This window comes from Rhineura floridana, chromosome 11 (assembly GCF_030035675.1).
Source record: "Rhineura floridana isolate rRhiFlo1 chromosome 11, rRhiFlo1.hap2, whole genome shotgun sequence".
Taxonomy (NCBI): domain Eukaryota; kingdom Metazoa; phylum Chordata; class Lepidosauria; order Squamata; family Rhineuridae; genus Rhineura; species Rhineura floridana.
In genome coordinates, this window is record NC_084490.1 from 47,258,090 (window position 1) to 47,402,268 (window position 144,179).

The window sequence follows — 144,179 nt, forward strand, 5'->3', positions numbered from 1 at the left end:
ACGCCGCTCTCTATCCTCTGTCCAAGGAAGCAAGAGGCATCATTAGACTTCAAGGGCACATTCCTGCTAGGCACAAAACACTCAAGCAGGGTGTCAGGCAAGGCCAGGGTGTGTGTGGCTGGGAAGGGGGTGTAGCCTGGGGAGAGTCCAGAGGGCCAGACTGAGAAGCAGGGAGGGCTGCATTCAGGCCCTGGGCCTGAGGTTGGCCACCCCTGCCTTAGGGCAAGGATCTGTCTTTGTCCTTCTTGTGTTACTCTGCAAAGTGTCACAGAAGGTGCTGGGAGACTAACAACCATATAAAGCGCTTCTCCCTTTAGAGAGCTCACGGTGGGATGAAGAGCTATGAATATCTCTGATCCTCTCCGAGAGAAGGCAGAATGCCGCCCCAGCCCCAGATGGTGTCTCAGGTTGCTCTGCATGGCGCAAGTGTTTGTGAGAGGCCCAATTTCTCTCTCCTTAATGCAGTAAGCAGATGGACACGGGGTGGGGGTGGGGAAGAGATCAGAAACTGGCTCAATCTCGTCCCAGAAGGAGATGCACACCCCATACACTTCCTCACCATCAGGCACGGCTGAAGGGCCGGATCCAGACCTCCTCAGGAAGCTTGTACTGGAAGAATAACTTTTCCTGCCTTTGAAATCCAAACAGGTGTTTTGGCTTGGACTGGGTGACGGGGAGGTGGGGGGGAAGGAAAAACAAAATAGAACTAGAGCTGAAAGTCAGGAAGGAATGGCTCCCATAAAGCAGGCTGCAAGGCTGCCCAGAGACACCAGCATCAGCCAGGCAGGGCTTCATCGAGGGCAAGGCTCACCAGGGGCTCGTTTCTCAGTTGTGTCAGTGCTGCTGTGTTTGGCTCTGGCATATGCGATTGTCAGAAAAAAAGCTTCTAAACATGTGCAGAGTGCCTTTTCTTTGCTATTGAACAAAAACACAAGATAGAACAGGGAACCTGCCTTCAACCCGTCTAGCTCTACAGGGGAAGAGCCGTAGCTCAATGGAAGAGCACCTGCTGGACACGCAGAAAATCCCCGGTTCAATCCCTGGTATCTCCAGGTACAGCTGGGGATGCCCCCTGCCTGAAACCCTGGAGAGCCACTGCCAGTCAAAGCAGACAATACTGAGCTAGATGAACCACAGGTCTGACTTGGTGTAAGGCAGCTCCCTGTGTCTACACTGACTGGCAGAGTTTTAGGCAAGGGACATTCCCAGCCCTACCTGGAGATGCCAGAGGTTGGACCAGGGACCTTCTGCAGGCAAAGGGGATGATGCTCCACCACTGAGCTACAGCCCTTCCCCAACAATCAGCCTTCCCACTCGATATCTGGATTAGGACAAAGCAGGCCTTTTCCATGGCAACTGACTTACCACAGCCAGCATATGCAAAGCAGCAAACAACTGCCTCTGAGCATGTACAAACTGCATTTAAGTCACTGTTGGGTAACACATGCAAGGCCAGCCCCTTTACACCGTTAACGACCTTGAGCATGATAACTGTTAAGGTGGAATATAAAGCTAATAAGAGAATTTATAAAAGCTAATAATATTTTCTTTAACGCCTTTTGGGTGTGTGAATCGCTTCGCTGTAACAGCATTATCTTCGTAATAATGGGAAAAACATGGCTTCTGATGAGAAGGGAAGGACCCTCAGGGTGGTTTGAGATCTAGCACCTCTCAGGGTTGCATTTGGACTGTCTGTTCCTTGTGCAACCTGCTACTGATCCTTACGTGAAATGGTGGTACAGTCTGCCCTGTATCTACCAACCCTTTCCCTCCAGAATTTCACTTCCAGGCCTTCTTGTGAAAAAGCTTATTGTCTTCTTCTCTTTGCTTCTTCCCCTCCTGTTCTCTCTCTCTCTCTCTCTCTCTCACACACACACACACACACACACACACAGAGAGAGAGAGAGAGAGAGAGAGAGAGAGATGAATGTTGACTGCAAGGGCACTTCCAGACTGTCGCCATTGTGGGGTGGGATTCAGTCACACGCAAGCAAACTCAGGTTACACAATTAAAGTTTATTAGTGCTCCCTCTTTGTAATTAAAGAAAGTTATGGGGAAATGCACAGAAATTGTGGGACAACGCTTGCGTGACACAGTGTCATCTAACCTCCCAGCAAAACAAATCAGAATGAAGGTTCAGTTAGTTTTAGACCTGGGCGACCAGGTTTCAGATCCCCACTCAGCCATGAAGCACACTGGGTGACCTTGGGCCAGTCACTGTCTCTCAGCCTAGCTGGCCTCTCAGGGTTGTTGGAAGGATAAAATGGGGAGGGGAGAACCATGTACGCCACCTTGAGCTCCTTGGAGGAAAGGAGGGGAAAGAGAAATGCAATAAATAAACAAACAGCCGTTGTCTAACCTCCCCAAAAACTTTGTACAAGCAAATCAAGATGAATGTTCGGTCCTCAGGTTGTCTTGCAGCAACCTAAGCTCCTCCAAGCAGGGACTTGCCCAGTTTTTGAAATTGTAAGAACCTACTGCGAAAGAAAGAACTTCTTCATCACATCACATACATTAAGAAATGGGATTCCCTGCTACAAGGTACAGCAACAGCCACTGGCATTAAAGTTCTACAAAATAAAGAAATAAATAGATTATGAAGGATTGATTGATCAAAGGTTGTCACCTATGACAGCTTCATGGCATCTTCACGTTCAAAGGCTGCATATCAATTGCTGGGGATATAGGTGGAGAGGGAGGTAGTCGCCTTTGCCTTCATGCCTTCCTTTTGGGCTCCACAGAGGCACCTAGCTGCCAACTGATAGAAACACCATTCTGGACTAGATGGATTCTAGCAGTGATCTAGCCAAGGACTTCTCAGGTCAGGGTGGGGAACTTGCAGTCCAGGGACATCTGAAGGACCACAACTCCCATCAGCCATTGTGGCTGGGGCTGATAGGAGTTGGGAGTCCAACAGCGTCTGGGGAGGGGTACAGCTTCCTCACCCCTGTCTTATGTAAGTGCCTTGTACACTAGATGGCAATACTTGATTTACTAACATTCTACTTCCTAGCTATTCTCCCACTTCACTGCTGCCTCCCCCTGCAATTGCTAGAACTGTTCTTTTATTTATGCCATTATCCCCAAGTGCCCATTCACCATAAATACTTTGGGTCAGTTTCTGCTCTGTTATCTGCAGCAGAAAGCTAAATGTCTGATCCTGTCACAAGGTGCCCTCTCCCTTTGTTCTAGGCATGCTGCATCTAATTCACTGGAGAGAGGATATAATTGCAGAAACATGAAAATAAAAATTTGAAAACCATGCCTGTAATTCTGGAACGGGGATGCATGTGTGAATGGAGAATGGATGCACGGTCAGAGGTGGCCATCATTTGCTAGCAGAAAACATGCTCTGCATGCTGAAGCATGCAGCCTTCCCAGTTAAAAAGGATGTCAGGAACCCAGAGCCAGCCCTACTGTTAGGCAAACTGAAGCAACTGCCTCAGGCGAGAGATGCCAGGGGGTGGGCTCTCCTCAGCCTCATAGCTGCTCCCACTGTATGTCAGACAGTGCTGTCTGTGACACATGGCCTGTCCTGACCCCCCTAAACTAGCCTGCTGCCTCAGGTACAGCAAAGGATATCATCCTCTGGTAAGCACTGAAGTAAGATTCAGCTGCCAGCCTGGTTGACTTCTGTACATGGTGCCATCTTGTCTTTCATCTCAAGCACCAAAATGGCTTGGATCAGCCCACAAGCAGCGTTCTTGGGGAAGGTCTCCTCTCTGCCTGAGGCATTGGGGATGATGCTGGGACTGCATGGACCAAGGGCCCATCTCAGTCTACAGCAACCTTTCTCCAACCTCATGCCCTCCAGATATTGTCACTGCTGGACTCCAGCTCCCATCATCCCTGACCATTGGCCATGCTGGCTGGATCTGATGGGGAGTTGGAGTCCAACAACAACAACAACTGGAGGGCACCAAGTTGGGAAGGTCAGTCTAAGGCAGCTTTGTATGTCCATACTTGTACCATGAGAGCAAGACCAAATGAACAGCAACAAAGACTATGACACAAAATGAATTATGATTCTGAATAAAGCTTTTAAAGCTCCACAGCAGCATTCCCCCCAGCTGCTCTGGTGGATCCAGTTGCCTAACTGGGCAGGCTCCTTCCCCCTCCCCAAAATGAGAAGCCCTCTGACACCAGAATATACTTTGGTTTTCTTGGTCAATTAACATCCCACAATTAAAACTATAAGTCCTGCCAAGCCTTAATCTCAAAAGTCCCAATGAGCTGATTTGCTATCAGAGCGGAATTAATCTGCTGACAAGAATTTGGGGAGGGGGGGAGGACACATTTGCACCTTCCCTGCTAAAGCTTATCCCCATCTGCACTCCTCCTCTGGGATAGAGACCTAGGGGAGGAAATGGGGTATCTAAGACCCAAGCATAATCAATAAATAGCTGAGCGACAGATGGGCAGGGAATTGCATCTTAGCAGCAGGATCAGACAGGTGGAAAGCAAAAAAGGGATTGCAGCACCATATCAGACACCACCTCTTCCCTGCATCCCGTTACAGCCTCTCAGATTTGCTGGGAAAGCTTCTCCCCATTAGGAGAATGTATCCCATGCCAAAGGTTCATCTGAAAATTGACTGAAGGCCCAGTTGGAAAGTGCAGTTGCATTCTTGTTTAATGCCCCAAATACTTTTTCAGGCCCCTGTGAATCTCTGAAGTGCAACCTCTGTCCATTCTAGCTTTCCAACCTAGTGTCTCCCACATGTTTTGGACTACAGTTCTCCTAAGCCCAGGGTTTTGGACTACAGCTCCCATTGGCCCCAGCCAGCACAATTGTACTGGTGCGGCTGATGGGACCCGTGGTCCAAAATATTTGGAGGGCATAAGTTGCGGAAAGCCCCCCCCCCTTCCAGAGAGCTGCATCCTTTGGCAGCAGCTACATGGTCTCTGTTTCTCCTGCAACAGATGCAGGTGGGGGATCTATGCACAAGGGCTTCTTCAGCTGTCACCTACAGGCAGATATAACATGCGACAGTCAGTCAGTGCAGTGACGACAATGAAAATGAAGCATTTTTAATTTTTTGGGCCATTTGTTAAAATGCTTTTTAATTAGTTTCATCCATGCATCACACCTGAATGACAGAAGCATACAGACAGGTGTTCTCAGGGACTTCCTGTAAATGTACTCTTCCCCTTGAGTATCTGACAAAAATGTCTTTTGTGTGCCTTTCAAAAGTGTCTGAAACCTTGTTCTGAAGACCTTTTGGTTTCCATGCTCTACTGTAACTTAACATGCATCTTAAACCTAAGCCTAAGCACATACTTCCTTCTGGTTTACTCCTGCCTCCCTTCTTTCCCCTTCCCGTATCAAATTTTATAATGTAAGCTCCTTGGGGCAGGGATCTGTTCTCTTGAAGACTGCAAAAATACAGGATGAAACCTGGAGATCAGAGTTCAAAGCTCAGCTCAGTCCTAATCTTGTTGGGTGACACTGGGGACGTTGTTGTTTTTCACCCTCGGTTTTCCCATCTGCAAAATGTAAAGACGAAGAGCTCAACGAAAAGCTCAAAGGTAGACGTTTGTGTGTATGTGTGTTATCATTGCAGCACACTTGCTTTGTGTTTCACCATAACACGGATCATATAGGTCAAACTGGGAGGGGCCCAGTAAGTGGGTGATCCTGATTATCTTTTCACCCCTTCCAAATTTATTTATCAAATTTATACCAAGCCCTTTCTCTAAAGAGCTCAGGCAAAATACTACGGGGATTATCCCAATTCATAATCACAACAATCCTGTTAAAGTAGGTTAGGGGATGTGGTAGGGACTACCTCAAGGGCACCAGTGGTTTGCATCCCCAAACAGGGATTTGATCTCCCTGGTCTAGCCATTACACCATACCAGGTTTCATTCTGGGTTCCATGAACAGGGTTTTCAGCTCCCAAGGCAACAGGCACTTCTCTGCATACCTTGCCAGATCTCCTGATGGCCCCCAGTGCCCTGCCCATATGCACTTGCAAAAACAAAGCATCCCCCCACCGTCATGTGGGCACATCCCAGGCAATGCATACAACCTCCATCCACATATTTAGAAAGGCTACTGGGGAATCAGTAAACCTCTCCTGGGCTCCATTTAGCCTTTTGAAAACACACCACAGAATGAAAGACAAGCTAATTCCTTCTTCTCCAAGGTGCACAAGAAAGGCATAGCAAGCAGGGGGGCGGGAGGGTTGGAATGCAGCCCACACACCCTGTATTAATAGCACAGGAGCAATCAGTGCTTAAAATAGGCTGCAAGGAGCAAGGAGGCGGGTCTCAGATGACAGCAACCTATTCTGAAGATGAGCAACCATGACGCAACAACAATTAAAAGACTGCTTTTAGAAACACATACACACACACCTACCAAGGGCACCTCCATCAGAACTCCCAGTAAATGCCCACACAGAGGTTAATTGTTCTATAGGTGGGGGCTAGGGGATGCTCTTGGGCAGATAAAAGGGGGAGGCCAATAATCTCAAGGTGAGACACCTGGAAAGATGCCTCACCTCAAGGGCCCAGCACATGGTTTTCACTACAATTCACCTTCTACCATTGCCCTGCAGAAGAATGTCTGGTGAAAAGGATTTAGGGAGGGATCTACAGCTCAGTGGCAGAGCACAAGCTTTGCATGCAGAAGGTCCCACGTTCAACCCCCAGCATCTCCAGTGGAAAGGAGCAGGGAACAGGTGGCAAGTACAATTCTCTGCCGATGCCCTGGATGCCAAACAAGAGCAGACGATACTGGAACCGATGGAGAAATGGCCTGTCCTGCTACAAGGTCAATTCTGATATTCGTATCACAGGCTGGGGACGATGCTCTGCCCATGCTCCAAAGAGCAAGTCAGGGTAAGCTGCAGATCAAGAATGGCCAGCTGCAAAAGAAGGCTGCCCCCCTACACCTTTAATAGTCAAAATGCTCCACCAGCTGAAATTTCCTATTCTACACAACCACTAAAGGTGCAGGAGCCCTTGCCTTTTTTGTTTTATTTTAATGTCTGACCAGATCCAAAGCAGATCCAAAACCCAAACTCCATCCAGGTTCAGCAGAGTTTGGACTGTCCATGCTTTAAATTTCATTTTGAAATAGTATTTTGCGTGAAAAACACAACATCTGTGGAGCATTACAGCTCATGGCTTGCATGTGTGAAATCTTACGAGCTCTGCAGTTAAAAGGATCCCAGGAAGCAGGCTTGGGAAAGACCTCTGCTCAAGACCTTGGAAAGCTACTACCAGTCAGAGTACACAGCAGCTTGTAGAATGGTCTGATGGTATGACTCAGTATAAAGCTGATTTATGTGGTTACAATCAAATCTTGTCAATACATCTTTAGGTGCTAAGTACTAGGGTGGCCAGAGGCTAAAGAGGAACTGGGCTCCTGCACCTTTAACAGTTGGGTAGCCAAAGAAATTTCAGCCAATGTAGCTTGTATTTCCCTCTGCTACACATCTATTAATGGAATAGGAGCATTGTCCTTATGATGCATTTGGACACCCTAGTATGTCATTAACATCCAGTTCAATACTTTGAATATCTTTTTTATCTTCATGCCACAAAGACTCAAATACATAATTTTAAAAATATATGCCAATTAAGAGTATAAATATTTGTTCTCTCCCCTCTGCCCGCAAAAAAGTCTGAATTAATAAAGTTTGCTTGAGAACATTCCCACCCTCCCACCACTTTTATTTCAGCTTTAGAACTAGGCTAAATGAACCAGCTATCTGACTCAGCAGAATACAGATGTCTATATCCTTATTAGACTTGTACACACTGATAACATCTTACTGTTGAGCATTTAATATACAGACCTTATGGATACCCTTTCATATGCATGCACATTACCAAAGAGAGATGTGGCCCATTCCCAAATCCCATTTTCAGAGGCAAACCACAGTCCTGGAACATGTGGAAGAATAACGTGTGAGTCCTGCAACAAAATGTTGCAGTGTGGAATGCTCCTACCCAGCCAGCCAATCATGCCTTTTTCCAAGGCACCCCATTCCATATCTGCACCCTCTTTTGGTTTTCTGGTTCCCCCTCCCCTAACAGTCAGACAATATTCCCAGCTACTAAGACATTTTGGGGTCTCCTCCACACTTTTTTCCCCCTTAAAGAGTTTTTTTGTACTTCTGCAAACCTTGTGCTTCCCCCAAGGCTGCTGATACCTTCCTATTGTACATGAGTTTGGGTTACATGAGGAATGGCATCCCAGTGTAATATGGAGTGCTTTTGCCCCATCCTAGGATGAGAGGCGTTAGGTCTCAAGAATGCCTGAAGATCACACCTACTGACTTGAAAGCTCTCACCCTAACCACAGATCTATGTAGACTGGCTGATTATAGCTATATTGTGCTGAGAGAAATGCCTTCTCAGGGCCAGCATCAGCACCTGGCTTCCTTGGGCAGCTGCCAGGGTCTAGAGTCAGGGTAGGGCCCACCAGTGACAACTGCCTTGGGTCCCCCCCTTTTAAAAAAGAAAAAGAAAATCCAACCGAGCACTCCAAGCAGTGCTGAGTCTGAGTGGCTGCATCAAGATGCCATTTAAATTACCCACAATGCCCAGGGGGACATTGAGGGAAATTAAAATGATGACCACACCCAATTGCTCGGAGTGCTTCCACTGCCACTGCCAGATGAGCTCACCAGGATTCACTGATGGACAGGGTTGACCAGCCCACCCACCAGGGGGCATTCAAACTTGAAATGGGCTCCCTCCACATGCTCAGAGACAACTAACTTCAGGGATGGACAATCTTTTTGCCCCAGAGAGCCACGTGCAGTGGTGGGTGGGTAATCGAATGCCACAAGCTATTGGGCATTGCTGGAGCCGGCAGTGGGCATGGCCAGCCAATCTGTCTCTGTGTCTCTCTCTCTGTTTGAAAGGCTGGGGGAACCGTACACGTTAGGGCCACAGCTCAGTGGTAGAGCACCTGCCTTGCATGGAGAAGGTCCCAGGTTCAGTCCCCAGCATCTCCAGGTGGGGTTAAGAGGGCCTCCTGCCTGAAACCCTGGAGAATTGCTGCCAGTCAATGCAGACCATGCAGAGCTGGCTGGACCAATGGTTTGATTCAGTATATGGCAGCTTCCTATTTCCTATGTGCTTGGAAGAAAGGGATGTGGTGGATGCCCTCCTTGGGCACCTTCCTCCCCAACACAATTGTGCTTTGCAATCAGCAATAGGGGAGAGAGAATTTGGGGGGGGGCTTGGTCCATGTGTGGTCCATAGGCTTGCTTAAGAGCTGGGGCCTGGCTTTGTAAGCACTGGCTAAAGAGCTAAATACAGGAATATAAGAAGTGTTCCTGCTGGTTCAGGCCAAGGGGGTCCATCTAGTCCAGCATCCTGTACTCCCTGGGGTCAATTAGATGCCTCAGGGAAACCCAAAAGCCAGGACCTGAGCACAACAGCACTCGCCTCACCTGTGATTCCCAGCACCTGGTATTCAGAGGCTTGCTGACTCTGATAGTGCAGGTAGAATGTAGCCACTGTAGCTAGTAACTCAAATTAAACCAGCACAAATCAAGATGTCATGGAGTGGCAAAACTGACTATAAAATACAACAAGGCATCTGTGTTCCTCCCACTTTTCACAGGCTGTGCCAGCAGGCAACCTCACCTTCCCTATCTCCAAAGAAGGTGCCACTTCCAGGGGAGCCAAAGCACTTTCGCCATTACAAGCCAGCCGCTGCCCAGGAAGGTCATGTCACAGCCAAACAACTGACCACGTGAATCTGCTTTCTTGGCTCCATCAGGCCAAGGGATGGCCTTGGCCGTGTAGATTCTAGTAAACAAGACATAAATAACCCAAGGGAACCCAAGAACCCCCTCACAGCAGGCAATGGAGTGGGGAGATGACAACAACATCCTTCAAGGATACACGCACTAAGAAGCTGTTGGCTTTTTCCCTCCCTCCCACTGGCATGAAGCTTGGCTCATTTGCAGGAGTGATCCACAGATATCTGCTGAGTGTGCACATTTCTGCAGTGCAGCTGCTCTCACCTCGTGGGACGGGGCCACAGCTCAGTTTACTCCCGGGCACCTTCAATTAAAAGATCTCAGGCTGGAAAATATCTTTGCTGGAAGGGGGGCAGGGAATGAAAGAGCCGCTGCCTGTCACTGTAGATAACACTGGGCTTATTGGACCAGCGGGAGCGTCGTTTGCATGCATATGTTTACAGGCCAACACGAGAGAGCGATCTGGCTGGGCTGGATTTGCAGCAGAAGGCTGGACTTGGTGACTGATTTTTTTTTAACTACCTAGGCACAGAAAATGTCAGAGACACTCTCCTGGGATTATTGCATGAACTCTGCATCAGAACTGGGACAGGTTGGCACTGCAGCAGGGAAGGCTCTGCCAAGAACGACTAGAAGGACTCCCCCCCCCTTTGCTACCTGCAAGTGGAAACTCAGCCAGGTTCCCCACACGCATTAAGAAAGAAGGATTGCCATCTACATGTAGGAATGGATGCTCCACCAATAGAACTTATCATCTCCGCTTAACCTTCAATGCAGTGCTTGTCACAGTGGAGTTAATTATTGTTTTCAGCTGTCAGTCATCCTGTGCCTGTCCATATGTTTGGCAAGGATCTGTTTCATGGAGTTTGCAAAAATGCAAAAGCTGTACATGCAGTCCCTACCATTCAGGGAACTGCAAAGCTCAAAGGAAGCCGTGGGCACATGGCAAGGGCCACATGTACAAGCCTCCACATGGAAGAGACAAGTTCATACTACTGACACCTATATGTGACTCCTGTCATGACCAAAGCCATCGATGACTGTGGTAGAGCTGCCAACATCTGAACTAAGACCCAGTGGGCAGTAATCCAGGCTTGTAAATAAGATCACAAAGGTCACTAGCCTGCAAATTTATTTTGCTAACCTTTGTTTCAATGCTGGCTGCAGAGGAGGAAAGCCCCCTCTTCCATGGACAGCATGGAAATATTGCCTAGAGAGAGAGAGAAATGACTTCTACCAAGCAGGATGGCAGAGGAGGGACAGTACACTCCATCATTCCTGCACCAGTCTGCTGCATTTCTGTGCTGGTCTCAGAGGACAAGATGCTCCTTTCTCTGTGGGTAGCATAGAAGCCAAGTGGGCTGGCGGAGGAGAGGTGGAGCAATCCTTCCCTCCTCTACCAGCGTGCTCACTCACTTGCAAGGAATTCCTGGTGATCTATAGCTGCCTTCCCAAACCTGATGCCCTCCAGATGTTTTGAAGTATAAATGCCACCAGATGTAGCCAGTACTGGGGCTGATGGGAATTGTAGTCCTAATAATCTGGAGGACACCAGACTAGGGAATGCTGGTTTGCAGCTACAGGGCAAGTTGTTAAACACAAGGCTGCAGTAATGAAGTGATGCACATGCATGTGTGAACCAGGCCGAAATTGTGAGAAATATACCATTTGTACCACTTTTTGGCCTCATTCATCCATGTATATTTTATGGCTGCAACATCAAAGAGATATGCAAACAGACCCCTGCCAATATGAATGCTGCAGCCACAACAATGCATATCGCTTCAAACGCAAAGCTTTTCAGGGGAACCACGGCACAGCTACCCCTAGTCATTAGTGCATCACAGTGCACAGAAAAATCAAACAATATCCATGCACATGTGAACTAGACTTTTAAACTGGAAGCATAATACAGCAGGACAGTGTGGCCCAATTAGCACAAAACACTATCCCAGAGGTTCGCAAATCTGGTCCATGGGCCACCAGTGGTCCATGAGCTTCATTCAGGTGGCCCACAGCAAGTCCGCATTAAATATTAATACTGATTTTAAATTGCATTTTATTGCTTCTTTTATTTCTTATATTGTATTTTATTGTACTACAATTTGAATTCTATGGAATGCATAAAAGAACCATGTTACAATTGCTACAGCAGGCAGAAAAATCATTAAGCATTTTGCCAAGACCCTCAGCAATTTTCAAGTGGTCTATGGGGAAACAAAGTTCGGGAAAAGCTGCACTATGCCAAACCATGGTTTAGCATGAATGAGCAAATGTGTGGGGTTCGTTGCGACCAATGTGCTCTTCCCCCAGTGCTGCTGCTGTTGTGCTAAGACATCTAGGGCTAAGAGATCATTTGGCTTCGTGTTACATCTGAACTTGGGCTTGTGGTTTGTCTTCTCTTGACAAACCACAAGTGGTAAACCAAAAACAGACCTTGCCTACAGCTCATGATTTTGCGGGAGCAAGACAAAGCACGAGCTTGGTTTTGGACATAATGCTAAGTCAAACCATGGCTTAGCCTCAGGTAGTGTGGCAACAGCAGCAGCAGCTGCTATCTTTGCTCTGGGAACCTGCATGTTTGTTCATTTGCACTAAGCCTTGGTTTGGCTTAATGCTGCAGGCAGCCTGGGTCTGTGCGAGTATGCCCCTTCTGAAAAAAGCAAAAGGAGATTGCATGTTGGGAATGGGAACACTGTTTTAAGTTGTTGGTAAAAGGGCTCAAATGTGCCCTTGGAGGGAGGAATTGACAAAACATAGCAACTCCAACTTCAGGGAACAAAGAGTGAATTTACAAAGGTGTCAGGTGGTTTGAACGAGTAGTTAGGATTATTTCCAGAGGAGGATGGCTAACTCTGGGCCCCAGAATATGTTTCAATGTCACACATTCCAGTCTTGGAAATATATACCTATGATGAAGACCAGAACACCTCTGGGCCCATGCTGAGAACCTTTCTTTGTTGCCAGTGAAGAACCCCAATAACCCAAGCAGGAACCCAAGCTTTAGAAAAGGAAGCAAGTTGGAAGAGTGAGGGGTATTGAAGATGGGGGGATTGCTCCTGGAGGGGGCTAGTGGAAGGAAAAACAGATGGGTTTGGGCTCTCTCCTGGAACCCTAGGTTAGATTTAGAAGGTCAGATGAGGACAGAAATGGTGGCACGCAGGGGGGAGAGGAAAGGGAGGAACAGCTGCTATGGGGCTTGATAAGGATGGCCTTACAGAGGGGAAGCTGGGAAATCCCTGCGGGGATTTCAAATTAAAAGGGTGGGGGGAAATCACACACACGTGCCAAAGGAATCGGGGGGGAGGGGCAGGAGGATTCACGCGGAGGCTGGCTTGAAAGGTCCGTGGGCTGGGGGGAGAGACAAGAGGTCGGGACCCACCTTCATGATGCCGGTGGCGGGGGCGGTCCTCACCAGGCCGGGGGGGTCCCTCTCGGCCGAGTTGTCGCGGCTGCTGCAAGCGGAGCCGCCGGAACCGGAGCGCAGCGGACTACGGTCGCCAGGGGTTTCTGTAGCGGCGGCGGCAGCTGCAGTTTCTTCTTTCTGCGGGGTGCGGGGGGCCCCGGGCCGGGACGAGCCCGAGAGGAGGACACCGGGGGCTCCGTCCGCCATCCCCCCCTGGGGCTCCCAGCAGTCGCACCGGCCCGGCCCAGAGGAGGTTTTCAGCGCCTGCCCCAGCGGCACTTCCCCGCTGTTTGCGCCCCTTGGCACCGTGCGCTCCTGACCCGGCTTTGCAATGCCTGGCTTTGCTTTGCCGGGGAAAGAAGGAGGGACACAACGAGCGATCGAGTAGACGCCGCCGCCGGGGGTGGAGGGATGGTGGGACGGCCGGGGCGGGGCTAGGCAGGGTACAGCCCCCCCCCCAGCCCCTACTCCTACCCCAAACCGCTTCGCGGCCCCAGTAGGTAGAGAGCCGCGTAACCGCACGCAACGGCTACGCTTCCTCTCCTTCGCCAGTTTGTCCTTCCACTTAGGTCCTTCTTTTGGGCCAGGGCTCAGCTCCAGAACCGCTTCTCGTGGCGATGCCGGCGCCAGAATTAAAGAAGAGAATGCCGCTGCGCGTATTGCACTCGAGAGGGCCTGGCGCTCACCACGGAAGGCTTGTTCACACGTCCGCTCGCTTTATCACTTGTGTGGAATGCAGAGTCAAACCATAATTCGTGGCAAGGGGCATACACTCAAATACAACGCTTTCTCAGTCCACACACCCAACAACCCGCCTTCAATTATAATGTGCCATGCCAGGATGTCATCAAGGCAGGACTTTGGGACAGAAATTCAGGGCCCCACACAGCAGAATGAGCGGGAGGGCAAGGCTAGCTTGCCGCATTTTGAAGTAAGCCAGTAAGTAAGATTCCCTCCCTCCCATTACATCCTGATGCTGCATACGCACATATAAAGCACATGGCTTCCCCTATCAACCTAGCCATCACCCACCCTCCCCAATATCTTTTGAGTCTATTACAGGCCTTGGGGGAGGGACTCTAGCTCAGTGGTAGAGCATATGCTTTGCATGCAGAAGGTCACAGGGTCATTCCCTTGGTTCATGTATGAAATCTTGGAGAGCCACTGCCAGTCAATGCAGACAATATTTAGCTAGATGGACCAATGGTCTGATTCCACAAAGGCACTTCCTGTGTTCCTATGTCTTCCTGGTCAGAGGACTACAGTAATATCTCAGTTAACAAATCCTCCAGGAAAGCAGCTCCTTTTAACAAAGTCTTTTGAGGGGGAGGGCATGCGGGGGTGCACACTCTGAGATACAGTAGTCAGAATGTGGCCCTAAACTACTGGATTGTGGCTGCTGCAGGCAGCTCTCTCACACGCAGCTGGAATGGTGCTCCTTGCCAGGTGGTGCAGGCGCCTCTACAGTAAACAGCACTGTGGGCACCCTGGAAGCATTGTTTACTGCAGACATGTCTGCTTGAGTGTAGGGGAGGATGGCAGAAAGAGAGAGAGAGAACAAGCACAGGGTGATGGTGGTGGCTGCTCCTTGCCTGCCTGCTTGAGTGTACAGGGACAACTGTGCTCAGAGCTTTAGATTGCTATAGCAAGATGATAGATGGTAAAAGAAAAAAGGCAAGGCAGGCATCCCTGGATGCATTTTGGAAGAAGCCTTCAAGTGGTCTGTATGCAAGGCTTACCTGACCTAGTTTCATTTCAGACATACGTATTGTTAGTTTTGAACAGCGGCATCACTAGCGGGAGTGCGGGGAGGTGCGGACCTCCAGTGCTCGCCCTCCCAAGGGCATGGACGAGGTGGCTGGGCTTGCGCGCATGTGCACGTGCACACTCGAGGCCAGCCACCCCATCCATGCCCCTGGGAGGGTGCGTGCCGGAGGGGCACCCAGCCGGAGAAGGCCTGGGAACGCCGGCGCACCTCCCTCACCCCGCTGACGCTGCTCCTGCGCTCACCTGCCCGCCCGCCCCCGATGAGTTGGAGCTGCCTTGCTGGGCAATGGCGCGGGGCAGGGTGGCTCTGGGTGTCACCCCCCTCATGGTGACACCCGGGTGCGGGCCGCACCCTCTGCACCCCGGTAGTGACGCCCCTGGTTTTGAATAAAAAGTTTACTGAAATATGTTGAACTGCTCTTCTTTTTTGTAGTGAAGGAACCTATCCCTATTATTTCCATGTTACTCCTACCCTTGGTACCAAAGCTTCTGTTAAATAAGTAATGCCAGGAACACACGTACTTCGTTAACTGAGGCATTACTGTATTCCCAAGAAGACTTTGAGACCCAGCATCTGCTTCTATATACTATACAGCTATCCCACCTTTCCTTAGAGGAGCTCAGGGCAGTGTGCCTGGTTTCCCCCTCTCTATATTATACTCACCACAGCCCTGAGGTAGATTAGGCTGAGGGCCAAACTAGATATGTGGGAAATCTGTGATCAGGATCTAGTGCGCTACGTTTTACATTTTTACAGTGCAGTGAGTTGTGAATCAGACTGGGACTGTGGCAGTGGGGAACAGGTTTCTTTTTTAACTTGTCCCTTTCATGGCATTACCTCTACCCCCATAGAGGCAAAAAGGCATTTATTTGGGGGAGGAGTAAACTGAGAAGATGACACGGGGAGGATTAAAATATTCCTTTAGGATCATCAATGGAGGCCCTTCTGCGCTATACATTTAAAGCAGTATTATATCACTTTGCACAGTCATGGCTTCCCCCGAAGAATCCTGGGAACTGTAGTTTGTTAAAAGGGACCCGAGAGTTTGGAGACTGCTATTCCCCCCACAGAGCTACAATTCCCAGAGTTCCCTGGGAAGAGGAATGGATTGTTAAACCACTCTGAGAATTATAGCTCTGTGAGGGGAACCAGGGTCTCCTAACAACTCTCGGCACCCTTAAACTACAGTTCCCAAGATTCTTTGGAGGAAACCATGACTGTATAAAGTGGTATAATATTGCTTTAAATGTATATTGCAGATGGGGCCTCAATCTTGCCTGGAGGGTGCTAACAAGGGAGAGTGCCTCTTCAGTGGTGGCCCCCTGGTTGTGGAATGCTCTCTCGAGAAAAGCTTACCAGGCTACATTACTGTCTTTTCAGTGTCAGGCTGAGAATTTTCCATTCTTCCACACCTTTTTAATATACTCATTGTTTTATCATAGCTGGGCTGTTTTTAGTAAATTGAATGTGGTTACTATTAGATTTTATTCTCTGTGCTGCTTATAGATTATATGGTATTTTATTTATTTATTTAGTATTTAAATTTTCTGTATGTTGCCCAGAGTACTGTGTTATCAGGTAGTGCATACACATAATCATATATAAATTAAAGAACTGAAAACCCTCCCCACACCCATGCTGCCATCCTGATCCAATTTATGCTCCCCACCCACAACTGCTATTATTTATTCATTCATTCAGAACATGGAAGATCCTACTTTCATGGATCACCCACCATGTCTTGTCTGCTCCTGAGACCCACCAACCCAAGATCACTAACTGAAAATCGTTTGGACTCAAAAGCCTGCTTGGAATTTACACCCTCTGACCTTGAAGCTGAGCTCCCTCACAAGACCAGCTCAAGACTGGAGAAAGCCCTGGGCAAAATATCCTCTTTTTTGAAAGGGAGGTAATCCTGTGTTGATGGGCAGCAGCAACAATGCTCCAAGCAGCACCAGGCAAATGGGCCTATCCTTCATTTTAATTTTTCACAATGCATCCAATCTAAGATTGCTTTGGGAAATTTAAATGGCCGCTAGACCCAGCTGCCCATTGCTGCTTGCAGTGCCAGGCCAGAATAGATGTTTTAAGGAAGTCCCAGGCCAGGCCTCAGAAGAAGAGCCCTGCAGGATTAGGCCAAAGGTCCGTCTAGTCCAGCATCCTATTCTCACAATGGCCAACCAGATGTCTCTGCGAAGCCCACAAGTAGGACCGCATTCTGCCCAGCTGTGATTCCTAGCAACTGGTATCCAGAGGCAGATTGCCTTCAACAGTGGAGACAGAACATTGGCATCATGGCTAATAGCCACTGACGCTCTCTAGTCCTAGACATGCGGGGGGGGGGGGGAGAACAGGGATAATAGTTGTGGGAAGTCATACTACAGAAGCTTGGAGACATTATCTACTTTGTATGGGGCCAGTGCTCATTCAAAGTAAGATTCTGGGCTGATCTCTGAGGAACCCCAATCATACTAAGCAATGATACCATCAGGGCAGGACTTTGGGACATATGTCAAGAGCCCCACCCAGCAGAATGAACAGGAGGGTCCCCAAATTTGCTTGCCACATTTTGAAGCAAGTGTAGTAATACACATCAGAATCTTAAGAGCCCATCCCCCCCCGTGAGACTTTTGGTAACTCCAGACTCAGAGGCTTAACTGCATCACTGAAACTAAGCTTTACTCTTGATTCTCTCTTACCCTATTATACCAACACTTCTTTGTTTCCATCCCATCTCCAATCCACCCATCTGGTCAAGCCCAAAAAATAATTTTGTGTGACTTGAAAGCTTGCTCTCAGGATTTTATGCACTTGTTGATTCTGAAAGACTATTGTGTTTTTTATAAACCACAAACTCTTTTTAAATAACTATCCCAAAGTGATAAATCACTATTCACCAGGACAAACTTGCAAATAAATCTAGTTACTAGCCCACAAAATGTTAAATGTTTGTAACCTGAGTAGCCATTTGTGATACATCAGTGGCCTAAAAGAAAAAAAAAACCCAACAAACTATTTTGCAATGTGCAAAAACACCTCAGATTGCTCACCTGGAAAAGATTCTTACTCACCATAGGTAATAAGGCTGCCCACTGTAGCAGAGACTACAGAAAAAGCTAGTGTAGGATAATAGAATGTTTGAATGAAACTGGGGAGACCTCAGTTCAGATGCCTGCCCATCTGTGAAGCTTCCTTGAAGAAGTCACTTTTTCTCAGCCTAAGCTACCTTACAGGATTGTTGTGAGGATAAATTAATTCTTTGGATGAAAGGTGGGATACTAAATAAATCCAACAGGTGAGTGGCTGTTTATTTTATCATTTATTTATTTAATTAATTTGTATCCCGCCCTTCCTCCCAGCAGGAGCTCAGGGCGGCAAACAAGGCTCTAAAAACACTTTAAAACATCATAAAAACAAATCTTAAAATACATTATGACAAAACAGCGTTAAAAACATTTCAAAAACTTTTTTAAAAGGTTAAAAACATTATTAAAAACATATTAAGCAAATCTGACACAGAGACAGACTGGGATAGCTCTCAGCTTAAAAGGCTTGTTGAAAAAGAAAAGTCTTCAAAAGGCGCTGAAAAGATAGCAGAGATGGTCCCTGCCTAATATTCAAAGGGAGGGAGTTCCACAGGGTAGGTGCTGCCACAGTATAAGGTCTGTTTCATATATTGTACAGAACGAACCTCCTGATAAGATGGTGTCTGCAGGAGGCCCTCACCTGCAGAGCGCAGTGATTGACTAGGTATGTAAGGGATAAGACGGTCTTTCAGGTAACCTGGTCCTGAGCTGTATAGGGCTTTGTACACCAAAACTAGAACTTTGAACTTGGCCCGGTAGCAAATGGGCTGTTTACAAGCTTGGAGGTCAGAGCACATGGCAGAGACAACTACACCATGAACCAACTCAAAGTAGCCACTTTGGACAAGAAATTCCAGAACCGGTATCATGTTGTTGCTTTCAGTTACATCAAAATGATGTAAGCATCATTAAAAATTAGTCCAGAACAAGCGGATATTGTTTTGCTGCAAAGATGCTGGAGGTCAGCACTGATTCCTAGATTGGATGCAGGAAGCTGCTGTGATCCTCCTGCAATAAATACTTAATCTTGAATAGTAATCCAGAATGCTCCAGTTGTCTTCCAGAGGAGCTGATTCCAAGCAATTTGGGACAGGAAAAAATGTCTGCTGCAACTGCCACTCCCATCCTCTCTGCATCTGGTCTAAAAGGGCTGCCATTTTCAAATCTCCATTGATCACTCAGAGAGCTAGAGAGGTGTTAATGAGATCCTGGAGCTTGAGCACTCTGTAATTGGCAGCACAGCTTTGCAAGGCCCCAGCTAGCCAGACCAGTACTTGTGGAAAATGCTGGCCTTAATAGTGGGGTAGCAATTAGAGTGGAGCTGAAGGACACCCCCCCCCAAATCTGCCCCTGCTGAGCACCAGCTGCTGCTATCAAAGCAGGAAGGCCAGCATACACTTGCATGTCCATGCAGAAAAAGCAGAGGATGAGATTACATTGTTGGTGTAGAATGGGGTATTGGGGGGGATTACCATGCATTTTCCATATTGTTTGCTGCTCCCTATTCCCTGAGCAGTGGGAAGTGATGTTGGTATGTAAATTAATGTAACGTGATTATGATAATGACGATGGTTGTTGTGGTGGTGAAGTTCCTAGTAGTCTTTTCAAGAAAAGTTTCCTTGGCAGGAAGACTTTTGTCTTCCTACAGGCTTATGCAATACAACATTAGTGTTATTTATGATGATGATGGTTAAATTAATAGTTGCCTGTACAGGATAAGTTTCCTTATGCAATACAATAACATTATTATCATCATTATCAATAACAACAGCAGTAAATTATCATTATAATGTTGATAATTTCATGGTAGCTTTTCCAAGTTTCCTTATGTAATCAATGGCGATCACTCGTGGCCGAGTAAGATTGTCTTCCAAGATAAGGTCTTTAACAGTGGGTCTGTAAGTGACTGTGGAGGCCAATTCTGGATCCACACAGCCTCCCACAGTGAGGACATAGGTGTCTAGATGGAAGATGGTCGCGATGAGGATTTGTTTGACGTGCCTTCCACTTAGCTCATTTGTCCCTTTCGCCCTGTACTCGTGCTTCTTCAAAGTCCATAGCACCTTTGATAATAGCCAACCTCCTTTTGGGACGTTTATGGGCTAAGACTTCCCAGTTCTCGATGTTCATGTTACATTTTTTTAGATTCGCTTTAAGAACATCTTTAAACCTCTTTTGCTGTCCATCGATGTTCCATTTTCCATCCTTAAGTTGGGAGTAAAGTAGCTGCTTTGGAAGACAGTGATTAGGTATTTGAACAACATGGCCGGTCCAGCGAAGTTGATGTTGAAGGATCATTGTTTCAACACTGGTAGTCTTTGTTTCTTCCAAAACGCTAACATTAGTCCGTCTGTCTTCCCAAGTAATTTGCAGAATTTTCTGGAGGCGGCATTAGTGGATTCTTTCAAGAAGTTGGGAGTGGCGTTTATAAATGGTCCATGTTTCACAGGCATACAGTAAGGTCAGTAGTACAATGGCTTTGTAAATAAGCATTTTGGTCTCCCTGCGAACATCCCGATCCTCAAACACTACGCTTCATTCGGGAGAATGCGGCACTCGCAGAGCTCAGACGATGTTGAATTTCAGCATCGATGTCAGCTTTTACAGAGAGATGGCTGCCAAGATAGGGGAAGTGATCAACGTTCTCCAATGTCACACCATTAAGCTGGATCTATGGTGCTACAGAGGGACTAGTTCGCACCTGTTGATGAAGCACTTTTGTTTTTTTAATATTAAGTGAGAGCACAAGCTTTCCATATGCTTCTGTGAAGACATTTAGGATAGTTTGAAGAACTTTCTCTGAATGTGCAGAGACTACATTATCATCGGCATATTGAAGTTCTACGACAGAGGTTGACATTACCTTACTTTTTGCTTTCAGCCTACTGAGATTAAAAAGCTTTCCACCTGTTCGATATATGATTTCCACACCAGTAGGAAGTTTCCCCTTAATAAGGTGTAGAATCATAGCAATGAAGATAGTGAATAAGGTAGGAGCAATGACGCATCCCTGTTTTATGCCTGATCCGACTCTGAATGGATCACTCTGAAAGCCATTGTTGTCCATAATTGTTGCTGTCATGTTGTCATGAAGGAGTCGCAAAATATTTACAAATGTATCAGGGCATCCAGTTTTCAGAAGGATGGTCCAGAGAGCGGTTCAATTCACAGTGTCAAAGGCCTTAGTCATATCAATAAACACCATATATAAAAGTCGATTCTGCTCCCGGCACTTTTCTTGAAGCTGTTGTGCAGTGAAGATCATGTCCACTGTCCTCCTGGAAGGGCGGAAACCATTTTGGGATTCAGGGAGGATGTCTTCTGAGATAGGTAGGAGGCGATTTGCGAGGATCCTTGCAAGGATTTTACCTGTGGTACTAAGAAGAGAGATACCTCGATAGTTCCCTCAATCTGTTCTATCACCCTTCTTTAAAAGGGTGATAATTATGGCATCCCTAAAGTCTTCCGGGATCTCCTCCCTCATCCAGATTTTTTCGATGAGTTTATGAAGTTGTTGTGTAAGTTCAGGCCCACCTTCTTTAAAGACTTCAGCAGGAAGACCATCAGGGCCACTAGCTTTGTTGTTCTTCATTTGATTGATGGGTTTACTGACTTCATCCAAATTAGGGGATACTGCAAGCTCGTCTCTAGTTTGTTGTTGTGGAATTTGCAAGAAGACCTCATCAGCCATGATAGAATTACAGTTGAGGAGGTTGTGGTAATGCTGTTTCCAGTGCAGTGCAATAGACTCTTTACCCTAAGAAGTTTGCTACCATCCATTGAACGTAAGGGATTTGTACCGTAATTTGTTGGTCTGTAGATGGCCTTTGTGGCATTAAAAAAGCCCCGTGCATCGTGAGCATCTGCAAAGTGATGGATTTCTTGAGCATCATTACAACATCATTAACACTACTACTAATTACTATAAATAATAATAATAATTTACCATTATGATAATTTGAAGTTCGTGGTAGCCTTTAAGATATGTTTCCTTATGCAATACAATAGCATAATTGTAAATAATAATTATTATGACAATTATTTATGATGATGACAGTGACTGTGAAGTTCATGGTAGCGTTTGCAAGATAATTTTGCTTTGCAGGAAGGCTTTTGCATAGTGGTAGCTGGTGCCCATCAAGACTGGTGGGGCAGAAGGCAGGGAGCCCAAACAGGAGGTGAAGCCAATGAGAAGGCAGAGCCAAATAATTCTAGTTTTGTCCCCTCCCTCCTCCCTGCTGAGTTCTGCATGGGGCAACACTGAGACTAAGGAAAAGGAAGCTGACAGGCAGAGACACCCCCCTGGATTGGCTTTAAGTAGAAAGGCAGGCAAGTGGGGGCTGGCTTAGAATAGACTGAAGTTGGTGGGGCAGTGCCCCAATTGCCCTAATGGACTAACCTCCACTGCTTTTGTAATAATTTGGTTATTCACAGGCCGACAACCTTGAGCAGGCATTGCAGGAGTACAAACACAGGCAGACATTACAAGTTGCCCTGGGTTTCTTCAGGAGGAAAGGTGGGATATAAATTCAATTATGATGATGATTGATAATAATAATAATAGTCTTAAAGTCACATCAGTTCAGCAGGAGCCACATCCTCCAACTGTTGTCCTTTAGCTCTCCTTGCACACTCACTACTAGGCAAAAACACAAAACTGGTTTTTGATTTGTCATCCTTCCATCCTCTAGGTGAGGGGAACTCAAGCAACATTTCAATGCAGCTTTGGTCAAAAGGACATCCTAATTGCCCACAAAATGCCCATTGTTCTCCATCAATGGCGGGGATACATCAGGGCTATAGCAAAAACAATTTTTTGCTTTGCATAACAGCACAGCAGTATTTATTCACTCCATTCTTTTTAAAAATGTCATTGAATCGATGCATCCTGCATTAGGCTCCACTGGCAACAAGATGGTTCTAGATAATGGTACATTTTGTACAGAACCTAGCACACTAGAGATATGAAATAAATAGTAACAGATGGAGAGTGATTAATTTCTGAAGAAAGGTGCTGGAAGGCCTAGGGAAAGTGGCTAGAGGAGCCCTCTTCCAATTCTGCTTTAATCTACTGGTGACATCGGGACAGGACTTGGGGCCAGATGTCCAGAGCCCACTTCAGCAGAGGAGGGCCTGCAAATGCAGCAGGGCTGGCTTAACACATTTTGAAGTAAGTGAAGGAATACACCTTGTCATCTAAAGGGGGAGGGGCGTAAGACCATTTGATGTATTTATTGTTTTGACTGATATCCTGCCCTTCCTCCCAGTTGGAGCCCAGGGCGGCAAACAGAAGCACTAAAAACACTGTGTGTGTGTGTGTGTGTGTGATGTGCCTTCAGGTCACTTGCAACTTATGGCAACTCTATGAATCAGTGACCTCCAATAGCATCTGTTGTAGACCACCCTGTTCAGATCTTGTAAGTTCAGATCTGTGGCTTCCCATATGGAGTCAATCCATCTCTTGTTTGGTCTTCCTCTTTTTCTTTCCCTTCTGTTTTCCCCAGCGTTATTGACTTTTCTAGTGAATCATGTCTTCTCATTATGTGTCCAAAGTATAACTTTCATCATTTTAGCTTCTAGTAATAGTTCTGGCTTAATTTCTTCTAACACCCATTTCTCTTTTTCATGGTCCAGGGTATCCGCAAAACTCTCCTCCAATACCACATTTCAAATTATTTTTCTCTTATCCACTTTTTTCACTGTCCAACTTTCATATCCATACACAGAGACTGGGAATACCATAAACTGAATGATCCTGACTTTGGTGTTCAGTGACACATCTTTGCTTTTGAGGATTTTTTCTAGTTCTCTCACAGCTGCCCTTCCCAGACCTAGCATTCTTCTGATTTGTTGACTATTGTCCCCATTTGGGTTAATGACTGCGCCAAGGTATTGATAATCCTTGACAAGTTCAATGTCCTCATTATCAACTTTGAAATTACATAAATCTTCTGTTGTCATTACTTTAGTCTTCTTGATGTTCAGCTGTAGTCCTGCTTTTGTGCTTTCCTCTAACTTTCATCAGCATTCGTTTCAGATCATTACTGGTTTCTGCTAGTAGTATGGTATCATCTGCATATCTTAAATTACTGATATTTCTCCCTCCAGTTTTCATACCTCCTTCATCTTGGTCCAATCCCACTTTCTGTATGATATGTTCTGCATATAGATTTGAGGAAGACTTGTTTATAAGGTTTTATTTTGAAATGAGCTTACAGGAAGCATCAGAATGGCATGGGGGGTATTTTCAATTTAACATTGCGGAATGTGAAAAATCCACGCTGGCTATAGTATACAGCCACTCTCGTGGCTGTATAATATCCAAAAGGGCTCAGGATTTTTTCTCTTTAGACTTTGAACTCTAAATTCTTTCTGTTTTGTTTATTGCCATGAAAATTTACAGGGTTGTTAAGGAAGCGTTTCTCAATTCAGAACTATAATTTTTGTAAGGTTTTGTTTTCAAATGGGTTTATGGGAAGCATCAGAATGGGAAGGGGGGTATTTTCAATGTAACATTGCGGAATGTGAAAAATCCATGCTGGCTATAGTATACAGCCACTCTTGTGGCTGTATAATTAAATAACTAACCATTTGCCACCCTTTCATGACATCCAAAACCAGCTGCCTGAGGCGGCTGCCTCTCTACCCAAAGGGCTGGCAAGCCAAGTTATTTTGGCACCTGAGGTGGAAAACCAAATGACATTTGCTCTGCCATTGGTTAATATGGAGCAGACCAAACTGGTGCCCAACAGATGTTTTGGATGACAGCTCCCATTAGCCCCAGCCAACATGGAGTTGCCGTCCAAAACATCTGGAGGGCACCATCCTGGTATAGGCTGGAGTAGGTAATGGGTTTGGGAGGCCTGTGGAAGATAGCCAGATTTGATCCATTGGCATAATCCACCAGCAAGTTCTGAGGAAGGCCATCCCTAAGTGGCGAGAGTAACAGGGAATAAACTGTTGTGTATATGTGTATTTAGTGGATTTTCTTCCGTGGGTCACATCTGTTTGTCTCCTATGCAGCTGCCCAGGGCCAGCACCAGGCATGACTGGGCTCTTGGGCACCAGCTTGCCCAGGGCCTGCGGCGCTGTAACCCAACCCCCCCATAAACGTGGTGTGGGGCTAATAAGCCCTCCCACGTGTCCCACCTATCTCTCTTGTTCCTGTAAATGACATGTGCATTGTGTGCACATGCCTACCATCAACCAAGCTGGCGGGGGGGCATCAGCCCCTTAGGGAAGCTCCCGCTGCCATCTTGGTTGATAGCAAGCATGCTCGTACAGCGTGCATATCATTCATAGGGACAGGAGAGGTAGGTGGGGTGTACGTGTGGGCATATTGAAGCCTGCACTGACTGTATTGGGAGGTGTGCCTAGGAGCTTCCTCTCTGGGATCTGCAGTAGGGTTAAGAGACGATGCTGCTTTGGATCACGGAATGGGAGCATTACCCTCCCACCCTAAGGAGGGAACTCTCTGGGCCACAGAGGCCCTCAACTAGGGCCCAACTTGGCCATCCCCTGGAGCCGTCCCTGCAGCTGCCCTTAATATCACTCTAAACTCATCTCCTATGGCAGCCACCTCAGTTTGTTTCATGGCAGGGAGGCCTTTGGCCTCTGCCACTAGACTACTGTTCACTTACAGGCAAAAAACCTTCTGGTTTAAGAATGTACTTATAGCCAAAAGATATTGTATTTATTTATTTCGGTCATAGACCAGCAGAAAAAGATATGTATGTATGTATTATTTTTGTATATTTTCATTAAGTTTTTAAATTGTGAAAAAATAGAATAAGCCATAATTCATGGTTACAAAAAGAACAATTTCACCATAGAATTACAGAAAGCGATATAGTTCATACCCCCAACAGTTACTAGGAATAATTTCAGAAAATAGCCAAGCCAGAGCCCTGTGTGTGTTTGTGGGGGACGGTATCTCTCTCTATTGCTATTGATAAAACATACCATTGGGAACCAAACTGTGTAGAATGTATCATGTTGTGCTCTACCAAGGACAACCCTGTGATTATAGGTTAAATGCTCTGCAAGAGCAATGTCCCACACTCTAGCCCACCATACTTCTTTAGTGGGGCCTGCCACAGCTTTCCAGCATTTAGTAACTTCCATCCACGCAGCCACCAGGAGCAGTAAAGTCAGTTCCCTGTGGTGGTGCACCTGGTTTGTATCACTTATCATCAACAAAAGAGCCAAGACAGGAAACGGCTATAGGTGTTGGAATGTAATATCTGAAACCAAGCCAAACACCCAGCTCCAGAAATCAGGACCTTGGGACAATCCCACCATATATGGATGAGGGTACCCCTATTCCCACAATCACACCAGCAGTGTGGCAAAGTAGTCTCGAGGATTCTGGACAAACGGACTGAGGACCAAGGCCAATGCAAGAGCACTTTCAGTAATGCTTTCTGTATCTTAGCAGAGATCAATCTCAGAGGGGGTCGTGCCCAAATTTTATTCCAGCCCTCTTCATCTAGTGTAACTCCTAGGGCCTCTTCCCAAACCATCCTTAAGCCTTCACTTCCTCCCACAGACTCATTCATTAATAACTAATATAATGAGGATGAAACCCCTTTCATTTGCATATTTTTCTGAGCACACAAGTACTCAACGGTGGGCAGAGAGCGTGAGAGTCTACCTCCTCTATGAAGCTGCTGTGTTAACGCCTAAACCCGCAGCCTTTGAAACCAAGAGTAAACTCTTTAATCCAATATAGTCCTCTAACCTTCCAACCATGAAACTGGACGATCTTGTCTGGTTGAAAGAAGGCGTCATGCTCCAGGAAAGGGATAAGGAGGGATTTCCCTGGACTGAAACATGCCGCCATCTTTTCCAAACTATCATGAATGGGCATGAATGTGGCGCATTGGAACCCAAGCTGTATTATCTGATCTCCTAATGAGCAAAGCAAGTTGTTTTCACTGAAATGCATCGTAATGCCCTTTTAAATCAGAGGCCCCCAGACCGCCCCTTCCCCTAGGTCTGTAAAGAGTTGATATACCTACTCTGCTCCGTTTGCCCCCACCAATAAATCTATTAAGACCTTGCTATTTTAAAAACCAGCGATCTGGGATAACAATGGGGGTAGTTTGAAACAAGTACAGGAATTTGGGAAGGTTGGTCATTTTTACAGCTGCTAAGATTTCTCCAGCCTAGCAGCTCCCTCCAAATTGAAATGTAAAGATGTCCAAACTTTCTCTTCTACAACTTGCCCGCATCCGTGGTAAATACAACTCCTAGATAACGAAACCCCCCATAACAAAGTGTGAAGCCTTGCGACTTAAGAATGTGCCTGTGGCCAACAGATATTTCTATCAAACTTTAAAAAGCAGGGAAATTAGGCAGCTATAGTGAATGCACCAGGGGAGCAGGAGACCTGACCTCCTGTCAACATTGTACTGCCCTGCAAATTTGTAAAAATGCAAGCACAATTTGGGTTGGTCTTTCACAGTCTAATCCACTTCCTGTGTAGCTTGGAAGAATTTGGTAACATGTGCCTCTGAGCATATGGTGAGTAGTGGCAACACCTGCAATCACCCCAAATAACAGAAACAAGACATGTGCTATGCTGATCTTGTTTTAGCAAGGAGGAAGCAACAATATTAAGACAGCTGATATAGTTCAGACAGTCACTTTAAATATGTTTGATTTACTTTGCAATTTTAGTGAAGTTTCCTATAGTAAATGATTTTATTTTACTTCTGTTTCTGTGAATATGTGAAGTACAGCAACACTCTGCATAACTTACACTAAAAATCTCCAAAAACAATTGTGGAATAATGGCACTGACTATTCTGCAGAATAGTCTCCAGTGGACATCAGGAGTGTCTCAGTCTGCACAAGATAAAATAGTGGGAGGTGAAATATATTCTAGGTGTGCTCTATGTTTTTAATTGACAGTGCCCACCTTGCCTTAAGTGAAGTGATTTAAACATAGCAGCCTGAAAACATGCATCTTGGGCAGGCCAAGTTTGTTTTTTCCAACAGCTAGAGTCATTCCTGAAGGAGCAACATATTGTAATCAGTCTGATTTTACATCAAACTGCAGTTTCAGATTCAATTGTTAATGCACCCAAAACAGGAATAGAACATAAGCTTCAATTTGAAACACAAAAGGCTGTCTTCACCATCATATGACATTGACCAATGAAAAGGCTTTGAAATTAATAAAAATAAATTTGACACAGGTATCCAGGATGAATAATGAGAGAAATAATATTTTCTAGATTAGATTCTCTGTAGAAACAATAGTAACACAGGAATGAAGCAAAGTAAGAACACCAACAAACATACAATAATGTAATTCTCCCCTGGTACATTCACTATAGCTGCCCAATTTCCCTGCTTTTAAAAATTTGATAGAAATATCTGTGGGCTATAGGTACGTTCTTAAACCGCAAGGCTTTTTGCCTGTTAGTGAATTAGTATTATATTTTGAATGCGAGGGAAGCCGTTTGTGGGGTTTTCTGCCTCAAGTGCCAAAAGAATTTGTCTGTCCTTGAGCACTATGCACTGTATTTTGATTGTGTTTTTCATTTGTAATAGTTTGTTATTGTTTGATACTGTGTTTTTTTTAACGGCTTTATTTGTTTTGTGAGCTGCCCAAAAAACTTATGCAATGGGATAGCTATTTAAATTCAGTTAACAGATAGACAGAGGATTCTGCAGAAGGGGCATCTGCTGGTCTGCCTCAGGCAGAAAAATGTCTCAGGCCAGCCTGGAAAAGGATGTGAGCACAGAACCCCTGTCCCTTGAGGTTATGTTAAGCAAAAACGCAAATCCTAAAAGATCTTTTGTCTCCCCACCCCGCCATTTTCTAACCTTGTAGAAGAACTCAAATATTTTGCTCCCTTGGAATATTTTCGCTGGTATCGCTCAAGTTGCCCTAGGTCAGGGGTGGGCAGTCAATAGGAATCATCTAAACCAGGATTTCTCAAGCTTCTGAGTTCATTGACCCCTTGATGAGGTTATAAAGTTGTCATCGACCCAAGCCCAAATGTTTAGGAATGTAAATTTAATAAAGTCAAGAAATGGTTGAGGGAGAGTTGGCTGCTCCTTCCGTTTTTAAAACAGGCTTTTAAAAATGGTGTGAGAACTCCTTAAAATGGCTGCGTTTTGGAGCTGCAAGGAGAAGTCCTAAAGAAGTGCATGTGTGTGTGGTGGTACGGAAGTGCCACTCTGAAGCCTTTTTTCAAATTACTTGAAGTTTTCCCAAAGGCAGTTTGCTTTTATATATTGGGGGGAGGGAAAGAGGGGTGGTCAAATTATTATTTTGACAATGTAAAAAAAAATGTTTAAAAAGTGAAACTCTGTACCTATATACTTTTTTTTAGCAATAAAGCAGAATACTGTTGAATTATGGAATCATCTTATGAAATACAGAGGTTCCCATTGGCAAGGGAGGCACATTCTGTACAAGCTTTTACTTCTGAGGCTCATTGTTCCTAATTAAATTTTTCACCCTATACTCCATAAACTTCTTTTCCACCCTTAGGTCCTTTTCAACCACATTTTGACCACTAGCTCTTTATTGACCCCTGCAGAGTCCCACCAGCCCCAGGGGGTCAATTCCAAACCCTGATCTATACTGACAGATCTCTGGCTGATTTACAGTAGATTAGCAAGTGTTTATTGACACATACTTCAACATTGGCAACAACAAAAAGTGACTCCTCCACTTCCAAATATGTGTGTGTAAGAGAGAGAGAGAGAGAGAGAGAGAGAGAGAGAAGACTGTGAGCTCATTTCAGAACTGGCCCTACTGTTAGACAGAGTGAGGCAACTGCCTCTGGCAGCCGATGCTGAGGGGTGGGAGAACCAGGGGTGTCACTACCAGGGTGCAGAGAGTGCAGACCGCACCCGGGTGACACCCTGAGGGGGGTGACACCCAGAGCTGCCCCGCCCTGTGCTGTTGCCCAGCAAAGGAGCCGAGAAGCGCTCCGGGTCGGCACAGCCAACTCTTCCTCGGAGGCGGGCAAGACAGAAAGCAGGCACCCGCTTGCTGGCGGTGAAGCCGGGACAGGCCTTCCACCGCCAGCCTGGAGTGTGTGTGCGCATGCACGTGCACGCCGGAGGTCCGCACCCCCCCACACTCCCGCTAGTGACGCTACTGGGGAGAACGGCAGTGAGATCTTGGAAGACAGAGCTGTGTGCCACACAGCCTGCTTAGTGCCCTCTAAGCTGCTGACTTCAGGAGCAGAGGAGGGGGCTGTCTTATTGCCAGTGTCAAAATGAGATCCAGCTGCCAGTCCGAGCAGCTTCCATGTGTCAAATGGAGATACACCATCTTGCCTCCTCAGGCAGCAAAAAGTCTTTGGCCAGCCCTAGTTTGGATACTGAAAACAAATTCCTAGACTCAGAATGTGGCTTTGGGGAGTACTGTAGCTCAGTGGTAGAGCATCTGCTGGGCGTGCAGAAGGTTCAATCCCTAGCATCTCCAGATAGGACTGGGAATATTCCATCTGAAATCCTTGAGAGCCACTGTCAGTCAGGATAGAACAAAGGTGAGGGAACCTCAAGCCCAGGGTCCAATTGTGGCACACAAGGCCTCTCTGTCTAGCCCTTGGGATTCTCCCCAGGACACACCCGCTCCTCAGTCACACTTCCTCTCTCTGGGCCATCCTCCTCATCAACCCTACTTCCTACTTCAGTGTTTTTGTCTGGCTAGAATGTGTCCTTGAACTCTGATAACACCCCTTGGTTGCTTGGATGAAGGGCAGAAAAGGGGTGTTTGTGTGTGTAGAAATATGCCAATGGCAATTTTTACAGGTGCATCACCCATTTTTGGCTCTGGCCCTGCCTACCACTAGCATGTGGCTGCCAGAGAGTTGCCCAGATAGGAGGGCAGGTGCCAGGTAGAAAAAGGTTCCCCACCCTCGTGTAGAAAATACTGAGCTAGATAGACCAATATTCTGCCTCTGTGTAAAGCAGCTCAAATGTTACTATATAATGTGCTCAGACTAGGCACCCTGTTCTTTACTTCTCACTTGGCTATAATTGGTGGCTCTTGAGGTTCTTGTAAAAAACAAATTCGATCTGAGAAGCCTAAAGCCAGGGACCACCCCTACCTTAGACTAATGGACACTTTCAGAAATAGGATTCCTTACTGCCCTGTAGTTGCCCCCCTCCCATCTCTGGGCAGCAGCTGTCCCCACAGCAGGTTCCCTCTGCAGGAAGGCCTAGCCTCTTCACTTGAAGCCTGTGTGTGTCCATGGAAGCCAGCTGGGCCCAGCCAGCTGTGGAAGCGTCTCCATATTCAAAAGGGCTTTGCCAGGAACCAAAGTTATACTGCAAAGGATTTTTTTTTTAATCAAAACAAAAAGTCAGTCTCAAATCACACACACACACAAAATCTCTTACTGGGGATTAAAGGATATTCATTTGTAGCCACAAAGCATGACTCCTTTTATTTTAGAGCAATTAAACACACAGAGATATGCATATGTTCCTACTTCTCCTAAAGCAAACCGGAACACAAGTCATCTTAAGAGGCATTTAGAAATGGGAGGGAGAAATAGGTGGAAAAAAGAGTCTATGTTTGTCGGTAGTTGACCTTGAATACCTAAGCAAATAGACTAAAGAAGAGGATTGACATTCCCACCCAACCCCATCTCTTGTGCTTTGAACCAGGGAGGCTAACGCAGCTAACATGTGATCTCCAGATGTGGTTGGACTCCAAATCCCATCAGCCCCAGGCAGCATAGCCTAGAATGATGGGACCTGTAGTCCAGCAACACCTGGAGTACCCCAGATTATCCACCCCTACTTTAAATTGCAGCAGAAAAGGCAGCAGCTAAACAGGTAAGACTTCCTTGCAATGATAAAAACATCACTTGTTGAATTACTGTCTGTCCTATAGCAAAAGCACAAGAATCCTGCAAGCAGAAAAGGGCAGGTGGGTAAAATCCTGCCAAAGGTCTGCAGTGGCTTTGGCTCTTCCTTATCTTGTGAAAGGACAGATCTGTGATTTGGAGACCTACCTGCCTTTCCATCCCATTTGGAGATGCTCTTTTGGAGCATCCAGGCTTACTTTACACTCTCCAACAGTATGGTTTCAGATGTGGTTTAATGTGCTCCTTTTACTCACATAGAACAGCAAAACTGGATGGAAATACCGCTTTTGAACATAAAAACAGAGAGAAGAGCCTGGATCAATCTTGCCAGACCCACCTTTTCAAGTTGAAAAAAATTGACTTCTGAGCGCCCTCTGGTGGCTGCATTATGCTTAATCCAGCAGCAGTAAACAAACAAGTGGGATGAAGTTCAGATGTTCTGTTTATTGCACATTCTTGATTATTTGCACTCATGATGCTATTAGACAACCCTACTTGCAATACAATTTGCACCTGCAAAAGCTTTAGGGCAGACATACTGCTTCATTCCCAATCAGTGGATATTCTGTTAACTTCATGCTGAAATCCCTGAACTATTCCAAGGGGTGGTTGTTATGTGCCTTAAAGTTGATTTCAATTTATGGCGACCCTATAAATAAGTGACCTCCAATAGTATCTGTTATAAACCACCCTGTTCAGATCTTCTCAGTTCAGATCTGTGGCTTCCTTTATGGAATCAATCCATCTCTTGGTTGGCCTTCCTCCTTTTCTACTCTCTTCTGTTTTCCCCACCATTATTGTCTTTTCTAGTGAATAGAAATGTGGGAGTGTCCCACATTTGTTGTGCTATAGCCCCTTTGGACAGCAATAATGTGGCAGCATAGAGGAAGTGTCACACAACCAATAATAAAGCAGAATATCTCCACCTGAGCAAAACCTCAGGCTTGTGTGGTTGTTGTTGTCTCTGCTCCCGCCAGGGCTGGCCCTACCAGGCTAACGCAACCACCTCAGGCGGCAGATGCTGGAGGACAGCAACAGCAGCCCCCAGATGCCCCTCCAGAGTCTTTCAGCCTTTCCCCCTCTATAGCCACTTGGCCTCTCCTGGGCCCCCTAAAGTGGCCTGCCACCCCATGTGCAGTGGGGGATGCTCTCCCATTACTACTGTTGAAGTTGACTTCTGTACTGGAGCCCCATCTTGTCTTTTGCCTCAGGCAGCACAATGTCTTTGACCAACTCTGCCTCTCGCGTTGCTGGGAGAAGGATTTGTGCAATATCCAAGTCATGCTTCCCTTTCAGAAAATCCCAGTTTGTTTTGTAAGTTTCAAAACAAGCCAACTTCAAACCACAGGTTATAAAAATGGCTTGTTGAACTAACCAGACTTTAGGCACTCCCAGACTGTCTATTTTTGGGTGGGATTCAATCTTACATAATTTGCTCATGCACATTGCTCTAACCCAGCCTTTCCTAACCAGTGTGCCTCCAGATGTTGTTGGACCACAACTCCCGTCTTTCCTGACCATTGGCAATGCTGGCTGAGGCTGATGGGAGTTGTGGTCCAACAACATCTGGAGGCACACTGGTTGGGAAAGGCTGCTCTAAACCATGTACTGTAGTACTAAATCTGCTGCTACGTAGATCCACTATGCTTTGTCATGTGGAGACTTGCATTCAAGTAAAGAAAGAAAAGAGCTGCATTGATTGACCTGTTTGATATATAGCTTTTTTTCAGGAGGGGTGTGTGCCTTTTATTCATTCCTAAAACATAGGAAGAACTGCTAAAAAATTATTTGCAGCCGCAGCTAATGCAACCAAACTGCACTATTTCCCCATGTGCATACTTATTTAAATATCTGCATGTGACTTGTTGACTCTCTTACACTAGGATGCCTCCAGACTGTATTTTGCAGTAGAGATTCAAGCACATACCAGAACTAGGTTTGTGCAGTGAAAGTCGATTAAAGCGCTTTCTTGCCCTATTGCATCAAATCCACTTTTTAAAACACCCACCCACACCCACAGTACTTTTTGTTGTTTGCAAAGTGACAGGGAAATGCATTGGATTAAGTGGGAGTAACAGGAACTAATAAACACCACAACTCATAATAAATGCAGCAGGAATTCTCATTGTTGTATTACCACCCCATGAACAAATCAGAATGAATGCTCATTAAAGATTGGATTACTTCTAACAGGTCGCCTGGAAGAGCCACTACCCTGCCTTTCTGTTATCCTCTCCTTCCTCACAAGTTGCTGCAAAAATAAAATGGGTAACTCCCTAAGAGCTGCCCTGAGCTTGATAGTGCATGGATGGGGAACCTGCGGCCCAAAAAGAATTTATGATCCTCAGCCTAATTTCATGCAAGTGGGAAGCAAAAATGGATGGAGCAATGGAAGGTGTGGTGAGGGAAAGCCTTCTGCTAGCACTCTGGCAAGGGCGATCTGTCCTTCCCTGGCAGCCTGCTGGGTAGGGAGGAAGATGGGTAGATGAAGAGGAAAAGAGAGATGAGGGTGGAAGAGAGGTGGCAGAAAGAGGGGCCCTCCAGACAACCTATTTGTTGGGCATTCACCTTGATTTGCTTGCACAAAGCTTATGCCGTGGTTAGACTGCATGTGGTTTTTAACTGAGCATTTGTTCTGATTTGTTTGCTGGGCAGTTATACCACAAGCATTCATCTTGATTTGCTTACAGGTTATTTACATGTCTTCCTGTTAGTCAGGTCACTCATTCCACACTTTTCATTGCATCACCCCATAACTTTCTAAACAGCAAAGTCTTTTTTAAAATGTAGTTTTGTTGTGCTACAGTGACAGAGCCTTTAATCCACTTTAAATGTGGAAGCCTAAAGTTCTGGTATGTGATTGATTCTCTCCTGCAAAATACTGACAATTTGGAGGTGCCCAGAAAACCAGGGATGATCCCATCCACTTTTTCCTTTGGCCCAGCCCAGCATGTTATCTGTGACAGATTACCTTTAAAGAAATATGGTCCTCAAGAGTTAGGGTCCCCAATGCGGTGCCCATAGGCACCCTGGCATACTTCCTCTGTTGTCTGCCTAGGCCCTCTGTCCCTCCCAATTTTTAAAAAATGAGTTTGTTTGCAGGGACAGGGTGCCTGCATGCTTTTTTGTATGTTTGTGCCTGTGTTTAGGGCAAGTACAGATAGATGTTTTGCAGGGAAGGTTAATAGCATCATCGGTTTTTCCTGAAAGGGGTCTTTTGCTGTACCCACAAGTTTCTTAGATTTCCGGATAAGCCCCCAAAAGTTGGAGACCCCTACTCCAGAGTTTCCTCACTCCTGTCTGAAGTATGAATGGAGGAGAAAAGTGATTCTGATGCATTTTAAAGGAGAAACTACCTAATTTGCACCTCTTAAACCAATATATGAACCAAAACAGAGCTATCCTTTGAAATTCACACTTCTCTGAATTTTGCAACCTTGTTCTCCAACAAACAATGTGTACAAAAAGCCATGCATTGAGGGAAATGTGCATAAAAACACATAGTGGAAATAACATACAATACAAAAATGTATTATTTTACAGGAAATGTCTTGCAAAAATTTGTATATTGGTCAAGACTGCATACAAAATTTATTAGGAGAGCACACTAAAAAGCTGGCAATTTTTTTTTTTATGAGGATTTTAAAAAAAAAACCCTGCAAATTGCTGCAGAAATGTAAAGAACTCAATTTAAGACTGGAAAAATTAGAAACTAAAACTGACAGATTCGTCCATCCCTAGCCTGAAGACACACGATACAACAGATGTTGCCTTGTTCAACTGTTTGGGAGTCCAGCTCACTCCTTTTGTGCTCAGCTCTATTGCAAACTGGGCTGAAACAGAACTAGGAGCATCCATGCAAACTGATTAGACAAGACACAATGGATAGTGTCAGTGAAATACCTACTCCTCTTTACTACCTTTTTAAAAGCAACAGTAGCAGTGAAACCACCTTGAAAAGTTCGCTTACCAGAGAGCTCAGGTCAATAGTTACATGCTTCTCAAATAAAAAGGCGTTTGGGGTCTCAAACTTGCTTGAAAGTAACAGCTTTTGATCTTGAACCTCTGAACTCCTACTCCCAGATACACAGAGGATGGCTGAGGTTATGCAGGGGTGTGGGAAAGCCACGCTCCACTCCCAGGCTGTGTATGCATTTATTATTATTTTTGCAGTTGTGCAATTAGGTCATTTTAGGCTCTAGACTTAATGGTCTTAGAGGAAGTGCTCTTGATGATGTGTATTATTTTGCTTACTCCAAAATGTGGTAAGCCAGCTCAGCTGCGCTTGGGGGCTCTCCTGCTCCTTCGGCTGAGTGGTGCCCTGGACTTCTGCCTTCAAAAGCCTGCCCTGACAACACTGCTACATTTTGGAGCAATGGGATGATTTTCTGGAGCAGGGGATAAGCTGCCTTATAACAATGCAATTTATTTGTCCAACTAACTCAACACTGTTGACTAAAGACAGACAGCAGCTCTCAGTCTACGGTGTAAAACAGAGACTGCACCTTCTTAACTAGAGATGCTAGGGACTGAACCTAGGACCTTCTGCTTGCAAAGCAAGTATGGTCCCTCCCATATAGGTTGCCGGTACGTTTGTTCCAGGTTGCTCCTCCATTTATAATAAACTAACTATAAATACAGCAGGGCCAAGGGCAGCTCAGTTAGGAGGACAGGCAACTGCCTACAATGGCAAAATTCAAGAGGGACTGGGCTACTTATCCTCAAGGAGAAGCCAGACATAATTGCCTCACTGTAAATCATTAGGACAAAAAGGGTCTGGGATGGGGTGTGATGGCGAAGGCCATATAGGTCAGTGATAGAGCATCTGTTTTGCAAGCACAAAGAAGATTTCCAGGTATAATTGCCAGCATCTCCAGGTTAGAAATGTCCTCTGCCTGAAACACTACAGAGCTGCTGCCAGTCAGTGTAGACATAACTCAAGTTGGATGGACCAATGGCCTGACTCAATATAAGGCAGCTTCTTCGAAGTGTGTGTTTTACAACAGTGGGGCCAGCCAGCGCAACTTCACTCCCTCGATCATTACTACAGCAATCAGATGAGGAGAGAACACCGTAAAAGGGCTTTTGTCTCTTTCTAATATGCCCATAACATACTCAACACACTCTTTGCAGATACTTAAAAACCTCAAAATAGCAACATTCTTGTTCTCCATTCCTAAAAACAGGTTGAGGAACTTGTTATAATTTTAACAGCAAGTAAACAGTTATACACACACCACTCCAGTGCCCTTGAGCGTTGTGATCATTGTTAAACAAAAAACCACATTGGCCGTTACTTCCCCTGCAAAATTACAGACAACACTTTTATTGGTAGCACAGGGCTAGAGAACATCTTTCAAAACATGTTTTTCCACATAGAAGTGTCTTTTGTTCCAAATAAAACATAAAGGCATTTTAATTTATATCTCTTGAGCCGCCCCCCTTTTAAAATTTAATACAAAAGAAATCAGACTTGCCCCATGACTTCTTTATTTTCTTTTTAGAGAGTGACATTTTAGCAGAAAAATATTTTTATATTCCATCAAAACTCTTCATAGATTTGGCAAAGTCTTTATTTAAAATAGTGCAATATTTGTGTTGTGTCTCCCTGTTTTTAGGGTGCTTTCCCCCACTTTGAAAATACTAGCAATATTTGCAATTGTTGCTTGGACAGACCTGTTCGCACTAGTGAAAATTGAACCGGCACAATCCACTAAGAATTTGTGTGCAATGGAAATGAATGGAAACACGGTGCTCTCTTGTAGGAGCCCCACAGGACAACCTCCTAGTGGATCACATTGCCCTGTGCAAATGGAAAAAGAATGAGGAAACCACCACACCCGATTCTGTGTCAGGCTGTTGATCAATGTTTATGTACCAGTCTGACGCTGGACTGATATACCACATTCCTGAAACTAAATTTGCCACCCTTCAGTCTCTTGTAAGGAATTTTAATTATCTGTACACAATTCACAGTGGTATTATTATTATCATCTTATTTAAGCATAATGCTTTGCCATGTTGCCTTGTGTCACATAAAATTTAGGAACACAGAAAGCTTCTTTTTACTGAATTGGACCATTGGTCCATTTAGCTCATTATTGCCTATAAGGACCGGCAGTGGCTTGTCAGGGTTTCAGATGGAGATCTTCCCCAGTCGTATGTGGAAATCCCAGGGATTGAACCTGCAGCCTTTTACATGCAAAGCATGTGCTCTACCACTAAGAAACAGCTTTTCCCTGTTACGCAAAGTATCAGCTCCAGGCCACTGTTGTGTCTTAGTGGAAAACGTAAATGGCACTCCTTTGCCCACACAAATACAGATCACTATCTACTGCGAGGTTCTCCAGCACAAGTTTCTATAATGTACAGTAGCTGATGCTGCAGCTCCTGTTCCTTTTGATGAGGCATGCATAGAACTTTCTAATGAATAGTGCCCATGGGTCAGATCTGCCTCCCACTCAGCCACCCTTAACAGTAACCAACATCTACCAAGCAAGGCAGCCGCCACACCTTTCCTCTTGGTGAGGGCTGTCTCTGGCTACTGAGCAGAAGGATCAACAAAAGTGCAGGTTTTCAAGTGCAATATGGCCAAAAGTAGTCTTCTACCTCCCCCCAAATTTCCCCTTCCACTATGGGTAACAAAAATGTTTGTTTCTGTGTTCAACACACTACAAAAGGTTCAAAAAAGGTGTCTGAAACAGCTGGAAGAGGCCCTATGACCAGGGAGGGTCCATAGCCTAGTGGCAGAACACATATAGAAAGTTCCAGATTCAATCCCTGACATCAGGTAGCAGGTGATAACGGGAGAGACCTCTGCTGAAGACCCTTCGAGAGCCATTGCCAGTCAGAGTCGACAATACTGGACCAGATGGAATAATACCCCGGCCTGGCATAAGGCAGCTCCTTATGTTTACTGATCCTGCCATCTGAAAATCTTGCAAACCTCCCATACTTTTCAGCTTTTAAAATAAGCCATCTTCTAAACCTTGAACATTCTGTAGCAGGGTCCTCAGGACAAACTTGGGCTGCATCCTACACACACTTGGGAGCTGGAAGAGAATTTGGCTTTGCCATTTGCCTGCTGTTAGTGGGAGATGCAATCTAACCATTTGAGCATGATCCAAGAGCCGTCATTCTCCTGATACAGCCACCCCGCAGGAAAATCTGAATTTAAAAAAGCGAACTGGATAACTGTTTGCTGTACACTTGCTTTGTTGATGCTAGCAAAAACACGGGGGGGGGGCTGGATCGGAAACTGGATCCATCTTCCTAACAAGTCACCTGCTCACAGACATAGATGAGAAAAATCTGTAACTTTTCTGTTAAAATAGCCTGAGCTTTATTGACTAGTAGGTATAAAAATAAATGCTCGGTGGGAGTTGTTCTTCCCATTTTTCAACCAGATGAAAGGGTGAGAAGGGGGGAGGGTTAGAAGAAAAGAGAAATAGGTCTGGCAGAATTTGTCCATGCGCCTACAACTCTCTACTTAGGGCATCCCTTTTGTCTCTGAACCCAGCAATGAAATCCTGGAGTCTGCTTTCCATGCCACCTGAACAGGGGAAACATAGTTTCCAATTCTAACATCTGCACTTTGTTTGCAACTTATTTTTTTAAAAATCAAAAAACACCTTCAGCAATCTGCTGAACCTGTGATACCTGTGAACAAAATGTTGGGTCCGTCAAAAGCCAAGGGTACTATAGATGCAGGAGCCAAGAGGTAAGTGACTATCTTGCGACAAAGCAAAAAGAGAGGGGCTAGGTTAGGCTATGGTGGGGGACAGAAAATGACTCCAGAGGGTCTTGTCAACCCAGGGGAACCTGTTACGCGTGGGGTACTGCAGGGGGTCCAAAGAGAAGCAGCCCCCCCACTGAGTCAGCGTCTCTTGCACAGAATGCTGCACACATGAAACATAGGCCAAATGCAGGCGTGCGTGGACACAAACACACACGCACCATTTATCCTGGGCACAGCTGAGAAAAGAAATGTCCGACACAAAAAAGATTACAAAAGGTGATACTTCAAATAAGGCCTACTCTCCTCCACAGCTCAGCCCCCTCTTCTCCCAAAAAAACAAGAAGGCTCCTGGGCAAAGGATGGCAGTGTGCTGAATTCTGGGAGGATTGGGAAAAGGGGAGGGAATGATTCCCAACACAGATCAAATGGTAGCTTGGCGGAAGGAGGCAGTGTGCCAAAGCGAAAGGCCTGAGAAAAGCCTCTCAGAAGAGCAGCTGGGAAAACCAAGCGATACACTCCACTGCCTTTTGTACATGGGCAAGGGGAGAGACAACACCCACTGCCTCTCAGGCAACCCCCTCAGTCAAAGCAGGGCAAGCCTGCCCTCACTATGGGGTGAGGAAATGCATCCCCCCACAGCAGCTGCACTCCTTTACGGCAGTGCCCCCCGTTTTTCACAGTCTCTGCATGGTCTCTCCAGGGAACAGGACAGGGTCATGACTGGGCATGAGAGATCCACTGGCTGTCCATGGGGCGCCTCAGCAGTTCCTCCACATGTCGTGCCACATCCATTGAGTCATCCAGGTCAAAATCCCCTTCTGGGTCCAGAACGGAGTCAGCACTGAGACAGAGAGAAAGGGGCAGTATGGGTCAGGTAGCCTGCAAGGGAGAAAAGCCCCTCAGCTTCTGATAAGGCAGGAAACTGTTTGTGAAGTGGCTGTGCTTCTCAAACCATTCCCAACACCTTCAGAAAATTATTTTCTTTGGCTTGTTTGGAGGAAGCCGTAAGAGATAAAGTTGGGTTTAAACAAAAGAGTATACACAGCTGCTCCTCACAAGTCCCATGTGTCTTTTTGGAGAAATACAATTTCATAGAGATTTCATTTTACTTTTTAATTACAAACCCAGGGATCAAGAAGCCAGCAGTGGAAGTTTGTTAAAACCTGAACATTCATCCATCTTGTTAGTCAGGAAATTATGCATTGCCCCAGTATTCATCTGCTACAGGGAAGAGCTAAAACAACTGAACTTGGTATATTATTTTCTAGTGTTTGCAACAGTGACAGAAAACATGAGGCATAAGGATATCCTTAATATGATATCCGTCATATATCATATATCCGTCGGCAGGCAAAGACTTTTTTATTCCGACAGGCTTTTGGACTAGAAGATGTTTAAGATAGGGCCTCATAAGGTCTGTTGTATTGTTCTATGGTCCTATTCTTAATGTTTTAAATTGTCTTAGTATTTTAAGTGTATGTTTCATGGTTTTAATGTCGCAAATAGTTTAATTCGATTTTAACTGTATATTTTTGTATTTTTTTTTTACCTATGTGTAGTTTTTATTTGTAAGCCGCCCTGAGTTCCAGTTCTGGAAAAATGGCGAGGTAAAAATAAAGACTCATTCATTCATTCATAGTACTTTAGCACTCATGTAACTTGGTCAGCTTTTGACCGTGCTCTAACATATTAGGCAGATGGCCATGTGGCGCTTGGACTGGGGGAGCTCAAAAGTAGTATAGTCCACTCTGCCACTGCAAAACTGAACACCCCTATTTCTAACATATGGCAAATTAGGCATAAGAACATGAGGTTGTGGGGAAATTAGATTTCTTGGTATGTTTTACTCCGTCAGTTGTCAGATAACTTAGCCTGGAATTATTTTTTACTAGCCTGCTAAGAGGCTGGTAACCCAAATTTCTATGATGGCCATGGAGAAAGAGAAGTTCCCTCCTCCATGAAGAGCCCTATCAAATAGGCTGGCAGAGGAGGGATAGGTTTGAAGGGTAGGTTTTCCTTCCTCTGTAGCCAGCTTAGAAACCAAGAGAAAGGAAGAACAGGGAAATCTGTCCTTCCTCTGACAGCCCACTCACTTGCCTGCATGGAATTCCTGGTTGCCCCTAGCTACCAGACAAGTTATTAAATATAAGTCTGAATAACACTAGGTTTGCTTAAGAACAGTTGAGGAGCGATAAGCTCAACTCCCTCTCAGCCATTCAGCCTAACCCACTTAAGTGACAGAGCCCCCTCCCCACCCTTGCCGTACTTACTTCTGTGCATATGTATTGTAGTGGGACGGATGGCAGACAGCTGGGGATGAAGCTTGCTCCATGTAGGTAGTCCCTCCACCTGTAGAGTCTCCAGATGGAGTGGCAAACCTGCAACAGATGGGGTGCATTGGCATTAGTCTCATATTCCCAAAGGACCATTTGCCTGACCCACTGAATCCATCATGGCGGCACTTGATATAAGCCAGAGAGGACCACCTCTTTGTTACCAGTCCTCCCAGCCTCAATCATGGCTTAGTTAAGACACAGCAACTTTGCCTCTTCCTTCAGCAACAAGGGCCCATCTGTCTCAATTAGCTTATACTCTCCTGCCTGCTACTTACTGCAAGAGAGTCACTTATCGGAGGTGATCTATTTCCTGTTTCCTGCATGCCTTCCATGCCCTGTGTCTTGAGGATCCCCTATGGCTATATCTGAAGCAGCCAAATTCCCTCCTTCCCATCACAAGTGGAAGCTGGCAGTAGCAGCAACAGAAAAAAAAATCTGGGGGAGCATATATTTCTAGGTGGGTGAAATGTACTAGGTGTATACGGGGGGGGGAGCTCCTTATTGGTGGGTGCTTGCCCCCTTGCCCTCCATTGACACCATCCCTGGAAGAATAGAGGGCAGGAAGCACAGAGACACCTGCAAACAAACAAGCCCAATCAGTGTGTGGGGAGAAGACAACTCTGACCATGAAAGCCACAAGCCCTCGACCATATTTCTTAGCTTTCTGCCACACATTCCTTCTCTTAGGAGTACAGCTGGCAAGATAACAGACCCAGACACATTTAGTTTGCTCCAGGTTTTTAAAAAGATGAATCCTGATGAAGATGCCATCACCCTGGGATTGGAGATGGGACAATTGCCAGAATTTTTAGTTGAAGGGTAGATGGGGAGAGATGGCAGCCAAAACTGACAGGAAGCATCTGTTACCCCTCACCCCCCACTATCTATATGGCCCTCCCTTTACAAAATATATTAGCCTCTTCTCCCATGTCACTCACTCTGGCACGACTTGCTTGATCAGTGGCTTCACATATCCATCCCCAGCCTTTGCTGAAAAGCAAAGAGGAAGAAAACAGCATTGAGTTATTATATAGGATAGGGCAAGTTCCTTACCCCACCAGCTCTATGCAGGTGCCCCAAACAGATGGGCACCAAGAAACAGTATGGCGTTCTTCTTGTCTTACTGTATTTATTTTAATTTTTTCTATCCTGCCTATTTCTTCAAATAGACTAAATGTGGATAACAAACCTTAATTATATATTCAAATAAATAAGTTAACAACATCCAACCTCTTAAACAAATCCCAGCAGCAGCATAAAAATAACACAGAACGGTGCCTGCAAAAATTGAACAATTGTTACCATAATCATCTTTTTTTAAAATTATACAATTAACCAGAGGGCCTTTTAAAAATGCCAGTATTTCACCAACTGCCTGAAGTAGTATAGTGATGGGGCCTGATGGACCTCACATGGCAAGGCATTCCATGGGGTAGGTGCAACAAAGGAATGTGCCATATCCCTAGTTAACATCAGTCTTGCCTCCCAAGGTTGAGGGATTCACAGCTGGTTCTACATGATGATTGGAGTGTGCAGAGAGGAACATATGAAAAAGACTAAGGTGCCCTGGTACTAACTAATTAATGGCTTTAAAGTTTAAGACCAGCATCCAGAAACTAATCAGCCACAAGTGCAAATCATATAGAACTGGTGTGATAAAATCAAGTCACTGAGCTCTCTTTAGTATTTTGGCTGCAGCATCAGAATTAAGTTTCTGAATTAAGTTTTCAAGGGCAGCCCCACTTGGAGCATGTTACAGTTAGCTAATCAGGAGATCATTGGAGCATAAATTACTGTAATAAAGTCTGCCTTTGCCAGGAAGAGCTGTAGCTGGCATATCAGCTGAAGCTAGGAAAAGGCATCCCTTGCCTTGTACAACAAATAGGTACATCACAGCTGGGGAAACCCACAGAGAAGGCAGGATTAAACCTCACCTAAACCCCTTCCTAGCTTGCTTTATCCCATCTGTTTTTGAGCTTTTCTAATTTCTGGAAACTTGGCTGTTTCCTCTGTGACAACAGTTGCTGACCAGGTTTTTAAAGTCGCACTGTTCTATCCTGGAACACCATTGGTCACAAAGAAACTTTTTTTTTCTTTTTGCAATAAATAATTTTTGCCTGTTATTCCATATTCCCAGGTTCTACACTAGTCAAGTATAGCTGTACCCACTTTCTTCTCCCTTCCCTTTGGAATATTCTCAGAGCCATTTCTGATATATTTTATGCATTTTTCCTTAAGTATCTGGCAAAATGCTATAATTATGTCTATATATCCCAAAAGAAAAGAATGCTGGTTTACAAATTCCAGAGGAAAAAAATGAGTTGCGGTTGAATGCAGCCATTGCTTAGGTTGCAGATGTCAATATACACAATAAACATTTAGACACGAGATCGAAAACAGACCATGCGTAGAAAGATCAGGTCAGTTTTCTTCAGGTGGTGCAAACTTACGAAGAAGTGGCATGTAGTATTTGGAGAAGACCTCTTCTTTGGGACGGTCAGGATACACATAGAGGAGGTATGGGAGGTCACCAAGACGGTCTGCCAGGGAGCGGATGGAGAAGTCACGGGTGGTGAAAGGCATCAGGTTCCAGAACATTCTGTCAGCTGTAAAATCCAACAGCATCATAACTCAGAAGTGAAAAATGTGCAGCTATGCTGACCAACTAGAAAGAGAAACAAATCCCTAAAGAAAAGCAAAATAACTGCACAGAAGTGTGGGGAATGGCGGCCTGTGTGGTAGTCCCTAAATCATGTGTCTCTCTTACCACAAAAGTGGATCTAGCATCTTCATCGTATAGCTTCGCCACACCGCTTTACTCTGGCCTCTGACAACTAAGATATCTTGTTTTTCAGGACCCACCTCTTTTGCTGAATTTACTGTTCTGTTCCATTTGGAATTATTTTGTCTTATAACTTTAACAGTTTTACCTGTTTTTATTATTGAATACTGTATAATTATAACCTGTCCTGGGACCTTATGGTGAAGGGTCGGTAAGAAAAGGGAAGGGCCACAGTTCAGTGGTAGAGCATCTGCTTTGAATCCAGAAGGTCCCAAGTTCAACACCCTGCTGCCCTGGGCTCCTGCTGGGAGGAAAGGTGGGATATATATCAAATAGTAAATAAATAAATAAATTGCCCAGGATCTCCAAGTAGGGCTGGGAAAGACTCCTGTCTGAAACCCTAGAGAGCCACTGCCAATCAGTGTAGACAATACTGATCCAGATGGACCAGTGGTCTGACTTGATATAAGAATCTTCTTATATTCCTAATCTTTATCCCAGTCTGCATCTGTGCTGGAATTTCTTTTTAAAAAATGTTTAAAGTTGTTGTTTAAAATATGTTTTTAAAGTTGCTTTGTTTTAGTATGTTTTTAAAGTTGTTTTGTTTTAATAAGTTTTAAAGTGCTTTTAGTGTTTTTGTTCGCCGCCTTGGGCTCCTCCTGGAAGGAAGGGCAGATAGAAATTTAATAAATAAATAGCCATATTTATGATTTAAAGTTGTTTTGTTTTAATAAGTTTTAAAGTGCTTTTAGTGTTTTTGTTCGCCGCCTTGGGCTCCTCCTGGAAGGAAGGGCAGATAGAAATTTAATAAATAAATAGCCACATTTATGACTATTACAAACAACACTGCTATAGAAAATTAGTTATATTTAGTTATAATAGCACATAATTTGTTATAATAGCATTGCCTACCAGCTCTACTTGGTTTGCTAGCTACAGCCCTTCCTGATAGCGATAGCTTGGTCTTGGAGGTCCATGCTCCAGTAACTTCTATATTGGACTATTTCAGTGGTCTCTGTGGGGCTGCCCCTGAAGATGGTTCAGAAGTTACAAAGTAGCTAAACTGCTGGTGGCTGTTTCTAGCCAGACTCATATTACACTGGTCTCAATGGATGTCAGTGTGCTACCAAGCCCAATTTAAGGTGTTGATATTGGCATGCAAAACCCTAAACCAGCGGTTCACGGCCTACCAGTGGTTCATGAGCTTCATTCAGGTGGTTTATGGCAGAGACTCTATTTTATTTTATTTTTTTCTTTAGTATTTATTGCTTCTTTTATTTCTTATTGTATTAAAATTTGAATTCCATATAATTAAAAAATACTTTTAGCATCTACCACTGTGTATTACAATTGCTACAACAGGCAGAAAAATCATAAAGTGGTCCGCCAAGACCCTTGGCAATTTTCAAGTAGTCCAGGAGAAAAAAAAGTTTGGGAATCACTGCCCTAAACTATGTGGGCCCCAAATATCTGAAGGAGCACCTCCTCCCATATCAACTTGTTCAGATGCTAAGATTGACAGAGGAGACTCTGTTAGCAGTACTGCCACCAAGTGGTAGTGGCATGTAAGAAAGCCTTCTCTGTGATGGCCCCCCAAGTTATGGAATGCATATTGCACCATTTCTGGTGTATCTTGCACCACTGTTGTACAGTTTTTGGTGTCAGGTCAAGAGGCACCTCTTTACCCAGATTTTTAGGTAAGTGGATTTTTACTCTCCTGAATTGCTGCACTTCAGTTTTGTTGCTCTGGTGATTTTGTTTAGTTTTATTTATTCATTTATTATTTTATTTATACCCCGCCCTTCCAGCAGGAGCCTAGGGCGGCAAACAGAAACACTAAAAACACTTTAAAACATCATAAAAAGACCTTAAAATACATTAAAACAAAACAATGTTAAAAACATTAAAAAAAACTTTAAAAACATCTTTTAAAAAAGGGTTAAAGACATATTAAAAGCAATTCTAACACAGACGCAGACTAGTTTTGTAGTTATAATGAACTGCACATTGTTTTAAATTGTGATATTTTACATAGCCTGCCCTGGGACCATTTGAATTTAAGTATAAATAACAAATAAATAATTTCCCACATGATGCAGTCACATCTCACCCCACTAATGGGAACATACAGGGCAGGAAAAGAAACTAGATGCATTTATAAGCCAACTCTTTTGACCCAGAGGGGCCAAATTAAGGCAGAACATAACAAATGTAATGCAATAAACTACAGACTATAAGCCAAAGCTGTATTCGCTGTGCAGCTGGACTAAGGATGGGTCCAAAGGCACATAATAATTTGAGTACCTATGTGAAAGCATACTAACTGCAAAGTGTACAGATGTACCTGTTGGTCTAGCTTCTGGAAACTGATTCAACCACTTTGCAGCAGCAGAAGTAACCAGTTGTGCAGAGCACTGACTGCCTGGTGTCTGCTATGTCACATATCCATTTTCCGCTTCCATCTGAGGAGCAGATCTACAACTGGATTTTCCATTTTTTGTTTTAATCAAAGTGATGAATCAATATTTAACATGAATAAACTTTCATGCACAGTGTTAAAATATATTACTGTTAACTGCTAGAAAAAATGTGATATCCTCACAAATTTTAGGAAACTTTCAGAAAAGTTTCTTAGAACCCCAGCAACAATTTATAGAGTATTGCTTATGGTAAACAACTGTTGTTTGGAAAGCTCTTGATCCAACTCTCTCAGAGCAGTCAAGGCCATAATACAGCATTTCTTTTGCAAAAAAGAAGGGGGGGGGAAAGAACTCACTGTTGTCAAACCTCCAGGCAATTGTGATACCTCCGATCTCAGAGTCACTGAACCTCAGAAGGAAGGTTCCATCTGGCCTGTTGCTTAGCAAGGTGTGGGCTTGCTGCTTATTGACAAAACCTAGGATAGCCCTGGAGAGATGAAAGAGAGGAAAGTCAGGCTACAAAGAGATAAGGTGTGGCTTACGCAGCCTGGAAGCTACTAAATGGAGCAAAAAGGTGGAGAATTTCACCCGTCATTCCAGTGAGGCTTCAAGTGTTTCTTCAGGACTTCCATGACCCCATCAAACCACTGCCAGAATGTGTAATTTCGCCCTGGAAGGTTCTCCTAGTTAAATTGAAAGAAAGAATAATATTCCTGTCTGTCACTCACTCAGGGTCTTGCAAAAGCAGCTGGAAGATTTTATGTGTGCTCTGTTCTTACACTGTGGACTAACTGGCAACGTTCACAGGCGAGCTCATTAATCACAAACTTTACATGGCTCTCTTAAGAGAAGCTGCTGCCTCCAACTCCCAATAGATGGAATGGCCTCTGGGCCTCTGCGGATGTGAACAATTTGTCAAATGAGTTTTTCCAAGGAATGCAGTTTGTCTGTGCAGATATGGCAAATGAACACAACCTTTATATGAACGGTGAGCCATGTATTTTAAATCTAGGCCCCAAACATATTTGTACCGAAAAAGCTGTGAAAGCAGTTCAGGCACCGCTCAGATGCAGATATTAAAAGTTCCCACTCAAGCCAGTTCAAGAAGATTTTTGATGGTGTGCCACATGAATGAGTGTCGTAGATAAGCTATTCACATCGCCAGATCCCTGCAAGCACATTTTGAGCCTGGCTTGCAAACAAGCAGCCTCAAAGCGTTCTGTGAGCTGCTGTAATTCAGTGATTGATAATTAATCTGAGGTAGGCCAGAGTTCAAATCACCCTCAGCCAAGAACTTGCTGGGTGACATTAGGCTACTCTCTTTTTCTGATACAGCCCTCCATCTCTAAAATGGGGGTAACAAAATTAGCCTATCTTACAGGATTTTCATAAGGATTGCTGAGCTACTGTATACACAGTTATTTGGAAAATTTAGGGAAAGTGTTATATAAATAATATTTGTTAATCTATATTCAAAGAAGGCTTGCTACTATCACAAGGATGGTGTGAATGAGCCCTCAGTTGAGAAATGTTTTTTTCTTTGTTATGTATCTTGATGATGATCAGCTGTTACTATAAAACACTTTGTTATCAAAAGGCAATTCAATTTCAACTCTTTCCTTCCCACAGTGCTCCTGTGAGGTAGGTTACCCATTTGCTCTTTTTACAGATTAGAAATTGAAAAAGAGCCACTTCCCCATGGGCACCAAGGGAATCCAAGGCTAAGCAGGGATTTAAACTCAGGTAAACTCAGGCCTCTTGGATCTATGCCTGTACTCTGGTTTTATCCATATAAAGATACCACAATATATATCTGTTAATAAAACTGGCTCAAAGTAAAGCAGTTAGTTGGCTAACGTTTCTTTAATCAATTGATGGCCTAGTGTTATACCAGAATTCCCCACACTGGTGCCCTCCAGATGTTTTGGATTATAACTCCCCTCAGACCCAGCCAACACAACAGATTGTGAGGCTGGTCCCAATAGGATTGCCTGACTTATCAATAACCAACTCAAGCTCCAATATTTCAAATAGCAGAGAAGGGAGGAAGCAAGAAAAAGAGACAGTGACGTAAGCAAGTCAGGATAAGGGCTGCAGGCCATGACACCTCCCACCTTCTCCTCAAAATGGCTCTCTGGACAGACTAGCTGCTAACGAATTCCCAAGCAGAGCACACACACCCTTACCCTGTTAAACTGGGCCCAGGAGACAGCCATGTTGTTGTAGTCTTCTAGGAGGTTCATGTTGCTATTAAAGAGCTTCTGGGCCAAGAAGAGCAGATTCTCCTTGGTGAGACCTCGGCTGCTCTGGACTTCAGATTTAAACTTCATGTTGAGGGCCTCACACAGCTGCGACCACATCACCTTGTCAGGCACAGCAAAGGGCACACGGCCTGGTTCTGCGAAAGCGTTGTCCCACAGCACTGTAGCAGTGGCGTTGTTGTCCTGGCTGCCATGCACAATCACCACCACAGGCAGAGACAAGGTCTTCACCTGGAAGACTAACTCGTTCCCGCCAACACTGAACTGGGATTCAAAGAGGATGGTGAACTTCTCCTCAGTTACTGATTCAGCACCGCGTCGGTCTGAGCGCTTGATCCGCTTCAAGGACTGTGGTGAGGTGGCATGAAGGAGGCAAACAGAGAAAAGGGGGGGAATGGCTACCAAAGCCCTAGTAGCAATATGCCACACTTCGGGGTAGTGGTAGGAAAACTATATAAAAGGAACTCAACCATACAGGGCAGACATATTTGTGGAGAGAAAATACACTTCATCCTTCGGTCTGTCTGGAGAGTTTCTGGAGAGTTTAATTTATTTACAAATGTATTTCTGTACCACCATATTATAAAATATTAAGGCACTATACAATGTTACAACACAAAAATCACTTTTAAAAAATACAGATAATCATTAAGGTGACTGGCTAATAAAAAATAAAAATTAAACAGCTGTAAAGGCCTGTCAGCATAAAAAGATATTTGACAAATGCCTGAAATATTTAAAGGACTGTAACACTGGAAGCAGAAGTTGGAAGAGGCCATTTATAACACTGAGAGAAGGCCAGAGAACCAGAGAGCAGGGCTGGGATGATAGATACAAGGAGTCCCCCCCAAAAAAAAGTCATTAAAAGCTCTATACAGGCCCCCCAGTTTTAAGAGAAGTTTCTTGGTTCTCATATATATTCACCCTTTTCTCTGAGGATCATGAGGAATAACAACATGTTCTTGTTCTTAGGAGGAAAAATAAAAGTGGGATGGAAAGATTTCTCTTACCATGTTGCGGAAATGAGAGCTCAGCGTTCCAGTTGCCTGATGATACTCCATCACACAGCAGTTATTCAAGATATCACCACTGCTCTCACTGCCAAAATAAACCAATGGTAGTTAGCAGAATAGAAGCCAGTGTACCACAGGCAATTTATTATCTTCCCATCTACCATTTTGCACATGGAGACTCTAGTGATGAAGCTATTCATGCTTCAACAAAATCTTGCTTTATTAACATTATGCTAAATGTCATAATCAAAGGAATACATACATACAAGCTGAATTACTATTTTGCCGTGGACAATGTCTATGTTGGTAGAAAGCTGTGGTTGCTCCTGTTCCCTTTCCTGCCCAGGTGTAGTACCAGCAGGACACCCAAGTGGCACCACGCTTTGATGTCAATGCACCGATGTAAGAACTAGTAGACATCGTCAAACATTAGGAAAGTATTGATTGTTCTTGTATTGTTATTGAAAGATACTGCTGTTGCTTTTTTAATAATGTTAATATTTTGTTATTTAAATTTTTGTAAACTGTATTGTTCTTTTCTGATGTGTATTTTGTGTTTGTGTTTATTTTTGGCCCAAAGGCAGCATAGAAATTAACTGTAACATAACATAACATAATTTAACACAACATAACATACAAACGTATACTAAATAGGCTAAAACTGGATTGTCACTTTTTGCCTTGTGACCTTTTATTGCCAGCCTTTGGGTAAGCTGCTGTCATGCCACGAAAAGTTCACCAACATTCCAGTTTCCCAGGAGAAAATCTCCTGCAACAGAATGCTGACAGAGAAACAACTGTAGAGGACATGAAAGGCCTGCTTGATGGAAGAAAAACAAAATGCAAGGGCTAGGAGCCATGATAGCAACAGGGAAACAATCAGGTAAGGAATCTTTAAACTTTCTAGGGAATGAGGGCTAGGCTAAATTTCACATATTGACAAGAAGTCTAAGTTCTTTAACCTCTTGCACAGGAATGGGGAAACTTCTTCAGCCCAAGGGCCACATTCCCTTCTGGACAACTTTCTGGGAGCCACATGCCAGTCATGGCAGGGCCAGAGGCAAAAATGGGTGAAGCAATGAAGGTAAACTTTACCTTTGTACAGTAGCTAGTTGCTACACATGCTCACACAACCCTCTCTAGCCTCCATCTGGGCAAGCAAGGGGCATTCTCAGAGTTCAAGGACACGTTCCAGCCAGGCAAAAGACATGCAAGGCGGATATGAAGCAAGACCTGTGAGGGTATGGCCTGGAGAGAGTCCCAACAGCCAGACAGAATGGGTTAGAAGGGGGTCCTTGGTCCTTGGGCCTCAGTCGCATTCCCTGCCCCCTCCCTGCATGAAACAGTGAAGAATTACTGCCTTTATCTCCTCTACCAATATTTTTTCCAGGTGTGATGTTTAACTCCTACTACTTTCTTATCAGAATTAAACTGCATGAATGCCCACACAGCTCCCACCCTGTCCTTGCAAAATCACTCAGCTTCGCTGCCACATGTGAAAAGTGAGGACTATGCATACTTGCGGGTGCTCTCATTCTTCAGTAGGGCTTTAGCTTGCTGCTCGCTGATTATGGTAGCCTTCACCTGTGGGGGGTTCATGTGGACATTTAACTTTCCCCCAACCAGCAGCCTTACTGTGGCTGCAAACTTGGTCTGGGTCTTCAGCACCTGGGGAGGCTGCTTTTCAATGATGAAAGTGCTGCAGAGGGAGGAGGGGAGAGCAGAAGAAAGTCACTATTTACAAAAGACAGGAAATTGCAAAGAAAATCATTTGCATAACTAGTTGCTATACCTCACTATGTTCAAGCTCTCTATAATGGCTGTAAAACAGGTATGGGGAACCTTTGGCACTCCAGATGTTGTTAAACTACAATTCCCATCAGCCCAGCAAGCAAGGCCAATATATAGGGATGATGGGAGTTGGAGTTCAGCTACAATTGGAGGGCCAAAGGTTCTCCATACCAGATGTAAAAAGCATTGAAGTTTTGTATGTGGAGAAAGCAGTGAGGGCACCTTTGCATAATACAGGAAAAGCTGGCTTTGTAATTCATCCAATGAGTACTATAACATTTTTGCAAATAAAATGAGGAATCCACACCACAAATACAAGAGGTAACTCCCCACCTTAGTTCGAACTACCTGACTTGTCCAGGTTTGGTGGTATAAATGGTATACATACACTACTATCTGCTGCTTCTGCCGCTGCAGTTTATCTTAATTTTTCAAATGCGTTTTTAGTGTGCTTTAATTTTTTATCTGAATTACAGTTTATATATTTACATTAGCTACCTTGCAGACTCTACTGTGGAAAGGCAGATACGTTTTTTAAAAAAACAAATATTACTTATGTAATCAGTTCTGACTGCTACTGATCTATGTACTAATCTATTTTTAATAAATGTCAATTAATATACCTTTCTGTTTGTCAACCGATGGAATGCCATATAACTCTACTTTGTATCTTTGAACAACAAGAGTCCATTCAAACCCAGATAGCATTCCCCTAGAAGACTTTCCCTTCTTTTAGCAAGAATGTCCCCACCACCAACGCCCAAATTACCTAGTAACCAGGGCAGAAATGATGTCTGTGACAGTGGTGTTGAGGTCAGCCAACATCTCCTCAATGGGCCCAGGAATGGGTAGTTGCTGGCACAGATGTTCAGCACGGCGCACTTGCTGACGGTTTTGGCAGATGATCTCAGCCAGCTTCTCACACCTAGAGAAAGATGCAGCTGATTTCAGGGAATGGGGTGGGCAGGATGCCATAGGTGAGATGGCCTCATTCCACACAACACTTCCTGATGATGCCCAGGTCACTGCCAATACATCCTATTCACACTCTTGCTTTGGACACTTATGCATATAGGTTCAAAAACGGAAGGGGAAAGGGAAGGGCTAGAATGAACAAAAGCTACCCCGCCCAGCTGCTACTGCAATCTACACATCCAAGCATAGTGTTGGGAATAACCTAAAACTGAATATGAGTCACTGTTTATGTGTAAACCAGGGGTTGGTAATCTGTGACTCAGCCAAAACTCCCACAATCTTTGACCACTGCCATGCTGGTTGGGGCTAATGGGAGTATGAGTACAGTAACATCTGCAGGGGCACAGGTTCCCCAGTGAAAAGGGGCATCTAGTCCATGCCCCCCCAGCCACAGCCCTACCAATCATCATCACTTTGATCTTGTCTGGATTTAGGTTCTGGTCAGCTCACCCATATCCAGCCTTCAACTATGGTAGGATAGTGAGCAAGCCCTGTATTAGTGTTGTCTTGAGTTTCAAGTGATAACCATATAAACCTATTATGCAATAATAGGACCCTGCCAAATTGTTTCACTAACTGTACCCAATTTTAATTGTGGTTTTTATTTGGTGATACGAGCCCAACTGTGTTTTTTCAGTGGTGTGATGTTGTAAAGGCTGGTTGCTGGATCAACAATAAATTTAAGCTGAAACTGAGACTGCAGGATGTAAAAGGAGAGACAGAAATGTCATTAGTATATGAATGGCACCAACACGTCCGTATCTCCAGACGAGATCTCAGCTTGCAGACTATCTCAACTTGCTGACTCATAGAAGAGCTGAGCACAAGTGGGGGGGGAGGGAAGAGATGTAATCCTGCAGGACTCTGCCGGGAATGTCTGGGGAGTCAGGGATTGCATTCAGCAGCTCCCAAGTTGAGCTGAAAATTAGTGCTTTGTGTTCAATGTAAGTAGCAGCTCTTGTCACTATTGGGATGGAATAGCTCAGTCTCTGGTCAGAGTTGTTACAGATTCAGCATCTAGAATGGCACACCTGAACAGTTTTTAAAAAAAACAATTTATTATTATTTATTGCTGCCACAATTGATGCAGCACTGTTCTTAAAAAATGATTCCTGCTGTAAGTAGAGAGTCACTTAGGATGGAATATTCCACCTTGTTCCTTGAAACTCCGCCACTGTGGCATTAGGAGGAGGCAACTTTCAGAGGAAAAAGCAGCGCATGGGAGGACACAGCAAAGTGCTAGTCCAAGGCCTGCCTACATATATTTCCAGAATCACATCAGGAGATATACACGCCAGCCATGCCCTTCACCTAAAATCCAGTCCTTAGTTTGCACACACACACACAACCCTCCCCCCCAGGAAGTGCAGTAGTTTCACTTTGCCTGTAATTATTACCTCTGATGTGACCTGCCAGCCTTTACCCCTGATCTCGGAGATGCGTATATTCAAGCTATGATCAGGACTGTGTATCTGCTGTGATTCTGTATAAGCATAGAAAAGCTACAGCATACAAACTGCTAAGAATCTCAGCTTTCTTTTCTTATTTTTTAAAGTATGTTTCCAGCCCTTACGGCTTCAAAGATATTCTTGAAATGCATGCCAGATGAATCTCAGGTACCAGAGAAGTGGCTGAATAATATTTCCAACAGTCAAGGGGCAGGGCATCACTGCTCTACACAGCCTCCTTGCCTAAACTTGTGTAATTCACCTTTTCATATTAAACAATTTGTATTACCTTGCCACTGAATAATGATTTACTTTAGCACAGAGCACTTTGTTACTCAATGCACTCTGGACATGGCTCAAGAAAAATCTCTTTTTGATTCTTACTTAAAGTTCCAAAGATCAGGCCCCTGACATTTAAAACTGTGAACCTTGAATTAAGCCTTCACCCCCTCACTCACTAAGTGTGCAAGTAGCTAGGAAGTCCCATTTTCTCATCTCCTTTTCCCTCCCCACCCAACACTTACCAGGCCTGCAAGCCATCCAAAGGGCCCTCAGCAGGCCCTCCATTCCCTGCTAGCTGCTGCCGCCTCTTCCACTGGATCAGCTCATCATCCAAGATAATTGTCTGTTGCTTGCGCAGCAGGGCCAGTGTCTGCTGGTGCTTTTCAGCCAACTTCTGTGGAGGAGGAAGAGGAGATGTGCATAGAGGAGTTAGAGGCTAATGAGCAGGTGCACAATGCCAGCGTAGAAGGAAGGCAGGCAGGCAAGTTGGCCGTGGTTAGAGATGGTGGTACTCACCACACGATACTGCTGCAGCGTCTGCGCCTCACGGTGCAGCCAAGTTTCCAAGGATGCCTTTTTCTGCTGCAAAGTAGGCTCACGGGCTATGCGCTCCTGGGGGTTTAGCTGGGAAAGCTGAGTAAACTGGGCTAAGAAGGGAAAGGAGAGAGTATTAGGCCCACTCCTGAGTCAATGTATAACTGCTACCTGCCAGCTGGGGATGCTTCACATCCATCCCTGTCTCCTTAGCTGCTTATCACCATGCTTGAACAGATCAGCTTTGGAACATAGGAAGTATATATCAAACCAGATCATAGACTCCACTCTACAAGATTGTCCACTCTACAGTCAGCGGTTCTCTGGAGTTTCTGTGAGGAGTCTTTCCAAGACCTACTTGGAATCATAAAATAGAGTTGGAAGGGCCTATAAGGCCATCGAGTCCAACCCCTTGCTCAGTGCAGGAATCCAATCCCTGGAGATGCCAGGGATTGAACCTGGGATCTTTTGCATGCGAAACGTGCTCTTCCACTGAGTTATAGCCCTTTGTTTGGCTTAGCAGAGTGACATGCCACCTGTCTCCCCTTCCACATACACACCTTGTATGCGAAGGCTCTCTTGGTACTGGATGATAAAGTACTCCTGCGTCTGTTGAAGCTTCTTCAACTGGTTCTCGGTGTCCTGAGTGACCAGGCGCAGTTCCTCAAAGGTCTGGTTGATCTGCAGGTGTTTCTGAGAAAGGGCATCAGCTAGATTGCTAGCTGGGGAGGGGCTCTGCAGGCACGGGCAGTGGGGTGTATAAAAAAAAAAAGGTTGAAGTCACTGCTACGTGCAGACACAATAGTCGATCACTGTGCTCTGCAGGTGAGGGTTTCCTGAAGATACCATCTTATTAGGAAGTCTGTTCAGCACAACATAGGAAGCGGACCTTTAGTGTAGTGGCACTTACCCTTTGGAATTCCCTCCCCTTAAATATTAGACAGGCGCCATCTCTGTTATCTTTTCGGCGCCTATGGAAGACCTTCCTCTTTCAACAAGTCTTTTAAGTAGAGACCTTAACCCAGTTTGCATCTGTGCTTGAATTGCTTTTAATGCATTTTAAAGTTTTTTTAAAAAATGTTTTTAAAGCTTTTTTTACAAAAATATTTTTGAAAATGCTTTGTTTTAACATTTTTTAAGGATGTTTTGTTTTAATATATTTTAAAGTCTGTTTTTATGACATTTTAGACTGTCTTTGATGCTTTTGTTTGCTGCCTACTGGGAGGAAAGGCGGGATATAAATCTAAATAAATAAATAACCTTCCGCCTCACCTGCATAAACATATAGGTCGGAACAAAACTAAACAGACCAAGACACAGACACACACACACCCTTCCCAATACTATATTCCACTCACATCTGTGGCCTCTCGCACTAGGCGCTGCTCATGGTACAAGATGTGCCGGATGCAACGCACAAGTTCCATGGGGCAGCGTTCGTATGTATTCTGTAAATAAAGAGAGAACAAACAGCCTGAGGTGAGGTAGAAGAAGTCAGGAGGAACAGCTAGTGCCTCTACAGCATATCTGAAAAACTCAAATGGGCTTGGTAACGTATCTATAAGAACATCTAAAGAATTAAATGTAATTTTAATATATAATAGCTAGCAATTATAAAAAATCATATATGGCAATAAAATATTCTTAATACATTTCTTGCATTCAAATCTTGTACTATATCTTTCCCAAACACATTTCAACCTGTAAAGGTCTTCTTCAGTGGGTACTTTGGATTTTTGGTAGCTGGATGTTCCTGAGCTCTTTTGATGTTTTCAGATCTTGTAAATAATAAATCTGACCTACAAGATATATTGTACAGATATGTATCTTGCTGATCTTAGACTGATGAAATGAATAGAATCCTTGATGATGCAGGCCTCCCAAATTCAATAGAATTACTTATTTTATCAGCCAGCTTCAGAAGTAATACAAAAGTTTTTCAGAGACCATTTAGGTTGGGTATCTATCCTTTTTGGTTGCAGTCTACAGCCCATTGCTCATGAGGGATTTTGAGTGCAGCATGTATCAAACATTCTCAAAAACACCATAATCAAGCCACTGGAACCTACCTGCAGCTGTGTGGCATAATGGCCCAGTTTGATCTTCAGAAGGAAGCCATCCTCGCCCACTTGATGGTCAGCTTTCTTCTGCAGTTCCTGGATGAGTCCCTCCAACAGCTGTGTGGCCTTGGCACCCTCCTGAGGATTTTCCAGGTCAATGGAGTCCCTGCCAGTTGGGATACAGACCAGGTGTGCATTTATCCGTCCCTGAGGGCAACTCCTGGTTCTGCCTATCTGGCCTATCCCAAACTGAAAAGGCCAGGGGCAGTAAACCTCACCACTTTCAGACTTTCAAGCGAAGGACAGAAACCCTCTGCCAGGTAACAAGCCCATGACCTTGTATTAAGGTTGCCAGGTCAGAAGCATCCCAAACCCTGAGATTTCAGGGGTGGGCCCTAGTGATGTCATTAAGCATGATACTTAAAGCACCACAGTTGCTTGGAAAATACAATTCAAACCAAAACATTTCTCCAATTGGAAATTAAGATAGAAATCTTATCTAAAAGATGGTGTTCTCAGGTCCAGCTGAAGTTGATGGAATCATTCCTTCTCACTTGCTTAGGAAGCCTGGGTAGGGAACATTTAATCTAGCCAACTTGCTTCTGGCAAGAAGGGTTTAAGTGCCCTCGGGCCAGTCTAGACACCAGAAGGCCATTGTAGGAAGAAAGGAGCCTAGTGTTATGGAGATGTCAGATGGGAACACTCAGGAGTAAAGATGGATGCCCTGAAGGCTGCAATTCTAAACACACTTACTAAGGGACTAAGCCCCATAGAGCTCAACAGTACTTCTCTTGACTTGAGATCCTCTGCAAAGATATCCATATCGAAGCAGGGTTGGCAACCCCCTGCCTGCAAATGTCCTTCCCCTGCCTTTTAACATGGCTGCTCCAAACGTCTTTACAGACTTGACCCTTCACTTCAGAAAAAGCTTTGAGAAATGAGGAAGAAGATTCTCTACCCTTTTCTGCCTACCCTGTGGGCTGCAATAAACTCACTTTGACAGCTGACCCAATTCCAGTGAATAATAATTGACAGAGAGAAAACACACATGGTTTGATCTACCATCACAGGCAGTAGCTTGGGAACAACAGCAATTGCAGCCACACTTCCCAGTATGTGAATTCTCTTTTACCATTATTGGGCAAGAAACAAACGCTCATGCAACCACAACAAGGTGCTTCATCAGTGGGTTTAAGGGGGTTGAGCTGAGCGCATGGAACCACTATTGTCGCTTCCATGGATGTAAGGGAGTGAGGTTAAAGGCAGAGCTGTGGAGTCGGAGTTGGAGTCGAAGTTGGGAGCAATTTTGGGTGGAGTCAGAGTCGGTAGAAATGTACCGACTCCGACTCAGATTCCTTCATAAATGGCAAATGTATATTAACTAGTAATAACAAATTTACTGTAGTAAAATGGTAGCACAAGGCATTTCATCACCACCACATGAATCCAGAGCTTGGAAAAGTTACTTTTTAAAACTACAACTCCCATCAGCCCCAGGGACTGGGCTTGTGGGAGTTGTAGTTCAAAAAAGTAACTTTTCCAAGCTCTGGATTCACGTGGTGATGAAATGCCTTGTGCTACCATTTTACTACAGTAAATGTGTTATTACTAGTTAATATACATTTGCCATTTATGAAGGAGTCGGAGTCGGACAGTAGAAAAATAAAGGAGTCGGAGTCGAAGGTCTGGCGTACCGACTCCACAGCCCTGGTTAAAGGTAAATGAAATGCAAATAGAAAAAGAAAAAGATAGTGATCGTTTCCTAAATGCAATACCACACAACAAGATTCCTATGAGTAAGGCAGAAAACTCAGCATCCCACAACCAGTCAGGATTCCTAACCAAACCCAAAACTAAAACAATTCTGGCAGCCAGGCAGCCAAGGTCACAGAAATTCCCATGCAACACAACCTGACTTGGGGGATGCAGTTAGTGCACGATTGCTGACGTGAATGAGACCCTATCAGCACATAATACCTCTGCTCTGAGATCTGCGCTGGTTGCCGATTTGCTATGAACCAAGTTCAAGGTGTGCTTTCCAAGTTATGGGTTCCACACAGTACTTGCTCCGCTCTTGTAAGGAATCAGTCCTTTAGTGTGGCAGCACCTACGCTTTGGAACTCTCTGCCTATTGATATTAGGCAGACACCTTCATTGTACTCTTTTTGGCACCTGCTAAACCATTTTTGTTTAGGCAAGCCTACCCAGGCATGTAGAAGCGTTTATGGTTTTTATCTGTTTTTAATTCATTGTTGGTTTTACTATTTTGAATGTTTTTAAATACCTGTCTTTAACTGTATTTGCCAATAATTTTATTGTTTCAATTCCTTCTGTAAACCACTTTGTGATTTTTTACAATAAAGCAGTATATAAATTTTGTAAATAAAATACATAAATAAATGTTGGAGCCACTATGGCCCTTGAGTCTGTTTCCACTTTTAGGAACAAAGGAATCTGCCTTATACCGAGTCAGGCCATTTGGTACCATCTAGCTCAGTACTGATGACATGGACTAGCACTGGCATTCCAGGCAATAGTTTTTTCCAGAGACTGAATTTTGGATCTTTGCATGCAAAGCATATGCCCTAACACTGAGCTACAGCCCTTCCCCTGTTTAAATATATATATTTATATATATATATAAAAATTCAATTCACTAATGAATGCACAGCATACCTAGGGCAGATCCACACCATTCATTTAAAGCACATTCAACATGCTCTGCAGGTGAGCGCCTCCTGCAGATACCATCTTATCAGGAGGTTCATTCTGCACAATATAGGAAACAGACCTTTAGTGTGGCAGCACCTACCTTGTGGAATTCCCTCCCTTTGAATATTAGGCAGGCACCATCTCTGCTATCTTTTCGGTGCCTTTTGAAGACTTTCCTCTTTCAACAAGCCTTTTAAGTTGAGACCTATCCCAGTCTGCATCTGTGTTAGAATTGTTTAATATGTTTTTAATAATGTTTTTAACCCCTTTTTAAGGTTGTTTTTTGAAATGTTTTTAATGCTGTTTTGTTTTAATGTATTTTAGGATCTGTTTTTATTATGTTTTAAAGTGTGTTAGTGCTTTGTTTGCCGCCCTGGGCTCCTGCTGGGAGGAAGGGCGGGATACAAATAAAATAAATAAACAAGCAAACACACATTTGAAGCATGTGAATCCCACCATAGAATCATGGGAACTGCAGTTTGTTAAGAGTGATGGGAACAATAACTGTGAGGGGGAAACTACACTTCCCAGGATTCTTTGGGGGAAGTCATGTGCTTTAATGCTAGTTGGATGTGCTTTAAATGTACTGTGTGGATCTACTTCATAAACTTTGCCTGCATGTAAATTGTTTCAATTAATTTTTTTAAAATGGAAATGAGCTATAAAATTTACAGGGTGACCATGGGCTGCTCACCATCTCTCAGCCTAAACTGCCCCTCAGGATGAAAACAACAGAGGGGAACAATGACCACCCAAAGGAAGAAGAACACACTTAAAATGTAGAGGAAATAATGTACAGCCATAGTGTGAAATCAGATACTTATAGGGACATAGTATGAAAAAAATACATATATAAGCATGACTGTCAAAGATGTTTATTATTTATACAACCTGTAAATATATTTACAGTGCAATCCTATGCATGTTTACTCAGAAGCAAGTCTCAATGTATTCAACACGGCGTACTCAAACAGGGAAGCGTGCACAGAACTGCAACCTCAAGTGATAAGGAATTTCACTCACCCAATCCAAAATTTGGAATCATGCCACTTTAAACTGTTTTTCAACTATTTTATATTCATTTGTATGGTTATTGGATTCTAAAGGGATTTATTGCTTGCTGTGAACTGCCTACCACACAGGGATGTAACCCTATCACACAGGGATGTTGGAAAGGCTCTATATGCACAGGCACTGGAGATGTAAAATACATACACCCCATATAGTTTATTGTCACAACCAGTTGGTCATTGCAGAACATTTAACAAGTAAAATAAAATCAGTACTATTTTCCTACATAGTAAAAGCAGTGACACCTAAGTAAACCCTGCCTATTTGCTTTAAAAATAGAACTGAAGGAGGAGGGAAAGATTGTATAACATAAACACAATCCTTTGATATGTTCACTCAAAAGTCCCATTAATTTACAGCACAATCCTAACCATGTCTACTCAAAAGTAAGTCCTGTATATGGGATTAGCACTCAACTAATAGGATTATAGAATTAAAGTATAGGATTAAAGCTTCATATTGGGAAGGTTTTCAAAACACTGCCCTCTCCAACAGCCCAGGAAAATTTAAACTTGTTTGACTCCTCATAATTAGAAAAGCATAACACATTGTAATGGAATTTAGATCTCCTGCACACAAGAGAGAAAGATTTTAGCTTATTCAGTTTATGAGATTTTCAGTCACAGGAAAAAAACAAGTTTTCTGGACTTGCAATGGATTCCAGCTATTGCCTGGAGGTCAACAAATCCCTTGTCAATCACAACCCTGACTTATTGGCTACAAACTTGAAAGGGCGGGATAGAGCAGCCAGGTATGAGCTCATTTAACAGACATTGCGGGGGAGTGGCTGACATTCTGGTGTATATCTCATGAAACAGACCACTTAGAAACCTAGGTTTTTTTTTTTTTTTTTTAAAGAAAGCTGAGAGTCCGGAGATTGAGGTGACTCACCTGGAGAGGACGCCAACAATCCAGAGTCTCTAGTTGAAAACTGGAGACCTGGCAACGCTACCTTGTATGCAGGGCTGGGGCAAGCAGGGCTGGGCCCTTGGGCACCACCCTTCCCTGGACCTGCAAAGCTGTAGCCCGACCCCTCCATACAGACGATGCAGGGCTAATAAGCCCTCTCCTATCCTTCTGAATAGCATGCACACTGCATGTGCATGTCTGCCATCAACCAAGATGGCAGCATCAGCCCCTTAAGGAAGCCCCCCACCATCCTGGTTGATGGTAGGCATGTGCGCACACTGCAGACATCATTCAAAGGGACGGGAGAGGCAGGTGGGGCATGAGTGCAGGCTTATTGAAACCCGCACTGACAGTATTGGGAAGGTGCCTGGGAGCTCCCTCTCTGTGATCTGTGGCAGAGTTGGGAGCTGACGCTGACCGCAGAACAGGAGTGCTACCCTCCCACCCTAAGGAGGGCCCTTCAGGGCCACAGGAGCCCTCGGCCAGGGTTCCACCTGGATTGCCACTGGCCCTGCTTGTACTCTGTGTCAATTTATCTGAAATAACTGCTGCTCTCTTGATTTCTTACAAGCACTAAGGCATTTATTTGAAAGTGTATGGAAGTTCACCTATTTGGCATTCTGATCTGACATTTCAATGTGCATAAAGTTATAACGCTAAAACAAGACACATGTGGAATTTTTCTCCTGCAACTCATTATCAGCATCCTCCCACATTTGAAATATAAATGACAGATGTACATATAATCTAATTGGATGTTGGTTTAAACATCAGTCTTTCCATTAAAAAGAGACAGCCTAGCTGAAGTATTCAATTAATTAATTGTTATCAAACTATTATTTTTAAATGCTACATGTACTTTTATCTGGAACATTCATCACTTTTTATGCCCACCCCAAAACCACAATAAAAAGGACATCCGGAAGGCCCTTAGAGGCCCCTCCATAAGGCTTTATGGAGCTAGGAATGCCTGCTGTAAAGGAATGTCTTTAAAGGAAGCAACCAAGAATTGCACACTTCCGAGAAGAATAAGGAAGCTGGGAGAGAAGAACTGGTGGTGTTTACTTGTTATGTGGGCACCAACAACTGTCTCCAGCAGCTGGGAGATACAACTACAGGCAGACCCAGAAGGAAAAAATAGTGACAGACGGAACAATGAGTAAGCGTTTAAAAATTTGGGATAAATCAGGGACACCTGGGAGGCACATTAAGCAGGCCTGGAAAACCAAGGCAACCTGAAGGTGGTCCTGGGCAGTTGGGCCTCGCGCTCACCTACCATGGCTGGCTCTCAATCCATTGTGAGAGGTAATGGCGGACCTCAATGGGAAAGTGCTGCCCATACAGGGCCTGCATCTGCCGCAGGGCATCCCCCTGGAGCTGCTGGGCTTGGATCCACACTGCCATGGCTCAGGACCTGTCGGGCAAAGACTTGTTAAAAAGAGAAACAGCATGCACAAAGCTTCTAATTCATGCACATCTAATTAAGTGTATTCTCAGTGTCATCCCAACCTCCAAAGGCTAGGGAACTTCTAGAACAAAGTCTATCTTTGTTTTCAATCATTTTATTACTGTCTGGCCATAGGCCTCAAACAGGAAATACATTTGGTACAAACAAATATTTTCAATGTTACATTTAAAATCATAAAAAAATATTTAAAATCAAAATAGCAGGAAGAGTTATCTAACTAGTATATCCTAGCTCCAGTAAACATTTCCTCCGCAGTTTCACTGCAGCTAGGGCAAATAGGGCTACCCTGAATGTTATACCAGGGTCCTTATCTGAAAGGAGAAGAGAAATACGATAGGGTGGATCTTCAGGCGCATGGATCAGAACCTCTTCCAAGAATTTGGTCCGAGGCTGGTTGTATAATGGGCATGTTAGCAAATAATGCGGGAGATCCTCCACCTCTGGGGCATTACAGATACACAGTCTTTGGTCCTGAGGAACCCCATTATGTTGTCCGGCCAGGTATGCCGTAGGCATTGACTGGAACCTCAGGGCTGTGTAAGCGTGGCACAGATTTATTGAGATAAGGAGGTCAAAATAGTTTGCTTTAGTGTGCTCAGTTTTGAAGAGGCTGTACCATCTTGCATAATTAGAATTTATTAGGGCTAACCTGTCAGTCCAGGCAGTGTGCCGTAGAATGACCTCCTTAATGCTTACTTTAATAAAGGGATCTTGAATGGCTTTACAATCTAAATGATAAAGTTGACAAATTTTGTTTAATTGGGCAGACCAAAATTTGTCCGTCCACACATTTGTTGCATTGATTTTTAACATTTCTCTTAATGGGATTTCCATAGGTGTCTTCCAAAAATTTAAAAGAGCTGAGTGGATCCTTGCCCTGACTGATTGTGTCCCAGTTTCGGCCCGAATTAATGCCGCTGGAGTTGATGAGGGGAGGAGTAGGATTTTTTTAAAGAATTTATTTTGAACTATCTCTAGTTGGTCAAGCAGAGGGGATTCCCATCCCCAAATTGGGGCTCCATATTGCATCATGGAGACGACTTTACTGTGGAATATTTTTAAAGCCGGGGAGACTAGATTACCCCCTGTTGTGCGATAGAAGTTAAGAATTGTTCCACTAGCTCTGAGAGCGGCCAATTTGGTTTGTTCTATGTGCTTTCTCCAGGAGAGAGAGTCAGTAAAATATACACCGAGATATTTAAAAATCCGGCATTGCTCAATTGAGTGACCGTTGATTGCCCATTTGTGTTTTGGTGACCTTTTGCCAAATACCATGATTTTGGTTTTGGCATAATTTATTTGTAATTTCTCAGTAGCACAATAAGATGAGAGCCTTGCTAGGGCCCTCCTGAGTCCAATGCGGGTTATCGATAGTATGGCCATGTCATCCGCGTATAGTAGTAGGGATATTTTCCTTGGGCCCAGGGATGGAGGGAAAAGGTCCATTCCTGAGACCGCCGTTACTATATCGTTTATGAAAAAGTTGAATAAAAAGGGGGCTAGCGGGCATCCCTGTTTGACTCCATTGGTTATTGGGAAGGGGTCTGTCAGGGAACCTGATGGTCCCACTCTGACTCTGGCGCTGGTGTTAATTTTGTTGGTCCGTGCATAGATTTATTTGCTAAAAAGGAGAGGTAGCACAATGATCTATAGTGCTGAAGCCTTTCCTAAAACCAGCTTGTTCAGGGTAGATTATCTGGTTATCCTCCTCCCGCTCCTCTAGTTTCGACAACAGAAATTTAGCATAAAGTTTGGCTTCTATATCTATCAGGCTTATGGGGCGATAGTTGTTTGGGTTTGCGCGATCTCCCTTTTTGTAGATTGGTACTATTATGCTTAAATTCCACCCGGCAGGGAACACTCCTGTGCTGTTTATTTGGGTGAAAAGTTTGGCCAAAACAAAGTCAGACATATCAAGGGTGTCTTCCCTATATAACATACCACCTGGAGATACCATGATTCCTTTGGAAATACCATGTTATTTATTGTAAGTATTTTAATCTTCTACCTTTCTGGATGGATTAAGAAGGGATGAGAGGCAGCATGGGTTTAGTAGGATAGGTTTTAACTGGAGGATGGCAGCGACAACGTTCCAGGCTTAAAATGGACATGGCCCGGGAAACAGAAATTCCTGCTTCCTTTCTCATCCATAAAATGGGAATTATAAATTACTTTCCTCCTTCCAGGCTTATTGAGATCAATGAGACAAAGCGCAAGAGCTGACGTCTATAGTAGGAAGTGCTGGGAGATAAGCCTGCCAGAAACTCCACTTAGGTCTCCTAAGGCTTAAACTCTGAAAGTGCAAACACCACCTTTGGTAGAAAACCAGCAGCTGCACTTCTCCTAATCAGGGCCCTGAAGGACTGCCTTTCCTTCAAAACAAAGGCAGCAATGTCAAGCCCATTTTTAAACAGTGTAATGTGTAGCTTGGCCTTTAGGGGGTAGGCCCCTGGAGCTAGCAAGTATAGCCCTCACCTGGTGGCTATTCCTGAGGGGAGGAGCCTGATATTAGGTGAAGCTAATAATGAATTCTATCCAAATGGAAAATAGCATGTCCCCTTACTTCTGGTCACTCACTTTTAACTTCCCTGCACATGCACGCACACACTCCCTCCCATAGGAGTCCCTGGGAATGAAACTATGATTCTGAAATGTCAGGTCAAAGTCTGAGACATTTAATCTTTGTTCTGCTTCTTGACTGACAATTTCTATTCTGCCATGTTCTGTGGGCTCAAGTAAACTTGCTGTGTAACACAATTCTAAGTAATTCTCAGTCTCAAAGATGTATTGGAAGTAGACTGTGATTACTTAGTGATTAAAAGCACTTTGCACATGTTAGATGTACCCCCCTTTATTACTACTTCACATGGCCCCGTTCTAAGCAGAGGCAATGAAAAAAATATCTGGCAAGGGCCATGCATTATACAACATCTTTGTTGGCGTTTATTAAGAAGTTTTAAATGGAAAATCCATCTCCCATCAAAGGTTGGTGGAAGGGAAGTGGGATATGCCCATCGCCTGCAAGTTGGGAAAGAGTTGCAAGGAGAATCTAGAGGGTGAGAATTTAGTGTCTCAAAAAGCAAGTGGCTTGCTCAGATTTCTAAAATGAAAAGTGTCAGAGATCAAGCCTGCCTTAAACCTACAGTATGTGACTTGAAAACTCCATCTCCCTAATCCGAGATCATCTCAATGGGGGGGGGGGGGAGAGAGAGAGAGAGAGAGAGAGAGACACCATGCTCATATACAGACACTGTCACAACTTTACATATTACAGGGATGAACTCCAAGAATGAGGCAAATGAAGATAGCAATTTGCATTCACCTTGATTTGTGTTTTAAAACATCTCTATCAAGGACAGCAGAAAAATCGGAACACTCCCTAAAAGAACAGGGATGTTTTCTAGTTTTAATGAGAATGAAGTTGAACAGACCTAACACACACTCACACATACCAGCTCTGCAAAGCCCCTTTTCTTTTGTCCACTGAACATCTAAAAGAATAGTGAGAGCACCTCCTCCTATGGCAGAGGTGGTAAACTGCTAGCCCATGGGCCGGAATCACCATCCTCCAAGCATTTTTGGGTGGTTCCAGAGGCACCTACTGAATTTGCCTGTAGCAACAGAATCTGCCTGTTTAACAGATTCTAGTGATTACTAGAAGCTAACTTGGATTTGTCAAGAACAAATCCTGCCAGCGGTAACGCAGCCGAAGCTCTGCTCACGGCCGGAGTTCGATTCCAACGGAAGGAGGAAGTCGAATCTCCGGTAAAAGGGGTTGAGGTCCACTCAGCCTTCCATCCATCCATGGTCAGTAAAATGAGTACCTGGCATATGCTGGGGGGTAAAGAAAGGCCAGGGAAGGAACTGGCAATCCCACCCCATATATACGGTCTGCCTAGTAAACGTCGCAAGACGTCACCCTAAGAGTCAGAAACAACTTGCACTATAAGTGCGGGGACACCTTTACCTTTAACCTCCCTGATAGACTGTGGAAATGCTGTGAACATAAAATACCTCGACTTCAGCAAAGCTTTTGACAAAGTGCCCCATGATGTTCTGATTGGAAAGCTAACTAAATGTGGGCTGGGTGGAACAACTATATGTAGATCCACAATTGGCTACAGAATTGTACTCAAAGAGTGCTTATCAATGAAGCGGGGGGAAGTAACGAGCAGGGTATCACAGGGCCCAGCCTTGAGTCCAGTGCTCTTCAACATTTTTATTAATGACTTGGATGAGGAGGTGCAGGGAATGCTTATCAAATTTGCAGATGATACAAAATTGAGAGGAGTAGCTAATACCTTGGAAGACAAACAAAATTCAAAGGGATCTTGATAGGCTGGAACACTGGACTGAAGACAACAGAATGAAATTTAACAGGGTAAGTGCAAAATTCTACACTTAGGAAAAAGAAACCAAGTGCATAGTTAGTTACAAGATGGGAAATACTTAGCTCAGCAATACTACATGCAAGAAGGATCTTGGAATTGTTGTTCATCACAAGGTGAATATGAGTCAACAGTGTGATATGGCTACAAAAAAGGCAAATGCTATTTTAGGCTGCATTAACAGAAGTATAGTTTCCAAATCACGTGAAATACTAATTCCCCTCAATTTGGCACTGGTTAGGCCTCATCTTAAGTACTGCATCCAGTTCTGAAGGAAGATGCAGACAAACTAGAACAGGTTCAGAGGAAGGCAACAAGGATGATCAGAGGCCTGGAAACAAAGCCCTGTGAAGAGAAACTGAAAGAAGTGGGCATGTTTAGCCTTGAGAAGAGAAGAGTGAGGGGAGGTACGATAGCACTTGAAAGTACCTGAAAGGTTTGTCACACAGAGCCAGGATCTCTTTTTGATCATCCCAGAGTACAGGATATGGAATAATGGGCTCAAGTTACAGGAAACCAGATTCGACTGAACATTAGGAAAAATGTCCTGTTAGAGCGGTATGACAACGGAACCAATTACCTAGGGAAATGTTGGGCTCTCCACCACTGGAGGCACTCAAGAGGCAGCTAGACAGCCACCTGTCAGGTATGCTTTAACTTGAATTCCTGCATTGTGCAGGGGTTGGATTTGATAGCCTTATAGGCGCCTTCCAACTCTACTATTCTATGATTCTATGACCATGCCTCTGATACCACTATTGGGAACTCTCTTCTTCTTCATCAAGAACTCAGGAAACAGGAAGGGGTGCTATGATCTAGGACCTAGTGCTGGGACCCCTAATGTGCCCCTCATGAACACTAAGGTACCCATCCCCATGGTGCCTATGAAGGACCCCTGCCCTACCCAATTTTATGTTTGGGCTTTTGTTGTTGTTTGGTGGGGGGGTGCCTGCTTTTTTTTGTATTTCTGTTGGGTTTTGGGGTATGTTTTGCCTATAGTGTTTTTGGGGGTGTTCTGAGCATCAGCAGCTTTCCTTCTGTGAAATGGGTATTTTGTGGTGCCCACAAAAGTTTTTAGATTTCCAAATGTGGCTCTTGCTTAGGTTGGTGACCTCTGACCTATGGGGTAGGGGAGGCAACTAAGGGCCAAACTACATTTTTCATCTGGAGATCCATGCATGAACAATCTCCTAGTGGGTACATCTGTGTGATTTTTAATCAATATAGCTTTGAAGGGCCTGCTGTGGGTGGCCTGCTAACATGATTGAGCAAGGGTATGTGTTAAGCTTTACCACTGTTTTCCTGATCTAATTCACCCCACCCCCAAATTGCCATTTTCCCACTTTTTACTCTCATGGCATGGACTGCTTCCAAATTATCACCCCCACTGTGGCCGCAGTTAGCAAAAAGAACCCCATAACATCAATGACAGATCGCCTGTTGTGTCAACTCATTCAGGGTACTTACAACCAAATTTTCAAAGCTGGGAGCCTTCACACAGTGGCTTAGGGTGCGATCCAAATCCACACCACTGCTCAGCAGGGCTTAATAGGGTGGTTGGACCACCAGTGCATCTGCAGCCCAGCTGCGCACACTGGCAGTGGTAGAAGACTAGGAGGAAGGCAAGCAAATCACTGAGGCAGCCTGGAGCTGCTGCAGTGATTGGGCCCAAACTGGGCCCAAAGCTGTCATGTAATAGCAGTAGAGCCAGTTGACTCAGCTCTAAAATGGGCTGTGGCAGGAAGGGGGAGGGGCTTTCTGTTGGGTGCTGCTGGGAGTAATCCTGCTGGCAGTACTTCTGCCTGTCTGCACATTCAGTTGGTCGAAGGAGGAGCTCTGCATTGGCCAAGCGGCACTCTGCAGACACAGGTGGAGGCAACTTCCGTGAAATCCAGAACAAAGGGGGACTGGATTGCACCCTTGCAATATTAAAGAAGTATAAATGAGTGAATGAATAAATAAACGTAATATGGTAATAGGTTTGTAAATTCTAAATAATGAAAAAAGAACAATGGATAGAGGGAAACCTTTTTCCTTCTGTTATAATACTATAACTTGGGATGACACCTTGAAGTTGATTGATTGGATTGAGGGGAAAAAACAGTTCTTCACATAACTTATAATTAACTTTAATGGAATTCATTACACTATTTAGGTGATCAAAGAGCATACAGAGGAATAAAGTGTAAAGAGGCTACAGGGCTGTACATGTCAGCTCTGCCTCCAACATTCCCATCTAGGAACATTGACTAGGGAACGAATGACCATAGGAAAACTGCCTTACACAAAGTTAGACTATTGGTCTATCTATCTTATATTGTCTACACTGACTGGCAGCAGTTCTCCAGGGTTTCAGACAGGGGACATTCCCAGCCTTACCTGAAATGTCAGGGACTGAGTCTGGGACCTTTTGAATGTAAAGAGGATGTTTTACCTCCAGTGTCCAAATACCAATTGTGGGGAACTGCGGGAGGGGAGAGTACTTCTGAGCTCAGGTCCTGCTTTTGAGCTTTCCATACGGACCTGTTTAGCGACTGCAAGAACAGGATGCTGGACTAGATGTGCTAGTGCAGGCTCTCTAGGTGTTCTTTATCACCTAGCTTTTATTTATTAATTAAATTTATATCCGCACCCTTCCTCCTAGAAGAAGCCCAGGGTGGCAAACAAAAACACTAAAAGCATTCTAAAACATCTTAAAAACAAAAGACTTTAAAACATCTTTTTAAAAATATTTGAAAACATCTTTAAAAGCAATTCCAACACAAAAGGCTTGTTGAAAGAAGATGTTCAGTAGGTGCCGAAAAGATAACAGAGATGGTGCCTGTCTAATGTTTAAGGGGAGGGAATTCCAAAGGGTAGATGCCACAACACTAAAAGTCTGCTTCCTGCATTGTGCGGAACTCTTGGTAAGATGGTATCCGCAGGAGGCCCTCACTGCAGAGCGCAGTGGTCAACTGGGTATATAAGGAGTAAGACGATCTTCCAGGCATCCTGGTCCTAAGCTGCATAGTGCTTTCTACACCCAAACCAGAACCTTGAACTTAGCCCGGTAGCTAGTGGGCAGCCACTGTAACTATTTCAACAGCAGACTAACATGTTGGCAATACCCTGCCCCATTGAGGAGTCATGCCACTGCATTTTGCACCAGCTTCTGGACCAACCTCAAAGACAGCCCCACATAGAGTGCATTACAGTAATCCAGCCTGGAAGTAACCAGTGCATGGACAGTGGTCAAGCTATTCCGATCAAGAAACAGCCACAGCTGTCTTACCAGCCGAAGCTGGTAAAAGCACTGTCACCTGGGGCTCTAGTAACAATGATGGAGCACCCCCATACTATGAACCTGCTCTTTCAGATTAAGATCCCATCCAAACCAGGCAACTGACCAACTATCCAGAATCAAGAACCACTAACCTACAGTGCCTCTGTCTTGCTAGGATTCAGACTCAGTTGGCCCTCATCCAGCCCACCACTGAGTCCAGACACTGGTCCAGGACTATGGCCTGTGTTGAAGCTGAAAATTCGAAGGAGGATTCTTCACGTTTTCAGTTGAACACACTTAGAATTGTCTCTGCCATTAGGAACCATGCACAATCAGGGTTCCTAATTTCAGGGAGGATTCAAAGAGTGTTTGGCCACCTTAAGCATATTCAGCCAAACATGCTTCAGACGTTCCCACTTGATGCACGAAGGTTGGAGGTGGAGTCGACCGGGATGTTGGGAGCATGGCTAGTGTGCACAGCCCCATGGCCCCTCTACACTTTGTTCCCTCACATGTTCTTTGAACGTCTGAATAAGGTTAAGATGTCAAGCGGAGAGGATTTTTTAAAAAAGAAATCATACAAATTCATGGAGGTCAAGTTTATCAATGGCTATTAAATAAGACGAGAGCCAATGTGGCATAGTGGTTAGTGTTGGACTATGACCTGGGAGACCAAGGTTCAAATCCCCACACAGCCATGAAGCTCACGGGGTGACCTTGGGCCAGTCAGTGCCTCTCAGCCTCAGAGGAAGGCAATAGTACCCCCCCTCTGAATACCGCTTACCATGAAAACCCTATTGATAGGGTCACCATAAGTTGGGATTGACTTGAAGGCAGTCCGTTTTCATTTTATTACCTAAGGCAGCTAAATGAAACCTCTGTGTACAAAGATAGTATACATCAATATAGATACTTATAGGGAATAGCAGCAAGGTAAGATTACGGGCTTTCCAGAGGCTTATGGCTTGGCTTCTGTGGGAAGCAGACTGCTGGAAATATGGGCCCTTTGGCCTGTTCCAACAGCCCCATTCTTATGTGAATCCTTATGTGCTTATGGTCAGACACCTAACCCACAAGAACAAGAGTGTGACGATAGATTGAGTCCTACCATTGGATCCATGGGTGCTATTTTGGGCCAATGAGACTTCCCAACCACAACAGGTCAGTGCCAGCTTCTATTTTGGCCCTGGGCGGCACTCAAGCTTGGCAGTTTATTTTTGGGCTGTCGGGTATTTAAGTTGGCATGCACTATAGCAAACCCAAGTGTAGAAAGAACAGATGGGGGCAAAAGGCTTATAACAAGCAAACCACTGCTTTGTCATGTTCTGTTCTGAAGCCTGACAGGCCCGATTGAGTAGCTAGAATCTTAAAAGATGACACAATGGTGACCGAAAAGAAGGTGCAGTACCATCACTAGTTCAGAAATAAATAAATGCAAGTGTCTTCCATGCCAAAGAACAGCCTGAGAAAGACCAAGTTGGACTGACAAAAGTAGAATTCATGGGATGTGAGTGATTAGCTTAGCTGGAGTACTTATTTGGCCCGACAGATAAAATCTGGACTTTACTCTCTTTCGTGTATGGCATACAGCACCCCTGAAAATCAATTTGATTTTAGTAGCTCCCACATTAACTTGCCTGGCCATTTAGACTGTCTGCCAAGGCCCTGCTCTATATCCATCACCTGTCTGAAGGGAGGCAGGTGATTACAGGAATGGCCTTTTCAGTTGTGGCACCCAGAGAACTTCCAGAGAAATCTACCTTATGCCATCATTTTATTTTTAACACCAGATAAAATCATTTTTATGTGCCCAGGCCTGTTAGCTCTGGAGTTATTTGATTCTGATTTTATTAACTGCTTGGTGAAATTCCTAGATATTTAACTTATTATAACTATGGTATTTTTACATTTTTGTACACTGGCCTGACAGCTATGACTGAAGACAGCTAGTAAATTCTATATATATATATCACACACACACATATACACAGAGAGAGAGACATACAACAAGTGACTATTTACAAGTCTGACATCATATTTATTTTGAACTAATGTAAGCCAAATCACACAAGCTTCATGTGACTGTGGAAAGTTTTAATTCATGAGAGAGAGATTCACTATCCTGTGCAGAAAGAACTGTGAACCTTATAGGGTGAAATCCTAAGTTCCCTAGGAAGGTGTCTCACGGGCCATAGGATATTGCGAGCGGAGAGGCAGGTTCACTCGTGGAGGAGATCTGTTGATAAAGATTTTCCCTAGACACAGTAGAGTTTTCTGAGAATATGGCTCTTCCACTGTCAGTGCCCCCATGGAGGCAGGGGCTAAAAAGGGACAGAATGGTAGAGGCCTTGGATCCATAAGATCCAAGCCCTCCCATTTCTCTGATAATTAATGAATTGCATTTTTAAACCACTTACTATTTTAAAAATCTCTATGTGGTGTACAATCTAAAAAACAAACAAGATATCATTAAAACAAAAACACACCCTGAAACTAACAAAACAGCTATATAAAAACACAGAAAATCAGAGGATTCAAAAACTTAAACAGGGTCCAATCTTACGGATCAGGGAAAGCCTGGGCAAAAAGTAAGTGTTCACAAGACTTCTGAAGCAACTGATGGTTGCTGCTTCACGTACAAGAGAAGAAAGGACATTCCATAGAACAGGGCAACAGGAAAAAACACCAATTTTCAGGTCACACCCCTATAATATTCTGTAGCGTGCCATTCCATGAATAGCATTTCCCCAGGTGATCTAAGTGAACTTACAGGGGCAGGCAGCCTTTATGTCCCTGACGAGCAAGTCAAACTACATCAGCCCTGGAACTGGCATTTTCCCTCCCACTGAAACCAATGAGATTTGGGGGGGGGGGAGAGGCTGACGGAAGGAAAAAAGCTAGCAACCCTGAGACTAGCAAGCCTTAGAAAATGGTGGTTCTAATGTCTTAGATTCTCCCCACTCCCACCTCTGTAAGGACTGCTCTGCCCAACTTTTTTTTTTTAAAAAAACAAGACTCTAACCTTAATTGCTGGGGGGGGGAGCAGACAGATTTTAAAAAAGTCTGGTAAAAGCCCAGAAACCAAGTTGGAGACCTATGACTTGTCTGTCATGGAAGAATGTCTCAGAATCCAAAGGTGATCGCACTGGAACTGAGGGTATTTAGCTCACACCTCTGAAAGCCCAGGTCATCAACACATTTGCACCATGTGCTGCTAACTTCAGTAAAGGTGTAGAAGACACTTTGTCAAGGTTCTTGCTACACCTTAAGGGCTAGCAAGTTGAAAGTAAATGGAAATAAATAGAAATGGAGGTGGAGGAATCCCTTACAGAACAATGCTGTTCCCAACTTACACCCTAATGGGCAAGATCGAAACGCTAGCTACCAAAACCGTGCATGCCAGTGGAACAAAAATATATACTAGCAGAACAAACAAATGGCAGCACAGCAATGCGATTTTACTAGCCTTAGACCGCTGAAGCCAGTGCAAGGGACAAAAATGGTGGAATTGGGGGTATTTAAGGAAGCTACAGGCTCAAGGCCTGCTACTATTATGCCTGCAAAATAGATAGCTAAAATAAATCTCTTATTAGAGTCATAGTCAATGTAGAGAGTACCAAATAACCAACTATAAAGAGCACGCAGTTAGCATTAAGGGTATGTCTAATGACAGCACACACACCCTTGCCAAATGCAGGTAAGCCTCCACTATATACTGGGAAATACTATGGGGAACACAGCCACTGTTGTTAGTGAACACCAAGCATTCCACTCTGTCAAGTGACACTGAGGGTCAAGCACTTCTATTTGCTAAACGCAAGTAAAGTAAATATGCTAAATTAGACCACTCTCTAAGGCAGCCTTTCCCAACCAGTGTGCCTCCAGATGTTGTTGGACCACAACTCCCATCAGCCTCAGCCAGCATTGCCAATGGTCAGGAAAGATGGGAGTTGTGGTCCAACAACATCTGGAGGCACACCGGTTGGGAAAGGCTGCTCTAGGGCATAAAAAATTCCAATGCAAACTGAAGTTTTTCCTATGCAAGTTACCCTAATTTGTATAGGAAAATTTAATTTTCTGGAAAATCCACATCACTAGTACTAGTCGCTCAGATTAGCTATTACTAGACCATGTGCATATGTATGGCTTTTCCCAGCCCTTTTCTCCTGGGAAACCTTAACAAGGGATTGAACCTGGGACCTCCTGTGCTGCTTTACTAACTGCGTCTACAGAGGGTCCCTTCAGAAATAAGCTATATGGCTGTGATGCCTGGGTGCAGTGTATGGGATATATGGAGGAAAGGGCATATCATGGTCTAGGCCAGGGATGGAGGAAACTGTGTCCCTCCAGATACTGCTGGTCTACAACTGACACTGTCCCTGGTCGTAGGTCATGCTGGCTGGGGCTAGGGGAATCCTACAGCATCTGGAGGGCAACCATTCCCTTATACCCCCACTAGTCCCTCGGGAGATTGAAAGGACCCCATCATGAGCCTTTCTTCTGTCTTATCCGGTAGATATGTGGGTAAGCTTGGGTTCTGGTTCCAGTACTACTCCTTTTTTTTCCCCCATCTAAAAATTTGTTGCTGGCAGGACACAAGAAAGGTAGCCTTTGCCTTATGGAAGACAAATTTTCAGCTCCCAGAAGTAAGACTCAACCCCACATCTGCTGTTTACTTCTGCATTGCTCTTTCCCACTGAGCTACTTGCTAGGCCAGGGATGGAGAACCTGCGGTGCTTCAGATACTGGTAGACTCCAGCTCCCATCAGTCTCAGCCAGTATAGCCAATTGGCAAGGACAATGGATATCGCCGCCCAACTTCTGAAGACCAGATTCCCCATCTAGGCCATACTGTTTCCTCGTGTGACCTGCTGCTATAATGTGTATTCTTCTTTCTCCATGTGGTTTCCTTCACTTTCCCTTACAATGGGGGGGGGGAGTCCCTGGGTATGTGTGTGTGTGTTTGGGAGTCCCTGGGTGTATGTGCATTGGGTTGGTGCGCAAAGCACACAGGTGCAAAACTCCTAGTAATATAATATTATTTTATTTATTTATTAAATTTATATACTGTCCTTCCTCCTAGAAGCAGCCCAGGGCAATGTAATATCATGTTACACTATATTATATACAAATATATTAGGTTACAATACAATCTAATACAAATATATTATGTGCAATGCCGAAAGCAACAGCACCACAGCAATATTCAAATTCTTCTACGGAGAAGTCTTTTGCCTATAAATTCAACAAACAAGCATTCTTCCATTGCTCAATGGTTAGAAGGCACTGTAGGTTCTTCTTGGCAATCCTTGGAAGGCAAACAGAATGGGTTCTATGATGCCATGTCTGTGGGATGTCACAGACACATTGGCATGCATCACTGTGAGTGGTGATAAGAGTTGCCAGGGCTGTTGCATGAGTGGCTCTTGGCACTGCCACGGTTATTCTCTTTTTCTAGTGGGTTTTTTGTGCTTTTGACTTGCTGGATGAGCAAAAGGACCCTAAATTTAGTGTGCTGGTATAAGTCTTGGTGTAAAAGGGCATAGGGGCAATCTATAGACTGAAACCATGTGGACAGGCCATTTTGATAACTTTTGGGTGACGATGCTAGGGAAGAAGGTTTTCTCCTTTCACATGTGCAACATTAAGTGTTACCCCTCTCATATGGATACTGCCATAGAAGAAACCCATGCTTGATATACTGTGAAAACAAGCACAGGTCTGTGCTGGAAACTGCCTGGGAATGCTGTGCTGGGAAACAAACCCATTCAATTACACAACTCTGCTGCAGTAACACAGCCACTGAAAACAAAAGGAGTGAGTCTTGAGTCGCAAGCCACAGAGTGACTCCAAACTGCAAAACAACAGAAAAAAGAAACAAAGCTATTAATTTTGGAGCACTACAAAAAAAATAGATTGAAGGAAATTAATAATAATAACAACAACAACAACAACAACAACAACAATAATAATAAACAACTTTATTTCTACCCCGCCCTTTTTCCAATAGGACTCAGAGCGGCTTACAACTAAAAACAACACCATTAAAGTATACAATTAAAAAAGAAGAATTAAAGCCCTCATTATACTGGAAATAACTCAGCAACAGAACTTGGTATGGGGATGGATGTGTCAACAGATTTATAATGAAAATGTGTCAAGGCTTGAAAACCCCAACAAGACAAACACATGATTAAAAAGGCATCCAATACCCATAGGCACTTTTGCACATGGAAAGATGTCACAGCACCACTAGAATGGAGTCAGAAATAGAATGCTAAGGTCCACCTACAGATGGGTGGGCAACCTGTGCCCATCTAGAAGTTGAACTACAACTCCCATCAGCCCCAGCCAGCATGGTCAGTGATGCTCAAAGTGGTACTTGTTCTATAGGTACTGAAAGAAGTCTGTTCCATATCCCCAGTTAAGCCGTTAACCAACGTAATCACTTGCAGAAAGAAATGAGTGCCTTGACCTAACCCAAAATACAGCGGGCCCAATTAATGTTGTTAATTATATCTAAAATTGCTTAATATAAATACTAATTTCCCGAGTGATCTCTGTAGTATGGGAGTAAACAAATGAGGTCAGGTTATATTTTATTTAATTGTATTTATGTTAGCACCCTGAATAGACATGGAGAATATATCCTGAAAGAGGAGACAGTTAAACTTGCCTTAGGCTCACCCCAGGAACATAAAAGGCATATGTGAAGGAAATATTGGAGAGAAAATTCTAGCTATAAAAAAAAAAGTTTGCCTGCTCTAATAATCAGAATTTGAGGAAGAACGAACTTGGGAAGAGAAGGGGCAAGCCATAAGGATTCCTTCCTCCATATACTTGCCCCCTTTCTTCCTCCATATAGCTACTTTCTGTGACCCAGTGGTGTGCCCCACATTTTGCCTGAATCTAGTCAATTCAAAGATTCTTACTGCATCAGAACCTGCACACACAGAAATAAATTTCTAGTAACTTTTCTTTTAAAAAGCCACAGTAATGCCAGAACCACAGGCATGCTCTTCTACACACAGAAGCAGAACAGCACATCTGCCTGAAGATGGGGTGACAAAAGATAAGTACAACAGCCCCAGGTTGTACATATGCAGGCAATGTGTGCTGTAGTGACTTGGAGTAGGAGGTAAACAGTGCAAAAACTTTAATCTCAGCTAGTGCAGATGCACCCTCTAAGGCAGAGAACCCAGTTACAATGAATTATCTGCCATGGGACTGGAAGTCCTGCCTCTACATTAGGGACAGGTGAAACTTGCAGCTTCCCTAGTTCAAACTGCCCCCTTACACCACACTCTCCTGGATGATTGAGGCCAGGCTTTCAACCCACCAGAAATCTATGATGGGTCATTACAGATTTGCTATGTCCCATGGTTTTGTTGCCTGTCTGGGACAGGAAAAACAAGGGATTTGTTGATAATCAGGGAAGCTGATGGGCTACATTGGTGGGTCTTCAGGTTGTAGTCCTGAACCAGGTGACTGCTAGCGAGTAGCTTCACAGTAGCAACTTGGGCCCCCAGTTCTTGCTGTTGCAGCTTCTCCAGCTGCCCTCTGACAGGAAGGAGCAATTTCCTTCCAGAAAATCAGCTGCCTCTAGCAAAACAGCTTCCTCCCTCTTAACGTTCAACAGAAACATTCACCAACATGATTTTATTGCCTGGGTGACAAATACAAAGTGCTAGGAATTTCTGGAAGCATTTCTGGAAGCATTGCAGTAAGAGTGGATCAGGTTCAACTACAGAGTCACTCCATAATGTAGGGAAAAATAAAGCTACCTTGGGTACTATACACACAAAGAAACCCCCCACACAAATCCAAATCCTGCTCCAAGGAAATGCAAATTCTGTACTTCACATAGCTATCACAGCAAGCAGGCATTTGTCATAGTTGAGCCAGATGACCAAACAATGCCCTTTGGTTCAAGAGAAATGGATCTAGGCTTGGATCCAGAGAAATGCAGGTGGAAGGTGGTCAGCAGAAGCTGGTCTTCCTGCCCCCTCCTCTCCCTTATAGCCTTTTGAGCCCTGTAAAATACTCTTCTGACTGTCAGGGGGGGCAATCTCCTGAATGGGCTGGGCTGTGGCCGAAGGAGGGAGGGTTGCTGCAGATAAATAAATAACCTGAGTTACTTACAAATGGTGCTCCCACTTACAAATGGTGCTTCTGCCTGAGTTTTGGCATTCCCTGTTCCTCCTCATTTCCCCACAGCCAACCCCATTAAGAATTTTCAGCAGGCTTGGAGGGGGTGGGAAAGTCACCTTTGGCAACACTTCTCTAGACCAAGCCAATTACTACTGGTGTAGCCAATGTGAATGTTGGACTCAAACTCCCATCTGCTCCAGTGAACATTGCTAACCAACAGGATGATGGGAGTTGTATTCCAACATCATCTGGAGGGCACCATGTTGGTTGCCTTCCTCTGCCTAGAAAATCAAGACAGGAAGATGCCATATTCTGGAAGACCAAGCTCTGGCAGACTAACCCTGACAAAGGAAGCTAGTTACCAGTGGAAGATACATACACAAAAGTAACCAATCTAGCTAAATACTTATTCCACACTATTTCACAAGCTTTTGTTTTGTTTTGTTGTGAAGAAATAAGGAAGGAATAAGAGAAGAGGTCCTCTTGTGGATAAGGAATTGGTTAAGATGCAGAGAGTAGGAATAAACAGACAGTTCTCCCAATGGAGGGCTGTAGAAAGTGGAGTCCCTCAAGGACTGGTATTGGGACCTGTACTTTTCAACTTGTTCATTAATGACCTAGAATTAGGAGTGAGCAGTGAAGTGGCCAAGTTTGCTGACGACACTAAATTGTTCAGGGTTGTTAAAACAAAAAGGGATTGCGAAGAGCTCCAAAAAGATCTCTCCAAACTGAGTGAATGGGCGGAAAAATGGCAAATGCAATTCAATATAAACAAGTGTAAAATTATGCATATTGGAGCAAAAAATCTGAATTTCACATATATGCTCATGGGGTCTGAACTGGCGGTGACCGACGAGGAGAGAGACCTCGGGGTTGTAGTGGACAGCATGATGAAAATGTCGACCCAGTGTGCGGCAGCTGTGAAAAAGGCAAATTCCATGCTAGGGATAATTAGGAAAGGTATTGAAAATAAAACAGCCGATATCATAATGCCGTTGTATACATCTATGGTGCGGCCGCATTTGGAATACTGTGTACAGTTCTGGTCGCCTCATCTCAAAAAGGATATGATAGAATTAGAAAAGGTTCAGAAGAGGGCAACCAGAATGATCAAGGGGATGGAGTGACTCCCTTACGAGGAAAGGTTGCAGCATTTGGGGCTTTTTAGTTTAGAGAAAAGGCGGGTCAGAGGAGACATGATAGAAGTGTATAAAATTATGCATGGCATTGAGAACGTGGATAGTGAAAAGTTCTTCTCCCTCTCACAATACTAGAACTCGTGGACATTCAAAGAAGCTGAATGTTGGAAGATTCAGGACAGACAAAAGGAAGTACTTCTTTACTCAGCGCATAGTTAAACTATGGAATTTGCTCCCATAAGATGCAGTAATGGCCACCAGCTTGGATGGCTTTAAAAGAAGATTACACAAATTCATGGAGGACAGGGCTACATAATAAATCCCCACTTGTCCATGATTTAATCCTGGAGGAGGGTGCCGACCTGGCATGTACAACCGAGACCTGGGTGGCTGATCAGGGAGGAGTTGCTCTTTCCCAGCTTTGTCCACCCAGGTATTTGGTTCAGCACTGTGGTAGATCTGAGGGCCGGGGAGGGGGGGGTCGCTGTGGTCTATAGGAGTTCTTTTCCTCTCACCAAGCACCCTGTCCAGACGGCGACTGGTCTGGAATGTCTCCACCTTGTATTGGGCCAGGGAGACAGACTAGGAATACTGTTGGTGTACCGTCCACCTTGCTGCCCAACAGCTTCCTTAGCTGAGCTGACAGAGATAGTCTCGGAGGTGCTCTTGAGATCCCCTAGACTTTTGGTACTGGGGGATTTCAACGTCCATGCTGAGGCTGTCTTATCTGGTGCAGCTCAGGACTTCATTGCCTCCATGACAACAATGGGGCTGTCTCAATTTTCTACTGGCCCAACGCATGTGTCGGGACATACTCTTGATCTGATCTTCGCCACTGGACATGGAGATGGTGATCTGGCGGTGGGGTGTTTTTCATCTACCCCATTGTCATGGACAGATCACCGCTTGTTGAGATTTAGACTCACAGCGGCTCTTTCCCTCTGCAAAGGTGGAGGATCTATTAAGTTGATCCGCTCCCGGAGCCGGATGGATCCCGTAGGTTTTCAGAGGGCTCTGGGAGATTTTCCGGCTGATAGGACTAGTGCTCCTGTTGAGGCCTTGGTCGCACTGTGGAATACGGAACTGACCCGGGCTATTGACACGATCGCTCCCCCGCGCCCCCTCCGGTGTAGAGCTCATACAGCTCCGTGGTATACTCCGGAGCTAAGAGCGATGAAACAAGAGAGGAGGAGGCTGGAGTGCAGATGGAGGAAAACTCCCAGTGGATACAACTATGCTTTGGTAAGTGCCACCAATAAGTTGTATACAAAAGCGGTAAGGACAGCAAAGAAGCTCTATTTTGCTGCCTCTATTAGATCATCTTTATGCCGCCCAGCAGAGCTTTTTAAAGTCGTGCGAGGGCTCTTACACTCTGGCCCCCACGATACTATGGAAACATCTGAGACCCGCTGCAACGAAATTGCTGGACACTTTCAAGATAAGATCACATGTATCCGCAGGGACCTTGACTCTGATGTTGTGACAGATGAATCCATTGAAGTGTCCACAGCACGGCCTTGTCCTTTATTGGATGAGTTTCAGTTGGTGCAGCTCGAGGAAGTGGACAAGGTGCTTGGAATGGTTCGGGCAACCACGTCTGTTCTGGATCCTTGCCCATCTTGGCTAGTGAAAGCTAGCAGGGCTGGAACCACCGGTTGGGCCAAGGAAGTGGTTAACGCCTCCTTGAGGGAGGGAATAGTCCCTGGTAGCCTCAAGGAGGCAGTAGTGAGACCTCTTTTAAAGAAACCCTCCTTGGACCCAGATAATTTGAATAACTATAGACCGGTGGCGAATGTCCCTTTTTTGGGCAAGGTTTTGGAGCGGGTGGTTGCCAGCCAACTCCAGGCGCTCTTGGATGAAACCGATTATCTAGATCCGTTTCAATCCGGTTTCAGGCCCGGTTTTGGCACCGAAACAGCCTTGGTCGCCCTGTATGATGACCTTTGTCGGGAGAGGGACAGGGGGAGTGTGACTCTGTTGATTCTCCTTGATCTCTCAGCGGCGTTTGATACCATCGACCATGGTATCCTCCTGGGGAGACTCGCGGAGTTGGGTGTCGGGGGCACTGCTTGGCAGTGGTTCCGCTCCTACTTCGCGGATCGTCACCAGAAGGTAGTGCTTGGGGAACATCACTCGACACCATAGACTCTCCATTGTGGAGTCCCCCAGGGATCGGTCTTGTCCCCCATGCTTTTCAACATCTACATGCAGCCGCTGGGTGCGGTCATCAGGAGTTTTGGAGTGCGTTGCCATCAGTACGCTGATGACACGCAGCTCTATTTCTCCTTTTCATCTTCCTCAGGTGAGTCTGTTGATGTGCTGAACCGTTGCCTGACCGCAATAATGGACTGGAGAGCTAATAAACTGAGACTCAATCCAGACAAGACCGAGACATTGTTGGTGAACACCTTCCCTGCTCAGATGGTGGATGCTTACCCTGTTCTGGATGGGGTTACACTCCCCCTGAAAGAACAGGTACGTAGTTTGGGGGTTCTTCTCGACTCTTCCTTGTCTCTCGAGGCCCAAGTGGCCTCGGTGGCACGGAATGCGTTTTACCATCTTCGTCTGGTAGCCCAACTACGCCCCTATCTGGACAGGGACGACCTCGCCTCCGTTGTCCACGCTCTGGTAACTTCAAGATTGGATTACTGTAATGCGCTCTACGTAGGGCTGCCCTTGAAGACAGTTTGGAAGCTTCAGCTGGTGCAAAACGCAGCTGCCAGATTATTGACGAGGACCAGTCGGTCTTCGCATATAACACCTGTCCTGGCGCGTCTGCACTGGCTTCCTATTTGCTTCCGGGCGAGATTCAAGGTGCTGGTTTTGACCTATAAAGCCTTACACGGCGTGGGACCTCAATACCTTGTGGAACACCTCTCTCGCTATGAACCTACCCGCTGACTTCGTTCAGAATCTAAGGCCCTCCTCCGGGTACCAACCCATCGGGAAGCCCGGAGGGTGGTTATGAGATCTAGGGCCTTTTCTGTGGTGGCCCCTGAGTTGTGGAACAGCCTCCCCGAAGAGGTACACCTGGCGCCTACACTTCCATCTTTTCGGCGCCAGGTAAAGACCTTTTTATGCTCCCAGGCATTTTAATCTTCTTAATCTTTTTAATCTTTTAATCTGTATTTTTAATTTTTGTAGTATTTATTTTGTTTTTGCTGTGCTTTTTGTTGTTTGTTTGTATATGTTTTTGTATTTTTATTATGATATATTGTATTTTATCTTGTTTGTTCACCGCCCTGAGAGCTATTTTGCTAAGGGCGGTATATAAATTGAAATAATAAATAAATAAATAAATAATAAATCAATGGCTACTAGCCATGATGGCTGTGCTCTGCCACCCTAGTCAGAGGCAGCATGCTTCTGAAAACCAGTTGCCGGAAGCCTCAGGAGGGGAGAGTGTTCTTGCACTCGGGTTCTGCTTGCAGGCTTCCCCCAGGCACCTGGTTGGCCACTGTGAGAACAGGATGCTGGACTAGATGGGCCACTGGCCTGATCCAGCCAGCTCTTCTTATGTTCTTAAAGGCAAAAGGCCCAGTACATCCGATGACGCTTTTTCAAAAACAAAGCCTGAAGAGGCTTTGCAAACAGGCAGTTCCTATAGATTAGGACCAGTTCCAACAAAGCTTTGTCACATCCCTGAAAGTTGTGCACTTCATTCTTCTTAGTTAATTCATCTGTAGACAAAGACGTGATCTATTAGGTAACTCAGGCAGGCTAACTTAGCTGAGATACAGTTCTAGCTATGTCATTCCATTTCCCCCCCAAAGTTTAACAAAGTGAACTGATTGATCATCACAACTTGGAAGGTTTGCAAAAAAAAGGAAAGAGGAATGCAAGTATTTTAGTAAATTTATTTCCCACCTTTCTATCTGAGATGCCTAAGGCATAAAACATTGAACAATTTAAAACAAAACAAAAAAAAATAAATGTGAACAAAGTGCCAAATAAAATAACTGATTTTTTTAAATGCCTGCTGAAATAGATGGTGAAAAATCATTAAGGAGGCACAAGACCTCCGTGGTTAGAGCTAAAGTGGTTAGAGTGTCAGACCAAGACCTAGGGGACCTGGGTTCAGATCGCAAGTCCAGCCACAAAAAACTTACAGGATGATCTTGGTCCAGTCACTGTCTCTCAGCCTTACTTGTCTCAGAGACTTGCAAGGATAAAACAGGGTGGGAGTAGAACCATGTATGCCACCTTGAGCTCCTTGAAGGAAAGTTTAGATATAAGTGTAATAAAAAAATAATCTTGAGTTTGACTACAGAGAAAACTCTCTCCTGCATTCCCTCCACATGTTCCTCTGATACAGGCAAGATAAACAAGAACCTCCTTTGTTAAGCTTAACAGACAGGTAAGCTCAGAGTAGATTGTGTTTTTGCTTCTCTTCACTAGCAAACTGGTGGACCATTCTATGAATATCCTGCAATTCGGCAGAAGCTGAACAAAAGCAAAGAATTAGGTAACGTGTGCAGAATTCAGCACCCTGAAAACCTCAGCTGTTTTTTAAAGGAAGTTTCTAACCCTTATGACTGCCAAAATAAGCTTCAAATGCCTGCGTACAGCCAATGCCTAGTAAACTCTGAGAGCAAGTGCAGGGATGCTGAATAGGATTTCCAATGTTCAGGGAGTGGAGCTTCAGTGCCCTGCAGTCCCTTACTTCTCTATATGATTATCAGAAGCAGAATTAATTTATGCAAATGAGCGTTAATTTGCTTATAGCGCAATCCAGCCTATCTGTATGTGGGCTAGGAAGTTCAGCTGCTGCGCAATTCCAGACTGGAGAATAGCGTTCTATGCAGGGGAAATAATCCCACAGTCTATAATGGATTTCTATAATTTCCTAGGCCACATATTGGGAGTTTGGGGAGGAGAGCAAGAAATAGCCAGGGTTTAATAAGGCAGAAACAACTTGACAAATACTTAGGAGTGATAGTGCCAATATTGATTTGGCCAGGAAAACATCATCAAGCTACTTACCAAGAAACCCATGAGAGACCTTAATCTCCATGCTTGCTACCCTGGCAGCATAAACCCCTTCAGTTAGAGATGCACCCAGGCCTCATGTAATGAATGCTTCCTACTAGGCATGGCAAATGACTATGTTCAGTGCTCGGACACAGACCGGCAGCCAGTGTAGTTTAACAACTGGAATAATGTGTTCTCACAGCCCAGTCAGCAACATAGTGTCTGTATTTTGAATTAACTGAAGTTTCCAGGGAGTCCTCAAAAGTTGGCCTCTGGTATAGTGCATTACAGTAATCAATCCTGGCTATTCCTGTCCAACAGAGTGGCCCGCCAATCTCAACTGATGAAAGGCACTCTGCACCACAGAGGCCAGCTGGGACTCTGGTGACAAAGCTGGATCCAGGAGCATCTGCCAGACTACAAACTGTAACCTTTAGGGGGAATCTGGTCCTGTCCAGAAACACCTGAACACCATCTCCTTGAACAAAAGAAACACCTACCTTGCAGCACATCCATCTTCTAAAAGGCTGAGCTTCAGTTTATTAGCTCTCATCCAGCCCACTACCAATCCCAGGCACCAGTTCAGCACTTCCACCACCTCTCCTGATTCAAATGAAAAATACAGAATTGGTTGTCAGCTGCATACTGCTGACACCTCACTTAAAATCTTTGGATGACCTCACTCAGCAGTTTCATGTAGATGGGGGATAAGATGGAACTCTGCAGGAACTTACAACAGAAATGCCACTCAGCATCTCCAAGACTCAACGGTATTCACCCAGCATCACCAATCTGGAATTGCTCCTACTAAGTAGGAGAAGGATCACCAAAATACCATGCCATTAGCTCCATACTTGAAGAACCTATCCAGAAGAATACCCTGCTCAATGCCATCAAAAGTAATTGAGAGATCCAGGGAAATTATCAAGGGTTGCACTCCCTTTGCCTTCTCTCAGGATCCATCTACGCCAAAACAAAGCCTAGAGCCTTATCAATATGGGTTCGGATAATCAGTCTTTCAAGAATGCCTGGAGTTGCCAACTACCACCCTTGCCCAAAAAGGGAACATTTTTGACCAGCTTATAGTGATTACAGTCCTAGGGTCCCAGAGGAAATTCTTCAGAAGCAGCCTTATTTAAGGTCACCAGGACCACTTCCTCTCACAGGAAGGCATTAATAATACCTTGAAGCTAGTCAGGCAATACCCCTCTGATGATTTTCAGCCATGATGAGATTAGCAGACAGGTAATAGGCCATACTCCTCCAAGTACCTTGTCCATAGGCCACAATAACTAAAATTCATCCCATAAAACAGGGTGAGGTGGTGCTCTGCATATATTTATTACCTCTTATTGTAAAATGTGCAACACTGCAGTCGCAGAGGATTCAAGCAATCTTACTCTCAAAGTGTCTTGCAAATCACGGCATGCTTTCAAAGGGTTTTATATATCCCCTATGGACCAAGACCAAGTAAACCCCAAACTACGACAAAAAGCTCCTCTGGGTAAGACACTAAGAATGCAATGGTGGCAAAGTATTTTTCTACACTGCCATCACTTTCCCAGAGAGGGTGTAATAATGCACTCTTACCTGTGTTCAGCTGTGGTCACATTAAGTTTAATGGGTTCTAGCCCCCTGTCTTCCTGTATCATCTCCCCTAGCTCTCTGGTAAAATAGGGGGCCAACTAGACTCTGTACTGTGAGAAAGAAAGAGTGTGACTTAGACAGGGATAGCCAACATGGTGCCCGGTGTTATGGACTACAACACCCATCAGCCAACATGGCCACTTGTCAGGAATGATGGGAATTGTAGTCCACAACATCTAGAAGGCACCATGTTTGACAGCCCTTCAGCTAGGGCATTAACACAAGTGCCAGCCATGCCAAGTTGAAATTCCCAAGGGCCCTCAGTATCCTGCCCAAACTCAAAGAACTCAGACACGGCTGTGGTTTTTTTTTATTGTAGTAAGAGACAGTTTCAATTCAGTGTGCTTCACGAATCTACCTACAGCTTTCTCAGAACTGAGCATGTCTCTAGGACTAACTAGGCACAACTTCACGGACTAAGACATTGACTCAGCAACTACTCCCCCCCTTCACTTGGCTCAAGTAAGGTTGGACGGGCACCCTGCTTGCATGTGCCAAATGCCACTGATGGGAGTGCATGCGCAGGTGAAGACTCTGCCTCATCTGTGTCTCTTGAATCTCCTGCCACATTGACCTCCTGACGCAAGGCAAAGGCGGTGCCTCCATCACCATCCTGTCTTCCCCCTCCAAAGGAGGACGACAGCCCGATGGCAACTTGAATGCAGGGAGAGGGGAAGCGTCAGGCTAGGAAACAACCAGCAGATCAGGTTGACTCTCCACAGTGGTATCTGGAGCTGCTGGGGTTGAACTTTCAAAGTCCAGAGCTGGGACGCCTTCTGAGTCCCCCTCCCCGCCTCGAACATCCCACTCTAAGTTCTCCTCCTCCGCTTTGTTCTTGTCCGTCCACCCCCCTCCAGCAGGGCTCACAACATCATCACCCTCTCCATGCCAAGCCTCCCCCACCCTGGAGGCTTGGATTTGCTCTCTCACCAACTCCGGCACATGAATGTCTGATGCAACCTCCCAGGATCTTTCCTCCAGTCCAAAATCCCTCCAGTGGATCAAATACTGCAACTTTTCTTGGTGCCGGCAGAAGTACAGGATCTGCTCCACCTCATATTCTTCTTGCATGTCAACAATTACTGGTGGCGGTGGGGTGGCGGGCACCTGGTAGGGATTTGGTGGGTCTGCTGGGGTTAGCAAGGAATGGTGGAATACTGGGTGAATCTTCATGGAGGCGGGCAAGCATAGATGCAACGCTACTGGGTTAATCTGTGCCTCTACTTCGAAGGGCCCCACCCTCCTAGCCTCTAGTTTGTGACAAGGCGCATTCATTGGCAAATAACGCATAGATAGCCACACTCTATCTCCCACCTGTACCTCAGGGTCAGGCTGACGGAACTGGTCAGCAACTCTGATAGGCGGCCTTAGCCCTTGCTAATTGCTCTTGTAACAGCTGCTGAATCGCCTGTAATTCTTGCACAAACTCTGCCACCGCAAGTACTGCCAGGGTGGACTTAGGAGTGGGGAAAGTGCAAGGGTGGTAGCCAAAATTGGCAAATAAGGGAGTTTGTTGGGTAGAGGCATACACAGAATTATTGTAGGCAAACTCAGCCAGGGGCAATAAAGACACCCAATTGTCCTGCTGATAATTGACATAATAGTGGAGATACTGCTCCAGGGTGGTGTTCACTTTCTCCGTTTGCTCATCCATCTGGGGGTGGTGTGACAAAAGACAGTCATAATTCATTCTGTAGCAGCTGCAACAGGGCATGCCAGTACTGGGTCATTAACTGGCAGCCCAATTCGAGACCAGGCTGGTTGGGAGTCCGTGCAACTAGAAAATGTGCTGAATAAACAACTACACAGTCTCTTGGGCTGTCAGTACCCCAGCACATGGAATGAAATGGGTCATCTTGCTGAAGGCATCTACGACCACCAGAACAGTAGTTTTTCCCTGAGAGACAGGTAAGTTCATGACAAAGTCCAGCGTTACCAGTCGCCAGGGTCCCTCAGGCATGGGGAGTGGCTCCGGTAGTCTGGCTGGTCACCCAGGGGTGTGCTTGGCTCTCATGCATATGGGGCAGGATTGAACATATCTCTTGATGTCATGCTTTATTCCTGGCCACCCGAAATCACACATGACAGCCTGCAGCATTTTGAACACCCCAAAATACCCTGCAGTCAGGGCATCGGGGCACTGCCATAGAACTTTGGCTCTGATCTTCCCGCAGGGCATGTACAGGGCCTCAGGATGGTAGAGCAACACACACCCCTGGGAGAAGCCCAGAGTGCAGTCCTGAGGGGGCTGCTTCAGTTCTCGCACCTGATCCTGAGCAAAAAGGTCTTGTTCCTGAGCAGCGCCCAGCTCCTCAATGCACAGATCAGGACAGGCTGCTGCCACCATCATGTCTAAGTGTATGATGCAGTGTAATGGGGGTTCAGGCCAGGTTTCATGGTACTCAGGCTTGCAGGACAGTGCATCAGCCCTGTGGTTTTGATCCAGGGAACGTAGTTGATGTGGAAATGAAACCTCTCAAAGAACTGGGCCCAGTGCACTTGCCATTGGTTCAGCTTATGGGCCGTTTGTAGGCTCTCAAGGTTCTGATGGTCGGCGAGGACCTCCACCTCATGCTGGGCTCCTTCCAAGAGGTGTCGCCAGGTCTCGAATGAGTCTCGGATAGCTAGTAAGTCCTCCCATACAGTATAGTTCTGCTCTGAACTAGTCAGCTTTTGGGAGAAATAGGCACAAGGAAACAGTCCACCCCCTTTTTTGGCGGGTTGTAACAGCACCACTTCAATGGCCATGACCGAGGCATCCATTTCCACCACAAACGGTCGGTGGGGGTCAGCAGGTAGTATTGGTTCCGAGGAGAACAACTTTAGTTGCTTGAAAGCCTGTTGGGCAGCTTCTGTCCAACGAAAGGGGCCAGTCCCTTTCAGACAGTCTGTTAGTGGGGCAGTCATGTTGGAAAAGGCAGCAATGAAGTGTCTGTAGCAGTTGGTGAACCCCAGAAATCGCTGTAGGTCCTTTTTGGTTTGGGGGGCAGGGAAGCACACAATGCACCTCTTCCGGGTCCATCTCTACCCCAGTGGGGGTTATACGATATCTTAGGAAGTCCAGGGTGGTTAGATCGAATCCACATTTCTCCACCTTGGCAGTCTCTGCATCACAGCGCTCACATGAGCCTCATGCTGTTCTGAGGAATCAGAGTAAATAAGGATGTCATCTAAATAGACTATCATAAAGCGATTTAAGTAGTCCCAAAAGATATCATTTATACTATTTTGGAAGGCAGCTGGAGCATTCGATAGTCCAAAAGGCATGACCAGGTACTCAAAGTGGCCATACAGAGTCTTGAAGGCAGTTTTCCACTCATTCCCTTCCCTGATCCTGACAAAGTTGTAGGCTCTGTGCAGGTCTAGTTTAGTGTAGATCTTGGCCGTTCACAGTTGCTCCAGCATCTCATTGATGAGGGGAAGTAGGTAGCTGATGGGAATGGTGATTTTATTCAGTTCCCGGTGGTCATGGCAGGGACGAACTTCCCCACTTTTCTTTTTGACAAATAGTAAAGGAGCCCTGGCAAGAGACTTTGAGGGTCAAATAAACCCATACCACAGGTTGACATCCAGGAAGTCTCTTAGCGCTGCCAATTCTGGCTCGGACAATGAATATATGCACCCAGGGAGCAAGTCCATGGCACAGTCATAGGGCCTATGGGATGGCAACTGGTCAGCCTCCTTCTTGACAAAGATGTCCCAATAATCTTGGCACTTTGCAAGCAGAGAAGCCTCCTCAGGCGGGGACCGTTGCGGCCTCAGTAGGCTGGCAGTGTCATTTGCAATAGTCCAACTGGAACATCACAGTTGCTTCCCTCCAAGAGATTGTAGGATCATGTTGCGTCAACCATGTCATTCCCAGAACCACCAGGAATCGGAGCAGGGCGACTAAGTAGAAGGACAGCCACTCTACATGCCCAGGTAGCTCCACTCGTAGCCCAGCAGTTGCCTGGGTGACTGCTCCTGATGTCAAGGGCTGTCCATCTATGGTATCCATGGACAGAGGATTCTCCAGCATGGTGATTGGGATGTCGTGTTGTTTAGCAAGTCCAAGTCCATAAAGTTACTGGACACCCCCAAATCGACCTTGGCAAACACTTGGACATGTTGGCCCGAGGGCAAGCCTAGACAGATTGGCAGGTGTAAGGCAGACTTTGGCAGGAGATGGCCAACTTGAGGTCCCTGGCTTACAGTTGATCCCAGCTCATGGACTTCTACAAGAGCTGGGATTTGGAGTTCTCCTGCACTGGGGTCTTCTCCGACTTAGGGGCAAGTCTTTGTGAGGTGTCCCACCTTCGCACAGTAGAGACATAACTCCTCTCTCCAATGCTTCTCTTTCTCTGCCTCAGTCAGGCGTAGCCATGCCCCCTATCTGCATGGGCTCCACCCCCAACTAGATGGAGGTTCCCATGCTGAGTGAGAAGCACATGCAAGGGAGTGGTGTGGGAGGCAAGACTCGGGCCACATCAGCCTTGCGTTCTGGGCAACTACCAAGTCTGCTGTCTATCTGCAGGCACAGCTGGATGAGCTCTGGTAAGTTGTCCGGTAGCAGGGTTCGCACCAATTCATCAAGGATCTTGCTGCTGAGGCCGTTATGGTATAGGTACATCAAAGCACACTCATTCCAGTCCGCCTCTTGGGCCAGGATACAAAACGTGTTGGCATAAGTCCCAACAGAGTTTTTGCCCTGCCGCAGGGTCCAAACTAGCGGGCCACGGTGGCCTTCCACTGGGGGTCCCAAAAGATTTCCGCCATGGCCTCAGCAAAGTTATCATACTGGGCTAGCACGGGGTCGTTCCGAAGGAACAGAGGTGTTGCCCACCGGACAGCCTCCCCCTCCAGAAGGCTGATGATGAAGGCCACTTTCAAGGAGTTGTTCGGAAAATCCGACTGCCACACATGGATGTAAAGCTCACACTGAGCAATGAATGTGGTGAACTACTCTTTTTTCCCACTGTAATGGAGGGGCAGCCCCACAGGCATCTTAAGACAAGGTGCAGGCACTGATGGGGCTGGGGCAGCCCGCTGCTGCAGGACTGAGACTTAATTCCCAAGCTGAGTCACTTGCAGGCGCAAGGTCTGATTCGCTGTTCGGAGGGCCTTGGTCTCGGCTCAGAATTTCTGGAGGTCGGCTAGCATGGTCTCAAAGGCTCACCGATAGTCCTCCCGTCCCGCTGCTCACTTCCACCTCTGTCCTCGGGTGGAGGAGGTGGTGGCTGAGTCAAACTGTCCTGCCCAAACTCGAAGAAATCAGACTCAGACATGGTTGTGGTTTTTTATAGTAAGAGACAGTTTCAATTCAGTGAGCTTCATGAATCTACCTACAGCTTTCTCAGAACTCAGCATATCTCTAGGACTAACTAGGCACAACTTCACGAAACTAAGATGTTGGCAACTACTCCTCTCCCAACTCAGCTTAAGTAAAGTTGGGCGGACACCCTGCTCGCGTGTGCCAACTGCACCATTGGGAGTGTGTGCACAGGTGAAGACTACCTCAATTGTGTCTCTTGTAGGCGGAGCCTCTGTCACCGTCTCGTCTTCCCTCTCTGAGGGACGAGGACTGCCTGCTGGCGACTTGGGTGCAGGGAGAGGGGAAGCATCAGGCTGGGAAACAACCAGCTGGTCAGTTTGCCTCTCCACAGGGGTATCTGGAGCTGCTGAGGTTGAACTGTCAAAGTCCAGAGCTGGGGTGCCTTCTGAGTCCCACTCCCCACTAGGCCCCTCACCGGCTTGAACATCCCACTCTAGGTCCTCCTCCTCTGCTTTGTTCTCGTCTGTCACCCCCATCCAGCAGGGCTCACAACACTCAGGCACCCATTGGAACCCATTACCCTCCAGAGGTAATAGGCCCACCATAGTTATATGTGTTGAGTGAAGTATTGCTTTTTGTTGGTCCTCAACATGCTGTCACTCAGCTTCATTGGGTATCCCAAGTTTTAGCAGGGAGAAAAAGAATCCCTCTCTTCACTCATAATTTTACAAATCAATTAATATCCCCCCCCCAGTTTTAAAAGCAAAACAACTAATGCACTCGAAGCCCTTTACCCTTTCCTCTTTTCTGTTTCTACACTGTGAAAAAGCACTAAGCCACAGCCCTTATATGTTAGTCAGAGACGTGAAGGCCCGGGAAAAAAATGGACAAATGGGGTGAGAGGTTTTCTTCCCCCATTTTCTTTTTTTTTTTTAATTGGAAACAAAACAGGAAAAGAGTTTTCCTGAATTTTTCCAGACCTTCATCTCTATAATGTTAGTACATACATACTACCACATATTCAAATTTATTTTTTGGCAGAGATTTATTTCTTGTCACAGCAAAGGACTGGATTGCAAAAATCTCTCTCTAGCTATCCTGACCCAGTTGTTATTTGCATGCTGTGCTATCCTCTAAAAATTAAGAGGACTTAGACAGTCGTAACCTTGAGGATTAGTAGCCAATATGAAGCCCATAATAGCTCCTGCTAAATAAAGAGGGCACCAAACTCCATCAGAGTGGCTGCAGCCTACCACAAAACGTGGTCAGACATAAAGAAGTTGAGAGTGACACATTTGAGGGAGATGGGGGCTTCTAAGGGAAACGCACACACTGCCATTTATGAAGCTGAGAGGTAAAAAGCATTAGGAACAGACTGGGCTTCTCAGCAAGAGCGTACTGACTGCCAGCAATAAACAGAAATGTTGCATACAAATTCTTAACAGCAAGAAAAACTCATTACTGGAATAACCTGCTGAAAGGTTTTATTGGGCTGTTATCTCCTCCAAGTTTTTTTGAACAAAAGGATTTTTGGGGATAGAAATCTACATCAGAGCAACAAGAGTTTTAGTTCTAGCCTTTTTTCTGGGCACAACTATGCAAGTTCAGGCACTTTTTCAATCCATAGCAAGAGATAAATTGCAAGAAGCAGAAGGTGCAGGAAAGGGAAACTTGGAGAATGGTGGATTATGGAAGCCCTATCAATCTCCAAGCTTTACAATAGAGGGACAGATGCTCTCTAATAAGACCACTAGCAGCATGAAAGATTGTGAAATGAGGGCCATCAGACACAAGCCATTTACTGAATGGGTGGTTCACTGTTGTTAGATGGAGCCTGCCTTCAGAAGAGCTCAGAGTTTGTGGGGTGGTGTAATTTCTCACATCCTTTTTTCCCTCCCATTACCAATTTTCTTAAAGTGAGTGTATAGAGAGGCAGCTATTTGACTCGGACCTTTGCTTTAGTCTACTCATAATTCACCTGTCTCTCTTGCACACATTCAAGAAACTTCTGGGAAGCTGAACAGCAAGTGTGTGTCTCAAACCATGCCTTCCTATTTGCCAAGGCGCATGTTTTCCAGGCCCTCCCCTGCATGCCACTTAAGAGAAGAAGCCTTTAGGGTCTCTGTTTCACGAAGACAGAGGGCTGAAAGGGGGGGCAATGTTTTTGTTTTTATTTATTTCCAGGTGGCCTTTTAGGGCACAGCTCTCTCAAGACAACTTCCATTAAACCACCATACAATACATGATCATATTTCAATTAAAAAATCATTCACCTAGTCCACAGATTCTCAAACTGTGGTCTGCAAATTCCATTCTGGTGTTCAACAGAAAAAGTAAGGAACAGCTAAGAATATTTGTACTTGGTTGATTTTTTTCTGATAATGCAGATCAAGGCTGTTTTGACCAGAGCCAAATCATCAAAAGGCTAACAAGGCCATGGCCTAGGGCTCATAGTTTTCATAATACTGTGCTAATTTTGATGATAATGCTGGTGAAGAAGAAAATAACATTATTTTATTATTCATATTTAACTCATAATAACCATATGGTTATTAAACTATGATTGTGAATGTGCTTTGATTTACTCAACAAAAAAGTTCAGTCCACTAAGACCTTTGGTAATTTTCAAGTGGCCCATGACAAGTTTTGAGAACCCCTGATCTAGTCTAAACCCCAGCTTCAGTCGTAATTGCTAGCCCCCAAAGATCAGCCTCTGCAAACCAGACTCTGATGTGGGAAGAGATTTTATAAGTGCTCACAGTGCAATTAAAGCTACATCTCCCAAAAAACAGTACAGTTTAAGAACAAAGAAAAAGCAGGGGCCACACAGTTTTCAGAAGTCTCATTTTGAAAATAAAACTTTAAAAAGTGAAAGGCTCAGAAAATGATGAGGCATTATGGATACATGAAGCTGACTTTTATAATGATCCAACTAGCCCAGTATTCTCTGCTCTGACTGGCAGTGGCTTTCCATGGTTTCTGACAGAGGTTTGCCGACTGAAATTAAAAGAATTCTCAAACTGGCACACAATGCCAAGGACATGGGGAGGTTACATGTGCTAAGAAACGCCCAACGCACTCAAGACAACCGCATTCCTAACTGGGCTAATAGTTGCAATTGAAGTGCCAGTAGAAGGAAAAGTTGCAATTTCTGAATAAAATACTGTTTTTTCAGTGCCTTGGAAAAAGCTATATACCTCCTTAATCAAAACTGTTACCTCAAGGAAATACATGCCTCACATCCATAAACAAATGAGCAAGAATTGAGCACTGAGAGTTTTTTTGGGGGTGTGTGTCCTCCTTGTGTCAGGATACTGGGCTTGATGAAACATGTATTCTTTTACAACCCTATGAAATGACATAACATAAATATCTAAAAGAATCACTGCCCAAATCTACTATGAAAATGTTATGTTCTTCTCACACCTGAGAAGAGAATAATGTTAAGTAATTGGTTTGTTGGACCAAACATCATCAAAAGTTCTAAATGCTTCCAGCTATAGCAGCTGCTTTACAAAACCCCAGGGCTCAAGCATCAGATGAGGCAAGGTATTTTTCTATCTCTGTGATGAGAGATGCCAACGAAACCTTAATCCAACTGGGAGAGTCCAGGTTAAACCTGCCCTTAATCTCTAACGTAATAACAAATCACTCTGAATAAAGCAGCATCTGTCTGCACATATACACTTAAAAATGTATCATTTTGCAAATACTGACAAAAGGCAAAGATCGCAGGGTTTCCGAATCATTAATACGTGCAAGGAACAAGGAGTATTCCAGGTTCAAACAAAACAAGGAGTCCTTCTGCCTCAGTGTTCACAAATGACTTTTTTTGTACTTTTTGTACCAAACAACTCTTAAAAAGAAATTAGGGTGTGTGCAAGTGGTACATTCTTTTAAAAAAACAACATCTGATGCAGACAGTTTAACCCAGCATGTTACCTTAATTAGCTATTGCAAGTTCAAAGCTAACTGGTTTTTGTGTAGGAGGCCTGGGAAACAATGCAAGAGAGTTGGGAAATCCCAGGCACCTTGCTTCCTTGAGATCTGATGCTGGTGCACAGAAATGTTTAAAAATCTGTCCAGACTGTGCAGGAGCACTAGCTCCTAAAATAAAATGAACAGCAACACTCAGAGAATAGATTTTGCCCCCCAGACCTGCCACAGAACCTTTTCCATAGCAGACCCATGATTCTGGAATTCATTGCCAGCTGACCTCCGCAAAGCTAGTCCATTGCAATCCTTTAGAAGGTCTTCAAATACCTCTTTGTTTCAGGTGGCCTATGCATGAGGGAAGTTTTCTTCTTTATGGTGCTCTTTTTATCTAATAGCTTGCCTGAAAATTCTATTATATTCTGGGCTGGATGTGTGGTTTTTAGTATTGCTGGTTTATTAATATTGAGGGTGTTTTATAAAAATTGTATTGTATTTCTATTCTGCTGTTTTTATTCTTTCATTGTATTATTATTGAAACTGTAATTTTGAGTTGTTATTACGTAAGCCACCTTGAGAGAGTTTTTACTTATAAAGGTGGTCAATAAATATTTTAAATATAAATAATAAACACTTCCCACCTTTTCCCTGTTCCATCAGAGATTTCTCATATCCTTATTATTAGCTCAGCCTTCCAATTCACTGGTAGCTCTATATAAATCCTTCCTGAATCAGGCAGTAAAACTCAGTCACTGACATTATTAATGTGCCAACTTTGCTCAGGACTTCCTTACAGGGCAGATTAAAAAGAAAAACATTTTTTTAATCAATGTTTTGTTTTTACAGACAGAATTTTAAATTTTAAGGTGGATTGTATGTTTTAATTTTTAATTTCAGTTAAGACTGTGCGCCTCTTACCTAGTTTAGAACGAAAACTGAATTTAACATAAATGTTAAATTCTACACTTACCTCTTAACACTGAATTCATGAATCTTTACTGAATCAAAGCCTAATTATGCAAAAGAAAAAACATGGGAGAAAATATTTGCCTTTATAAGCTCAAACATTATAATTATGATACAATGACCCATATACTGTATTATTATTGCTGTTAATTGTGAATATTTATGACTACAAATCAAACATGGTTTCCCATCTCATGGAGTAGCACTACTTTTGCCCAGTAATTGCATCTTAAGAAGAGCCCTGCTGGATCAGACCAAAGGCCTATCTAGTCCAGCATCCAATTTCCCACAGTGGCTAATCAGATACTTCTGAGAAGCCCACAAGTAGGACCTGAGCACAACAGCACTCTCCTGCTCATGTTCCACCACAACTGGCATTCAGTGTATACTTCCTCTCAACATGAAGGTTCAATTAAGCTAACATAGCTAATACCAACTGGCAGATCTATCCTCCACAAATATGTCTATTATTTTAAAGGGATCTAAGCTAGTGACTATTGCCACATCTTGAGGCAACAGCTTCCATAAATTTGGTGCCTTGCTTCTAGAATCTAGAAATATCTTGGCAGTTATTCCACTAGCACATAGAACCCGGTCTTTAGGCAGAGTTTTTGTCTTCAAATAAGTAATCTCGCTTAGTGCCCTTGCATGTGTACAAAGAGCCGAACAGAAACCTTTCCATTTTACAATTGCCACCAGTGTCTCCCAAAGAAGATATAATTCTACCTTTGCACATGCAAACAGAGCAGATATGTGAATAAACACACATGGTTGCCATGTCACGTCTAGGTTGCATTCAGTTACAAACTAATTTTAATTGTTATGCAATCAATTAGCATGCATCTTGTTCAGAACACACGTGACTTCAAAATAGGAAACTTTGTTTCAGTAAAAATAAAATATGTCTTTTTTCTTCTTGGCGATTTAAATTGCCTGGGCTTCAGATCAGACTAGTCCACCCTACTTTTTTCTTTAGCTTCACATATGTGTGAAGTTGCTTTCCACATCTTCAGTTCTTATTGGCCCCTGGCTAGAGATGTGAAGCCCGGGGGAGGCTTGAAAAATAGGAGGGGAAAATAGTCCACTACCAACCACCATTTCCCCCCCAGTTTTCTTCCAGACCATCACATCTCTAGACTTCCCTGAATATTGTTGAAGCCTGTATGACCATTTGGGTTGCATGGCAGTGTACAATACTTTAACATTTTGTTCATGTCAGGGAAATTGGAGGACCTGCTTGGCATAGGCAGGTACTCACAAAAGGTATTGGGGGGGGGAGAGAGAGAGAAAGAGGATACCTCCTAGACCAGGCCTTCACTACACAAGATCCAGGGCTTACTGTAGCCTTCTGGGAAATTTTCAAATATCTATTACTTCATTATAGTTGGTGAATTCATGGATGTACTGGGGGGAAACAATTAGTCTGGACTTTTGTTTGTTTAACTATATTTGTATAACTAAACCCTCTTATGTTACGCTGGCAGTTTGGAAGTGGTGCTGCACAGTTCTTTCACATGCCACTCTGGTACTGCAACAAGTCCCAGGCCATGTGGAAGAGGCTATCTAGTTGTTGTTGTCGTCTCTTGTTATTTGAAGGTCTCCCAGCAACTTTCAACAATGTTAAAAACAAAAACAAATATATCATACTATAAAAACAAAATAATAAAACACCACCATCCCCATGCAGCCACAGGAAGCTTTGGCAGCATATAATAACGGTCTATCAAATGCCTGGGGAAAAGGTAAGTTTTTACCTGGCGCAGAAAAGATGTCAATGAAAGTGCCAGGCAGACTTCACTGGGGAGCATTTTCCACAGATGAGGAGCCACAACTGAAAACTGATACTGTTAACTCCTAACCCCTTCAGCCTCCACTCCATTTCTAGGAAAGCCAGGTGATGTTGCCATAGTTAGGAGCTGCATTGAGAGCTCCATCCACAGAGACCAAAGTCTCTCATCATACCAAGGTTGCATGGGAAGGGGCCACATTGCAAGAGCTCCCATATCAGTAGTGTAACATAGGAAAGAGGGCCTAAGGCCAAGCTGGGTAAGAGTTAAGATGTGGGATGGAAGAATGTTGTGTTTACTACATCTGCACTGACCCTCATCTCCCTGGTTTTAGAGATACGTGATGTAGCTGGAACCATTTCCCCAATCCTTTCAGCCATCCATGCAACGTAGCTCACCTGAGCCCTCCGAGACTCTTTCAGCGTGAGAATTCGTGAGAGGGAATGTCCTGTATGCTGCTGCTGGCACCAACAAGGAGGAGTATAGGAGAGAGAAATAGAGCAAAGAAAATGATGGAAGACAGAAAAAAGTTAAACTGAGAGATGGAGGTGAAGAAAGACAGACGAGTAACAGAAAAAGAAGCAAAAGTGAGACTTTGGTGGTTCAGAGAAAAGAGAGTGCTACGGACAGACAGAAACATATGGGATGGGGGAGAGAGAGAGAGAGAGAGAAACCAAAAAATGGGGGTGCAGAGAGATCTGTGATGGTGCAGGAGAGAAGAGAGAGAATGCTATGAACTACAAAGGGAAAATGGGACTGCATCGTGATCTGGGAGTTAGGGGGAACAGCTAAGACAAGGGGATAGCAGAGATGGGGATGCAGACCTACATTTGTGCAAATAACAGGATGCAGAGTATAAACACAGCAAATGTACAACATGGAGGGGAGAAGAGTTAAGGTGGTATCCAAAGTTAGTCACGCTCAGAGTAGATCCACTGAAATTAGTGGATATGACTAATGTAGGTCCATTAATTCAATGGGTCTACTCTAAGTAGTTGAATATAAACCTTGGTGATTCAGAGAGAAAGAGCATGCTACAGGATTCCAAGACAGAAAAAGGGTTAACAAAGAGTGGGCTAGAACGAAAACAGTGAATTAAACAACAATGCAACAAAAAATGCCATTAACATAGCAGTGGAGCCTTCTTTAGTTAACAAGCATATAAAAGTGACCCTCAGAGTGTTTTGAGTTCATCACCCACCCTGTACTCACAACAAAACCACAAAGAATTCAGGACAAAGGCCATGATCATTCAGATGTTGGACTACAACCTGGGAGACCAGGGTTTGAATCCTCACACAGCCATGAAGTTCACTGGGTGACCTTGGGCCAGTCACTGCCTCTCAGCCTCAGAGGAAGGCAATGGTAAACCTCCTCTGAATACCACTTACCATGAAAACCCTATTCACAGGGTCGCCATAAGTCGGAATCAACTTGAAAGCAGTCCATTTCCATTTACCCAAATCAGAAATTCAATGAATGAGAGTGGTAAGTGAAGCTAGAAGATGGAGAGTTAGAGGAAGGGAGCCACGGAAGGAAGCAATTATCATCCCTGTAGCTCCTCCTTTAGCAAACATTTCACTAACATAGTGAATGTCAGATTATTGCTATTTTGCAAAGAGGAAAACAAAGTCACAGAAGAGTAAAACCTGTTCCCCAGTGGTATTGTCACTAAAGAGAACTTGTGGACATTGCATGTACATATTTAAACCAGCGAGGACACAGTCCAACCAAGCTTACAGAAAGGCCCTACATACATACACACACATAAAATAAAACGTGTGTGCTTATGTATGTGGTGTAATAATATTGTTATATTGTTACTACACATAGCAAACAATTAGAATCATGTGTGTGATTTTTTTTTAACAAATGCAGCAGATCTTTTAATTTAATTTAATTTAAAACAGGAAGGGGGAAGCCTGCAAATTTTCCTCAGTGCATCTGATCCCAGCAATGCAACACATATGTTCCAGCCCATGTTGCCTCTGCCTCTACCCAGCTGACAGAAATCACTGCACAATCAGTATGTAGCTTGCGTAGTCTTAAGGGCAGCATTACGCTTTGAGTGTGGGAGTGTTCTGGTGGGGAGAAAGATATCTGGCTTTCCACAGGACCATTTCCCCTATCCTCCTAGTAGCTGTAGTACAACAGCTATGTAAAAGGACTCCTTTGGTAATATGTTCAGCCCACAATAAAACTATTTTCAAACATGAAATCAGTTTGCAACAAATCCACTTTCAGTGATTGGGAGAGAGAAGAATTAACTTAGGCAGGGTTCCGAAGTAGAAGAAACAGCAGCCAAAGTTATCAAAAACAGCCTTGTCTTCTTGTGCAAAGAGGAAAGGAGAGCCACAAAAGCAAGACTGTCACAAACCACAGTCCCCAAAACAAATGGTGACCTTTGCTGCTGTCTGAAAGCACTCCTCACCATTTTTATGAACACAAAAGGACCACTGATGATGAAGGGATACAAAAGGAGAAAATAATGAGTGCAGCCGGAGCCTGCAGCCTGAGACGTCACCAAGCACGCAAGCTTGGCACTTAGGGAAGGTCACACAGCTTTATTTAATTTTCAAAAACAGCACAGCTATTCTGAATTGCTTTAGAGCATGCTGCTTGTTTGTGCAAGATACAAAAATAGGCAAACATTTCATTGGCTTTCCCTGTGCCATTCAACAGATATCACTGCGCAAGCATGCAGAACACCCAGCTCTCCAAATCAACAATAGGATGCTAAGCATGAAAGCAATGTACCCAATGTACAGTTTTCAAAATAAAGCAAGCATACTCTGCATCCGAGATGATGCAAAAGTTTACATAAAGCAATTTCGCTACAAACAAGCATGAATGTGAGAATTAAAAGGGGGGGAATGTTTGCCAAACTTACCAACAATTGTATGAGGCAAGACCAATCCGAGACCATGTTACAGCAAGATTACAACACAGCAGAAAGAGAAACTGTTAACACTAGGTTGGGAAACCGACCTACTTTGTCAAAGACACAAATGTCAAAGAGCAAGCTGTATATACAACTGATGAATATGCACAGCAAAGGTAGCAGATTAAACAGCGCCTTTGGGGTTTTGCAAGCAAACAGAGATCACTCGCTGTTCTACTGTCTGGGGCAGTCAGATGGGGGAATCCTGCTTTATCAGCAGCTTGAGTCCAGCCATATCATCCAGGAAGTGGTGTTCACAAAGAGCCACCCCCAGCACATCCCAGTGCTGCAGGGAAGAACAGTTAAAGGCGACGTACCATCTATCAGCTAGGAGATGTTCACAGCTGTCCTGGCACAAGCAGCCAAGCTTTTAATGAAAGCACACCACAAAGGCAACTCTCTCTTGCCACGGAACATTCCTACAGACAGCCTCAAACACATCTGACACACACAGAGATGTCATTTTATTATTCCCCAAGGGCTAGAAAAAGATCGGGAAATGTATAAGGAGGGTCAGAAAAGGCAAGAACCATAAACGGAAGGCCAATATTATTAATTTTCAAAAACTGAAGAGCAAATTTTAAAAATTACTTGCTACAAAACAAGTTGGAAAACAAGAAAGCCATTCAATATTGTATCTTCCTTCTCCTGTATACGGTCTAATGGAAATTTCTGGAACAAAGGCTCCAAATGCCTGCTTTTCTCATAATTTTCCTCTCTCTGTATTTGGTTTCAACACAATGCGTGACTCAGGCCATCTCTGGAGCCACTGGAAAATCACAAGTCAGAATACGAGGAATTACTGCCCAGCTCAGAAGCCACAGAGTCAAAATGATTTCTGTATTGAGCAGAACACAATTACCAGAAACAGCCTTTCACCCACCCACACTATGACGACGATTGCCAAGATTTGGACATGGAAGTAAAAATTTCCTGATAAAAACAGTTCAGGTTTTGTTATTACACAGTCACAAACAAGGGAAATCCCAGGCATACAGAAATAGTTCACTGCTGATTTTGAGCACAGGCAAATTGCCTTTGCCTGGAGAACTACTAAGGGCAAAACCTGAGTTTTGTGCACACAAAACATTTATCATTGAAACAACAATGCATGGATGACCATGAAGATGCATGTTCCACAAAACCCACCTCAGGCAGCTGTTCAGGGAGTCACAGAAAGGGCAGCAAATGGTTAATTACTGAATTTATTATTGTTCTATTTTTACTGCCAAGGAGGTGGAAAAGGCGCTTGTGGGATTTTCTGCCTCAGGTGCCAAAATAACCTGACTGGCCTTAGATGCTTTGTGCTTTGGCTGGGAAAGTGGGAGCTCCATTTACTACTCCACCTAGGGCAGTACAATGTCTTGGTGAGGGAACTACTGGCATTCCTAGAGCAAGGGTTAACTTGCTTAGAGGCAGAAAACCCATGAATTGATAAAAACAATAGGAAGGACAAAATATTTCAAAGCCACATATAATAACTGCAAGGTCACCAGCTACTTTCCAACTACTGAGGCACAGATCTTGCAGAAAATCACATTCAACCTTATTCAGCTACTTGGTGCTAATTTCAGTCCTGTCTCATATACTAACAGGGAGAGCAGAAAATGACCTTTCTGTGGAGGAACTTGGAAGAAAATGGCTCACCCCCATCTTACACAGAAATTCATCTCTGTAGACATGACTAAGTGCTGGCAAGTAACAGGCCAAAGGCACAAGCATGTACTCTGCCCTCTTTCTGTATTGTCCAATCACTCTGGCTTACACACTGGTAGTTGAGCAACGTGTTTTTGAAGCTTCAAGTATTAGCCAGCCTAGATTCTTCTAACAAAACAGTACCAAGCAGGAAGGGAACAACTTCTTGTGTTTCTTCTCGTCTGATCACTGAGCTTGTCCGCCCTGCACCCTTAAACCACACACAACTGAAATTTAACTTGCTGGTACCCACATGGTGTATATACAGAGATCAGTGCGATTCCCACATTTCTAATACATTTCTTTCACATCACACCATTTGCAAACAAATATTAAGACTGCTATCGTAATACCACTTTCTTGGGAGTAAATCCCATTGAAGTCAATGGGGCTTACTTCCAAGTAGACATTGTAAGGTTGCACTGTACATAAGACAAGAATGGGGAATCTGTGGCCCTTCATATGCTCCAGCCTTCCTTACTACACCTGCTCCTGGAGAACTGCAGCCTGATAAGGTGCCAGTACGTTGAGCCAGGTAGCCTAGCCTTGCCTTGGAGAGCAACTGTAAGAACTTTGCCACACCTATATTATTTCCAGATGAACAGCTAGTATTTAGAGGCTGTGCTGGGCTTAGAGGTAGTAAGTAGCACTAACAGGACTATTGCTTGCTGGGAGGTGAGTAGCAATGTTAGCCTTGCCCGTCCTTTACTGCACCTGGAGAGTTGCAGCCTGATGAGGAGCCAGAAGGTGGAGCCAGTTATCCCACCCTGGAGAGCAGCTGCAAGAACTTTGTGGAAGCTGTTTCCAGGGAGAAACCTACTGTGTGGGCAACTGTTTTGTGGACGGCAGTTATGCTGTGGTGAGAGCACAAATGCAACGCATGACCATATAAAGTGTGATTCGTGGTGTCCCTGGGTCTTTGCAATTTTATCTTTCTATTGATTTCTTGCATTGTATTTTTATATTTACTGCAGTCTTCTTGTATTTTATTTTGTATAAATCTGTTCACCTCTTTGGGGGCTTTGCCCAAAAAGCGGCACAGAAATAAACTGATGAGGATAATGGTATGTTGGAATGATTCTGGCAAGCATGGACAATGGCCAGAGATGATGGGAGTTGTAGTTCAACAATATCCAGAAGGCCACAGGAGCCCCCATCCCTGACATAAGGCATCATACTAGTAAAGGAAAATAGTAAACAAGGGACACACCACTGACACTACCTTGTTATTTTTGAGAACGAATGGAGAACCTATGGCCTTCAGATATTGAAGGACTAAAACTTCTATCATCCCTGACCCACTAGTCATGTTGGCTGGGGATGAAGAGGGGAAAAGCAAAGGTGCATGCTGAATGTCACATACTGAATTGAAATAACCAGCTAAGACTTTGGCTGCAGGTTTCTAATGTACTTAAAGTTAGTTATTTTAAACTCAGCAGCAAGCTAGGAAAATAATGTAAGAATGTATTAAAATATAAACATAATATCACCAAGTATAGGGTTTTAGATGAGATTATTATTCAAGGAACACAGAGTTACAACAGAAAATGTCTACTGACTGCCTTCCCAAGCCAAGTCAAACTGGGCCTCACACTGCAATATAATTACCTGGGAAGTAGTGTGGTTCTGTTTCCTATGCTGGGCTTCAACAAGTCAAAATTATTCCCTCATAAATTTTTTACACTCACAAAAGAGCACAACCATGTTTCCATCTACAGGGGAATTTAAAATAATGGCAGCCTATTCGACATGCAAAAGGAAATTATCTACAGCAAGGATGGGGAACCTATGACCTTCCAGAAGTTGTTGGGACTCCTATCAGCCCCTCTTATTAGCCCCAGTCAGGATGGAAATAGCCAGGGATGATGGGAATTGTATTCCAGCAGTTATCTGCAGAAGTAAGAGTCTGGGAAGTAAGGCTTGTGCATGTGTCCATATATGACAGCCTTTCCCACCTGGTGCCCTCCAGATGCTTTGGACTACAACTACCATCACATCTGACCATTAGCCACACTGGATGGGGCTGATGCAAGATGGAGTCCAAGAACATCTGGAGGACACCAGATTGGGGAAGACTAGTATACCACATATGATATGTTTCCTCATCCTTCCTCCCCCCCCCGCAACTTTCATGCCTTCTAACATGGCTTTCTTATGCCTTGAGAAGTCTCCTTGTGTTTGCCAATAAGCTACCTCCTTCTCTTCCTTTGGGAGAGCCAGTGTGGTGTTAAGGTGTTGGACTACGACCTGGGAGACCATGGTTCAAATCCCCACACAGCCATGAAACTCACTGGGTGATCCTGGGCCAGTCACTGCCTCTCAGCCTCATGAAAACCCTATTCATAGGGTCGCCATAAGTCAGAATCAACTTGAAGGCAGTACATTTACATTTTTCTCTTCCTTCAGGTAAAACCTTTCATGAATCACCACCTATTTCACCTTGCCTCTGGTGGCGGAAGATAGGCTTTGCAGTCGGGAGAACAAATGTTCAAAATCCCTACCGTCTCCAGTTAAAGCAGGGATAGGAAACCTGTGGCTTCCAGATACTGTTCAACCCCCAACTTGCATCAGCCCCAAACAGCATGGCCAACAGACCAGGGCTGCGTACACACCATATAAGCACATTTCCCCCCTAGAATCCTGGAAAACCGTAGCTTGTTAAGGATGCTGGGAATTGTAGCTCTGTGAGCGATAAAATACAGTTCCCAGGATTCAGGGGTGGAGGGAATGTGCTTTACATGCACGGTGTGTACACAGCCAGGGATAAAGGGAGTTGTTATCTAACAACATGTGGAAGGCCATAGATTAGCCATCTCTGAATTAAAGGATCTCCAGTAACATAGCCAGGAAACACCTCTGTCAGAAACCATGGAGAGCTGCTGACAGTAAGAGGAGACAATACTGGACTAGATAGACCAATGGCCTACCTCACTATAAGGCAGATTGATACAACCTTCAATTCCTCATCTTTCTCCCCAGCCTTGTGATGTTAATCAAGTATAGATTGTGAACCTTCCAAGCAAAGATAGTACTAGTTCTGCGCTCTACACAGCATCTAGAAAGCTATACATTACTTGCATTAGATAAAATTACTAGCAGCTAAGAGTGTGAGGTACAGGGCCCTGATGGCTATTCAATACACATGCATACCTCAAATCTGCAGACTTCAGGGGGATATTTAAATTCTGCACAAAAGTAACCCAAAAATCTACAACTAAAATAATTTATGCAAATATGCTCACATATTTGTTTTGCATATTTGTTCTTTTAGCCATTGAAAGGGACAAGAAGTCATACAGGGCACTGAAGTGTCTCCTGAACCACAGGAAATCCTGTTGAACTGTTCTTGGTCTTTTGAGATTTCATTACTGCCCATTACTTTTCAAGTTTATCACTGAGATTCTAGGGATGATGAATTCTGTGCCTAAGACAAATAGCATTGGGTAGCAGATGATCTGATGATGGAAGTAAAGAATACACACTGTCTGGATCACAACAAACCGTAAGCAGAGAGGCCACCGTGTATCAAAGTCAAAGGTACTTGATGTAAATAGAGTAAGTTTAGAAAAACACTTTCCTTGATGTCTCAAGCAATCAAGCAGCACCATCAACCAGTAAAGCCAAAACTCACCTACTATCTACAGATGTGAAGACTTGGGGGGATGGGGGTTCTCCCCTTAAATTTCCCTTGAGGGAAAACACACACACACACAAAAAAAACCCTGGGGAAAAAGTTTTTTCCAGGCCTTCACATCTTTACTACAATCACCAATTCTGCAAACTTCAGAAACATGTAGCACCACAAGATTCATAAGATATCAACAATCAGCTAGTAAGAGAACTGCAAAGCACATGTTGGACTAGCACCTGGGAGACCATATCCTTACTCAACTGTGAAGCTCACTGGATAAACCATATACCTGAAAATTTATAACCATTCCTTCTATTTCCAATGTTCAGAGGGTCAGTGCCACTGCTTATGTAGCCAAAAAGGCACAATGCACACAGACAAGGAAGGAATCAGCAGGTCTGGTGGAACTCCAAGGTTTGCAGAAGTACAAAATATCTGTGTGGAGGAGGGGGGAAACTACAGCCCAACAAGGACTGAATGTAGACAGTGAACATGGGATGCTGACTAGCTGTTTGGGGTAGGGAAATGAAATGGCAAGAATCCTGAAGAGCAGCACCGCACACTATATTTTTATTACTATTATTATAGGATATCTAACCGTGGTCGGTAAAATGAGTACCTGGCATATGCTGGGGGGTAAAGAAAGGCCGGGGAAGGAACTGGCAATCCCACCCCATATACACGGTCTGCCTAGTAAACGTCGCAAGACGTCACCCTAAGAGTCGGAAACGACTTGCACTACAAGTGCTGGGACACCTTTACCTTTTTTAACCTGACCTTCACCATAAGGTTCCAAGGCAGGTTACAACAACATAGCGATACAATTTAAAATCATATAAAAGAATTTAAATAAGAAATCAATAGTTTAGATCAGAAAATGTAAGCAGGTATTAACCATCAAAGAGTTGCATCTTCAGTATCCAATGAAACCTGTACAGTGAAGATGTCAGATACACCTCTGTGAGGAGTGTATTTCACAATATAGGGACTGCCATAGAGTATGTCTTCTCCTGGGCTGTATTTTGGAGCCATGGAAACTCCCAGCCAGAATTGTATTCTAAGGAACAGCTTGTTTTTCTCCACAGTTTTGAATTTTAAAGTAAGTTTTACAGTGAAACTATAGATGTCATTAACTACGTGGATTGACATAGTGTAAGTTTTAAAATGTTATGTTAGCCCCTGGAGAGATGCTTCCACTGATGCCTAGCGAGGGGGCGGATTTTTGTCAGGACTGCAGTGCAGAAATAAAGGTTAAAAAATACCTGCCTGCACACTGTGGTCCTGATCCTGATTTCCCCCACCCGAACAGCTGCTGTTTACAATTTTTTTTTTAAATCATGCAATGTGAACTATGCGTTTATCATCACATATAATTTGCCTGTAAGATTTCAGATCTCTCTTCCAACTCTTGTTTATATATCTTGAAATATTTAAATATATGTAGTTTATGCGATGCACCTTTAAATATACTTTGTTTTGGTGTGTGTTTTAATATATAAATAAAACTCCCACTCCCTTTATTGCAGGCTGTTCATTGCTGGAATATCCTGAGCAAAAACTAAAAGAAACAAGGGAAAAAAGTCTAAAGATGAAGTGTTACTCCAGTTAATAATAATAAGAGATTTCAAATTTAACCCCATAATGGTCAGATCTGAGGTTGTTGGGCTACCCTCCCCCACAAGTCCTATCTGGGAAGTCATGGTTCTATATGGGTTTTATAACATGGGGCAGGAGGTGAGATGCGTGCATGTGTGATTAATCTTGACATTACCTGTGATGTTACACCCAATAGGCAACTTCACAGGCTTAAAAACTATGCTACATAGGACTTCACAGGCTTAAAAGCAGCACAAGTTTTTAAAGGGCCTGATTTTTTTCCTGGGGGGGGAGGGGGATAACTCCAAAGAGAATAGAAAACATGTTGCTGACCTCTTCGAAATAAAACCATTATCAGTATGAATAAACTTTTAAGACTAAGAATATATCACCTACCTGGTTCCCTAAACAAAGAAATAGTGACAAAACACTGCAGCAATGCATGGAGGGAATAATTATTCACTCCATAGCAACAGAACTAGTCAGTAACTAAGGGCAGAACAACAGCAATCACAGAATAAGGCAAAGCCAGCCGCAGTTGTATGTGCTGCTGCACACGTTTAAGAAATGGCCAAACCTTCCCACATTTACAGCTAGTTAAGATGGTGGTTCCTATTCCCCCTTTCTAACTGCTCAGAATGACTGTGACTGCAAGCAAGTATGCAGAAACAGTTCAGCTTCTGAGACGGAAAGTTTCAGCATGTAGCAGCTGAGAAGCAGGAACTTTAGGGAAGATTAGATGAAGGAGGAGACCGTTTCCCACAGAAAAAGGAGAGAGACAAGAAAGGCCTAAAGGGTAGGAGGACTTGTACAGCGTTGGCAGGAATAGATGGGCAGGCAAAGGAATTTTGGAAATGTTGGGACTACAGGCCAAAAAGCCAAAAAGGCAGGAAAGCCAAAGGCTGGTGGAGAAATAAGGCACTGAATTTCACGTTGCTATTTGATCTAACTAGCTGCATGACCGGCCACACATTTATATTAGAATTATTTTGAAAGAAACCAATAGGAAGACAAATAAGAGAACTTTTTTGTGTACTTTGTTTTCAGAAGTGCTTCGTCAAATTCTTCATAAAGGCTGGCTCACCTCATGTTTATACCATTTCCCAACTCAGCGATACATTTTGTTAGATCTGTTATGTGGCAGAAACTCCAGACCACAGGAACATCCTCTGTATCTCCTCAGACTACTACTCCCCATCCCACTCCTGCTGACCTGCCTTTCTTCCTGCACTGTACTAGGTGGTCATTGCTCTGTGCTACGGAAAACTTTACTCTTACTGATACTATGTGGATTTGGGCTAAAGCATGACAGAGAACCACAGGAAGGATAAAAATAATGGTAGAAGCAGAAGCAGCACAACAGAAATTATGTAATACAGATTATGAAGATTTGGGTTTCTGTAGAACCTACCTCCACTGGTTCTTTGCCCTTGACTGGAGCTCTTGGAAACTACTGCAAAAAAATAGGAAACAAAAATTTAGTACAAAATAAAATGTGGTCTTTGGTAGGCACAAAGCATACTCTGAATAAAACCAAGCTCTAAATTTATTAAGTGTGGCTGTAGTTTCTGGATTCCTTTCCCCCAATGCAACAAAGCAAGTTTTTCCAGAGACCCTGGAGGTGACAGCCAGATGAAATTTGGCCTTGTGAAAACATCCCATTGCGAGTTCAGCTCTCTTTCCACCCTGCAAAAGGCAAGGCAAGTTAATCCTACCAGACTCCTTCACAAGACTGAGTTATACCTATTTCACACTTCAGGGAAGCTGGAAAAATAATTAAACTGAATGAATGAAAAAATCCTTCCTGTATAACTTTACCACTGTGTGCTGCTTTAAGAAAAGTAGTATATAAATGAAGCACTAACAGCCATAAAAAATTATCAGCCTCACATCATTTGTATGCTAGAACTGTGGAATCATTACAAAGAAAGTGACTGAAAGTGACTGTTCATCCATCAGCAGGATCATTCCCTGCCATCTAAATAGCTGGTAGGGTAGATCACTACACACTATAAGCAGAAAGCATGTGTACCACTGAAAAAGGATCCTGTGGAACAAACATCTCCATATGTCTTCTGCAAACAAATCAAGCCACAGAGTGCAGGGTCCAATGTCTAGCTTCCTATTTTCTCCTACCACCCTATGCTCTGATAGAAAATTACAGTTTATTCACACAATGATCTGAAGGAAGTGTTTACCCCACACAGGCAGCCAAGTATTCTCCCAGGGTAAACTAGGCTATTGTTCTATTGCACTTTGCTTTACTGTGTAATTATGTCTCCTCTGCGTGCCTGGAATAAAAGATGTTAGACTGACAGGCATGCGGGAAAGAGCTTTTTCAGCTGTGGCCCCCAAGCTTTGGAATACCCTACCCCAAGAAGTCCGCTCTGCTCCCTCCCTGTTGGTTTTCTGGAGACTTCTAAAAACGATCTTGTTCCGGAGAGCCTTTGGGAGGGACTGAAGGTACAGCCTGACGCTGATTGTATGTCTTCTACATTAAATTTTACCTTTGTAGTCCCTTTAGTACCACCCCCTATATATATATATATATATATATACGTATATATGTGTGCATATATAGATAGATAGTATTTTAATTGTATTTTATGTATTTAATTTATTTTAATGTTTTTGTGATTTTATTGTTTACAATTTTATTATATAGGTGTTTGATTTTATTTTTGTAAGCCGCCCTGAGTGCCCTATTATAGGGTAGAAGGGCAGGATAGAAATATTATAAATAAATAAATAAATCCAAAGTATACAACACAATAGTTAAATAAGTAAATTACTTCAAGGCCCAATTGTCCTAGAGAAATTAATAAACAGGTACTCCCTTTTAAAGGCCTAGATAGCAGTATTGGGGTGTTTGTGATTTTCCATGAATGGAGATACAGTGATGGCAAAAGCTGTATCAGTTGCGTTAGAGTCTGCCACGCAGTAAAACCTGAACTAGAAGGCAACTTTGCAAGTGGAATTGGAAGCAAAACGTGTAGCAATTGTGCTTCATATATAAAGAATTTGCAACAATATCTCTAAACTGTTTAACAGCAGGTGGAATCAGTGTATGCTGCCAGTTGGTGGGAAGAGCCACATCACTTTAGAGCGCCTATTTGACATCTGCCCTACAGGGAAATGAGACATGAGAATTGCCAGTATAGTGCAGTGGACAATGCATCTGGCCATTTAGGACACACGTACAAAACTCTGTTCAACCATACAGATATTCATGTTTTACTACCAAAGTGCCCATCCGCCCACCATTATGACAGAAAGGAGGAAGGGTGGGACAGGCACAATTCATCTGTGTGTGCTCTGCTTATGGGAGAATGCAAGTGGACTGTAACTGCAGACCCAGTTCCAGGTACCCCAGATGGTCTATGAATATATGATATGAATATCTATGATATGAAGTAGGTAATGACTCTCAGGCAATTTTCTTTCTTTGTTCTATCAAAATACAACAATGGGAGCCATTGAGAGCAATGTTTATCCCTAATGGCATCACCACCACCACCACCACCACCACCACCAGGCTTCTGTCTCTTTGTCACACTAGATGTACACTGTATTCAGAAATGAGTTATTTGTGTTTATCATACACGCATTATCTACACATACCTATAAACCTATAACTTATATATATATCTTGCCTTTCCTCAAAGGAATTCAAAAGTGGTGTGCATGGGTTGATGCCAAGTGATGCCTCATCTTATCATTACAACAACCCTGTCCAATAAGTGAGGTTGAGAGTTTGCTGCCCCATTTTAGCTACACTAGCATGTGTCACCCAATCAGATAATGAAATATAGCACCAATCAGTTGTTTGGGGTCGGAGCTTCACAGCTGAGTATGGATGCAAACTGGTTTTCAACATTAAAGGCCAAACACTCTAGCCATGACACCACACTGGCTCTAATTGCGTGAAGGCACCTTCTGTGAAGGTACACTACAAAAAAAAGCTTACAGAACTAATAAAAAGTTGATTCACGAAAGATAATCAAGCCACATACTGCAGTGGAACCTTCCAAGGCCACCATGCAATCTAATTTGTGGTAAAATTCATTCCTGACCGAGAATCTGGCAGTCAAACTACAGCATGAGCAAAACCAATGCACAGGATATCCAAGTCATTTTCTCTCAGCCTAAACATATCTCAACAGGCTGCTATAAAGCTAAATACAACTTGTTTACTGAAAAGCACTAGAGAAATACATAACTGTTTTAAAGCCAAACATATGCAGCAGAATTAACCCAAGAAATTACTATTGGTTGTCTGGCCACAGTTGGTCACTCTGGTAAATGGATTGGCTACTGTAATTAATTGTATACAGGACTGCCACTGAAGACTGTTCAGAGACTGAAGTTGGTTCAGAATACAGTTGCTAAGTTGTGCAACTGTATATATTATTCTGCTGTTCAGCTACCATCTGCTTCCAAGTGCAATTCAAGGTGCTGGAAACTTCCTTTAAATCAATCTTGTAAATAACCCAAGGAAAGTTACTAGCCAGCAAAATATTTTATTAGCTTGCAATAAAGACTAGCAGATTGTGTTTCCATATTGGCCATAGAAGAAAGCAAGCCCCATCCCCCATGGAAACATAGGCATCTAGCCTCTTGCTAGATTAGTAAAAAAAAGCCTTCTTTCAAGCTGACCAATAGGCGGTCAGAGCGATACATCCCTCCTTGGCTAGCACTCTGTATTTCCATGCTGGATGCTGAGAAAGGGGCTTCCCTTCCTTCACAGCTAGCACAGAAACCATGTAGGATGTTGACAGTGGAACAGAAGAATCAGCCATCTTAATTATTTGTATGGAATTTCTGGTCACCTATGGCTACCAGTTGTGCTTAAATACAAGCCTGCCTTAAATCCCTATATGGCTTGTGACTTAGGTAACTGAAAACATTTTTATTCCTGGTTTAACCTGCCCATGTATTGAGGTGATCTTTGGAAACTCTCTCCACCAGGCATCTTCAATATCCTTTTCAATTAGTGCCCTATTTATGGAATTCTCTACACAAATACATTCATCCGACATAAAATTATTATTTTTTCTACACTAGGCAAAATGGTTTTATACATCCAGACTTTTAAATGTATATTTACCTTAACATGTTGTAATTTGTTATATTTTATTGAGTTTTGTATTTTAGGTAAATAAATATGAGACACTTTAGTGAATCTATGGAAGAACATTGATATAGAAGTCTCTATTAAACATCAAATCCAATTCAGCCGTTGAAAAGTGGTGCAGTGTTCTCAACTGCTATATCCATTAGTGGTCCAGTAGGAAAGAAATGTTGCAAGGACATTGGGAAAGTTATGTATTTCACAGAACATTTCCACTCAAACCCCAGATGCACCTCAGTTCTTGAAACATGAAAGTTGTGAGCAGTTCAATATGATGCACATGGTTTAAGCATTGATTCACCAGTGGAGTCATCTCATGTTTATGGTAGAGAAAATTAAATAATAATACATAAATGTACCATGACAACCATTCCACCAGATAAACAGCACAGATACAGAGGGAATACAGGCTTCTTGATTTAGGACCTTGACTCCCAGACCCTCCTTCATTTTCTCCAGAAGGCAATGCTATCAGAATCAACAACAGGAGACAAACATGGAGCAATACACAGGCAGAAGATAGCCCCACCACCAATGACATTGCTTTGAAACCGTCTGCAGCAACCTTTGGGAAGAGGCAGGGAGGGGAAACTGCATGGCAGATTTATTGCTGCTTCTGCTGGAAAGTAAACACTCCCCCACCTCCAACACATGCTGTTTACAGCTCAGCAGGGAAAGCAAAAAAGCAAAATAGACCGCTTAAACTAACAAAGCCCTGTGTAGTCTTGGCCATCCACAAGAAGTGCGTGCGCAAGTGCAGGATTAAAAAACCCAATCTCCCTAGGTTTTTATTTTGAATCAGGGCTTAACCAAGGCTTATTCTACACTGACATTTGTGAATAAGATCCTTTTGAGCATATGCAGAGTGCTTTGCTCTTGTTGTGACAGGATTAAGGAAAGGAGCTTGCAGACATTACAACTTCTAATAAATTCAAGTCCCAACACATATTATGTAGAAACTAAACAGAATCTACCTTGCTCAGTAGCAATGAAAGGCTTTTTTCCTCTCTCTCTTCAAAGTGGTAGTAGACTGGGCATTCATATGTAGGATCTGACGTGCACCAAACTTTTTAATACTGTCCTTGCTATTTCTGCCGTTCTTAATAACTGCTGTAGCAAAATACTCTGCAGTCCTTATCTTCTTCATAACACACACTCAGGGTTCAACAACAGCACGTGTCATACGGCGGCAAGTATTTATTTACCGCCATGTATTTACCACTCCGGGACAGCGAGTGGCTAATGTGCCATCTCGTCACTGCAGCAATCGTATCTGAACAGCAAACACACGCGCGGTCATAAACACGGGTTTACTGCGCGCGTTAACAGTTCCGATAACACGTGACACGTTCTGCATGTGTCTTTTTTTTTTAAACCAACTATTGACAACGTGTGTGAAAAGGCCATGAATCAGCTACGGCTCCCAGGAGCGCGTGCGCGTCTTGTTACTTTAAACAGAAACACTCATTGGTCTCCCTCACACGTCTTATTTTCTCTCGCGTACAGGCGAAAAACGTTAACGTGTGAAGTGGCGTGGGGTTCTTGCGCGTGTGTGCGTGTGTGTGTGCGCGCGCGCGTGGGTTTCGTCGCCCTTTCCTCCTCCCTCTCCCGTAGCCCCCGTCCCTTACCTGGGTCGCTGCGGCCCGGCCCGGCTCGGCTACACGGGCTCTGCACACAAGGTCCCTTCTCTTCTCTCCGTCCTCCCTTTCCTGCGTCGACTCCGGGCCTCGCTCGGTCCCACAGCCCTGCCCCCGTCACAGTTCCAGCCACAGCCCTTCCTGCCGTCGCGCCCCGCCTCCCTCCCTCTTCGCAGTCCAGACCCGCCTCCTTTCCAGCCCGAAAGTGGGGGCAAGCTCAGCTGCGAGACGGAACTCCCCTCGATCACACAGCCTTCGCTTACCACGCTTCGGCTGCACAGAGGAGGAGAGCCATTATTCGCCGCGCCGCTATCCTTTTCCTTCCACTCACATGGCAAAACACCTCCATAGGCTTCTGTCATCATCGTGATCATCTCTCCCCCCATTTTCAAGAAACTGGGAACGCTTCATCCATTAACTCTCTCCAAAGCGCGCCAAAACAACTCCCGCGGCACCCACCCAGCCCCCAGAGTCCCTCCAACATGAGCACACCTCGTCCGAGACAACATGCACATTTACACTCCTAGCAGGCGTACCCCCCCATACCACTTATTCCCTCTGCACTAGTCTGAAGTGGTCTGATATTGCAACCCACAACGCTACAACTACAAATGTTCTTGCTCTTCTCCGGTGCCCCCAGAAGCCTTCCCTCCTCTCTCTCTTTTGCTGGTCCTTAACTGGAATTCCCTCCCCGCAAACACCTGAGTGAGGACGCTCCTCTCTCCCTCTCCCTTCATAGTTTTCCTCAAAACTCACATTTTCCATGAAACCATTGGTACAACTCCCATCATTTTCATTGGGAACGTGTAACTCAAACACTAGGAAACTATTTCCATACCCGGGCCTGGCCTCCAACAGGTCTTCTGTATCTTTAAAAGTTGTGGAGGGGGGAGGGAGAATTCCACCTTGTGGTTTTTCCCATTACAGAGTTGCAAGAACACCTGCACTTGGCTGACTTTCTCTTCTCCTAAAGATACAGGATCAGTCTCAGGCCAAGAACCTGGCAACCCTAATAGCAGAACACATTCTCCCTGTGTTTTTCTGCACTTCCCCTGTGGCAAATGCCTACAGTTGGGGGGGGAGCCTTGTAGTTTACAAAAATACCACACACTTTAATAGTATAGTAGTTAATAAGTTGCAGGCATGAGCACACACCTCAGGCTTCCATCTTTACAGTTCCGCCCCCACCCTAATTCTTTTCCTCCATTATATTATTGCCTCTTGATAGACAGCCCAGTGGTTACAGTTTATGATTGCAATGATCATAACACTTAAAAATCATATAAAACAGTTAAAATAAAAATTATAAAAGCAAAGCTAATAAACTAATAGCAAAAGGGGGGGTGTCAGGAAATAGTGCAGAATCTGCTTCTGAAAAACAACAGAAAAGGGAAGTCTTACCCTGCTTTAAAAAGTCAGAGCTTGGCAAAGTTATTTTTTTTAAACTACAACTCCCATAAGCCCCAGTCAGAATGGCCACTGGATTGAGCTGATGGGAGTTGTAGTTCAAAAAAGTAACTTTTCCAAGCTCTTAGCATATTACCAATTCAGAATCCTTATTCCCAAGTGTGTTTTCTTCAGAACTAGAATGGGGGAGAACAGACTCTCTAATCTCAGGGCTACCAAACATAGCCTGATATAATCAAGCTTTTCAATTCTGCCAAATGATCACTATATTTAACAACAAGATTAGTGATCATACAAAACAGTGGATAGATTTGGAAAGAGAATTAATATCTTTAAAATTAGCGCATTACCATTTTTATATACCAAGGTACAGCAGGTAAAGGAAATTTGTAACCCCTTTATGAAACACACATTTAGTGTAATGGGCTCCAGACCTCTCTCCACTCACCCCAGTAATTTATCGTCCCCTTTTCTACCACACAAATAAATGTAACCAATTCCTAGAATGGGAAGATAAAGGATTGTATAGCATTAAAGATTTGTATACTGGTTTAAACATGACAACAGGGCGGCGAATTATAACTCAGCTTCAGGAGATAAAAGGTTATTGGCTTAATATTAATCAAATTCTTAATTTTGGTCCTGGGTTGACAATAAAACCACAAGCTACCAATCCCTTGACTGGTATCAATGTATAAACAACTCAGCACAAAATGAAGGTTAGGTGTCTGGTTTCAGAAATATATGCATTACTAAAAAATTTAAACCCAGACAACTTGGATGGTTTAAAACTTTGCTGAGAGAGAGACCAATTACAATGAAAAATTGGAAAAAGGTATGGGGAAAAAAGACCTTTAAGATGGGTTTCAGCAACAACAAGGGAAGGTACATTTAAAATTTACGTTAGTGAGAAAACTAAGCTTAATGTATGCATCAATGAGTCCAGTTTGTTGATGACATAGGTGCTCAGAACTGGGCACTTATGTTCATATGTAGTGGGGCTGTGAAGTAAAACAAGTTTTTTGTAAAACATTTTCTTGGAATGTAGTAAAATCATAAACCACCATATAGATCCTTTCCCAACACTGGCATTGTTGACTATATTTGATTATCAAAATTCAAATGTACCATATAAAGAGATGTCAGAAATGCTGTTAACTGCAGCTAAGCAGCTAACTAGCAAGAAATTAGAAAACTGAAAACGGAGGGACATTTCAAGAAGGGAAAACTTTAATATGGCACTACAACTTAATGGAAAGATTGAAAAAGCAAGTACAAGCCAAGAGACAAGCAAACGTGGAAGATAATTTTGTAGGCAATGGTACAAATTTATTCTATGGTCATGAACTTGAGGCTCATGTAGCCTCGGTGGCACGGAATGCGTTCTACCAACTTCGGTTGGTAGCCCAGCTACGTCCCTATCTGAGCAGGGAGGACCTCACATCAGTTGTACATGCTCTGGTAACCTCGTGATTGGATTACTGCAATGCGCTCTACGTAGGGCTGCCTTTGAAGACAGTTCGGAAGCTACAGCTCGTGCAAAATGCAGCAGCCAGATTGATAACGAGGACCAAGCGGTCTGAACATATAACACCTGTTCTGGCTTGCTTGCACTGGCTACCAATACGCTTCCGGGCCAGATTCAAAGTGTTGGTTTTAACCTATAAAGCCTTATACGGCGCGGGACCACAATACCTGCTGGAATGCCTCTCCCGATATGAACCTGCCCGTACACTGCGTTTTACATCGAAGGCCCTCCTCCGAGTTCTGACTTATAGAGAAGCTCAGAGGGCGGTAACAAGAACTAGGGCCTTCTCAGTGGTGGCCCCCGAACTGTGGAATAGTCTCCCTAATGAGGTGCGCTTGGCGCCGACATTGTCATCTTTTTGGCGCCAAGTTAAAACCTTCCTCTTTTCTAAGGCATTTTAATCTAATTTTAATTTAGTTTTAAAATTTGCTGTAACTGATTTTAGATTTTTCATTCTGTTATATATGTTCTTGTTGTATTACATTATGGGATCTTATTGTATATATCTGTATTTTCTTGTTGTACACCGCCCAGAGAGCTATGCTAGTGGGGCGGTATAAAAATTTAACAAATAAATAAATAAAGTAAATAAATGAACTAGTGGAAACGGGACCTCAACACCAACTTCACAGGGACTTTCATGGAGAGACTAAATAAGATGAGATGAAAGGATGCACTGCTCTTCACACACTCCCTATGTAATATGGAAATAAGACTGATGACAGAAATAGTAGCATTGTATACCAGACAAGACAAAGCAAATAGAATTTCTATGTATTTCTATGTATGGCGCTGGCTGGGGCTGATGGGAGATGTAGTTCAAAAAAGTAACTTTTCCAAGCTCAAATGTTTGCAAATATTAGCCAAGGAGGAATGCAATCTGAATAAAGACACTGGTGCATGGGGTTAATCCATTATTTGCATCATTTTTGCATCCAACTTGAAGCTCAGTACTGGCCCCATTAGTAGAAAATATACAGGTAGCACATATTTTAATATATATATTATATTTTATATAAACTGCTTTGAGGTTTTAGTGATTAAACAATATACAAGTCCTGTTAATTTATTGATGGATATGTGTTTACTAACAGGAAAAAGTTTCAGATGGGTTTCACGGGGAAAGGGTTAACGCTCACACTAAGGTCCTGGTCAGTCTCATTTGCAAAAACTTAAAAGAGATAAAGATGCATTTATAAATCTCTGCTGTAATATATTCTTTAGTCTTAGCCTTCTGCTTCTTTATGCTCCCCACCTCCCAGCATGCGTACAGTGCCAGCATAAGCCACTTCACTCCACGAAAGGAGCCTTGGAACAGCTTGCCTGCCGCATTCTTCAGGGATTTCTCCTTCACATCTCAGGAAAAAACCTAGATACACCTGCTGTCCTTTACATCTGACTTATACATTCTCCAACCCTTTAGCACAGGGGTTGGAACCTGGGGCTGTCCAGATGTCATTGGACTCCAACTCCCATCAGCCCCAGTCAGCATTGTCATGGTCAGGGATTGTGAATGCTACAGTAGCCCAACAGGTTCCCCATCCCTGTTTTAACACATCAGATTCCTCTCTGAACAGGAACATGAGTTCATCTCTAGTTCATGCCTCCCACTTACCCAAGTGTCCTGTTGGCAAGTCCTTTTGTTTCAGTCATCACTCCCCCTTTAAATTCTGGTTGGCAACAAGGTGGGAGCAGGTAGCACTCCTCAGGAGGCCAGATTTGCCCTAATGGCCACAAGTTGATGACTCCTGCTTGTCATCTGGTTTACTCCCGCTATGAGTGCTTCCAGATGGGGGCTTAATATTTCAAACAAGTTATTCAGATATTGCAAACTGATTTTTGGAAACAGGTTTTTGTAACTTACCAGGTTTTCTACAGAAAAGGGGAATTAAGATTAAATAGGGTTAATCATTGAACACTATTCCCGATCTCTATGTATGGATGTGAAAGTTGGACAGTGAAAAAAGTGGATAAGAGAAAAATCAGCTCATTTGAAATGTGGTGTTGGAGGAAACCTTTGTGCATACCATGGACCGTGAAAAAGACAAATAATTGGGTGTTAGAACAAATTAAACCAGAACTATCACTAGAAGCTAAAATGACGAAACTGAGGATATCAGACTTTGGATACATCATGAGAAGACATGATTCACTAGAAAAGAAAATAATGCTGGGAATAACAGAAGGAAGTAGAAAAAGAGGAAGGCCAAACAAGAGATGGATTGATTCCATAAAGGAAGCCACAGACCTGAACTTACAAGATCTGAGCAGGGTGGTTTATAACAGATGCTATCGGAGGTCGCTGATTCATAGGGTCGCTGTAAGTTGTGATCAGCTTGAAGGCATATAACAACAAAAAATTGGCAAATAAAGTTATATGCTTCCCCTCTCCCCTAGACATTGCCTGAAAGTAATAAAAACAGCCATTCTTACAACAATCTTTATTGCTTAGTCCAAAGACCATTGCTTCAACCCTAAGGGGCTGAAGCCTCTGCCGCCATCTTTGTTGATGGCAGCAACAAAAAACAAAAAGTGGGGGGATGGCGGTCCGCGGATGCTTCCACTGATCGCAGAAGGAGACGGGAGGGCCCTCTGTAGCTCCAGGGGCCCTCGGGCCAGTGCCCCACCTGGCCGCCCTTTAGAACCGGCCCTGAGTATTCTGCAGGAGGGATTCAAGTGCACACCGGAACTTTAGGGTTGTACAGATGAAGTGGATTGAAGGGTTTGTTTGCTGTAGCACAACATCTACACTTTAATTAAAAAAAAAAGACAGACTGCAGTTTAGAAAGTGACTAGAACATGTACTGAAAAGTACACATTAATGAGTAACAGGAAAATGTATAAACACTCTGCAAGCAAATCAGGAGGATTTCATGGAGGATAACGGTATCAAAAGATACTAGCCATGATGGTGATGCTTTTCCTCCACAGTCAGAGGCAGTATGACTCTGAATACCAATTGCTGGAAACTGCAGGGGGGAGAGCCCTGTTGCATTAGGTCCTGCTTGGGGCTTCCCATGGGCAATTGGTTGGCCACTGTGAGAACAGGATGCTGGACTAAATGGGCCACTGGCCTGATCCAGCAGGCTCTTCTTATGTTCTTATGATGAATGCAGGACAAATGTTCAGTGTTGTATAACCATCCCACAAACAAATCAGAATGAATGCTCAATAAAGACCTTCTAGAATCTAACTTATGTGTAAACTTTGTGCAAGCAAATCAGGATGAATTATTCAATAAACAGGTCATCTGGAAGGGCCCTAATACAGTAAAGATACAGGTAAAGTGTGCATGGGGGGACAACTTGGCTAGGCCCTCAAAGAAATAAAACCAGTTTCACAGCCTTTTCCTGCCCTGCAGGTGGATAATGAGCTGACCATCAAGAAGAGCGTCAGAGGTGAACTACTGTCCCAATTGCCCCTTAAGTAGCTTTCACTGCTAGCAATTACAAATGCTAAAGGGAAGCTTTCAGCCTGTTGTGAAGGCTTATTTATGTACTACTTTACAGCCCAAAGCAGTGAACAGCAGTTCATATATAGCCTCGCCCATAACAATATATTACTGATCGTATTGATCACTGCTAGCCCATTCCGCTGGTTCACAACTCTCAGAGAGTCCAAATGGCATTTGAAAAAGCAACAGAGTAGGAGTCAGCCAGACTTCCCACCCTCTTCAGGGCACTTGGACACTTCAGAGAAGCTTAGCAAACTCGACTCTTGTGTTAAAGGTTTTACATTTTCAGTGGTGGGCCAGGATTCATCTGAGCTAGGGGCTCAGACAGTGCTGGATTTAGGCATAAGCTAAACAAGCTACAGTTTAGGGCCTCACAATCTGCAGGGGCCTCAAAAAATCTCAGAATTTTTTTGGGGGGCTTTTAAAATTTTATGTGTACTGAATATATATATATGGTGTAATTTTTTTAACAAAGGGCCTCCAAGCTTTATATAGCTTAGGGCCTCACCAAGTCTAAATCCGGCACTGGGCTCAGACTTGGAACATGCATTCAACACCTGGGTTCATCTATAGAAGAAGTAAAGTAATAATAAAAAGAGTGGGCTTCTAAACGTCCAATACTGTGGATTGTATCCAGAGCTAAAGGTGCTTCTAGACTTGTTACTTTGCAGGTGGGAGCCAGTTGCTTCCCAGTAAATTCTGGTTGCATAATTAAAGTGGATTTGGTGCTCTTGCAGAACAGACCTGCTTCCAAAACAACCTGACTTTTTGCAGTAGGAAAAATTATAGGAAAATGCAGTGGAAAGTGTGGGATAACAATAGCTTGATGCAACTTGATATAGCCTCCATGCTAACAAATCAAAACGATTCATTAAACAGCCGGCACTGCATAACCCTCCTGCAAACTTTGTGCAAAAAATAAGGGGTTTTTTTGCAACTCCCATTCACCCCAGCCAGTCAATGGACCAAGTGATGGACAATTCTAGTCCAACAACATCTAGAGAGCCAAGGTTCTCCACCCCTGTGATAGAGGTACATTGTTTTGTCACTCCTACACTACAGTGTGCCTATGGCCATACTACCCTGAACACTCCTGATCTCGGAAGCTAAACAGGGTCAGGCCTGGTTAGTACTAGGATGGGAGACCGCCTGGGAATACCAGGTGCCGTAGGCTTAGAGGAAGGCAATGGTAAACCACCTCAGAATACCTCTTACCATGAAAACCCTATGAATATATCCAAAAAAGATTCATAGGGTTGCCATAAGTCATAATCGACTTGAAAGCATATAACAACAACAACAACACTACAATGCTAGTGCCACATTTATTTTATCCCTCCTTCACAGACATTAACACTTCAGTAAAACCATCTCCCATAGCTTTGTTCACATGCATTGTGCATTCAATTTAACTGGACAACATCAAAGGGAATTGAAGGATTTATATGGTTATTTCCTTCGTCAGTTCATGGTTCTATTCTTTTGTTGTACCTTGCTGTTGTGAAGGATGCTTGCACTAGAAAGTAAATATTGGTGGAGGTTCTAAGGCAATGGTGAAATAGAGATAGGAAAGCAGAGCTTGGGCAGGCCCTGTTCCAATACTCCCACAATTTACTTTCAGCTCTTAAGGCGTAAACATTTATGGCTTCAAATAATTAGAGGCAGTATCCTTTCGTCATTTGTTTTCTGCTGTATTCTGGAGCAAAATATGTTTTTTTGTGTCTCTCATTGTCTGCCCAGTGCTGTTTCTCTTGAGTTTCATCTCAGATTTTTTGTGGTCATTGACACAATGCTTGGTGAGAGTTTTCTATAACCTTACACTTTGCATGAACATGAAATACCATGCCTCTAAAAACATTTGTTCCAAGTATCAGCAACAGCAAGTTTATTGCTGGTTTTTATTTGCTCTTCCACATACCTCTTTATATTTCCAGATTTATTAGCTGCTAAGCTAAGTTTATTTGAAGGATACGGAACAGAGGCCTAGAAAATCTAGGAGATGGGGTCGTCTGCATTGCTTTGGGTTCTCAATGTATTTATTCAGGAACTTACACCTCATTTTTCAAACCAAAAAAGCCTTCACATAACGACTTATAATATTAAACTCGCAATAAATATTGTTAAAAGCTATAAAAATTCAGTAGAGCAAACAATACAATAACAAAATACGGTAGAACACAGATTCATTTTCATTAAAAACTGCCAACAAATTCCTGTAAATGAATAGGTTCATCCTTCTGGGAAGACCTGTAGCAATGCAACTTTTCTTTTTTCTTTTTTAGCATGCAACGAAAACTACAGATTGTCATTGTCTTTCTGATTTTGAGCAGAAGCATGTTCCACGCTGCTGGTGCCGCTACGCTGAAGGCCCTAGTCCAGTCACAGAGCAAACCTCTGACACATGCGACACCACAAGGCAGGCTTCTGATGACAGTAGTGACTGAGGAAGGATGTGGGGAATAAGGCAATCCCTCAGATATCTTGGTCCCAAGTTGTTTAGGGCTTTGTATGCTAACATACAACCAATGGTGGCTGGTGTCCATTGGGACTGGCGGGGCAGAAGGACAAAGAGACAAACAGTAAGTGGAACCAGGACCAATGACAGGCCGAGTGAACCAATTCTAGTTGTAATAACATAAGAAGAGCCTTGCTAGATCAAGCCGGTAGCCCATCTAGTCCAACATCCTGTTCTCCCAGTGGCCAACCAAATGCCTGTGGGAAGCCTGCAAGCAGAACCTGAGCTCAGCAGTACCAAGGAGGAAGAAGTAGACAGCCAGGGCCACCCCTGGACTGGATGTAAGTTAGAAAGTAGGACAGCCTCCATTATAGGGTTGCCAGGTTCAGTCACTGAGACTGATCCTGTATCTTTAGGAGAAGAGAAAGTCAGCCAAGTGCAGGTGTTCTTGCAACCCTGTAATAGGAAAAACCACAAGTTGGAATTCTCCCTTCCCTCTGCACAACTTTTAAAGATACAGAAGACCTCTTGGAGGCTGGGCCTGGCAACCAAGAGGTCTTTTGTATCTTTAAAAGTTGTGCAGGGGGAAGGGAGAATTCCACCTTGTGGTTTTTCCTATTACAGGGTTGCAAGAACACCTGCACTTGGCTGACTTTCTCTTCTCCTAAAGATACAGGATCAGTCTTAGGGATTGAACCTGGCAACCCTACTCCATTACTAACAACAAAACCTTAACTGGGCCTAGTAGCATATTTGTAATATTGTAGTGTTTTGAGGGAGGTTGCTGTCACCCGTGATTTCTTCAGTAAGAAGAAAATATGTGTACATTCTGTACAACAAAATCCTTTTAGACACCATATTTATTCATCTGCAGAACTCACTGCTGCAAGATTTCCCAAAATCAATAGTACAGTGACACGTTAAAATAATTAGCAATTGGAAGTGAGTCCAGTGACAAAAATTGTGATAAATGTCCGTATGGGAACTAATTCTTAGGCTCTCAGAATACTGCAGATGAACAACTGAGGGGACAGTTCTGATCTCTATGAAATCAGCAGACTGTTTTCCTTATGCCCATGAGGATGACTTCAAGATTTATTTTCAGCCATGGGACACTAGGGTTCACCCCTGTTTTCAGTACCAGAGTTCAGCTCTTGAATAAGTGAAGTAATCATTAAAAGAGTGCCTCTGAGTATATGCAGAATGTTTTGTTCTCACAGTTGAGTATCTATAAGCAGCCCTACACATTTGCATGGGAAAGGGAAAGGTTCCAAGTCAGCATGTATAACTTACAGAGAGATGCTAGACCTCTGGCTCCAATCATGACAAACATTTGTAACTTGTTTCCCTGGGGACAGTGTGGGTGCAGCTGCTGAGAGTCTTACCCACTCAGACAGTTTCCTATGTAGTCCAGAACAAACTGGATGTTGCAATATTTACCCATTTAGTGGCACTAATAGTGGTATTTTAATGCTGAGCTGTGGGGAGTTGCAATGAAACTATCCAGATCCCCAAGAAATAGGATCTGCATGAGAGCTGATCTTCTTGTTTCTGCAAGGAAGACATCAACTACAATGCCTTGCAAAAGTAATCAGACCCCTGACCAATACTGTCATATTACTGCATTGCAAATGCTACATTGTAATTTTGTTCTGTATGATATTTTATTTTGAAACACTGAAACTCAAAATAAATTATTGTAAGGCGACATTGGTTTTATGTTGGGAAACGTTTGTAAGAAACATGAAAAACTGAAACATGTTGCTTGCATAACTGTTCAACTCCCACACATTAATATTAGGTAGAGCCACCTTTCGCTGCAATAACAGCTTTAAGTCTTTTGGGGTAGGTATGTACCAGCTTTGCACACAGTGTCAGTGGGATTTTGGCCCATTCTTGGCAGATTCGCTCCAAGTCATTCAGGTTGGTTGGACGTTGCTTGTGGACCGCAATTTTCAAAGACTGCCACAGATTCTCAATGGGATTGAGATCAGGACTCTGACTGGGCTACTGTACGACATTCACCTTTTTGTTCTTGAGCCACTCCAATGTTGCTTAGGCCTTGCACTTGGGATCACTGTCTTGCTGAAAAGTGAATTTCCTCCCAAGCCTCAGTTTTTTAGTGGACTGAATTCTCCTGCAGTATTTCCCTGTGTTTTGCTCCATCCATTCTTCCTTCAATTTTAACAAGATGCCCAGTCCCTGCTGATGAGAAGCATCCCCACAGCATGATGCTGCCACCAGCATACTTCACTGTAGGGATGGTATGTCTTAAGGCATGGGCAGTGTTAGGTTTGCACCATGCATAGTGCTTTGAGTTTTGGCCAAAAAGCTCTATCTTGGTCTCATCTGACCACAAAACCTTTTCCCACATCACAGCTGAGGCACTCTCATGCTTTCTGGCAAACTCCAGGTGTACTTTTTGAGTAACAACTTATTTCTTGCCACCCTCCCATACAGGCCAGTGTTATGCAGAGCTCTTGATATGGTTGACTGGTTGCATCATTACTCCACTCACAGCCACTGAACTCTGTAGCTCCCTCAAAGTAATTGTTGGCCTCTCTGTGGCTTCTCTCACAAGTCCCCTTCTTGTTCAAGCGCTGAGTTTTGAGGGATGGCTTTTTCTTGGCAGTGCCTGGGTGGTGTGATGCAGCTTCCACTTTGATCCAACTGTACTCACTGGGATATCCAAACACTTGGATATTATTTTGTACCATTTTCCTAATCTATGCATTTGTATTATCTCTCACTTCCGTAGAATGCTCTTTAGTCTTCATTTTCCTTCAGATCCACAGCCTGACCAATGATCCTTCAACGGTGGGGGTTTTATCCTGACAATGTGACAGCAGCTATAATGGTTCACAGGTGGAGGCCAATGGTAAGGTAATTGTGTCCTCGATAGGGCAATTTCTTTCATCTGTGTAAACTGGGAGCTTCCAGAGCACAGCATTGATCAGGGGTCTGATTACTTTTGCAAGGCACAGTATATTTTGTTTCGTTGAGCAGAGTTCCCACATATGCAGGATATATCCAGGCCCCAGCCTATGCACTGCAAATACATTAAGAACCTAAAAAGAGCCCTGCTGGATCAGACCACAGATCCTTCTAGTACAGTATCCTGTTCTCATAGTGGCCAACCAGATTATTATTTATTAGATGTATTAGTTGCTTGTTACCCAAGTGACTTACCACCATTGTTAAAAACCAAAATAAATATATTTTATTTGCCAACCAAAGGATGCCAACCTTACTGTTATAAGCGGGGACAGAGGACTCATGGCCCTCCAAATGTTGCTGAACCACAACTCCCATTGTCCTTGATCATTGGCTATGCTGTTTGTGGCTGATGGGAGTCGGAGTCCAACAACATTAGGAGGGCAACAGGTACCCTGTCCCTAACTTTGACTTTCCAGGGACCCCTGGATGATTACAGACTATTTAGTCCCTTTCAACGAGTCTGTGGCAATCCTTTTTGCCATTTCTGTAGATCCTCTTCTGCCTACTTCAGAAGGGTAGCTGGGAGTGCAAATACCAGCCAACAGTCACATAAGCTTGCTGTGTCTGCTAAGAATGGATGAAACTATCAATTTTGGTTTCTCTCTCACGTTCTTATTTTTCCAATCTTAAATTCAGTTCTCCACATTTCAACAGCAATATGTGATTTTTAAAAAATCCTAATTAAAATATCAGCATCTTATTGCATGTTTCTCCTAATAAGCATATTTTTGCATGCATTGTGCACATTTTGCAAGTAATTTTCCTTAATGAAATTAATTCTTGTTATTTTCACTAATATTTGCATTTTATGCACATTTCCCCCTAATATATGCATTTTTGTACATATTATTTGGTTGGACAACTGAATCACAACATGTGGAGAGATGCAAATTTCAAAGGATAGTTATGTTTCAGACTTGGTTAGAGTATTGGTGTGTGGTTTTTCATTAAAATGCAAGCAAAATTGAATTTCTCTCCCATCCCCCATCCTCCACCCCAGTGTCTGGTGGTTTGTCATTGCCGTGCTGCTGAAACTCTAAGCATGCCTTCCAGCAAGCAGGTGGAAACCACCCCTTTGTGGACTGAAAGCTTCTACAGAAATGATTAACAAATGTCAAGTTCTACAGAAATTATTACTGTTTGGAATATCCAGAGAGTGCACCTTAAAAAGAGAACAGTTGCCTTCTCTAAAAACCACAACCAATAGAATTAAAGGGTGGGGGCATTTCTATCTCTGAAGAGGGGAGATAGGATTCATCAGGGGAGTAGTCATCTTCCTCTCCATCCCAAAGGAGTTCCCATGAATCCTGTGCATCGTAACTTGCAGGAAGCGTTTGTCTGTACTTCAGTGCTCTATGGAGCCACTTAGGAGTTTCCTCCTGCACTTTCATTTTCGATAATAGCCAAGAGACTCCACCAACCACTTCCGAGAATGGAGAATGCAGCACACTTTTGGTGGAGCTCAAGTTGCACAACAGGGTGCTTATATTTGTGGTGTCAAGCCTTTTATCCTTTTCCTAACCAACCTGCATGTATCTACAATTAATTTTTTTAAAGGTGTGCGTTAGCTACAGTTGTTTTTAAATTTTTGACACATCATCCAGAAATACTGTCTTCTGAAGTTTTCACAAAGCTTTACAATAACACAGTAGGAGCAGCTAAGAGGGGTAATGTTGGTGGATTATCTTTTCACCAACACACTCCTTCCAGCCCTGTACTACAAAGCAGCCATCTGCTGATCACCACAAACATGTAACTTCGAGCTACAGTCTTGGCTCCTTTCCATTTCAGTCCTTTGCTTCCATACATGAGCCAAAATTTATTCGCTTCTTTGAGGTCTTTGATGAAAGAGAGGGACTAGGGACCCACAAAGTGTTTTTAGTGCATTTAATGGGCAAATCCAGTAAGGATTTGAAACGAATGCTGATGAAAGTTAAAGAGGAAAGCACAAAAGCAGGACTACAGCTGAATGTCAGGAAGACTAAAGTAATTACAACAGAAGATTTATGTAACTTTAAAGTTGACAATGAGGACATTGAATTTGTCAAGGATTATCAATACCTTGGCACAGTCATTAACCAAAAGGGAGACAATAGTCAAGAAATCAGGAGAAGGCTAGGACTGGGGAGGGCAGCTATGAGAGAACTAGAAAAGGTCCTCAAATGCAAAGATGTATGACTGAACACTAAAGTCAGGATAATTCAGACCATTGTATTCCCGATCTCTATGTATGGATGTGAAAGTTGGACAGTGAAAAAAGTGGATAAGAGAAAAATCAACTCATTTGAAATGTGGTGCTGGAGGAGAGCTTTGCACATATCATGGACTGCGAAAAAACCAATAATTGGGTGTTAGAACAAATTAAACCAGAACTATCACTAGAAGCTAAAATGACGAAACTGAGGATATCAGACTTTGGATACATCATGAGAAGACATGATTCACTAGAAAAGAAAATAATGCTGGGAATAACAGAAGGAAGTAGAAAAAGAGATGGATTGATTCCATAAAGGAAGCCACAGACCTGAACTTACAAGATCTGAACAGGGCGGTTCATGACAGATGCTACTGGAGGTCACTGATTCATTGGGTCGCTGTAAGTCGTGATCGGCTTGAAGGCACATAACAAAAAATTGGCAAATAAAGTTATATGCTTCCCCTCTCCCCTAGACATTGCCTGAAAGTAATCAAAACAGCCATTCTTACAACAATCTTTATTGCTTAGTCCAAAGACCATTGCAGAAACAGCCATTCTTAACTTTCAAATTATCTAGACATTAATGTTAAAATCCATTTATGCTGCAGAAATTTTGTAATTATCTATTTTGTGTATAATAAGCACTTCCCAATAACTCACAAAATATATATGTAAGGAAAATTTGTGATCATATATATGTTTACTTAGAAGTAAGCCTCATTGAATTCAACTCAACCAAGGAAAACAAGCATCCATCCCTCTGGATGACTTAGACGAAGCAAAATAGCAGAAGTTGTGCATTTTGTTACATAGATTCCATTTTTTAAAAAACAGCGACATATTTTTATATGATCCATCCTTGAAAATCACCATTACATGATGCGGGGTGAGGAGAAGAAGCCACCTTTCTTGGCACTCACAAAGACTAGCAGTGACCCTCAGGTTTTACAATGTAAGCCATTCAGCTAGTTGAGCTGTACTAGGAGACAGAAAAGCCCATCCCAAAAATACATGTCAGCCATTCAACAGCAACAAGGATAAGAATTTCCTTCTGACCTCACTGTTTAAAATCCCCCCCTTACAGGCCCCAACCATAATTCATGTACCTCATATATGATTAACTCATATACCAACCTTAGGGACTTAAGAAGAAGCTGCTGGATCAGGCCAGCAGTACATCTAGGCTAGCATCCAGTTCTCACAGTGGCCAACCAGATGCCCCTGGGAAACCTGCAAGCAGGACCGGAGCACAACAGCACTCTCCCCTCCTGGGTTTCCAGCTACTGGTATTCGGAAGCATGATGCCTCCAGATGGGAGACCGCCTGGGAACCATATGTAAGCCACCTTGGGTTTCTATCATGAAAAGAAAGGTGGGGTATAAATGTAATAAATAAATAAATAATAAATACACTTGTAACTCAGGAATCCACATCTCATGATGTGGACTGTAGTCCACAAATGCTTATATCATAATAAATGTGTTAGTCTGTTTAAGGTACCACAAGACACTTTATTTTGATGCAAGAGACTAACACAATTTCCCCTGGTGCTTAATTAACTCTCTACTGTTTCCGAGTTAGAAATACAGATCATCCCAGGGGACCTCAGATCTCCTTGGGCAATCTTGCGGAGCGCGGCTCTACCTCTCTCTGGCCCCTTCTTCTTAGGTGCCTGGGAAGGACTATACTTCAGTGGTATAGAGCACATGCTTTGAATACAGCCAGTTGCAGGTTTGGCAATTGGCATCTCCATTAAAAAGATCAGGCGGCAGTTGATGTGAAAGACCTCTCTCTGATGGAGACCCTGTAGAGCCACTGCCAGTGAGACTGGACAACACCAGGCTGAAGGACAATTAGTAAAAAGTAGCTTGCTGTGCTCACTTATTCTGAATCTGCCATTTGCAAATGTTGCGAAGGACCATAGGGGGCTGCCTTATACTGAATCAGACCTAGTCCATCTAGCACAGTATTGTCTACATGAGTGGTTTCCAAACTTTTCCTCCCATGGATCACTTGAAAATTGCTCAAGGTGTTGGTGGACCACTTAATTATTTTCTTGCCTGTTGTAGCAAGTGTAGTCCACTGTGCAAGGTGCTGTGTGATTTTTGTTGAATCAAGATTCAACTTCTTAATTCTAGCCTCCCATGAACTTACTTCGATGCTCCTCCTCTCCACTCCTTTCAATGTCTCCTTTCCTCATCACTTCTGGGCTGTCCCACTACCTTCTGGGTGGACAACTGGGTTCTACAAATGATGGAGCAGCCTTTGTGCCTGCTGTTCACAGCTGCTGTGCCCACTGCTCTTCACAGTCCTACTGCAGACCACCTATGTGAAACTCATGGACCACCATTTCAGAACCCCTGGTCTACATTGACTGGGGGCAGCTCTCCAAGGATGGCGAACCTGTGGCCCTCTAGAATGCCCCCTCCCAATTTTTCAACTTTTCAAATAAACTGTCCTCCCTAAGCCCATTCCGAGTGGTCTCTCCTTCATTCTATAATGTCAAGGCTAGGGAACCTGTGGGACTCCCATCAGCTCCAGGCAGCACAGTCCAATAGTAAGGATTATGGGAGTTGTTAGTCCAACAACATCTGGAGGGCCATAGGTTCCCCATCCCTGACAAATGGCCTCTACAGCCAAGAAGGAAATCAGAAGCTGAAAGGACACATCATATACACAAATCAAGACAAAAATGCCCGTATTCTGGTTTATTAGCCAAGAAGTCAATTCAAACCCACCTTGGGGAGTAAGCAAATGCTTTGGGTTCTGGAGATTCTGGTATTAAATCACTGGCAAAAAGTGCAATCTGATCTGAGCGGACTTTGTTAAGAGACCTGGTAGCTGCTCCTAGTTAACTGGGCTTTGGGTTTCTGGCGTCCTTTATGCCCCTGGCCTTTCTCAGCAGCATGAAAACAGGCAAGGCCATCTCATGCCTATGCTTACATTTATTTATTTTTAAATATTGTTGCATTTTAAGTGAAACAAATGCAGATGGTGGTTAACAAGAAATATCCCTTGCTTGAGCACAGACACCTCTACCCAACTAGCCTTGTGGGAACACCAAGGACGGCCTTCATAGGCAGTCACTGCCAAAGGTCCCCTTTGCCCAAATATTCTGTAATTTGGGCTGATTGCAGATGTTGCCACCACTCACCATATGATCAGAGGAACATGTTACCAAATTCTTCCCAGCTACATAGGCCTGTGAAAGACCAACCCAAATTGTGTTTGCATTTTGACAAATTTGTAGGGCAATTCAATATCTCAGAGAGGAGGTCAGGTCTCCTGCTCCCCTGGTGCATTCACTATAGCTGCCCAATTTCCATGCTTTTTAAAGTTTGACAGAAATATCTGTTGGCTATAGGTACATTCTTAAATTTCAAGGTTTTTTGCCTATTAGTAAATTTCTCTGCTTTTTAATCTGGGAGGTAAGAAATTGGATGCTTAAGAACATAAGAAGAGCCTGCTGGATCAGGCCAGTGGCCCATCTAGTCCAGCATCCTGTTCTCACAGTGGCCATCCAGGTGCCTGGGGGAAGCCCGCAAGCAGGACCCGAGTGCAAGAACACTCTCCCCTCCTGAGGCTTCCGGCAACTGGTTTTCAGAAGCATGCTGCCTCTGACTAGGGTGGCACAGCACAGCCATCACGGCTAGTAGCCATTGATAGCCCTGTCCTCCATGAATTGGTCTAATCTTCTTTTAAAGCCGTCCAAGCTGGTGGCCATTACTGCATCTTGTGGGAGCAAATTCCATAGTTTAACTATGCGCTGAGTAAAGAAGTACTTCCTTTTGTCTGTCCTGAATCTTCCAACATTCAGCTTCTTTGAATGTCCACGAGTTCTAGTATTATGAGAGAGGGAGAAGAACTTTTCTCTATCCACTTACTCAATGCCATGCATAATTTTATACACTTCTATCATGTCTCCTCTGACCCGCCTTTTCTCTAAACTAAAAAGCCCCAAATGCTGCAACCTTTCCTCGTAAGGGAGTCGCTCCATCCCCTTGATCATTCTGGTTGCCCTCTTCTGAACCTTTTCCAACTCTAGAATATCCTTTTTGAGATGAGGCGACCAGAACTGTACACAGTATTCCAAATGCGGCCGCACCATAGATTTATACAACGGCATTATGATATCGGCTGTTTTATTTTCTTTCTTTTTTTCAATTAATTTTTATTCAAATTTTCAAAACCAAAACAATACAAAAAGAAAAAACACAAATCAATAACTAATACAATAAAAAAAGAAAAAGAACATAAAAATATTGACTTCTGATTTGTCGTAGTTCAGCTATAAATCTATAATATATAACAAGCCTGTCTCTTAATAGATTATAAAATCACCTTCCTCCAGCGGTTATCTTAATTGGTTTCAAATCTCACTAACATCATATCATTTTATTCTTCCACAAAAAGTCAAAGAGAAGTTTCCAATCCTTGAGATATATGTCCATCAATTTTTTTTCTAGATAAACATGTAAATTAATCCAACTCATCAAGTCTACTAAGTCCAGTAATTTCAAATCGCTCTTCTTCCATTATCCGTATTGGTTCCATCTTCCATCTTCCATCTTTACGCACCCAATAATCTTGCTGTCATAGTCATATAATAAGAGTCTGATAGGAATTTCCTTTATCACAGATATTTTCTTGCCATCAATTCCAAACGTGTCACTGAAGTATTGTTGCAAAGCCGCATCTCTGTTCCTCTTTTTTACATGATACACTAGCACATCTCTTGAAGATTTTTCCATTGACACAAAACAGGGATTAATTCTGTTAACTTTCTCCATTTCAAGTTCCATCAAATCCTTCCAGTCCAGGAATTTTTTTGAACCGATAATATCTTTATCTCCAATCTCTGCAATTCCTTCAGGGACAAGGCTGAGTTCCAAACCGTAATATTTGTCTCCAGGATCCATCACAGCCAGGAAATCCAAATCTTTTTCCATGTCCATATTTAATCCAATCTCCATAGTTTGAACCTTGCCTTTAATTTCTCTTTCATCCTTTTTTGGTTTTCCAGATCTATCTTTATTCTCCTTTCTCATAGAATCCTGAATTTCTTTCAGCTCCTGTCTCATTTTGTCAAATTCAATTCTCAACGCTTGACTATTATTTCTCAGTTCTTGTTTTATTGACTTAATCCCATTCATTATTTTCTGAAACATGTCTAAAGATAAAGTCCCTTCTTGTACATCCATGATCTTCTTAATTGTCATTCTTAAAGCCAAAGGAACAAAACTCCTTCAATTTTCAATGTCCCAAGCAAAGAGCAGTTTATTTCTTTATCCAGTTACAAAGGAGTTAATCTTTCAAACCAACTGGCGTCACACTCTAGACAGCCCTTATCTCTTATATGCCCAGAAGTGCAAAAACAGCTTTAGTTCACAGCGTCCAAATAACTAGTAGCAGAAAGAATGAGCAGATTCGTCAAAAAAAAAGTAGATCAGAAAAAATAGTCCCAGACATATATTACACCAAAGTCTTATAAATCAAAAAGATTTTTCTTTTCTCTTCCAATCAGAAACCCCTCATCCGTTGTAATCTTTATAATGCTATTTTCCATGTCAGCTTTTTGCAATAAAAAAAAGATAGGCTATTTTTATTTTCTTCCCCCTTAGTTCCGTGAGTAAAAGAGAAGGAAAGTTTTGACTCACCCAGGTTTTCTTAATTGCTGGTTCTTTGACAAATCTCTTTAGCTGTATAGATAAGAAAGTAATAATCGTAGACAGGAGAATGCTTACCTGTTAGTCCGTTTTTCTTTAAAGAAAAAAAAACGGGTCACTTATTCAGCTGAGCTAGCTAGAAATCCTTGCTCCGTCTGAGCTGCTGGAAGACCTTCTTTCACAGACAATTCTGACGAATTCCAGTCTCCAACAACCACAACAAAGTTGTGTGGGAAATCTCACCTTTCTTCCTTATCTGGAAGAAATTATCCCCAGTCAAAAAAGACCCTTCTGACTGGATTTAAAACTGAAAAAGTTTCATCCAAGACGGGAGCCTGTCTCAGAGACTGCACAGGCAGAGGGATCCTCCTGGGAAGTCCGGCTGTTTTATTTTCAATACCTTTCCTAATTATCCCTAGCATGGAATTTGCCTTTTTCACAGCTGCCGCATACTGGGTCGACATTTTCATCGTGCTGTCCACTACAACCCCGAGGTCTCTCTCCTCGTCGGTCACCGCCAGTTCAGACCCCATGAGCATATATGTGAAATTAAGTTTTTTTGCTCCAATATGCATAATTTTACACTTTTTATATTGAATTGCATTTGCCATTTTTCCGCCCATTCACTCAGTTTGGAGAGATCTTTTTGGAGCTCTTCACAATCCCTTTTTGTTTTAAGAACCCTGAACAATTTAGTGTCGTCAGCAAACTTGGCCACTTCACTGCTCACTCCTAATTCTAGGTCATTAATGAACAAGTTGAAAAGTACAGGTCCCAATACCGATCCTTGAGGGACTCCACTTTCTACAGCCCTCCACTGGGAGAACCTTGCACAGATGCTGTGCAAGGTTGCTGAGAATGGATTGATCATTTGTATGCTTATTGAGTTCAGTGGGATTTACTGCCCTGCAATCATGCTTAGGATAGGTGAAACCGACCATAGGGGATGGGGAGGGAAGGAGGGGGATGGGAGGAGGGAAAGAGGGGGATGGGAGCAGGCGCGGGGGGAGGAGGGGAGGTTTGATAATTTGTATGTTTACTGAGTTCAGTGGAATTTATTCCCGTGCAATCATGTTTAGGATAAGTAAAACCAGAGCTTGGAAAAGTTACTTTTTTGAACTACAACTTCCATCAGCCCCAGCCAGCTGGCTGGGGCTGATGGGAGTTGTAGTTCAAAAAAGTAATTTTTCCAAGCTCTGAGTAAAACTGACCATGGGGACGGAGGGCTGGAGTGGGCAGGGGAGCAGGAAGAAGGGAGGAGGAAGGGAGAGGAGAGGGGAAGGAGGGGAAAGGCAGATCTGATCATTTGCATGCTTATTGAGTTCAATGGTATTTACTCCCATGCAGTCATGGCTAGGATAGGTAAAACTGACCATGGGGGAGGAGTAGGGGGAGGGGAAAGTGGAGGGAAAGAGGGAGGGGAGGAGGGGAGGGCAGGTCTGATCATTTGCATGCTTACTGAGTTCAATCAGATTTACTCCCATGCAATCATGTTTGAAAATGAAATGGACTGCCTTCAAGTCGATTCCGACTTATGGCGACCCTATGAATAGGGTTTTCATGGTTAGCGGTATTCAGAGGGGGTTTGAATTGCCTTCCTCTGAGGCTGAGAGGTAGTGACTGGCCCAAGGTCACCCAGTGAGCTGAATGGCTGTAGGGGGGGTGTTGAACCATGGTCTCCCAGGTTGTAGTCCTAGGATAGGTAAAACTGACCATGTGGGAGGAGGGGGGGAGGGCGGAGGGGAAGGAGGAGGAGGGGGAAGGAGGGCATTGGAAGGGTATGGGGAGAGGAAGGGAGAAGTGAAGGAAGGGGAAGGGAAGGGGCAAGAAGGAGGGGATAGGAGGGAGGAGGAGGGAAGGGTAGGTTTGATCATTTGCATGCTTTTTGAGTTCAGTGGGATTTACTCTTGTACAATAATGCTTAGGATAGGTGAAACTGACCTAGGGGAGGGGCAGGGAGGGGAGGGGGAGGGGGAGGACAGGACATTGGATGGGTGGGCACTGGTCACTGGGCAGAGGGGAAGCCCCTTTCCTTTCCAAAAGGAAAGCATTGTGAACAGTATCATTCTTTTTCTGTATTTTCCCCCACCTTACAGCAGGCACATGTAGCCTCCCACCCAAATTTAAACGAAAGCTATCCATGGCCACATCTACACCAGACCTTTATTTCCCTTTAGATAGTCATGGCTTCTTCCAAAGAATCCTGGGAAGTGTAGTTAGTGAAGGGTGCTGAGAGTTGCTAGGAGACACCCTGTTCCCCTCACAGAACTTCAATCAGAGCGGCTGACTGTTAAACCACTCTGGCCACTGGAGCTTTGTCAGGGGAATAGGAGTCTCCTCTCAGCACCCTTCACAAACTATACTTCCCAGAATTCTTTGGGGGAAGCCATGACTGTCTAAAGTGAAATAAAGGTCTGGTGTGGGTGTAGCCCCTTGATTAGGCAAGCCAAGCAGCTGTGAGTCTGGCTTTTAGAACACTGATAGTTGGTTCTTACTGAGCATGCCCAAACTTATGATTGAGTTCAATGCTAAATTTCTTAAATTAATTAAAAATCAGTTAGACTTTTTTTTAACTTTTAAACTACAGAAGATGAAGGTCAGAGTATGGGGCAAGGTCAGTAACAGGATTAGAGGTACTCTGTGAACATAGCTGATTTGTAATTAATTTCAACAGATTATGAGAACACTGACAGAAAAAAGTCCAAAAGGGCTCCAGTTTTTCTCTCTCCCTCTTTTCACACTTTGAACTCTCGATTCTCTCTAACTATTTTGTGTATCGCCATGAAAATGCAGAGGGTCATTAAGCATTTCTGAGTTCTAAGTTTTGTAAGGTTTTGTTTTGAAATGAGCTTATGGCAAGGATCAGAATGGCATGGGGGTATTTTCGATTTAACATTGTGGAATGCAAAAATTCCATGCTGACTTCTCATGGCTGTATAATATCTTGTCTCCCCACCCCTCTTTCTAGGATCTAAACATGCTCTGGGGTAACCTGCCTATGAATACAGTGGGGACCAGATGCACCAGGGAAGTTCAGAAAAGGTTAATCTAAGAAAGAAAGAAAGAAAGAAAGAAAAGAGTCTGGCTAGGCCCTTAGCATTTTTACCTGCCAATGAGCCAGAAAATCACTTATGCAGCTTCCTCATCCCTTGCTAAGTGCAATATTCTTCAGGGGCGGGGGCGGGGAGGAGAAACGGAAAGCTTCTGTTACCAAACCTTCAGTACATTCTGTCCCTGTGCAGTCACTGGATGGGATCATCTTGGAGGCACGCCCCCTTCCATCCTTATTAGAAATGTAGCTTTGGCCCTTTTGGCCTGGTTCCTGGAGCACAATCTGCTGCCCTAACACATATCCTCCAACTGCACTAATTTTTAAAAATTATATATATATATATAATTACATATATATAACCACTGCAACACTTTTTGCATTTGATGGACCAGTTGCTGACATAGCTCAAAGCTGCATCTGCATCCAGGCAGCAGGTTCTTTCACGGCTGATGTAGCACTGAAGAGGAAGAAAACAACCTAAAGGTATACCTATTTAAAGATAAATAGGCACCAAGAAGTCATTCCTGTCCCACAACTGTTCCCTTGCTTTAAAAACTATCCTTTCAAAATGCACACATAAACATTGGCCTAAAACACAGCCTTGCTGAGGCAAATGCTTCCTAAAGGGGCCTGAAATGCAGAAGGCAGCTATGTTATATGACTGTGGGGCGCTGATGATCTCTAATTGATTTCCAAGAAAACTGTCCCTTCCTCGTTCTGCGCCCAAAGGACTAAAATGGACGGTTTTCATGGTAACCATTTTCTCTCTAAACGGTACCTGCAATTACCCTCTAAAGAATAAGCACCTATTTAGTCAAGAGATGAGACATGGGGGGGGGAGGCTCCTTGAAGGTTCCTACTTTCTCCTGATGCTAAACATGCTTTGTGAATGCCCCAAGCCAATTACGCACCAGCTGTGCCACAGACAGCCTGAGGATCTAAGCACTGGTCACATGCTTTCTCTTTGGGGAGAGGGACCACTTCAAGAACAGTGTTTGAGGCTTCTGATTATTGTTGCTTTCATCAAGTATATTTCAGCTTGAGGACTCCAGCTGCTGCATAATTCTCATTTGGAGCTAGATGCTGCGGTGGTGACAATTTGCACTTAGGAAAGTAAGAAGGGCTTCAGAAATCACACAGATATCTCTACTGACATAGTGTCAATCTTTTTGCCAGTTATATGACTCAAAAATAAATAACAAGTTTTGAAAATGTTGAAGTTAGCAGCATCACAGAAGAAATAATGTGGGCTGGATGAAACTGAGGATCTGTCACTGGATCTCCCAACTTTATTTTTATCTATCTATCTATCTTTATCTATATCTATATCTATATCTGTATCTATATCTATTTATGAAATGTTCCAAAATGTAACAGACAAATAAACATTAACAATACATTCAATTACAAATAAGAGAAATGAAAAATAGAAACAAACAAATGTCTGGTATCATCTTCGTAAACAGCATACAAAAAAACCCTAATTCATCTGAAAGAAAAAAGAAACACAGTTCTGAAAAAAAGGGGAAAAAAAACATAGGTAAGGAATAGAGACTCTATGGCCTAATCAACTACTCCTGAAACATACAATTCCAAAATGATAAGTGCATATCCAGAGGCCAACCAGCACAGCACCCACTATTAGCAAAAGTCAGGAGCGGCCACCAGATGCCCTCGTAAGTGCTTTTATTCTGAATCCCTCTAATGCATTTGCAGTAGTCCATTAGCCTCTCCATGAGGGCCAAATACCACATTCTTTTCCACCAATCCTCTATAGTAAATGGCTGCTGAAAACGTTAGCTTTGCATTATTTGCATGTTAGCCATCGCCATTAGAAAACAAAGAAGCTCTTTATGTACAATACTCTGCATGTGATCGGGAATAATAGATAACAACACTGGGCCCAGATCTGGAGGTGTAATTTGAACTAGTATGGCAAAGGCCTCCTGTCCCAAAAGGTTGCCATAACTGGACACATCCACCACATGTGGTAGTAAGTGCCCCAGTCCCAGCAGCCGCTCCAGCAATTAGGCTCCAGCTGTAGGTTTATCCTGTTCAACTTCACAAGTAATACCAGTGTAATACCACCAAAAGATTACTTTCAATAATGATTCTCTCATTTGAGCTGATATTGTGTGCAATGGATACCTCTTCCATTGTCCATTCCATTTTGCTAAATCAATCTGCTTGCTTAGATCACCCTTCCAAATTTCCTTCAGAGTTAGCGCAGGCCCATATTGCTCTGATAACAGCCCTTCAAGGCCAGCCTCAGGCATGCCAGGGCCCTTGGGCACCACCCTGCCCTGGACCCTGACACTCCCCTTCCACAATTCACAGCAGGATCGCTGCCACAGATCGCAGAGCGGGATCTTTGGATCCCCCGCCATTCCCTCCTTCAACCTCCTTTTCTTGGCTGTGTTCTGCAGCTGTGCGCATAGCACACACAGGGCTACCCTTAACCAAGATGGCAGCCAACACTTCCCTATAGGGCTGAAGCCTCTGCCGCCATCTTGGCTGATGACAGGGATGCATGCACGTAGCACACATGCGTGCCATCAACCAAGATGTCAGCAGAGGCTTCAGTCCCTTAGGGAAACCTCGGCCACCTTCTTGGTTAAGGGCAGCGCTGCACACGCAGCTGCAAAACACAGCCGAGAAAGGTAGGTTGAATGAGGGAATGGTGGGGGCTCTGAAGCTCCTGCTCTGCGATCCGTGGCAGCGATCCTGCCACAAAACGTGGAAGGGGAGTGGAAGGGCCCCTCAGGGGCCTTGTAGCCCCAGGGGCCCTCAGCCAGGGCCCCACCTGGCTGCCCTTTGGAGCCAGCCCTGCAGCCCTTTGTATATGATTGCAATCATACCTTTTAAATTACCTCCAGTGCCGATACATATATTTTCATAAAATATCAGCTGCCTTAGCGGGGGCTGGACCCATGGAATAATCCTGCTAAACGCTTATATTTGCATAAGCTGTAACCAACACAGATGCACCTCTTCAAGCTTAGTACTCCAAGCAATTGATTCTAACTTATCGGGGTTCCACTTTCAAACAGGTCCAACACTCTGTATATGCCTTTTCCCATAATCAGGCCTTGAACTAATTATATTTGACTGGGTCCTCAAATTGTGGATGGTCCAACAACGGAATAAGCTGGGAGTAACCTGGGGTGAACAGATTCAGCCACCTTTTTCCAAGCCAAGAGCATGGCCCTATAGTATGGAATCTTCACAGATTGCAAACTATCTGCTGTGATCTTCAATAACAGAAAAACCGTTCCAGACAGCTGCACCCAAGGCACCTCCATGCACACCTATGCCATATTGTAGTTCCCAATTATTACCTGTATCTCCCAACTTTTTAAAAAATGAGATAGAGCCAGGGGGGCCTGCAAATTTGTTTGCATCAGCAGTGGTGTGTGTGTGTGTCTGTTTAGCTTTAATTGCACTGATTTCCTAATAATCACCCAAGATTCCTGTATTTTTCCCTCCATGGGACAAAGAGCTCCATGGGGGTGCAATTTTGATTGCACAAAGAGTTAATAATCCCTTCCACATTTATTTTATTTTAATTTTTGCATCCTGCCCTTCCTCCCACAGGAGCTCAGGATGGCTAACAACCACTGGGAAATACAAACATAATAAAAAATAGATAAAATATCAGCAAAATCTATACCAATTATTAATATAACTCAACAAACAATGAAAGTAGGCTTCAGTCTAGTTATGTTCCCAAAGCATGGCCAAATAAATACAGTAGAACCTAGTTATAACGTGGTTTGGGGGACAAAGGATGCACCAGTGTTATAGGGGTTCTGCGTTATAATGAAAATTGCAATACTCTATACAGTATTGTTCTCAGAGACGTTTCATATCCGAATCCACAGTACAGCGAGCTGCGTTATAGCAAGGTTTGACTGGATATTTTCTGTTTGCACCTGAATGTGCTGAATATAGAGGGGAGAACCCAGCTTCATCCAATTGCATTTTGGTTCATACAAAATAAAATCAGGAGCTCCAATCACTCATCTACCACATAATATTGTTTTGGGCCTGAGAAAGAGAGTATAGGAGAGCAGAAACAGTTATGTGAGCCTTGCCAGTCAAGTCACACCCTTGTCCTTCTTTCACCACCACCACCACCATCACTTTCAAGGACATGTTTTGCTGCATTGCTGGAATGCCACAGATTGCAAAGATGACAATGATGCCAGTTCCAGGTCTTGCCTATTATTTACTTTCTGGTTTCCCACCGTTGTGTGTGTGTGTGAACTATTCATTGTGGCAAGGGAATCTGTGGACTCCTGCCAGTCCCCTGTTCTAAACCAACAGATGCAATGTGTTCCAGTCACAAGGAATTAGAGATGTACCTAGCAGTGCAGTTTCATCCTATGGCTTTGGAGAAATTCCATTCCCTCAATCTCATTTCTCACAATCTGGAAAATGGAAATAAGGTATGGGCGAAGCTGTGTAGGCCTGTGGGCGCCAGTAAGAATACTTATTTCACTTTACATAATTTATAAAGAACTTTTCCTAAGTGCTCACTTCAGCTGAGGAAAAGGACTATGGCATGGAGAAAATTTCTTTCCATAAAAATGCAGACCTAATTCAGACTTTTGAAAAGGCAGACTGCTTATGATACCTGTCCTTTGTCCATCTGTCTAGTAATGCAGGCCAGCAGTTCAGAGTTCAGTGGGTTCAGGCAGTCTATAACTGCTGAACTTGCACTGAGTGAAAGATTTGGTCAGGCAGAAGAGCTGGTAAGTTGAATGCAAGCGGATAAAAACTGCAGAAGAATGCAACCAAACACTAGTGGGTGCTCATTATTGAGCCTACTCAGTGGCAGTCAGGGGTGTAGTTGTCCAGAGTCTCAGGGGGTCTTTTACTTTTTTTGAAGCAGGGTCCCAGTGGGGTTCCTATGTCTCCTGTATCCTGCAAGCCAATCAGCATTAAAGGGGAGTGTGTGAGCCACTGAGAAGAATCTTATAATGTGCTTCCTTGTCCTTTCCAGTGGATTGTAGCCAACCAGAATAAAAGGAGGTGAGTTGGCCATTGAGAAGACTCTTCTCAGTAGCTAACACTCTCCCCTTTCGTGCTTATTGGCTCCTAGGGATGTCTGTTCTTGTGGGAAAAGACATTAACAAGGATCTTATTCTCAACTCAGCAGCAAAAAAATGGGAAGGGGTGGCTGTGACTAACACAAAGAGACCCTGCACTTCTGAACTTACCACTACGCTGCTGGTGGCAGTAAAGCCGATGAAGAAGACATACTTTGCTGCTTCCCACTGCATCCCCTTTGTGTCACTCAACACAGCTTTTCCGGGTAGTGGGGGCCTCTTACAGTCTGGCCTGAAGGAGGTGGTAGCACCAATGACGTGACTTGTTTGCAAAACATTTTGAGAATACAATCCGGTAGTGTAGTGGCAAATTCAGAAGTGCAGGGTCCCTTTATGACAGTCATGCCATGCCCCATCCCAGCCACACCCTTTCCCACTTTCCCTTATCTCCATGGCTCTCTCTGTAGTCTCACAAGTCCACACTCTACTACAACAAAGTTCCTAGGAGTCAATCAGCACAGAGTGGCTGGCTCACCTCCTTTCACTCTGATTTGCCCCAACCAGCATGAAAGGACACTTCTCAGTGGCTAACTTGCTGTTGTGACCCA

At 43.9% G+C, this 144,179-nt stretch overlaps 2 protein-coding genes and 1 pseudogene across 10 annotated transcripts in view; 1 reads left to right on the plus strand and 2 right to left on the minus strand.

The window, feature by feature from the left end:
- LOC133368029 (uncharacterized) overlaps window positions 1-15,443 on the minus strand; it is a 50,868-nt gene extending 35,425 nt beyond the window's left edge. Inside the window, exons 1-2 of the mRNA XM_061592111.1 lie at window positions 15,427-15,443; window positions 13,114-13,852 (exon numbers count right to left, since the gene is read on the minus strand). Of these exons, the coding sequence (XP_061448095.1) occupies window positions 13,114-13,852; window positions 15,427-15,443 (756 nt within the window). The remainder of the gene's footprint in view (window positions 1-13,113; window positions 13,853-15,426) is intronic.
- Window positions 15,444-37,131: 21,688 nt separating this feature from the next.
- LOC133367235 (signal transducer and activator of transcription 5B) lies at window positions 37,132-116,622 on the minus strand. Of its 9 annotated transcripts, none has more exons than XM_061591223.1 (19): window positions 116,521-116,609; window positions 110,408-110,449; window positions 97,351-97,390; window positions 63,443-63,584; window positions 57,488-57,644; window positions 56,777-56,866; window positions 55,979-56,153; window positions 55,401-55,531; window positions 55,127-55,278; window positions 52,949-53,104; window positions 51,908-52,087; window positions 50,386-50,473; window positions 49,301-49,723; window positions 47,703-47,797; window positions 47,471-47,601; window positions 44,363-44,518; window positions 42,851-42,902; window positions 41,847-41,954; window positions 37,132-40,417 (listed from the first exon to the last, which is right to left on the minus strand). In XM_061591223.1, exons 3-19 carry the CDS (start codon window positions 97,367-97,369, stop codon window positions 40,291-40,293), a joined length of 2,382 nt encoding a protein of 793 aa, XP_061447207.1. In that variant the 5' UTR covers window positions 97,370-97,390; window positions 110,408-110,449; window positions 116,521-116,609; the 3' UTR covers window positions 37,132-40,290. The 9 variants fall into 9 exon arrangements, with proteins under 9 accessions (XP_061447207.1, XP_061447208.1, XP_061447206.1 ...); XM_061591224.1 differs by lacking the exon at window positions 116,521-116,609 and adding an exon at window positions 115,756-115,943 and having other exon boundaries at window positions 37,132-40,455; XM_061591222.1 differs by lacking the exon at window positions 116,521-116,609 and adding an exon at window positions 115,756-115,941.
- Window positions 116,623-123,218: 6,596 nt separating this feature from the next.
- LOC133368148 (5S ribosomal RNA) lies at window positions 123,219-123,327 on the plus strand (annotated as a pseudogene).
- Window positions 123,328-144,179: the final 20,852 nt, after the last annotated feature.

Bases quoted from the DNA above. Each gene is read 5' to 3' on its own strand.
- LOC133367235 (XM_061591223.1), bottom strand. The intron at 47,798-49,300 runs GTAAGGGTGTGT...CAATTTAACTAG, and splicing joins CCTGGGCCCAGTTTAACAGG to GAGAACCTTCCAGGGCGAAA. The intron at 47,602-47,702 runs GTGAAATTCTCC...TCATCTCTCCAG, and splicing joins AAGCCTCACTGGAATGACGG to GGCTATCCTAGGTTTTGTCA.